This window comes from Ptychodera flava, chromosome 4, assembly GCF_041260155.1.
Source record: "Ptychodera flava strain L36383 chromosome 4, AS_Pfla_20210202, whole genome shotgun sequence".
In the NCBI taxonomy this organism is placed as follows: domain Eukaryota; kingdom Metazoa; phylum Hemichordata; class Enteropneusta; family Ptychoderidae; genus Ptychodera; species Ptychodera flava.
Genome location: NC_091931.1, coordinates 29,621,201 through 29,731,338, shown reverse-complemented (window position 1 = coordinate 29,731,338; position 110,138 = coordinate 29,621,201). Strand labels below are relative to the sequence as shown.

Sequence of the window (110,138 nt, the reverse complement as noted above, 5' to 3'; positions counted from 1 at the left end):
CAACACTCTGAATTGTGTTTATGTAGCAAATATACAGCATATCAAGAAGATAGCCTGCCCATGAAGCGACCAGCGATGTTATTGTTGACGAGTGAATTTCAGTCCGGACTTGGAATCAATTCATTTATCGACAGTCATGATTAATATCGTACGCATGAAGAAGTGTGTCTATATGAGACAGAGAGTATAGGCTGTGGAAAACGGTGTTGAATGGAGCTATACTAATTCACGCTAATGCACGCGCCCATGGCCACCGCGCGCTGTCTTCCTGTTCATTTTGACAGGAGTTGATGTTCAATAAACTATATGACGTCGACAATTTAATGATATTTACTTGACTCATTCAACGTAGTTTAAAAGAGCAAGATACTCTGTCAGGTTTTGTATTTATGCAGTAAATCAAAGAAAAGGGCGGGAATTTTTTTTGTGAATAATACTATCGTTAAACATTTGGCAGGATTTGCAATTATATCTCACTTGAGAATTACGTAACGGAAACGGCTTGTACCTACCCCCTAATATGACACACTGTAAACCATTTGTCTTCTTTAAATCGCCAAAGAGCATCTCGAATTTTTCCCATTAATCTTTCATGAATTCGCAGTGGACTGAAGAGACAGATACTCGCTTCTTAGTAAATTGCAAGGTTGCCAAAAACATTCAACTCCGTTGATCCAATTATTTTGCGGAATACATATTTTACACTCAACTTCGATGTATCCAATAATCATTCAGGCATTAATTGTGTTGCATGTCTGTTCGCAAAAAAAAATAATAAATAAATCGAGGGACAAGGTCGATGAAGCATCAGTCTAGTTAAAAAGTAATAATTTGCAAAGTACATTTGTGCCATATCATATCTACCATAAATTTTGACGAATGCTAATTTTATACAAGCCAAACCTGCCTTAATGGTGTTTTGTTTTGTTTTTTCAATGTTGTGTGCAACACAAGCGAAAATAGAGAATGCGATAGGTGTTGTTTCTAATGTTTAAAATTTATGTGGCGCGAAAATATTCAATTCAGTAGGAACAGGTATCTGTCATGTTGCCATGGTATTTAAGTACATTTTGATTAATAGCTACACAAATATGTGTGGAGTGAGAAATATTAAACAAATCAGTATTAATAAGCGTTGTACATAAAACTTTAAACCGAAACAGTATTAGCCCTCATTAAAGGTTTTGCGTTAATAAATCACCCGTTGTTCAGCATTTGTCCACGTGATAGCTAACAAGGTTATCGTTATTTCTACACGGTAAGATGCACGTGAATCAACACGAGGCAGGAGACAGAAAACAGCGACAAGAAGCTGGCTGCAGTCATTTCTGCATTCTATCCAAGGGTTTTCCTCTGTTGTGTTGCTGACTCCGAGAATGTATTTGACTGACTTTATGCAATTCGATCTCGCGGCCAGCACAGCGTTGAATACCCATAATAGCCAAGTTTGCTGCAACTACAGTTGTGATTATGACTGTGCTTTCCGTGCACTTCGACTAAAGTAAACTATTGCGTTGAATTTCGAGGGTCTCATGATGGATGGCTCCGCTGAAAAAGACCAAGATGGTATATACGTGAATACGACTCCAAGCAGCCAATCTGTGGAGTCAAGCTACCATTTGACCGCTGCGGCTCGGGCATTCCTCGTCGTTACTATGGTACTCTTCTCCGTGACGGCAATACTTGGAAATTTGACTGTGATTCTAGTGGTGGCCCTCACTAAGAAACTTCACACCATAGCTTCTCTGTTCCTCATCAATTTATCAATCAGTGATTTCCTGGTCGGTGCGATAACAATGCCATTTATCGCCGACAATGTCGTGAATGAAAAATTCGTTCACGGAGAGGTGAGTATTTTTGGCGTTTCTCTTCCAGGCGAGAAATAAGTGTACAATCGTAAGTCGAAGTACAGTCAATCAATCAGAGACCGTGTATAAGGCGCAGTGTCACGACAGAGTATATGGCGTGTAGTCATTTTTTGCGATTTTTCGTACGTTTGTGATCTGCCCCATCGCATGCAGTTGACAATCATGCACCTACAATGCCGTGTCTACTTTTGGTTTTACATCGTTTCATGTAATCGAGAATGAGCAATTTATTTTCCTAAAACGGTGCAAAAGTTTTCAGAAAGGGAGTGATAAGGTCTAAAATTGGTCTCAGCTGCCTACTTATAGCTTTCTTAATACATGTAGTTTTAGTCATCCTGTGCCCTGACGTCGTAAAATCATGGTTCTATAAACATCAGACATACGCCTGAAGGCCTCGTTAAGGAGTCGTTTTGTTTAACCTCCCGGCAGTCAATGCATCAAAGTTGACGGATGCCGAGACTCGATGCAGAGACCGGAACGTCTAGTTGTGCTCCGAATTTCTCATTTATATTCCAAGCATTTGTTCGAGACACGTGTACCTAGTGTCTGGCAGATCATAACGAATGTAAGTTGTGGCTCCATTCCCTGTAATTTTGATGCATTGTCCATTGCTTTCATTCTATTTGTAAAAAAAACCACCATTTCCAAAATCATGTCGAAACCCAGATTTTCAACTTGTTAGCAAAGCTAGCCTGTCCAACGTTTCTGTCGGAAACTGAAATTTTAGTCCGGACAAGAATTCATTTTTCAATGATTACATTACACATTTAACGCTAGCGGCTTTGAGTGCTCCAAATTTTCCCGCAAAAATTTGTAGTGCAATAGTTTACCAATTTTTAAGAATTTTTCTGTATTTCTTTATGATTTTGAAGCAAATAGACACCACATTTCTATGGCTACAATTTTTTTATCAAAATTTTAGCAAAAAATGTGAAACAATTTGACTGGAGTATATTTTGTGAAGGCGACAAAAATTAACTTTGGCGCTCAAAGGGTTAACGTGTTGCTTTGTCTATACAACGCTAATTGCTTCGTGTTTCTACGTCCTTGAGGAAGAAGCTGAATAAGATACCGAAAATAAATTTACTTGTTTAATAATAGAAAAAAAAACAATAGTTAAAAATGTAAAGTTGCAGCTATTGCCTCATAAAGTTATGACTTCAAAAAAATTGTGTGTATCTTTAAAGCTCCTTAAGCTGTATTTTTTGGCTATTTTTTCAGAACTTTTGTTTTTAGGTTTCCCTACACTTTGTGCATTGAATCCCTAAACAGTAATTTAATGCCAAGTATTTAGCATATCAACACAACCTATATGAGTATAATCTACATTGTTATTGTTGAAAATTGTATTCAAGTCCGGACTAGAATTCATTTGTAAACAATAAACAATGATCACTACACACATACAAGCTGTGTTGACAAAAAGAATACTCGAAATTTCAGCATGACAAACAGATTAGGGTCAGACACGGTAGTTGACATACAGAAGCAGAATACTGAAAAACTTGCCACAAGTTACAACTTATGTCCCTTTAATGCCCCTGGACTGACATAATGCACAAAATTAGATTCTGAAAGTCTACATGCCAAGTACAAAGTCCTCGGTATGTGTACATTCATTCTCAAATGTAAAATATTTTAATCAAGCTTCGACTAGTAGAAATTTTAATCTCCAGGAAATAAGTAGCCTTCGCCTATCGTTTTCGGGCACTGTCGCTTAATTCAATTGGTAAAATGGACTAAGTGAGATTAAGAAATAGAGAGTCTATGCTTGATTAAAATATTTCACATTTCATATCTGCTATTGGAAATTTTGTTTTTTTTTCAGCTTCAGCTCATCATTGCGTCTATACGGGGTCATCGACCTAATGTTTTTTAAGAAGGCCTCGGTCATTCCCAGAAGCTGGCGTCATTTCAAATGCTAACTGTGCATACATCAGCAGCTATAGCAAAATCCTCGTTCAGACATTTGATGTCTGTATTATGTACATGTCTTGCACTTTATCAACATTTGCGTCAGATATCCGATTCGCACAATTTCTTATGTTGCAAATTTAAAGTATCGATAGTTATCTTTCATTTCTGCTCCAGGACTGTAATAATATTGCTCGCACAAAGAGACAGTGAAGGTGCTCTCTCTCTCTCTCTCTCTCTCTCTCTCTCTCTCTCTCTCTCTCTCTCTCTCTCTCTCTCTCTCTCTCTCTCTCTCTCAAAACAGACAGACACAGACAGGAACACAGACACACAGACAAAAACGTTTTGATCAGTATAGTAATGAAGATTGATCTATTCCACTACATGATATTGGAATGTTGAAATACGGTCCAGTTTGTCAATGGTGGTTTTACAGCTGTATAACACCTCAGACGACTGCTTCTATAGATCTCGGAGAAATTATACATTTCTCTTTCCGTACGGACGACCTTAATTTCGCACATTAGCTGTTTTATAGAATGATCTTGCAATTAATTGTGTTTAGGGACGGCAAACAACATTATTTAAACAGACGGTCAATAGGCGCATATCAGGAACTCCAAGGCCCCCAAAAATATGCATGAACCATTACTTCTCCAGTCTGATCTGTAAAACTAATTACGGTAATAGTGTCATCTGAACACGAGTGGGGAATTAAACAACAACAGACACGACATCTATCGATGGAAATGAGGACGAAGCTTGTTATGTAGCACAAAATGTGTCTAAAGAGTCAAGGTTTGCCTCAAGATATCACAAGACGCACATTAGAGTAATTACGTGCGCTGTGTTTGGAGTCGTCTACACTTCAGTTGACTTGGAAGTAGTACGTAAGGATGAGAACGGCGATTCCTCGTGACGGCAACAATTTTTTCCATTCTTTACGGGTATTGCCCCTAGAGATTAAAAATTGAAGAACAGTTTGGTTTACCAGGTATTTCAGTTGGCATGACGTATGCTGTCGAAAAGGAATATGATTTATTTTGTTAAAATTGAAAAAAAGTGCACGAACCTGATTTGGCGCCTGGTTATTTTTTCTGATTGGGTTAGACTGATTTATGTCGTTTAGAATAGCAGAGAGTGGGCAGTACTTAAATCCGTTCATTAAGTCTATTTGTACAACAATTAATGTAGGTTTAATTACTCTTTGCGATGGCGACTGCGTGTATTTTTACTCTTACTTGTAGCTATGCATCTTTTAAAATTCCTTCGTTTAGCTGATGGAAACGTAAAAATGCGCCTGGAATCATAATTCCATGTTTAATCACTCTCATCTAAAGTCTGAAACGGAAGCAAGATTTTCAGAAAGAATGGGTGTAATTGAACTTTAGGGCGCGTTCATTTATTATAGCCGAGGGTGGGAGGGGCAAGCAAATTCTTCTCGCACCCACGTCGAAAAAAATATAGAACCCTCCTCGTCCATTCAAAAATTTTGGAACCCCAACCCCAGCGCATGCCGTTGCTTGAGGATATTTTGACATTTTGATATTGCAATTTTTTCTATTTGTGTATAAAGTCATCTGAACAGTAACTCTAACTGTTTACAATGCATCTTGTCAGTGTGTCATGTGCATTATTATTGCTGAAAACTATATTCGTTTCTTGATGGGAATTTGATTATCAGCACTAACGATGTAGGACACAAAAATACATCCAATGTCAACAAGTTGAGTACTAGGTATTTCAATACGCTGCGAGAGGTACACCTATGTTGCTGACACATGCAATAAAAACCTGAAAAAAATTGTCAAAAGTCGCAGTTACTGGGCCTTTAATTACACTTATGTAGCAATGAGTATTATTTGGTATGGAATCAGTCTTTGTGTACATACACATATTTATTGACGATCTTTTTTTTCAGTGGATTTAAATTCAATGGCTATCAATATAAATGCCGCGATCTATACATCATATGTTTTGCATGGCATGGGTCAATTTATCAGTAAGCCAATGCCACGTAGCTTATATGATGATCAACACTTATCATAAGATTGTTCACATTAAAATACAAATAACATGTGTATATGAAATAGGTCTTACTCTGAGACACGTCCCCCATTAAGTAAAAATGTTGCGAGTCAAGTATGTTCTATGCAATATTGGCCCTTGTACAGGATGTAGGCTAAGTTGTGTCCCACATGTAAGAATTCCTAATGTGTTTATTAGAAAGCGAACATAGTGCACTTCCTGTATTACCTGAGAAAGATCTGACTTTGATTAAGATCCACCTGGAGTGAAAAATAATTGTCTTATATCATATGTTTTCTGTTACATAAATATTGGCCCCAATGTGGCTAAACCGTGTCTCATGGATAAATACTTTCCAAAGTTTTATTAGAAAGCTGTTGATATTCAAACTTCAATTGAATATAGTGTACTAACTATTATTCTGAATAGATCTTGCTTTGATGCACATCCACCATTGGGTAAAATAATTTTTGTCAAGTATCAAATGTTTGTGCTAAACGGGCGCATAGTGCATCTTTTGGGCAAAGCAATGTCTTGTAGCTTGGAATATTAATTGCGGTCACACAGCGTGCTAAGAACCTGCTATTCCCACTCTGTTTGTAAAAGTACTTGTAAGACAAGTCTGTACATATTTAACAAGACAAGAAGTTAATAAGACAGAAATGTTTACATAATTATACAGACCATAGAGTACCGACTCCAGAGAATGAGAATATACCGAAAATCACCTTTATTTCCAAAAACATACTTGTAACATATTTATGACAGGGGACATTTTAGAAAAAAAGCATTGCCCCTCTTCTGACGCCAATCAGAAAAATGCGCCAAATATTTCGCTAACTTTTTTGTTGGTCTAACTTTGGCTAGGCTGACGTTAACAAGAACACAGCAGTCATAAACATGGCAGAAAAAATCTTTGAATGAAAATTTATGTTTTATCGTTCATTTTCTGGTCTATTCTGATACACGTTGTTGATAAAATAGTACTGTGGTTATATTCAGTCACTATAAATTTCTATCCTTGCTTTTCGAGGGTCCTTCGCTGCCGTCGCAGTATCAGTCAATCAGTATTACATAAGCTTTGTTGACTGTTTCAGAGTCTGACTGAAACTGTTCGATCACACGCTTTATGATCATTGATCAAGCTGTTTGCAATGAATTCGATTCTTATCCAAGCGAGGATAGTCAATCGAGAAATCACAGCGAACAAACGGAAATAGGGCACGCTTCCATTTCACATTATTTCTACACACGCCGTGCTATGATGGTTCGAGGGTACGTCGGTTGTTAGGTGGGTGTATCGCCGCGTAAACCCCACGTCAATGAAATGCTAACAGTTGTTTTATCGTTGCATGAGTTTAAGAGGGTTGGGATGTGTAAACGTACTGGAAATTGTTTTTTTTAATGTTTAATTTTATTAAGAACATTAACGTTAATCACTGAACGATTTTAAGTAGGTAAACATGCATCTAGACAATAATCCTGCCTAAATTTCGAACTGGTTCTATTAGCATGTCGCTATATCAGAAAATATATTTTCATATGATCATGTATATACCTGTAGGTATGTGCAAAGGCTGGATTGATGAATGGGAGGGCGTTTTAAAGATCAAGAGTTTTTGTTGTGTTTTTAAAATGAACATCCTTGTTCTACAACGAAAAAGCATTCCAAAATGACGTGTTCAGCAAGTCAACACAACCTGTATATGATTGTTATGTTGTGCTGTTGACAAGGAAATTCTATCATGTCTGGACTACATTTCATTTGTAAACTGAAGAATAAATACGTGTGCGTGTTTTTCTGAGACAAAGTAATGGAAATAGCATCAAAACGCACAGATATTGCCGTCGCTTCAAGCTCGTGTAAAAGAACTAGACTGAGGACACGTTGTATGCAACCCAAAGATGCAGTGTACTCATTTAGCAAGACGGTCACTCAAAATATAAAGATCCAACAGTTAATAATATTTCATTTATTCTATTGAGTCCGGCTTGCTCCTTTGCCCGTAATTACATGTATTACTGGATAGCCCTAAGTTGTGCTGCTCGTGGGCGTTATATTTTTTTTTTTGAAACGCATACTTTTCGTCTTTGGATACGGAATCATTCGGAACGCTAAAGTCAAGGCACCACGATGGCACTCGTTAATGCCGAGAATCACAACAAGGTTAAATTCAAAGCTGTAATCAAGAGAGAAAGGCATAAGAAGGCGCTACAGGACTAGAGTTCCACTGTCACTGTTGATATGGCAGCAAGGCTGGAATCTGAGCAGTTCCATGCAAACGTCACTGCTCTCCGTCGAATCGTCTCACCTCGAGATGGAAACCCCATTAGCCTACTTATCGCAAAAGACTAATCGGTTAATCGGTCGAACCCAATTTTCGCTCGACAGTATGGGCGACTTACGTGATTTTTAATACATCAACTGGCTGTAATTAAAACACAGATGTACACATAATCGAGGCTAGAAGCGCACCGAACGGTAATTACTGCGCAACCGATCAGACAAACCCGCACAATTTCGGTATCGTGACTGTCCCTGCCTTTTCCATCCATCAAAGCAATAAGATATAATTGTGTTCCTTCAGTTGTAAAATTTAAAGGAGGCAAAGCGGCATCATTAACCGATCCGCAGCCGTTTGTTAGAGACGATACATCCGCACTGCTGGAGATATCCCTAGCAATCAACCGCGTACAGAAGTCACGATGTGTATAGACGAAAATATAACTGGTATATTGCTGTTCTCCCATTATACTTACCGTGGCATAGACGTGTGGGTCCATGGCCGGTTTGATGATGATGATGATGATGATGATGATGATGATGATGATAATGATGATGATGATGATGATTATTATTATTATTATTGATGATGATGATGATGATAACAATATGAGATTGAGATTTGTACACGCATTTGAACTACAAGTTCTCATTTTCAATTTATTTGAAGATATTGACAACAAATAGTATATTTAATATGTATATTTTCTCACTCATTGTGTTCCAATACGAATACTAACCAACGTTAAAAAACGAAGTCCTGTAGTTTTATTGTACTCAGTCTTCTGTTCGTGTTACACAAGACAAGTTGGCGCATCTGTTCTTGAATATTTGTCAGATACCGACAGTACAGCTACCCAACTGCAAAAATGGAACTTCTGACAAACGTCTTGGTTGAAGTTATTTCTACTCCCACGTACACAATTTATGACAAGAAAATTTTTTATGGACTTGCTAAAGACATGATTTTATTAAGACGGACATGAAGACTACAGTGAAATAACTGCAGAGAACGAAAACATACGGATAAGCACCCAGAATATTTTTTTGACATTGTAAACAGGGCTTTTTGACTGGATTGACGATTTTGAAAAATTTGTGGCCCTACCGCTCTTTGCTGTGTGAAAAAACACGATCCCCACTCGCAGTTTTCTGTTTCAGCAATCTGATAAAAATCAGATGTAGAGTACGGCGACGTCTCTGTATTTGCGCGGTATTCTCTTGTTGTCGCCTCTCACAACATCTGACCAACTTTTACAGAAGGTCGCGTTCAAATCTCGCGCTCGGAAGCAGCCAATCAGATTGCACGTTACGCGATCGCGAGGTGGATGCATGGAGGTAGCAGAGGTATAGTATAGTATTGCAATTCTCCGCTACGACTGTCATTCCATGTCACCTTGACGGACGGTATAGCATTCAAAATACTTCGCTACAGACTGTGACGCTACAGACCTCTACGAGTATGGCCGTAGCACTCCCGGGGGGGTACCTGTTCAGAGAAGTGGTAGGGGTGTGCGGCCGCAGGTATAAAACCCAGGGCCCATTTTAGACCTAAAATCCCGTTATTTTAGGACCCCATTTTAGACCTTTATGACCTTTGACCTAGGTCAAAAGTCAAAGCGTCAAAATTTTTAAAACGGAAAAAGCAAGTATTTGCCCCGGCAAAGCCTACCACTGTACCGCGTTTAGGACTATGTTGTTGCTGGCCAAACCATGATTTCAAAAGGAAATACCAAAAAAATTTGATGAAAGAAAATTTTGTCTTTCACCCTCACCGAATTTTGGTCAAGCTTCTACAAATTATCAATTATCTGCAGTTACAGTCTGACTAGTGGGTTTTTTTGAAATTGCAATTCACAACAAACCTCGCTGTTCATCTGTAAAGCAACACTACTTCATGTGGCCATGGTTGACCTGTCTGTCATGATCAATACTAGGAACCACTTTGTTTGGGTATTTTCTATTGGGCAAAAATCTTCCATATATGGAGTTCTGACCAATCAGTGACAGTGTTTGACAACCAAGTCGATATTTACTTTGGCGTAAGCCAGGGGGTCTCTTTAATGGTTCCCCTGCCACAGAAAAAGATATCGATGCTTATAAAGTACAGCTCAGAGCCCTGCGAGCGAGACGGGAACAGACGGTTGAAATTTGTTCTTGTGTGGCACTCAAAAATCAACCCCATTTTAGACCTTGGTTTACAGTGGAATTGATACCCCCATTTTAGACCAAGTTGCTGAAATACCCACCCCATTGGGCGGCACGTATACATATAGGCAAGTAATGGAAGTGACCCCCCCCCCCCCCGGGGTAGCACTGCATAGTGCTTTATGGGAGACTAAGGGATAGACCATTTGATATCCAGCGCGGGTCTGGAAGATTTTCAAAACAAATGTCCCAGCAAAAGTCAATGAAAAAATTACCGGTAATCAGAGAGAGAAAAAAGTTTCGAACAGTGGATCAGGTATGAAAAATGCAACCTCCTAAATCTCCCAACCCCCAGGATATCAAATGTTTCCAAGTTGCAATTTGATATCATATATAAAAGACGTAGCCATGTAAATTCATTCTCTCTAGGGAAATCTTATGAGTTAGAGTTTCAAGGCCATTCCTCGCAATGATTAAGCCCAATAGCTGCGAGTATGTAATAAACCGATCTCAAAATATCCTGAGTTTCAAGAGTTTTCTTCGAATAAGACCTAATAAAGACTGAAAAATGTATAACACTGTCATAAGTGTCAAAAGTAAAATTACAGTAAAGCATGTTGTATGGTCCATCTCATAAGGCTGCAAAACGGTTACACTCACAGCAAACCTATTGCTGAATACCTCAAAGGTCAAAGTACAAGGCATGCCTTATTCACACAGTACATGCTGTCATTCTTCTGTCATTCGATTTGTTGTCATTCGGTCTGTCATGCAGTTTAGTGGTACCGAGGAGGTAGTCTTTTTTTCTATACCTCCATTGTCGATGCTTTTATCCATGTAAATATCCGATCGTTGTTCAAAATCTACAGCGACAAGTACACAACACGACGCACTTTCAAATTTCAGTCTAGAAATTTGTGGCCGCTCGGCTGTCTTGTACACATTGTACAGGAGTGTATAAGTAACAGTAGAGCTGAGCAGCCAAAGTCGTTCACTGGGCGCTGCTCACTGTATGCCCTCCGTACGATGCTGTGTGTTCCCGGCGTAGCTACGGCCTCCCACCACAGCCCTGCTGACAGGCGGAATACACAGCGACCACGGTGCCGATTTGGATCGCGCACGAAAAACTACCTTTTCTAACTACTTTCGGCCGAAATCAATTCGATTCCGATGTATGCCTACCCCAGTCACTCAATCGCTTACTCAGACTGCAAAAAAATGTGGTAACCAGAGAGCTCGGCCAGTACAGTGCCCGCGCCGACCAACTCGGCCAGTGGGAGAGGTCGGCCACTTTAACATATGATTGCGTACATGTTCTCTCCACAGTCAACAGATGCTTTTATACGCATGCCAATTTTAGTTTTTTGATGGTATTTTGTTGATGGTAATTTTTTTTTTGTAGTGAGAGGCGACAGCAAAAGAATACCGCGCAAGTACAGAGACGTCGCCGTACTCTACATCTGATTTTAATCAGATTGCTGTTTCAGATGAACTCCCCTCCCCCCCCCCCCCCCCGATGGATTTTGCCAGCCCATCCCGGCAATGATGACTGCGCGCTCCTTGAGAGAAACATACCATATGACTTTGTGTTCGAGATCTCCTTTTCACTCTTTCTTGTTTTTACATTTCAGATCTGCTGTCAAATACTTGCTTTCTTGACGGTGTTATGCTTTATCAATTCCGTCATCTCGCTGGTTGCCATAGCGATGGATCGCTACTCCGCCATCATCAACTGCCTGTATTACGCCTCGTCGGAGCATCGACGCCGAGCCATCGCCATACTGGTCTGGACCTGGCTACAAGCTTTGGTCTGCAGCTGTTGCCCGGTATTTGGCTGGGGTAGGTACGATTACATTCCAGCCAGATTTGCATGCTCCGTTGACTGGACCGTTAGCCCGAGTTTTACACTCTTCATCCTCGCCACCTGTTTTGTCTTTCCTATCATCGTCTTACTGGTTTGCTATGGGAGGATACTGCGGGTTGCTAGGCAACACGCCCGAAGAATAAGTGATGTGCACATCCAATTGGGAGGAAGTCGACACAGTCTCCCCCCGGCGCCCTCCGCCGGAGGAACCTCAGCGGCGTCCGCCAGGGATAACATCATCACCCCAACGTCTGATGACATCACAAATGCAACGGAGGGAAATGATAACATGTCCGTTACAAGTATGGGTACCGGTGCGATCGACCAAAACACCAGCTCTCTTTTTCGATCGAAGTCTAGAGCCACACGACGCTTGTGTCTCGTGATATCTGTTTTCCTTATCTGTTGGATGCCGTATGTTCTCGTTAACATTTACCATATGATAGCGAAGCTTATGCAGGACGCTGGCGGTACGGGGAATGCTTCGGCCGCTACGATAGCTACGTGGATGGCCGTGATGTCATCATCTCTGAACCCTCTCATTTACGGCTTTGCGAATCGGAAATTTCGCTCGGCCATTGGACGACTCTGTTGCAAGCTACTCCGCAAACACCTAAGAACCAACCGAGTGGAAGAAATCGAGACAATAAGCCGGCGAATGAGTGCTGCGAACATTCCGACGTGGAGGTCGCGGTCAAGTTCTACGGCGTCATCACTGACTAGCGATTGTCGGACCCGGTCCACTCGCGTACCGAGCATTGGCGGGGTGTCGTCTTTCAGTGCGGGTAGCACGAGTCAGAGCTTGGACAGGGCGACGACGTTACGAAGAGATCGCGGGTTACGCGATCAGGATCGCTGCCAGGATACAAAACAGAAGCTATGGCATGGAGAACACCCAGGTTCACAACGACGGGCCAATTTCTTGACGTTCCGAAGCCAGCGTACGGTGTAGGGGAATGCGAGGAGAGACGCCCAAGGACAGTTGAGAGGTCAGACTTGGGATCGTCATCAGTTTTTCAGGCAAACAACCTCCTTGCGGATGAGAGTCTGACGGCGAGCTGTTTGTGCATGCAATCAAACATGGTACCCAGCAATGTGTTCTATGAACAAAGCGAAGAGTCGGAAAAGTATAACTCCCCACGACCAAAACGGAAAAGATCGCGATCGGAGTCGAATGTCGATGTTCGGGTTTTAAGGACACAGCCGATGACTATTAACCTGAAACCGAGAACTAAATGCAGAGATCAAAAGCAAAGTTCCATTCAGTCATATGGACAGAAACAAGTTAATGATACCTCTGCACCGACAACGCCTGCAATAGCTGTAACGATTGTTACAGAACAGAATTCTGACGATACCACTTCTTGAATTCATAAGTATCTCTGTACGTATATATATATATATATATATATATATATATATATATATATATATATATATATATATATATATATATATATATATATATATATATACATACATACATACATACATACATACATACATACATACATACATACATACATACATACATACATACATACATACATACATACATACGCACGCACGCACGCACGCACGCACACATACATACATACATACACACATACATACATACAATCATACATACATACATACATACATGCATGCATGCATGCATGCATGCATGCATGCATGCATGCATGCATACATACATACATACATACATACATACATACATACATACATACATACATACATACATACATACATACATACATACATACACCTTCATGTGCACATATAAGATATTATTATCCCAAAACTTGAAACTTGATGAAAATTTCATTATTTCCTCGGTTAAAGGTGTACATTCAGAAATTTTGTTTTGTTAGCTCTCTGATAAAATGTCTACATGTATCTCATGTTTCCAATGTTGCAGATATCTGCCAAAAGCGTGTAAGTATGTCTCAGTCAATGAGATATGTTGGTTCCACGTCACGCTACGTGAACCAGAAATTTATACGCCATGACCTTCCCGCCACAATGACTTAATACAAAATATTGACTTGATCTCCATGTACAGGCGCAGGCTATGAAGAGATCTGGAGATAATAGGCTTGTTCGTCGCCATATTGGTCAACCACGTCTGTATAATTAAAAGCACATTCATATGAAGGACCCGTAACAACACGGTTAACCTAGCAAAACTTGAAAATGACTTAGGCTGTATATAAACAAATACCGAAAAGTACAATATTACTCGGTTGGCAAAAATGGTCGCAAGTGTTAGTCTTACGCCCTCTTGCGACTAGTACTGCTTCAAAAACCAGCGCACATTGTTGTTCACTCGGGACAGACAGAGTGGCGAACAAAAAAGTGGTTTCAGATAACTCAAAACTATAATTTTAATACGCACTTAAAATCCGTGAAAGTGATATAATTTTATGCGAAGTAAATCGCAGACCGTGAACCGATAAAGTAAGCTAATTATCAGGCGCTTGTTGTCGAAGTTTATATATTTATTTACACAACTTATATATTGATACACTTCCAGTATTACATAAATATATCATCAAATATATCATCAAATGTATCATCACACTGATATGTATGTATGTATGTATGTATGTATGTATGTATGTATGTATGTATGTATGTATGTATGTATGTATGTATGTATGTATGTATGTATGTATGTATGTATGTATGTGTACCTATCTATCTACCTATCTATCTATCTATCTATCTATCTATCTATCTATCTATCTACCTATCTATCTATCTGGAAAATCTTGGCAAAAGTGTTTTACATCGCGTAAATTTCCAGAATAAAACTTATCGTGCAGAGTAAAGTTTTTGATGCCATTGTACAGTTTTCTGCTAGTAGTTACACAACAACATATGCAATGGTTGACGGTCACTTCTCTGGGTTCTCAAAAGTGCATGGGCGACAAAGAAATAATAGTCAACGTGCAACTGGCAGAGTGAAAAATTTGAACATTTAACGAATTTCAGATAAACTTCACGCATTCTTTTACCTTGAATATTTGAAAAGACTTCTTTTGCATGTCATTAAGAACAGCAAAATCTATGTATAGGTACCTGCCACGATTACACACTGAATACCAGACTTTCTAAAAGGCCGAAGAAATAGAAAACGCGCTACAGTCAGAAGAATGGTACGAAATGTCTTCAAGAGTCGCAGCTGTTGTCTCATATCAGAATGCCGTAGATCATGAACTACTTTTGTGGGGCAATCTGCTTTACCTCTCTGGTATGTGATCAGTAGTTTCAACTGGATCATGTCGCACCATTACCAATTCTGCTATCTGTGCTGTATTCCTCTGTGATACGTTGACCGTGTTGGGTCGGGATTGAGCTATTTGACCTCTTCAGGGCCAGCTGCTTTCCAATAGCCATGGTCATAAAATAAAAACACCTTTGAGGGCGACATTCGTTGTGCCTTGTAGCATGTTGTTACCAAGTCTATTTCTTAAGATTGATTTCAGGTCTTCCAAACAAGTGGCAGCCTTCTCAGGCCGCGCATTTCTTGTGTACAATGCCAGTGAACCGTCTGCAAAGTACGCAGGTTGTGAAAATGATGGAGCAAAATGTGCTCTTTCTTCTCACAAACACACAAAAAAACACTAAGAGCTCGAAGTTACTGATACATTTCTTTTAACATCAATTGACATTGGTTGTTTCAACCCATCGTTAATATATTATTTTATTTGCTGCTGGTCGTTTACCAATGTTGTAGTATTTATTGCCTTATCATCGTTACTTTCAAGTTAGTGCGAGGGTTTTGAAAAATCTTTAATATTACTTTCTCCGCATCTAAATAGGATTACAGTTTTAATACAAGCAATATATCCAGCAGTGCTTTGGATCATGGCATTGACGAAAATGATTAATTCTCTGTCAACTGTAAGATTAAATCTTTGTTAACTAAAATGTTCGGTGTATCTACGAATATCTGTGTTCTATCTGTCAAACCGCCTTCTTGTACATCCCTCTAAACCATGCCGAAAAACCCAGTATCCAACGTGTCAACACGATCTACTTGTGCTAACAACTCACTTTTAATCCGAACTAGAATTCATTCGTCAACATCAAGATTGCAAAGGGTACACAGTGAATTGTGTTGGAAAAACTAACATAATATTGTGCTTTGTGATATAATATCAAAAAACGGATGTTGGATTACACATTTCAGTAAGGTGCCCGTCTAATTCAAATTATATACAGGTAGACAATTTCCACATGAACACCTTTCTATTCCTTCATTGGATTAAGACTCAGGTTTCAATTCAAGGTTCAGTGTTAGAAGTACGAGTCAGTCACAATCAAGTGGACGCCAGGCACAGTCACAATCAAGTGGACGCCAGGCAGTGTTCAGCAAAGGGTCATAGTACTCTCTATGGATGCAGAGGTTCCAGTGATTGTTAAGGCTGCCTCTTCCTCTCAGTGTTTCAACATGTCTATCCAGTACAAGCATACATCTCGACTCTCATTGACATGTGGCTGTACCACCCTTGAACTACAAACCGCGTATAACGTGCAACGTATGACTTCGTTCCCAAGGTTTGGTAAACTACAGTATTCCTGTCCCAGTTGGCGGAGAAGACCTGAAACATGGTATCATGTGAAATACATGATTTACGACAAACTTGACCTACAGACAGTAAAAAGTAGAGCGCATAAAACCAGACTAAAAGCTATATTTTGCCCCGACTGACCATCTTATCGTCGATTACATTTAGTCTTATTATTTTAATGCCCTATTTGTAGTATTTCATTATACGGTAACCTCTAGAATTATAGAAATGAAATTCACTATATTTGAACTCCACCTCTGGGATTGGATCATTAATCTTTGTAGATTATGCTTATGATTACAAACCTTGTCGTGGCCGTTGTCATCTTTTACGTATGTCCAGCCATTAGGGTAATAGTGGTATAACTTGTAAGACGTGACCCATTGGTTTGCATCACCTCTTCCCTACAGAAAGAAAGAAAGAGAGAGAGAGAGAGAGAGAGAGAGAGAGAGAGAGAGAGAGAGAGAGAACTAAAGTTTTATAAATCAATAAGAGTACGTGATTTATGTGGAATGACATTGTTCAAGTAAAGCGTTCGATCAAACTAAATAATCAAAAGGGTAACAGGTAACAATTTTGATGGCAGTGGTGAAAGGTTTTTAAATGTGGAGACAAACTTCCACATGCCGTGTCCACAGTCGCTTACCTGCGTTGCCACTTGTGTAACCATTCTGGCTGAGCCAATGTCGACCTGCAGCCACTGTCCAACCGAATTGTGCGCCGAGCACCAAGCCCAGGACCCTCCACCCTGATAGTATAGACGACCTTGGTACGACATGTGGTTTCCGTTGTAGTTGCTGCTGGCCGTGATCTGGGAATTGGGTATGTTATAGTTTTGGCAGCCCGCGGCAACACTGCTGCACACTGTAGTGGAGGTAAAATGAAGCAGAAAAGTGAAACTACTGAAGTTTGCTGTTGATAAGTGGCAGCAAGACGAGAAATTGATCAACACTGAGTTGATTTTGGAAGATCGACACGACACAATTTTATGGCTAATGATACTCTGCGAAATAGCGAATTGGCGAAATGTCGGAATGACGATTTTTTTCAAATTGCAAAATGAAGAAAAAAGATACTAAACTTACACATGGAGAAATTACCTGCCACCTAGAGTATGCTTTATAATCGATGTTAAGCCGAATACCCGGGTGCACACTGCAATCTGCACGGTGGATTCCAAAACCCATGTGTATGCCGTGCAGGTTGGAAATTTACAGAGTTTCATCTGAATAAAGTCAAATTCAGTGAATCTGCACATGTTTTGATTCTCAACATCGAAGTTTAGCACCGAAAGACCGATAAATTCGGCGAAATCGCGCGATCGCGAACCCGGAAGTTGACAGTGCACAAAACTATGTAAGCTTATACCTCGAGGCTTAGGGACAGACCATTAGATCTTGGGAGGGGGATAGTCACGATCGGATTGTGAAAAAAAATTTTGTACGACTGAACATTTCAAATTTTATTTTTTTTCAAATGAGAATAGATGTGCAAATTATTTTTCTGAGTCTTGCAGATTTATTTCACTCCATTGTGTTCTAAATATTTTGTTTATTTTGCAATGTAGTGTGAAGATTGTTCCCCCAAACTTTCTGTTCTGAATTTTTTTCCGTTTCTGACCACCCCCTCCCAATATCTAAAGATTCGTCCCTTAGATCTCTTGTACCATGATATAAATGTTTTGCGCCAGCGTGCACGCGTACACGTAGTTTGGCAGGAGTATGCGATAAAACGGCGGCCAAACAAATAAACTAAACCGACAATGGTATCATCGCTAATAAGTGCCATTTCTTTATGCTGCAAAACACATGCCAGTAATAAACTTGTTGTGGTCGAAATACTTTTCATGTGACAGAAAATGACTTTGGTCAGTTTGAAAAAACATATGCCAGCTGTTTGTTCAGTTACTAGAGACTGATTCTGATTCCGAGGCCAATTTCAGCGATGTTCAACATGGCGTTTTACAGGCAATGTTGTACAGCGTACTTGTAACAGTAGGAGACGATTATAAAGCATACTCTAGGTGGCAGGTAATTTCTCTGTGTATAGTGTCTTTATATTTTCATTTTGCTGTTCGGAAAAAATCGAAAATCGTGATTTCGCCATTTCGTCATTTCGCCATTTCGCAGATTATCATTGGCCCCTTTTTATCATGCCAATTTCGACCGGAAATGCTGCAGCGTTAGTGCAAGGAAATGTAATAACCGATTTTAAGAGTTTGTTCAATTTGACTGTCACGTGATCACGTTATTGAAAGACGCCCTGGCACCAAACGTTTTGGGCATAATATTTTGTTTCAAATGCGTGTAAAGAGTTAAAACGGCCGCAGCAATGCATTGTGGAATAAACAGGAAAAAGACCATTGGTCTACTTACTGGTGCAGGACGGCGTGGCGCTCCACGACCCGGTAGTACACGTGACCGTACTGGATCCAGCCAGGTTGTACCAATCATTGCAGAGTATCTGTATCTGAGTACCGCTGGCCACCGGCCATGAGTAAGATCCACTGATATGTGCATTGGATGGCACACTTGGCGAGTAACATTTGGCTGTGAAAATAATGTTTTTCATAAAATTTGCATAAGATGTTAAACGAGCTTTGACACGAAACATCACGTGACTCAGTAACTGAAACCGCCAGGGAGAGCACTGCCCTTTGTCGATATTGAAAAGAATCGACAGGAGAATTATGTAGAATGACCTTTCATGTGCAAACAGTGATCATATATGTTTAGTCACTGGTGCATCAAGTTATAAACCGAGAAAAAAACTCATTTAAAAAGGAGACAATATTCCGAATTTAGGCCAGAATTAAATGCAAACAGTATAATACATCGCTCTGCAATTGAGAGAACATCAAGTTATTTTAAATTCTTATATTTTTGTTGAGCTAAATGTTAACCATATATGAATTGAAAATGCTCCCTAGTTTCGGTATATACTGCAGTTGTCTATGAATTTAAAGTTTTGCCACATGTGTGCAACTTCATTGAAAGTGTTATAATCAACATCATGAACAATTTTCACCACAGATTAGTTTAAAAGGTCATTAAGTATATAAATATGCAATAAGCTGAAGTGAAAATGCTAAATTTATTTGACTGCTGTCATTGTATCACCACTTAATACAGCAAGTGTGTCTTTGTTCAAGTCCTTCAAGCTATGAAAAAGTATCTCAACTTGGCCCACAACTGCTCCATTTTATTTTGTGATTGATTATGAATTACGTTTGAGCTGTAAAGTTACGTATATATATGCCAAACTGAAAGCTCATTAGATATACAAATTATGAATTAGCTGACATGAAAATGCAAAGTATCTTTCACTTATACAACATAATTGTCTCATCAATACACATAGCAAGTTTCATAAGCTATTTTAGAGTCCTTCCAGTCTAATATCCCTAATTTGGAAAGTTGGTTAAATATTCAAATTAGTAACTTGTTGACGTAAAATGCTAACAACTGACATTGATATTTTATCATATTTCTTCAATATAAATATAAGGTTTCATCGATTTTGATGAAGTCAATCAAGATATGTCCCTAATTAGAAAAGTTCATTAAATGTGCACATTAGTAATGATATATCTTACAAAACCAAAACGGACTTTGGTAATATTATGTCATAGTATCTACAATATACATAGCAAGTTACGTCAACTTTGGTAGAGTCAGTTCAGATAAGCATCCCTAATAGGAAAGTTCATTAAATATGCAAATTATAATTAGCTGAAATAAAAATGCTAATATATATATATATATATATATATATATATATATATATATATATATATATATATATATATATATATATATTTATTTATTTATTTATTTATTTATTTATTTATTTATTTATTTATTTATTTTTGCAAACAGGAAGTGATTCGAGCACTTAAAACTGTATCTGCAGTCACTGTGGCGGTAGCGCATGTTTACAATGATCTTACCTGTCTCACAGTCATATCCTTCATAGCTCACGCTACATGTGCATTCGTAGTACCGTGAACTGCCGTCACAGATTTCGTGGCAAGTTGCTCCGTTCTTGCAAGGGTTATCTTTGCAACCTCCCAGGGAATCCTGATCAAAACAGGAAAAATAGTTTACGAAATTCACAGAAAGGAATTTGTTAAAACAATTTTTCACATCAAAGTTCAAGAAGTTGATGGTCAGTGCCAACACATGACGGTATTAATATCCATGAAAATGTGACATTCAAAAATTGCATTTTGGTTAGCATCCTTAATTACTAAACATTTTTTGGTGATATTCCAATAAAAATATTGGGTAGCCAGTTAGAGTCTCTCAAAACCATCGAATGCATTCACAAACATATGGAAACGTGGCAGTATCGGCAACCTATTTTTTACTGTTTCATAGATGCACTGAAATGTTCGTAAAATAGTGTTAGAGAGAGGTGTTAGTCCAGCAGCCGCAAAGATTCGTCGATCAAGGCGCTCTCTACCCACCCCCCCCCCCCAACCCCCCGCCCTTTTTAGGGGAGCGTAGAGAGCATCCTCGAGCTACAGAGCTTTTCAGTCTATCAGTCCAGTTGTCCAAAAAGAAAACTCTTGAGGTCATGTTCACAAAGCAGTTCACTGATTTCGCGCCTCCGTTGCACGGAACACGATTGGAACTATTTTGGGATAATTGGATTTTTATATTTTTCAAATTTCTCAAAAGTGTTAGGTGCCGTATAGCTGAATGTTGCGATATCACAAATTACTCATAAAAACAATTGTGTAATGCAAAAAAAAGCGGATGAGATTACATTTGTAGATTAAATCGACATTACTTCATCATCCAATTATCCAAAATTAGTTCCAATCGTGTTACAGGGATCATTTTTTGTGTTCATCGTTATCCGAGTAGAAATAATTAATCAATTCTTAACATCTCAAGTGATATTCCCATACAGCTGTTGGCTCGACTGGTCTACTGAGAGGCGAATATGTTCTTTGTTGGCAAAGGAGCACTAGTTTCTATGCCATGTTTTAAAGTTTCTCAAGCTTTAACATCAGTACTGCACATTACAGGATGACCAAGAGATAGTGCTGCGCAGGCGCAATCGTCCAAAATGCTCGACAGCCGACGTACTTGATTACGAAGCAGCTGACGGAGTAAAGGTCTATGACATCGCGATTAATCAATTATTAAAAACCATGCCCATCGAGAACCTGTAATATTTGAATACTTATACCATACCCATCTCCAAAAATACAAAGTGATTATCAAAGGATAACATATTTTCTCTTTATCACACAAGTTAAGGCATATGATATGAGAGAGGCGCCAGAAAGAACTGATAGATTTCAGAGTTCTGTCTGTGTTATCGGTGTATGCAATTCTTTGACGTACTCGATAAAATTGATCTCGAGATGTTCACTCGAAAGCTGCTGTGATTAATAGAATTTCACACCCCCAAGGACCTTGGATCAGATTTCTCACACTCGTTGGGGATATTTTGTCTCACACGAGCCTGCGGCTCGTGTGAGACAAAATATCCTCAACGAGTGTGAGAAATCTGATCCCAGATCCTTGTTGTGTGAGATTCTTTTTCTAACATGACCACAAAATGCGTTAAATTCACATTGGACACGTTCAACATTATCCAAAATCGTGACAACTCTGTCGTCTGCCACTGTACTCTGACCCGCTTACTTTGTAGTTCCGGTCCGTGTGTTACTCGTCGTGCCATTGGATAACATGTTGCGCGTGGAAGGAAACAGACTGTCTATCATCCAATCAGAGCTCGTGTAATATTTACTTCAGAGTGTGGGACAATTTCTGAGAGTGTGGGATCGATTTTTCCACATCGTCGATCCCACACTCCCAGCGTCCAGGAATGTGAGAATTTTCTTTCTTCCATAAGGCTTCTATTTAATCATGCGTACTTCTAAACACTGGTTGTGATCCTCTGCAGTGTAATACATTGACACATATCTCCAGCAGACTGGGCCGGAACTACTCCGAAGTACTCACAAAACAAGGTTGAAAGATTTTGTCCTGGCTTTCATGTTGAAGAGCAGTTAATTAGTTTAAATTTCGAATTTAAAGTTTAATATGTAAACAGGTAAAAAGGTAAAACTGAAAAATACACTATGCATCTATGAAATATGACGCAATCATTGACATTGACAAAGTAATAACTATCAACTGGTCAATTAGGAATGTCGAACTGTTCTTCAAAACTCGCTTCTTGAAGTGAATGTCTTATCTACTGGTATTAAGCACGTCAAGTGGACCTGTCTTCACGTCTTTATGTTTACTCCAAATATATTTTCTTTGAGTAACGCAATCTAAGGGATGCCAATTATTCCATCGATTAAACTCATGGTTTTATCTCGGTACATCGATGTTGATGACGCTGATATTTATTGAGCCTCAGTGTATTGAGTTTTCCTAGTCGCAAAAAAGATTTGGAAATATTTTCCAGTTGAGAATGAGACGGTCGCCAAAGCAAAACGTAGTCTTGACGTTTGTTTGGGTAACTCTAGCTCCAAACGTCAGGGTATGAAATTAAAGTAGGTAAAATCCAAATATGAACGCCTTCAGAAAGATAAAAGTAATATGTGAATGCTCTGTTTCACGAGATGTCCTGCGATCGGATTTGAACTAAGTGAGAAGTGTACAATTTTCTCTGTTTGTCCTATTTTAGCTCTAATATTTCCAATTTCAAGGCCTCAATTTTCCATTCTTCGTCTCTACTGAAAACAACCCATGTTGCTCAGCTCACGCCGTATCCGTTTTCACTGGAGAAGACGCACTTCGTGCATATGCTTTACACAAATTTACATGTGCTCCCTCTGAAGTTAAGTATTGTCAGGTTGATTGTTGATTGCGCCTTCTCATTTGTCTGTCTAAAAATATCTGCATATGCAAATATACCACTTAAGAGGTCAGTTAGCTCGCTCTTCATCAATTATTAATTAAAAAGGCAATCAAAGTGTCATTTAAGAACGCATATAAACATTCATACCCACTCATCAAAAAGTGTTGCATGATTTTTGAAAGACTACTGAATGTCAACTGTGGAAAAGTCTTCTAATGAAGTGAATAATGTCAAGAAAAACATTTTCCTGAGTGTGGCATTATTCAGAAGGCTCGCAAACAGATCAATAAAATCGGTTTTGTGTGCGTAAAGATACGATTTACACTAGTAGTTCCTCCATTAGATTTCTTAATTGTCACGTTTTTGAAAGTTTGAACACCGAGATTGTGTCGTAGTGGATAATCAGCCACAGAGTATACACGCATGTAAATTACTAAAGAACATGCTAGAACATTTGGTGTGTCATGTTATGTTAGATTTAGAAAATATAGAGGAAAGAACAGAAAAAGACAGCGTTACGGTACAAGTAGGTTATATCATTGATAAAGAAAGTCTCTCTCTCTCTCTCTCTCTCTCTCTCTCTCTCTCTCTCTCTCTCTCTCTCTCTCTGTGCCTTAACACGCTTGGTTTTCCTTCTGCTGTCTAATCTTGTCCTTTATCCGTCCGTCACTACCCTTGTCTCGAAGTTAATGATATGCAGCGTTGCCGGAAGGTAAAGTGTGCCTCTACAGATATAGACTTTGTGAGACTACGTCATTAGAACCAAATTTGACTTGACATTCATCACCATTACATGCAATACCTCTGGATGGTACAATCTTGCTTTAAGTAATGCTAATCTCGAAAAAAGTGTTAATTCGAGAAGTTTTGGTTATTACCGATGCAAAGTTGAGAATAAGAATGAAGGTGATATTGTGCAAGTTTTGAGAACATGGAGACAAACTACCGAACATTTACTGATCAAATATCGTAAATTCAAAATGGCCGACGTACCTTGTATTTTCGATTTATTTTCTCGGCAGGCCTCAAAACGAGTCAAGACAAGTACGAAAAAGTGTGCACGAGGCAATTTTTCCTTAAAATTGTCTTTGAAATAACAAGACTAAAGAAGACACAAAAAACGAAACAACGCAAAACAGTCACTTTTCCTCGCATACTAATTGTGAAAGGAGTCAAGAATAATAGTAAAGATACAGATACACGTCGTATTACATAAGCTAAATCATTGCTAATATTTCTGCATCCTCTATTCCACGTTTTTGATATGATTGAACGACTAGCGAGGCGAACAGAATCGCCTAAACCTCACAAGAGGGCGACAAAACTTCTGAGTACACCATTTTACAATGTATAAGGTCAGGAAAAGGCGAACTACTTTTTCTATATATGCGAAGTTCTACGGATGTGGCTGTATGATATGAACTGCATATGTAATGAAGTTTATTAAGCATCCATCAACTAATTATTACATGTTCGTTCAGGATATTTAGATAATTGGTAATTTAGATAGACTTTTTTCTCGTCCCTTAACATTCGCATATGAACGTTATTCCGTAGTACGGGAGCGACTTTTTAACGCTTACCGTCTGCGTTGACGCCAACTCTCTGTACACACCTCCGTCCAACAGAGTGAATTCAGACATTTCCGAAACTGTTCCTTCGTTCATCTGGCACATTAGCTCGTGCTTCCAGAAGTTCACCGATTCGCACGCGTCGAGCTTCGTGCACTTCGTGACGCACTCTCCAAGGCTCCTTGCCGTCGCGTTCTCGTAGTTTGCCCCGAGGTAGATGTACCCGATCTCGTGTTTCTCGATGGGTACCATGTAAGATGCCCGGTGACAAGACAGCCTGACGTTGGTGAAGTCGTCCTCTTGATTACCGATGGCCGACCAGATGAGGCAAGCTGCAATGGTTACACAGGTGACAAGTGACATACTTGCATAGCCAGTAACCTGCTGTGGATGTTTGGTCGGAGCAAATTACACCGATTGCAAGCTTTCTGAGCAATCTTCAAGTGATAACCAAACTAGCTTTATCCAACAAGAAGACAACACAGTAGAATCCTTGTATGACGTAGGTCACACAGTGTGATCAATAAAAAGATATTACAAAGGAGTCCACCTTTTCATACATGTCATAGACTTTGAATAATTAATGATATTTATAAAGAAATCGACCCCGTTCGTCTCCACTGTGCCTCGGTGGAGCGATACAGTACTTAAAGTTTACAAATTTTAAATAACTTTTACAAATGGGTCAAATATGAAGTTGTACACCAAAAGATCTGCTGAAAACTATAGCTCCTACTGAACCAGCTAGACATGATACACTTTTGTGTAAAGTTTAGGAACAAACAACTAGCAGTTGACAGGGGTGAATACAGGGGCGTTCGGCATTTGAATGTAACTTTATTTTTCTTGCCACAGCTAGGGAAGCCATATTCCTGCGAGCATTCATCTCACGGAACCGGTACTCTTAACTGTAACTTAAGATCTATATACGAATATCTTTGTTCTATCTGTCAAAATCGCCTTATTGTTCTGCTCTCAAAATCATGTCGAAAGTCCTAGTATTAAACGGGTGAGCACAATCTTCATGTGTTGACAACTCGCTTTTAGACCGAACAAAAATTCATTTGTAAACAACAAGATTGCAAAGTGTGAACAGTGAATTGTGTCGATGAAAATAACACATGTACTTTGTGATATAATACAAAAAGATATAGAAATACACAATGCGGTACGATGTCTGTCTCATTCAAATTAAAAACAACATTGACTGAATTTATGTATGTATATATATATATGTATATATATATATATATATATATATATATATATATATATATATATATATATATATATATATATATATATATATATATATAACAGATGCCCTTCTTTGGAAATTACATTTCTCGATGCAAAAAGCAGAGAGTGCTAAAACAGAGCAAATAATTAATTCAAGTACAAAGTAATATCATCTATTTCTTAAATTTCATGCTTCTTGTAATCTACGGACAGGTAGACGATTTCTGTGTAAATACCTTTATACCTTTCTATTCCTTCATTGGATGAGACAAAATAAAATCCAATCCAAAGTTCAGTGTACAAAGTGAAAGTCAGTCACTGTCAAGTGGACGCCTGACAGTGTTCTCCAAATGGTCGTATTACTTTACTCTCAACGGATGCATTCAGTCAATGGTTCCAGTGATTGTTAAGGCTGCCTCTTCCTCCCCAGAGCTTCAACATGTCTATCCAGTACAAGCATACATCTCGACTCTCATCGACATGTGGCCGTACCACCCTTGAACTACAAACCGTGTATAACGAGCAACGTATGACTTCGTTCCCAAGGTTTGGTAAACTACAGTATTCCTGTCCCAGTTGGCGGAGAAGACCTGAAATATGACATTACGTGACAAAATTAGTAACGTTATTTTGCGGCAAAGATCCCTTGTCACTGGCTTTGGGCTTTGGAGCGCTAGCTGGTATATATGGTCGATAACATGTATGCAATCCTGATCAAGATGGTTTAAAGGCAGTAAGTACTAGAGCACAAAAGACAAGACCATCTTCTAGCTTTTGCCCGGAACGACCATCTTATCATCAAATATTCAATCTCGATATTTTCATGCCCAATTTGTAATATTTTATGATCTTCATAAACAGTTAACCTCTACAATTATAGGAATGAAATTCACTCCATTTTAACTCCAACTATTGGATTGGATTATTGATTCGAGTAGATTATCCTTAATCATGATGACAGACCTTGTCATGGCCGTTGTCTTCTTTTACGTAAGTCCAACCATTAGGGTAATAGTGGTATAACTTGTAAGACGTGACCCATTGGTTTGCATCGCCTCTTCCCTAGAGATAGACAGACAGACAGACAGACAGACAGACAGACAGACAGAGAGGGAGGGAGACTGTTAGTCTACCAATGCCATAAAATCAAACTATAGAGAGGTAAATTGCTTATTACACGTGCTGTGCGGTCAAAAAAGTTCAAAATCTAGTTTTAGATCAAACTAAATGCCAAAAGGTCAAACCACACTGAAATCGAGATGGTAACAAGTATTTACAGTGTTTTAATTACAATAGTGGAAAGTTTTCATATGTTGCAACAAACAACCAGATGCCGTTATTACAGTCGCTCTTACCTGCGTTGCCACCTGTGTAACCATTCTGGCTGAGCCAATGTCGACCTGTAGCCACTGTCCGACAGAATTATGCCTCGAGCACCAAGACCAGGACCTACCACCCTGATAGTATAGACGACCTTGGTACGACATGTAGTTCCCGTTGTAGTTGCTGCTGGCCGTGATCTGGGAATTGGGTATGTTATAGTTTTGGCAGCCCGCGGCAACACTGCTGCACACTGTGGCGGAGGAAAACGTGTTAGAAGAAATGAAACTACAGAGAGCAAGACGAGCAATGGATAGACTACCTAACAGTTGGATGCTTCGAACCCCATTAACTGTATCACTTTTGATGTATTTTTTCATTCCTTTCGTCCTGATGTCGTGTATGACAACGAAATACTAAGTGTTTACCATGGCAACACAAGCCGTTATACGTGTGATGTCCAACGTTAAGCTTATTCTTGACAGTTGCAATCTCGTCCAGATATACATCTGTCGTAAACGATTCCATTAGTGTATATGATGCCTTGTGTTTGTAAGGCTAATACTTTTGTATCTTGAATATCTAAGGTAGCAGAGTAAACAAACGTATAATTGTTTTACAGAACAAAAACCAAAAATGTTACAAAAAGTCACATTTATTGTTCCGTTTAATATTTTGCTGCAAAAAGTGACCATGCATAACTTAAGAACAATTTGGGATTGATATTTCACCTGGAAATCACAATAATAAGCGACCACTGCTTTGTTTTGCCATAACATGCAAAATATTACGACGAAATGTTTATAACATTGGATGTGCTAGTTGCAAGGCCTACTCAAGAAGTCTGCTATAGTCCTCGTACCAGTTCCATGATTATTGCCTATTTCACTAGAATGACTAATTTATGGCATTTATGGCTGATGTTGCACCGGCCAATATATTCGTCGCCTTATCAAAACACAAGGTAACTTACTTTTGTTTCCTTGCAATAAACTATATTACTGGACAATTTGAGACAACATGTATGCAACACCACATACACACTAACAAACAAGCAAGCAAACAAACAAACTTTGTTTCAAGCGAGCGTGTTGAGATTCAAAGTACGGCAGCAATGCATCGTGGGGTAGCCGCCGGGAAAGGGTCTATTGGTCCACTTACTGGTACAAGACGGCGTGGCGCTCCATGATCCGGCAGTACACGTGACCGTACTGGATCCAGCCAGGTTGTACCAATCGTTGCAGAGTATCTGTATCTGAGTACCACTGGCCACCGGCCATGAGTAAGATCCACTGATATGTGCATTGGATGGCACACTAGGCGAGTAACATTTTGCTGCAAAATGTATTTATAAAATTTACATAAAAACAGGATCCTAAACGAACTATGACTTTCTTGGAACATCCTCAGTACTGAAAACAGCTTAAGAGAACATTGTCCTGTGCTGGCATCTACTTGACCTCGTCCAAAGTGAGCCTATTGCTCTTCATCCATCGCTGTAACGCTTTTCAGTTTCACTTGTTTTGACTTGTCGTATTTTCCACCAGTCCACGCGGCTTCCTTCACCCTGAGCATAAAATACTCTTGGGAAAGTGGCATTGACGCGGGCATTGACGTCAGCTCTGAAGATGACGCGGCTATATAGGTCATGCTCAGATCAATTTAATTTTCTCGATTTCCTTCTCGGATCGCACCGTTAGGCCAGATTGTGCACTCCTTGCCATTTGTATTACACAATTCGAACAATTTTGTGAGCGCATTTAGACGTCTCACACTACCACGAAGTCGCATGCAAGGCGAGTCAATTTAAAATGGACAATGGGAGACTGTGTTAACAGGAATATGAACGAGAAGGTTCCAGAAACTTCAGAAGGATGTCAACACTTGATAGTTTTAACTAGTATGACTTATGAAACAAAGTATGCGGACATCCCTATAATCGTGATTCTTCACTCTTGCAAACAGGGCATTGTAAGTCACCTACAGTCACGGTGACGGTTTACCATCTTACCTGTCTCACAGTCGTATCCTTCGTAGCTCACGCTACATGTACACTCGTAGTACCGGGAACTGCCGTCACAGATTTCGTGGCAAGTTGCTCCGTTCTTGCACGGGTTATCTCTGCAGCCTCCCAGGGAATCCTGATCAAAACAGGAAAATGTTGTACACGTTTAACAAGATTGAAATTTGTACAACAGTATTGAACATCGACGTTAAGTGTCCGTGTCGACACATAAGGATACTGCTTGTGCAATATTTATGGAAAAGTGACATCCACATATTGTATTACTGTACCATCTATATATCATTAAACGTTCATACTGACATTTCAATCAAAAACACAGGGCAACCAGTTGGAAGCTGACGAATCCGTTAAATGCAAAGGTGTACAAATATTATTGTGTTTTAAAGCTTATCAGGCTCAATGTAATCATGCCCAAAGAATAATGAACTTTTCCCTCGAAATCGTCGCTCCTCATTCAGCCAATTTGGATTTGTTCTGGATATTGTGGCAACTAATATATACTATATACGAGTCCAATGCGTAAAGAGTTTCAGAACAGTGTCGTGATAAAACATGGGGTGAAAATACGATGAAAAGGCGTAAATGTTATACCCCATCTCGATGACAAAGAAAATACTGCAATTGTTTTATTGTAAGGGAATTTTTACTGACATATTTTAGTGGTTTTTGTTTTCTTCTTTGACCATGTCGAAATGCTTCGTTACGCTATATGTATTATGTAATGCCTCTATTATTGTGGACAGTTTGTAAAATCCACTCCTAAGTGATCCACTCCAAAGTGATCAACTAATGCAACTATAGTCAGACTCTGCTTATTCGTGATAATAATACAAAAATGGATCACCACCTTTGTAGCTTTGCCAAAAATTTCAAGTAACAATAATCTTTAACCGACCCTAGAACCCAATCAGTATGAACTGGGAGGACTTGTGCGATTCAAAAACTGGGTGCATAGAAAATGGTGACCCTTCCTCAAACTTTTGCATAAGAATATTAACCTTCCCCCAATGTGAGGCAAGAAAAGTCATGACCCTCCTCAGTCTCCATTTAATGCCATAGTACACATATAAAATTGATAATCATTATTTTCTAACAATTATTAATAATTAGATATGATTATTTAAAAAATATTATTATAATGTATTGTAAAACAGCAATAAGCTTAAACCAGAATATGAAATTACAATTTCAACTTTTCCGCAAAGCAGAAAAAAAGGGATAGCTTGTGACGCGAAAGGGGTCAAGAGGGGTGTGTTTCATTCCTGTTGTAGATAGCTAGACATCTAGCTATTGAACCACTCTTTTTTGGGAGTGGAGATTTAGCCGAGTGGTTCTGTCTGTGGCCTCTCAGCTAGGCGACTGATGCCGTATGTTGTGGGTTCGAATCCGATTGAAATCTATCCGTATCTAGCTATTGAAATGGTGTCGTTCTGTGACATTTTTGGTGAAGTTAAGGACATGTGCCACCCACAAATATAAAAGTACGATATGGGATATTTTGTGACACATAGTTGTGAAATGCAAATTAATAAATTGTACATCTTGATGACATCTTGTCAACAGATGGACTGGAAATTTCTTGCAGAGGAAAAGGCATATGTTGGACATTTTGATTATATTTCATCATAAAATCGTTGTACGAAAAGTAGTAGCGCCCCCCCCCCGCAAATTCTTGCACAAACTGTAAAAGCCCTCCCTAAAACACGTGATCCTACCCAAAATTGCAAAGGCCCCCCCCCCATTATGTCAAGGCCCTTACTGCACTTACTGGAGGAACAAATCAAAAGCTGTACACCGTCCAGTGCAATCGTCCATAAGTTCGCTGACGTGCTTGATCGTCAATTGGGTGAGAGAACAACGGCTGACAACGCAACCAACATTTAAATATAATTAAATATTTATTTACCAGTCTCAAAGTATATGGTGTGAATATCAGACCTAATTTGTCTACACACGTTATCTTCCTTTTTACTGAATGCTGATTGGGTGGTAGCAGAGTCTATGGTGAAAACAAGCCAAGGCGTCATGTCACGCTTAGCATACGTCACATCAGATTAGGTACATATGTGTCCTTTCAAACTACGTAATATCATTATATATGATGGTGTCATACATATAGCTCATCATTAGGATTTCTGTAGTTTATTTTACATTGCTCAGTTGCGAATGTTTTGGGAAATGGATTGATATAACGGTGTAAGATCAGAAAGTTCAAGAGACGGCCAAAATGGCGCATGCTCATTTGTTCACCCAAAATATATTTGCAATATAAAGGTCGATCACCCTTCAGCTCATCAATTATTGAAGACGGTGCAAGGACATTTTTGAAGTACGCAAAAATCAAACATCCGCTCACCCGAAAAAAGTATGACATGTCTTTGAAGACTTTTGAATTAAAGGTAACGGTCAACTCTGGAAATGTATTGGTATTTGGCTGATAAAACTAAGAGAACACATTTTTCTGATGTTGGATGCTTAAGAAGAATCTCTAACAGATCAATAAAATTGATCTCGAATGCATCAGTGTGAAAGACATCATGCACCTTTTCTTCCATTAGGTTTCTTCGTAACAGGTTCGTAGCTTCATAAAGTTTGGACACTGAGTTTGCGCAATAGAGACATTTGACCATTGCTTACACACCGAGATATCGATTAAGAAACCGTTAGAACTTTTGGTATTTCGTGTAAAGATAAATTTATAGAATATTAAAGAAAAAACGGAAATGGACAAAGCTACGGCATATTTAGAGCGAATCGTGGACGAGGAAACGATTACGTATGTCGAATGGTAGCTGACGAACTTCCCATTGTGCGTCCTGATTAGCCGAATATGACATGCTTTCATCGTTACAGTCTGGTAACTAGTACTTTCTAAGAGACTTGATGTATCATTGTTTTAAGGTAACACACTCCTTGAGACAAAAAACTTTAAAGTTTGTGAACTTTCCTGTGTGAAATCTTATTGAATTATAAAGTCCCGCGATCAAGTATAACAAATCAAGAGACCCTTCATAGTTTGGCATTAGAAAAATAAACTCCTTATTTCTTTACAAATATTTCAAATTCAAAATGAAAGCGACAATACTGTAGCGAACAAACTAAATTTTCGATTTGTGAAAATAAGACTTTAAACAAACTTTATCGACTCTGCAGGCTAAAACCTGAGTCTTGAAAAAGTAGCATACCAGAAACGTGTTGAATAGAGTCCGGAAAACAACTGCCCTTAAGACGCATTATACCCTAACATACCACCTTCCTTTGAAAAAAACCAAGATAAAGAAGACACAACAAACGAAACTTGGCAAAACTGTCGACGTCACCGACTCTTGCATACTTGTTGTGAAAGGAGTCAAAGAAAATAGATATAATACGTTCCTATAATTTAAACTACTCGAAATCTCTGCCCATGGACTACCAACATGCTTGTTTTGGGTTGTAGAAATTCATTGTCTGATGTGAGTGAACGGCTGCTAGAGCTATAGCGAGACGCTGAGGATTGCCTAATGTCATCCATGGATGACAAATTTCTATGCTCTGGGCGACAATAAAAAATATAGAAGTCACCGGACTTTGCGATTCAGTTTCAAGAAAAAGAGAATTACCTTCTCAAAATCTGAAAGAAAATCTATATATTACATTGTAAATTGCTTGACTGTCAGCTAGGATTTGTTGGTTGTTGATTTGCATCTCACTTCGTTTCGAACTTGCCTTTTCATACACATTTTTGTCCATTTTAGAAAAGCAGTTGATGTTTTAAGACAAAGAAGAATTTTTAATCTCGTCCTACTATGACGAGAATTATATATGGAAATAATGAGAATCTCTGATTAAAATTGAATCTGAATGCCATTATCCTGTCATACAGGGCTTTTTGGCGCTTACCGTCTGCGTTGACGCCAATTCTCTGTACACACCTCCGTCCCACAGAGTGAATTCAGACATTTCTGCAACTGTTCCTTCGTTCATCTGGCAGATTCGCTCGTGCTTCCAGAAGTTCACCGATTCGCACGCGTCGAGCTTCGTGCACTTCGTGACGCACTCTCCAAGGCTCCTCGCGGTCACATTCTCGTAGTTTGCCCCAAGGTAGATGTACCCGATCTCGTGTTTCTCGACGGGTACCATGTAAGAGGCCCGGTGACAAGACAGCCTAACGTTGGTGAAGTCGTCCTCTTGATTACCGATGGCCGACCAGATGAGGCAAGCCGCAATGGTTACACAGGTAACAAGTGACATACTTGCATGGCCAGTAACCTGCTGTGGATGTTTGGTCGGAGCAAATTACAACGACTGCTAGCTTTCTTAGCAATCTTCAAGTGATAACAAGACTAGCTTTGTCCAACTAGAAGGCAATACAGTAGAACGCCTGCATGACGTAGATTACAGTGTGATCAATAAAAAGGTAGTACAAAGGAGTCCATCTTTGCATAGACTTTTGAATAATTAATGATATTTACAAATAAGTTGATCCAGTTCGTCTCCTCTGTGCCTCGGTGGAGCGACAAGATCTGCTGCAAACTCAGGCGGTCCTACTGAACCAGCCTAACATGACACACTTTGGTATAAAGTTTAGGAACAAATAACAAGCAGTTGACAGGGTTGAAAACAGAGGTGTTAGACATCAGTTATAGCTTTACTTTTGTTGCAGCAACTGGGTTATTCATATTCTGCGAGCATCCATCTCGCGGAACTGGTACACCATAATTAGAACTCTCTTAACCGTAACTTAAGATATAGGTACGGAATATCTTTGTTCTATCTGTCAAAATCGCCTTATTGATCTGTTCTCAAAACAACGTCGAAAATCCTAGTATTAAATGTGTCAACACAATCTGCACATGTTGACAACTCACTTTTAGTCAGAACAAAAATTCATTTGTTAACATCAAGATTGTAAAGTGCACACAGTGCATTGTGTTGATAAAAGTAACACACTCTACTATATGATATTATTACATGAACTGACCCGATTCGCCACCTGTGTGACGTAGAACACGAAGCTTTCAAGGATAAGAAATCCGAGTTACCCTTGTTCTACGTCATCAACCGGAACTTTTTCCTGCACTTCGCCGTGACGCTTTCGTGCACAGATCGATCTGTCGCGATCGATGCCGTGCTCTCATGACATTTTCATGAAAAGGTGATGCGATTAATTCAGACACGGAAACACGGAAGGCATCGAAATTTGGAGTCGCAAAAGCTTGTGTAGGTATTCCAAAGAATGGAATGTGTGTGGGGGGCGCAGGGTGCTGTCGCGGCTAGCGTTCCAGTCCGGTCGTACGGACGGCTCAATGTGGAAGTTGTACCAGGCGATAAACCCTCAACGTAAGTTCAACTGAATAAGTAAGTACCATATGATCTTCGGAAAACGACAGATAAGGCAAAAAACATAAACAATTATTTAATGGGATTATATATAATAATATATAAAGATATATTAGGTATACAGTAATGTTGCAAGAAGATGTTCGTCTACATCAAAATTAAAACTTTATTAGCAGACACATATATAAACAGACACACACAGACACACACATATACACAGACACACACATATATCTATCAATGCATACATATTATAGTATATATATATATATATATATATATGTATGTATGTATGTATGTATGTATGTATGTATGTATGTATGTATGTATGTAAAACAAATTACTTCAATAACAAAGTAATAATATCTGTTACTTGAGTTGATAGTATTACTAGTACTTTGCACTTGAAGTAGTTTCTGTTATTATATATAACGCTCTGCTTTCCGCATCGAGCACTGTAATTTCACACGAGAACATCTATATTTATATATATATATATATATAATATATATATATATATATATATATATATATATATATATATATATATATATATATATATATATATGAATTAATTAATGAACGTATAAAGATATCTTATTTGGAAATTGCAGCGCTCGATGCCAAAAGCAGAGCGTTACAAAAAAGTTATACGAGTACAAATTAATAGTATCTGTTACTTAAGTTTCATTCCTCTTGTAATCTACGGACAGACAATTTCTATGCGAAAACCTTTCCATTACTTCATGGAATGGAGACAAAATAAAATCCAATCCAAAGTTCAGTGTAAAAAATGAAAGTCAGTCACTATCAAATGGACGCCTGACAGTGTTCTCAAAATGGTCGCATTACTCTCAACTGATGCATTCAGTCAATGGTTCCAGTGATTGTTAAGGCTGCCTCTTCCTCCCAGAGCTTCAACATGTCTATCCAGTACAAGCATACATCTCGACTCTCATTGAAATGTGGCCGTACCACCCTTGAACTACAAACCGTGTATAACGAGCAACATATGACTTCGTTCCCAAGGTTTGGTAAACTACAGTATTCCTGTCCCAGTTGGCGGAGAAGACCTGAAACATGACATTACGTGACAAAATTTGTAACTTTATTAGCTTGCCACTAGCTGTAGGCTGTGGAGTTGGTATCCATGGTCGACAACATGTACGGCAATCCTGATCAAGAAGCAGTAAAGGCAGTAAGGTGTAGAGCAAAAAAGACCAGACCTGGACCATCTTCTAGTTTTTGTCCCGAACGACCATCTTATCGTCAAATATTTAATCTCAACATTTTCATGCCCTTTTTGTAGTATTATATGATCTTCATGAAGTGTTAACCTAACCTCTACAGTTATAGAAATAAAATTCACTCCTTTTGAAGTCAAACTTTTGGAATGGATTATTGATCCAAGTAAATTATCCTTGATTATGATTATAAACCTTAGGCCTATCGTTGCCGTAGTCTTCTTTTTACGTACGTCCAGCCATTAGTGTAATAGTGGTATATATAACTTGTAAGACGTGACCCATTGGTTTGCATCACCTCGTCCCTACAGAGAGAGAGAGAGAGAGAGAGAGAGAGAGAGAGAGAGAGAGAGAGAGAGAGAGAGAGAGAGAAAGAGAGAGAGAGAGAGAGAGAGAGAGAGAGAGAGAGAGAGAGAGAGAGAATGTTATATAGTGGTAAATCACTTATCACGTGTGCTTTATTATGTGGTAACATTGTTCAAAACCTATCGTTCGATCGAATTAAATAACGAAAAGTCAAAGTACACTGAAATCAAGGTAGTAACAAGTATTTAGTATCTCACAGTTTCAACTGGTGAAATACTAAAACTGGTGAAGTGTTTTCATTGTTGCGACAAACTACCAGACGCCGTATCCACAGTCGCTTACCTGCGTTGCCACCTGTGTAACCATTCTGGCTGAGCCAATGTCGACCTGCAGCCACTGTCCGACAGAATTATGCCTCGAGCACCAAGCCCAGGACCCTCCACCCTGATAGCATAGACGACCTTGGTACGACATGTGGTTCCCGTCGGCGTTGCTGCTGGCCGTGATCTGGGAATTGGGTATGTTATAGTTTTGGCAGCCCGCGGCAACACTGCTGCACACATAGCGGAGGAAAACATGTGTTAGAAGAAAAGAAACTTCAGAGAGCAGGACGAGAAATGGATTGACTACTTAACAGACGGATGCTTCAAACCCCATTTTCTTTATAACTTTTGATGTGCTTTTCCGTTCTTTTGGCCCTATTTCAAAATACACTTCCTTTTCCTTCTCCAAACATGATGTCGAAACGCTAAGTGTTCACTATGGTAACACTAGCTGTTATACGTGTCATGTCTGATGTTACTCTTGACAGTTGAAGTCTAATCTTTACTACAAATCGATCTCTCGTAAACAATTACATTAGTGTATATGATGTCTTGTTTTTTGTAAGGCTAATACTTTGTATCTTGAATATCGAAGGTAGAAGAATAAACAAAAAAAAGGTACATTGATTGTTCCGTTTAATATTTTGCTGCAAATACTTTAGTAAACTTGATAAAAGTGCATGTGACCGTGTACAACTTAAGAACAATTTGGGATTGATATTTCACCTGGAAAATCTCAATAATAAGCAACAAGAGCTTGTTTTGAAATAACATGCAAAATATTACGACGAAATGTTTATGACATCGGATGTGCTAGTTGCAAGGCCTACTCAAGAATTTTGCCACAGTCCCCGTACCACACAGTACGGTAAATTTCCCATAATTCATTGCGATTTGTATCCTCAGAGATTCCCCAGAGAAGTCTACCTGGTCTCCCATGTGTAGACAAATTCATAGACTAGTTGTAAAAATTCTGAAAACGTACTTTTAAGAACACCATTCTTCTCAATTCTCATTTTAAATGATTTGGAAAATTATGCAAGATTGAGAGAGGAGATAGCATTTTTGTAAAATTTTCCACTGATTGTGTCTTCAGCCATACAGAATAATGTGATGGAAAGTAGGGAGACCAGTTGCACCTGTTTTTTGAAACAAAAGGATATTGATTTTTTCCAATGGAAATGACAAAAGAAATTTGCATTCTAAGTTTTCTCAGAGAATGACCCCTTCAGTTCTTCATAACTTGCTGCCTAAAAAGTATGGCATTTGTAGTACCTACAAAACGTGACTTCCATGGTTGTTTAATGGTTATTTGGAAACTTTTGCTGAAATTTCTAAACATACTTTTACTTGATATTATTTATCAATTATTCTGATGCTGCACATTATTGCTTGCATACAGAACTGAAAAAGTTATAAGAAAAGTAACCTTCAAGGATACAAATAAAAGAGAATTGTGGGTAATTTATTGTACTGTGTACCAGTTCCATGATTAGTGCTTATCTCACTAGGATGACTAAGTTATGGCATTTATGGCTGATGTTGTACAGGCTAATATATTCCCCGCCTTATCAAAACACAAGGTAACTTACTTTTGTTTCCTTGCAATAAACTATATTACTGGACAATTTGAGACAACATGTATGCAACACAACATACACACAAACAAACAAACAAACAAAAAACAAACAAACAAACTTTGTTTCAAGCGAGTGTGTTGAGATTCAAAGTGCGGCAGCAATGCATTGTAGGGTAGCCGGAAAGGGTCTTAGACTATTGGTCCACTTACTGGTACAAGACGGCGTGGCGCTCCATGACCCAGCAGTACACGTGACCGTACTGGATCCAGCCAGGTTGTACCAATCATTGCAGAGTATCTGTATCTGGAGTACCACTGGCCTACGGCCATAAGTAAGATCCACTGATATGTGCATTGGATGGCACCCTTGGCGAGTAACATTTTGCTGCAAAATGTATTTATAAAATGTGCATAAAAACAGGATCCTAAACGAACTTTGACTCGGAACATCCTCAGTACTGAAAACAGCTAAAGAGAACATTGTCCTGCACTGACATCTACATGACCTCGTCCAAAGTGTGACTATTCATCCATCGATGTAACGCTTTTCAGTTTCACTTTGTTTTGACTTGTCGTATTTTCCAACAGTCCACACAGCTTCCTTCACCCTGAGCATAAAATACCATTGGGAAAGAGGCATTGACGTCTGCTCTGAAGATGACGCAACAATGTAGGTAACGCAGGGACCAATTAAACTTTTCTGAGTTCCTTCTTTAATCGCACACGAAGGCCAGATTGTGCACTCCTTGCCATTTGTATTACAGAGTTGGAACAATTTTGTGAGCGCATTAAGATGTCACATTCCACCACTGGAATGCAAGTCGTATCCAAGGCGGATCATTTTAATATAGACAATGAAAATCTGTGTTCACAGGAATACCAACGAGAAGGTTCCATCAATAACTTCAGAACGACGACAACACGTGAAGGTTTTAACTATTAAGACTCATGAAGCAGATAATGTGGTCATCCCTAAATATGATTCATAATCCTTGCAAATAGGGCCTTGTTAGTCACCTACAGTCACGGTGACGGTTTACCATCTTACCTGTCTCACAGTTTTATCCTTCGTAGCTCACACTACATGTACACTCGTAGTGCCTTGAACTGCAGTCACAGATTTCGTGGCAAGTTGCTCCGTTCTTGTACGGGTTATCTTTGAACCTCCCAGGGAATCCTGATCAATACAGGCAAAATTTGTAAACGTTTAACAAAATTGAATTTGTACAACAGTATTTAACAACGACGTTTATCGTCCGTGTCGACAAACATAGCGGTATTGTTTGTCCAAAATCCATGAAAGAGTGAAATCAAAACATTGCATTAGTGTATCATATATATATATATATATATATATATATATATATATATATATATATATATATATATATATATATATATATATATATATGTCATTAAACGTCATGCTGACATTTCCATCAAAAACACGGGGTAATAATCAATTAAAGGTATACAGTCACCTGTAATCTAAATATGCCTATATATGGTCATTCACCTGTAATCTAAATATGCCTATATATGGTCAAAGTGGCGTTCCTTTGTATTCAAAATGCCCATGTGAGGGCGCTGTTTTTTAAAAGCGGCCAGTCGCTTAAAATCTATGATTGGTTAGATTTTCTCTTTCCACGGTAACAGTGGCAAAATTGGAAGGTGACAGTAAATATTTAAGCTCTCACGACTCCGTTGAATGCAAAGAAGTACAAGGTTCGATTGTGTTTTAAAGCTTGTCAGGTTCAGTGTCATTAGCCAAAGAAATAATTAACTTTTTCCTCTAAATCGCCGTGGGGGGAAATTGTAGCTATTAATGTATACCACATATGATACCAATGTGTAAAGTTTGTCAGGTCAGTGTCGTGATAAATCATGGGGTCAAAATACAACGGAAAAGTGTAACTGTTAGATACCACCTGGAGGGCAAGACAATACTGCAATTGTTTTATTTCAAGGGAATTTTTACTGGCATGTTTTCAGTACCATGCGGAAATGCAAAAAATTTGTTCTGTTTACGCTGCCTGTATTATGTAATGCCTCTATTATCGTGGACAGTTTGTAAAATCCACTTCAAAGTGATCAGTAACTAATGTCACTGTCGAGATACTCTGCTTATTTGTGAAAATAATGAAAAATGGCTCCCCACCTCTGTAGCTTTGCCAAAAAAGTTCAAGTAATAAAATTCTTTTACCGCCGTTAGAACCCGATCAGAATAACCTTGGGGGACTTGTGCGATTCAAAAACTTGGTGAATAGAAAATGGTGACTCTCCCTCAAACTTTTGCATAAGAAATAATAACCTTTCCTAAAAGCAAGGCAAGCAAAATCATGACCTCCCAGTCTCCCTTTAATGCCAGTACAAATAAAAAGTGATAATCATTTAACGGTAAGGTATATAAATAATTAATAATTAAATATTATTATTTAAAAATAACATTGTAATGTACTGTAAAACAGCAAAAAGCTTAAATCAGAATATGAAATTACAATCGTCCATATGTTACGTGCTTGATCTTTGAGTAAGTGGGGGGACGACTGCAGACAATGCAACTACTATAATTTTAAATATTTATACCTTACAAATATCAAAATATATGTGATTATAAGACCTAAATTGTCCATTCATGTTATCCTCCTTTTCACTGAATGCAGATTGGGTGAAAGCATCGGACCCTTGTTCCCTAGTGTCTATGGTGAAAGCAAGCCTCAGCATACGTTGCGCCTCTAGTACAGGTACATATGCGTCCTCTCAAACTACCGTACGTACTATTATTACAATGCTGTCATACATCTAGCTCATCACAAGTTGCGTAATCCAATGTTTTTTTGCAAATGGCTAGATATAAGGTTGTTAGCTCAGAAATTCCAAGAGACATCCAACACGGCGCATGCTCATTTGTTCGCTCAAAGTACATTTGCAATAACGACATGGCGCATGCTCATTTGTTCGCCCAAAGTACATTTGCAATAAAATGGTCGCTTACCCTTTAGCTCATCAATTATTGAAGATCGTCCAGGGACATTTTGGAAATTCATGAACACCAAACATACGCTCATCCGAAAAAGCGTGACATGATTTTTGAATGACAGGGAACGGTAAACTCTGGAAATGTGTTCGTGTGTGGTGATAAAACTAAGAAAACACATTTTTCTGGTGCTGGAAGCTTAAGACGAATCGCGAACAGATCAATAAAATTGATCTCCTATGCGTCAGTGCGAAGGATATAATGTGCCCTTTCTTCAATTAGATTTCTTCGTAACAGGTTTGCTTTGGATTGTCACGCTTTATAAAGTGTGGGCGATTAGATTGTGCCATAGCGACATTCGACTATGGCGTACACACACCGACATATAGATTGAGAAATCGTAAGATCTTTTTTATATTTCTTCTGTATTTATAGAATATTAAAGGAAAAAACGGAAATGGACAAAGTTACAACAATTTAGAGTGAATCGTGGACGAGTAACTGATAACCTCTGTTGAATAGTAGCTGACAAACTTCCCATTGTAAGTTTTGATTAGTCAAATATGACTTGGCTTTCATCATTACAGCCTGGTTAACTATCTTCCGAAAGACTTGATGTACCTTTTAAGGTAACAAACTTCTTGAGACAGAAAGCTTTAAAGGTTGCAAACTTTCCTGTATGAAATCTTATTGAATTATAAAGTAAAAAAATCAAGAGACCGTTCATAGTTTGCCATTAGATAAATATACTCCCTAATTCTGCACAAATATTTCAAATTCAAAATTGCAGCCTAGAGCGAAAAAAAAAACATTTTCGATTTTTGAAAACAAGACAATCATCAATTTTGTCGACTCTGTATGCTAAAAACTGCGTCTTGAAAAGCGGTATACCAGGAAAGTGTTGAAAGACATTTAGAGTCCCCCCCCCAAAAAAAAGTCCTTGATAGTCGCGCCAGCGGCTTACTGACTACGCATGCGCTTATTCATAATATACTATGCGAGTAACCGGAAGTGTACCCTTCTTTCATGGTCGCCGCCATGTTTTTTTTTGAGTACTCGTAAACAAACAAATACGAAACAAATTATCATTATATACATGCCATTTATAAAATATACCTCTTTTATTAGCCAGTAAATGTTATTATGCACCTTGTCGCTGATACAAAATATCGTTCATATAGATAAAGGGAGAAAACTGTCGTGCACATGAACGGTGGCATACGCAAAGAATGCTGGGATTGAATTTTAGAAAAGCGCCCCCTGTGTCAATAATTAAATTCAAAAATTGCCAGTTTTTAGACGGAACGCTATAGTTTTCAGCTTGCACAAGTGGAAGTTGGGCAGTGCGGTTACCATTGCAATGATAATGATTGCATGATACGTCCCTTGTTTAACACAATAGGCTGTTATCATTGTAAAAATTGCCAATTTTTGTCCAAAATTTTTACACCTTACAGAAAATCTATAGGCGTACCTGCACTGCTGCAGGGTTTGACATCGTGTACGTACGTGAAATGCTTTCATCAGAGGGAAACTGGGCATAGTTGTCATATAAACGTTTATGAAGTAACAATTAATTACATTTATCATGAATCAATACAAATAACATTGCCAATCTTAACCCCTGGCGCGACACCAAGGGCTGAGCCCTATATAATATTACGATATTATACCCTAACGCACCACCTTCCTTTGAAACAAACAAGATAAAGAAAACACAACAAGCGAAACTTGACAAAACTGTCGACGTCACCTACTCTTGCATACTTGCAGTGAAAGGAGTCAACGAAAACAGTATACAATAAGTTCCAACGAAATGCCTTACCATGAACTACAAACATGCTTGTTTAGTTGGTAGATTTCAATTTCTGATGTGAGTGAACAACAACTGAACTATAGCGAGACGCCGAGAGTTGCCTAATTTTATACATGAATGACAAATTTCTACGCTCCGGACAAGGAGGATAAAATCGCCGGACTTTGCGACTGATTTTCAAGAAAAAACGAACTATCTTCTCAAAATCAGAGATAAAAATCAACATATTTCGCCGTATGTATCATGTAAATTGCCACTGTAATCTAGCTTTACTGTCATCCATAATATTTGTTGTTTTTTGAAGCAATAATCAGCTGATTGATGTACTACTATGTTAGTAGATGGGCAGAAATTATGTAAAATCGTTTCCTCGCCCTTGTTTGGCCATATACCTCATCCACTATTCGGTCAGAAGATGATGAACTGTAGAATTATCTTTCTTTCAAAGGAATACAAACTCAACAAAACTATTGACAAGTCTTCAGTCGTCCTCTGAAGGCGAAACATAAAGTCCTGAACATTCATGTAGTTTTTTAAAACACGGAAATCCGAGGGGAAGGTGGTGTGATGTGTTTTTGTTACTACCGTTAGGCCTATGTCTTAAGAAATGGAAAACGAATTCAATTTCATAGGCAAGAAAGTTGTTGAAAATGTTTATACTACCTCCTTGTAGTACGACAAGTCACTAAGTACATGTATACACACATAACTGCGCTCTCGTTGACTTTTGGACAGGGCGGAGTAGTTTTCAGGTATCGATATGAATTTGCACATCACTTCATTTCGAACTTGTGTTTTCATACACATGTTCCTCCATGTTGGACAAATGGTTGATGTTTTAAGATAGAGAAGACCTTTTATTCCCGTCTAATTATGACGAAAATGATGCATATGGAAATCAATAAGAATCTCTGATGAAAATTGAATCTGAATGTCATTATCCTACCGTACGGGACCTTTTTAACGCTTACCGTCTGCGTTGACGCCAATTCTCTGTACACACCTCCGTCCCACAGAGTGAAGTCAGACATTTCCGAAACTGTACCTTCGTTCATCTGGCAGATTCGCTCGTGCTTCCAGAAGTTCACCGATTCGCACGCGTCGAGCTTCGTGCACTTCGTGACGCACTCTCCGAGGCTCCTTGCCGTCGCGTTCTCGTAGTTTGCCCCAAGGTAGATGTACCCGATCTCGTGTTTCTCGATGGGTACCATGAAAGAGGCCCGGTGACAAGACAGCCTGACGTTGGTAAAGTCGTCCTCTTGATTACCGATGGCCGACCAGATGAGGCAAGCCGCAATGGTTACACAGGTGACAAGTGACATACTTTCATAGATGTTCCTTCCCACTGGAATTGGTCGAATAGTACAAAGACTGCTCGCTTTCTCCACAATCTTAAGAGCCAAGCTGTGTCAAACTAGTGAAAGACCTTTATTCCCAGATCACATAATATCATCAATTACAAGACATGGCAACGGAAGCAATCTTTTCATGCACGTTTGCATAATTAATGATACTGACAAAGAGATTGACGTCATTCGTCTCCACGTCTCCTCAGTGGAGAAACAATTCTCAAATTCGAAAAGACATTTACAAGTGGATATAGGCAGCGGCATTGGAAAATAGTGTGTATAATTAGGTTTTTGTTTCAGCATATTATCAATGGAATCCATACGCTGCGAGCATCCACCTCTTGGGATTGTTGGACTACGATTAAAGCTCCGGTAGCTGTAACTTTTGGTGTATTTTCAAGTATTTTCGTTCTGTCCGTTAGAGACACTTTATACTTTATCGTAACTTTAAAAAACAGTGCGACAAATTCTAGTATTTAACTTGTTAATGCAATCTGTATGTGTTGACTACTCACTCTTAGTACAGACAAGAAAATTCAGTAGTCTTCATAAGATTGTTCATTGTGCACAGTGTACCGTGTCGGTTATGTTAAGGTAGAACGCACCTTAGGGACAGACATTCAGACTCTCAAACTTTTACAATTCTCTTCTGATATACCACATGTGGGGGTTCATTTTAAAGCTCTTGGTGAAAGAAAACTTTTCACCGCCTTAGTTTTTCGAAATTCGAAAATTTTTATTTTTCTCCATAGAGTTAACACAGGGATAGTGGCCTTTTTGAATTTTAAATATCGGTAAATCTTGGGTAATTTGTTTCTCTAGTACCAAAATTTGCACGGTGACCCCCTATTTTTATTCTTGATTTTGAAAGAGAATGATTGAAAGATTCCTGGAGGAAAGTTAGAGCAAAAGTTTAAGTCTTTCACTTTCGAGGTGCATACTACCTTAAGGTAGATTGCGCCTCGGGGACAGATATTCAAACTCTCAAACTTTTACAATTCTTTTCTGATCTACCACTTGTGGGGGTTCATTTTAAAGCACTTGGTGTAAGAAAACTTTTCACATGCTTAGTTTATCGAAATTCGAAAATTTTACTTTTCCCCATAGAGTTAACACGGGGATGGCGGCCTTTTTGAATTTTAAATATCTGTAAATCTTTGATTATTCGTTTCTCTAGTACCAAAATATGCAAGGTGATCCCCGATTTTCATTCTAGATTTAGTAAGAGATTGGCTGGAAGTTTCATTAAGGAAAGTTTGAGCAAAAGTTTAAGTCTTTCACTTTTGAGACGCGTACTACCTTAATAATATTTTATGATACCTCATGGAGAAAACAAGAAATCGCATTGATTTTGTGGAAGTGACATTATGAGCATTATGTAAAAAGTTACAGCTATCGTCTCTTTAAAAGGAGTGCACGTTGTATATGATATCCATCTGCCAGAAAATTACAACAAGATTACAAGCTTTCAGGTATAGATAACGTATTATATTTTCTTCAAACAAATTGTTCGTTGGAAATCCACGCAAGACTGTCGTTCGCATAAATATGAACACGTGTATGTATGCTTAAAAGTGAATATTAGAACGCACAATGTACAAACCTTCTGTTCAGAGAAACATATCCAGTCTCAGCTGATAAAGGGCACTTACTATCAGGGCACGAAAGACCAACTTGTCTTGTGGTTTTTTTTTAACTTTAGCATGGTTCAGTGTATCGAACCCCCGCTGCTTTGAAATCTAATATTCTAAAAGACGATACACATTTCGTCAGTTCATTCTCTTGCATCAGGGCAACTACTGTTTAATTTAATATATCCATGTCTCCTTATTCTACCTTTACATATATATATATATATATATATATATATATATATATATCTTACAAATTTCTGGTATAAATCATTTTTTTTAAAGAAATGGAACACCGATCTCCTTCAGTTGTCGAAAACCTATAGAGCAACGTATCGTATCTTAGCAGAGAGATAACTATCAGCGCAGGTCTCCGAAATCACGTGTTCTCTATTTTTTGTTTTTTATGTCTCTATGTAATTTTCGTCGGTATGGTCTGCAGCTGTCATCCGTTTCCATCTACCCAGTGCATGCGTAGACTTCAACTCGCATGGATATGTGACCGTACCATCCCTGGACGACGAACCTAACGTATCGTGCCACGAATGACTTGCTTCCCAGGGCGTGGTAAACAATGGTGTATCGGTCCCAGTTGCCGGAAAATACCTGAAGGATATTGCATGGAAAATAAACACAAAAACTTTCACATAATAAATACGCTTGCAATCACTGCATCTTGTGGTCATAATGTCGCTATCAGATACTGTGACAATGCAAGATGTTGTATCCGAATGACACCGGATGTTCTGAGATTAATACTGTTGGAAGAAAAAAGTTGTCTTACAAATATTACACTTGGATTAAGATATCATATTATTATCCGTATTAATAGTCGCGCCAGCGGCTTACTGACTACGCATGCTCTTATTCATAATATACTATGCGACTAACCGGAAGTGTACCCTACCTTCATGGGCGCTGCCATCATGTTTTTTTGAGTACTCGTGAATAAACAAATACAAAACGTGCAAATTATTATTTTATAACATGCCATTTATAAAATATATCTTTTGTTAGCCAGTTAGTGTTATTATCCACCTTGTCGCTGATACAAAATATCATTAATATAACGCATAAAAGTAGAAAATGGGAAAAAACTGTCTTGCATATGAACGGGGGCATACGCAAAGAATGCTGGGATTGAATTTTAGAAAAGCGCCCCCTGTGTCAATAACTAGATTCAAAAATTGCCAGTTTTTAGACGGAACGCTCTAGTTTTCAGCTTGCAAGTGGAAGGTGGGCAGTGCGGTTACCATTGCAATGGTAATGATGGCATAATACGTCCCTGTGTTAACACAATAGGCTGTTATCATGGAAAAAATTACCAATTTTGTCCAACACTTTACACATTACAGAAAATCTATTCCTGAACTGCTGCAGGGTTTGACGTCGTGTACGTCAGTGTACGTACGTGAACTGTTTACATCAGAGGGAAAGTGGGCATAGTTGTCATATAAACGTACATGAAGTAACAATCGATTATATTTTATCATGAATCAATACAAATAACATTGCCAATGTTAACCCCTGGCGCGACACCAAGGGCTGAGCCCTACATAATATTAGAGTATTGGTGTAAATAGTAGCCTAAACCAAGCCTTTCCCTTCAAGACAATTGAAGGGCTCGGTCTCTATAAGTCGTGTATAGCAGTTTGTTAGAACAATATGACGTGTTTAGTCCATAATTGTTCATAACGGTAATAGATGTGCATGAATTGTTTAAGTAAAAGATAGGAATGTCATAAAAATACACAGACTCAGTAAAAGATCAAGTAATGTACGATTTGAACAGTGCTTTTCTTCATGTCAACATAACATTACGTGTATATGATGATATTTTGGTTATGTTAGGTACCTTCCGTTTCTCATTTTGTAAGTCCACTGTCACTGTTTACTACACCAAGTTCAGAGGGGTGACGAAGAAATTAATTGCATCCTCGAAATCAATACTGCTGGTGGACTGAAGCTTTATAAGCATCCAGCAGACAGCTCTGTGATGGTTTTGTAATGTTTGTTATTTAAATGAGCGATCAATATTCTCGCCCAAGGACTGTTCAAATAACGGGCTAATGGCCAACGGGCCCGAGGGCGCACTAGCACATTGTTATCCAAAGCCAATGGCCCTCTCACCGGTCCCATGGTACTTTTCGCGCCAGACAAGGGTGAGGTGTGTGACACCATAACCGATACATTCGTCGCCGATTGGAACACAAGGCCCCAAACCCTTTTTGTCGTGAACTGAGTTACTCGCTGTGTGGTATAACATATATAGAACAAAAAAAAACAAGTTTTGTCCTATATAGTGCGTATTTATGCATTGTGGGATAGCCGGGAAGAGGTCAACGACCAGACCGACCTCGTCATGTCAGTAGTTGCGTGTCCAAATATCATATGTTTTATGCAGGATATTTCAGAAGTTTTGTGAACTTACTTTGTCTGATCCATTGTCATCCTTTACGTAGGTCCAGCCATTAGGGTAATAGTGATATATCTTGTAGGATGTGACCCATTGGTTTGAATCACCTCGCCCCTACAGAGAGAGAGAGAGAGAGAGAGAGAGAGAGGAGAGAGAGAGAGAGAGAGAGAGAGAGAGAGAGAGAGAGAGAGAGAGAGAGAGAGAGAGAGAGGACAGACAGACAGACACATACAGCAACAGAGAGACAGACAGTGATAGAGACAGACAGACAGACAGACAGATAGACATACAGACGGGGTTAAAGGGAGAGAGGCAGAACGACAAGCAGCAGGGCAGGGAAGGGAAACAAAGACAGTGTAGGTTACTCGACATGAAATCAGCGTATGTCACGGAAACCGGAATGGTGAGAGTGTCTGGTCAGAGCTACATGTGTTTGTACACTGCAAAACAACTTTATTAATTTTGATGAGGAAATGAATAACAGCCTTCAAATTGAGAAACAAGGGTGAGTCTCCACATGTAGATTTCGGCCAGTAAAACGTTCACTTTGATATTCTCAGGATCCTTCGATAATGAAAAAGAGGATAAAAACGCAACTTCTCGCATTTTTAGTGGAAGGGGTTGTCTTCTTTCCATAAGCAAGAACGAATCAAAGCTAGCTATACGCCTTGCTATTTAGAGCATGTATCTGCGTTATACAAAATCACCTGGGGTTTTTTTCAAACGTTTATTCGTTATTAACAAACGTAGACCTATATACCCGACAACAGATTACACTTCAAACAAGATAGTTTACCAATTTGCCTATGTTTAGCAGAGGTTTAAAGGCAGAGCCTCCCTTTAAAAGGACGCCAAGGTATGGCGGCATTCACTGTGTAAGTGGACACCAAACAGGCAACACGCGGGCACACGCTCAAGAAAATGCCACTTTTTAGTTTTCCCCGGCCACAAAAGCACAGACAGACTGCCAAGCGGTCAGCGTGAAGTTGCTGCCGATCGAACTCTGTGGTTATATTCAATGTCTAACGCAACTGGAAGACAATTTTTTTAGGAAATTCGAGCGTTTGTGGCGGGGAATCAATGACCGTTGGCAATTTGAACTGACCGTCAATCAAAAGCTTGCATAAACTCTGTTTGCAGGATTAGCAAAATGTGACAAAAGGTTGAGGTCAGTTTGTGTAATTAATGTTATAGAAATCAAACATCATACTGGCCATGTGTTTGAATGGGAGGAGAACTCCACTAATGCGAGAACCTGGGATTGAAAAGTGCGGCTTTAAGTTCAATGCATAATTTCGAAGTTGCCACTTCCAAACTTGTTCCGCGGACATGGGGTGCAGGCATCTTATGTCAGCCGCAACGAGTGTTGTTTGCCTTGTGCGTGTTTTAGCCTTTCAAATACCCCCGGGAAATACCCTTACGTGTATCGCAGTCCAGTGTGTGTGTGTGTGTGTGTGTGTGTGTGTGTGTGTGTACCAAACTGATGCACGCTCACCTGCGATGCTACCTGTGTAACCATCCGCGACGATCCGATATCGACCTGCAGCCACTGTCCGACCGAATTTGACCCGGAGCACCACGAGTGGGAGTAGCCGCCTACAGCCCAATTCAAACGGCCCTGGTAAGAAATGTGGTTCCAAGCCCAGTTGGTGCTAGCCGTAATCTGTGAATCCGGTATGGCCCCACTTTCACAGCCAACCGCGGTGCCGCTACAAACTATGACCGAAACAATATTTCATTTCACGTGTACGTATGTGTAGTGTATGCTGTGCATATGATTGAATGAGTGATTTTTCGATCGGTTATTGTTTGACTGAACTTAAACCGTCCGAACGGTCGTTAACGAACACAAAAAAATAAATTTAATCTAGTATGTTGGAAAGTATTCAAACAACACCCTTTGAAACTTCAGATAGAATCATCAGGTTAGCGTAACGGCAAACTCAGTCATGTGTAAGACTATCTTTAATTTTTTTTGTCTACTGATTTCCATATTGTAAACATTTGGTTTTTGAAAAGCGAAGATGCATTGGTTAAAAAAATTATCAATTGTCTCCACTACATAGAAACGAGGAGGCAGAAAATTAGGTTACAGCTCTGAAAGGATATACTTACTGGAACAACTCGGAGTAGCACTCCACGACCCGGTAGTACACGTGACCGTACTGGATCCAGCCAGGTTGTACCAATCGTTGCAGAGTATCTGTATCTGAGTACCGCTGGCCACCGGCCATGAGTAAGATCCACTGATATGTGCATTGGATGGCACACTTGGCGAGTAACATTTTGCTGTGATGTTATGGTGAACGAATAAAATGATTTAAAATGATATGGTTTCCTTCTACAGAGCAGTGAAGAGCAGTGTATGTATGTATGTATGTATGTATGTATGTATGTATGTATGTATGTATGTAGGTAGGTAGGTAGGTAGGTAGGTAGGTAGGTAGGTAGGTAGGTAGGTAGGTAGGTAGGTAGGTACAAGGTATGTATGTATGTATGTATGTATGTATGTATGTATGTATGTATGTATGTATGTATGTACGTATGTACGTATGTATGTATGTATGTATGTATGTATGTATGTATGTATGTATGTATGTATGTATGTGTTTGTATTTTCTGTGTGCATATAATTCAAATTAGACGTGGAGATGCCGTTTCCAGATTGCTCCTGTGCTGTTCTCGTTCACTTATCCCCCCCCCTCTCTCTCTCTCTCTCTCTCTCTCTCTCTCTCTCTCTCTCTCTCTCTCTCTCTCTCTCTCTCTCTCTCTCTCTCTCTCTCTCTGTATCTATGTATAGATTGTTCAGTAATTATGGATGTATAAAAAAGTGACGTACCCGTCTCGCAGTCGTATCCCTCATAGCTATCAGTGCACGTACATTCATAGTATCGAGAACTCCAGTCGCAAATTTCGTGGCAGGTGGCGCCATTCAGACAAGGGTTACCACGACAACCTCCGAGGGAATCCTACGGTGGGAAGATTGTAAAGGTACCATTGATTGGTAAAACATTTAAGGGCATGCTACCAAACACACCTATTGACACGCTCGCGCTCTCGCGCTCTCTCTCTCTCTCTCTCTCTCTCTCTCTCTCTCTCTCTCTCTCTCTCTCCAGTTGAATCGATTGACATCAATGAGTAGACAATCGAACAGTTACAAAGGTTTTCAAAAGATCTATTGATTACTACGAACACCCAATACTGTAATTGACAGCTAATGATTAAATGCATCTCCTCTCCGACTCTAGTCACGTCTTTCCGGTTACACTTGGTAACGTTTTTAAAGCACATTTTTTTAATGCAAACGGTCGATATTTGACGAGGCGACTGCGAGCGGATCGCGAGATATCGATAAAAACATGTCTTCAAAAAAGTAAAAGTTTGAATTCCGGTGGCCCACCTAAATTCAGCTTCCGAACATCGAACGTTCGGCACTGGGGTCATTGTCAACTAAGCTATGGAGTACGAGTCTACGCTGACGCTGCTGTACGCCACAGTACCACGGGCGTCGGTGATCGGTCATGGCCTGTGGGAGAAAGCTGAGTCTTACTGACTTGGCGTATAAACGAAAAACAATTTTTGCTGATTCCACCAGAATTGGCAAAGGTGACTAGCACAGTTACGTGCGGGTATTACATAGCAGCCGCCGCGTGATATGCATAGACGCATGCCACGCGCGCATTCCACGCGCGCGGCGTACTGTGTGGCAGACGACAAAATGTAGTCATCGGAGGCGGCTAATATTTGACATGTAAAAACTGATGTTTATGTGGTATTGGTAAAAAAATAAGACAACCGATTTAGAATAATGGAAACGACAAAAACTAAGGAGAAGTTTTTAAAAGCTTACCTGAGGTAAAGGCATAATGCTGTATGTAAAGTATTTGCAGTGGGAAGTAAATTAATTGAAATAAATTAAATTAAATTAAATTAAACTGAATTGAATGAAGTTCGTTCGAACTTATTGTCGACTCCCTAGAATATCGTCAATCAGCACAACAACAAATCTTCGGGGGATTTCGAGTCAAAATTAGAACGATCGTAAAACTTCGGGATGTGAAAAATACGCTCGGGAAATGACATGTTTTTATCGATATCTCGCGATCCGCGCGCAGTCGCCAAGTCAAATATCGACCGTTGGCATTAAAAAAATGTGTTTTAATAATGTTACAAAATGGGAGTCCCTCTTTAAGACAATCCAATACCATGATTGATTTTTATACACTGGAGGTTGTACCGAACTGTTGCTATTCGCACTGAAAATTTGAAACCTTGAAATTCATTCATTTAGACATAACTTCTTTTGAAAACTAAACAGCGTCGTGACGTTGAAATAGATGTGTGATCTACTTGTTGTTCGATACATTTGCTATTTGGTCACAGACTTCCACTTTTCAGTGCGCCAATGAGGGGGGACGAGTATCTAATATATGCGTATTAAGAGCGAGTGCGTGTTACGTCATACTCCATTTGTTCCCTACATATGGTGAGAATTATGCACAGTTACACACCGACAACAACAACACCAACATCAGCAGCAGCAACAACAACAACAACAAAAGCACACGTTTACCTTAAAGTCTGTCAAACTATAAATAGTTTCAAATATCGGACAGTTCAGAAAATCGATGGTACTCCATTCAAGATTAATGTGACTAATGTTCAGGCATTGATAGCGGACAATGGGATAATTAATAGTTAATACACTGTTACCGCCTGCCGCGAGGGGGGGGGGGGGATACGGAACATTGCAAATAACTGTGCATTCCTACCTGCAAAAATAGCATTTATCTAACACAGTCAATTTTCAATAGACACTTATAATTTGACATGAAGTTCAGCTACAGGTCTCATGGTCTAGAACACATTGTGTATACCTTTACGCTCGTACACACACTAGCGTATATACGTTTACCGAACTCTCTGTTCGGAAGCACTGTGTTCGCAGGATTTCTTCGAAAAGAAAGCCAAATAATGAATGCTCTGCCATCATGACTCTTCTGAATTTTCAGTTCGCATATCAAAATATTGATTCGACAAAATTTTGTGCGAACGTGAAAGTTTTCTTCTGTTTTGCAAAGTAGAAACCGATTTTGCCATATTCGTTCGGAGAAAAAATATTCTTGTTCCGATTAAAAATTCGTTGATTTGAATATATATATATATATATATATATATATATATATATATATATACACCAACACATGATTGTATCTTCTCATAGGGGTAGTTGACCGAATTTTCATCAAAACTGTTATCCAGTGGTTATCTCACAGGGAGATTATGTATATTTATTTTTTGACAATTATTACTCTACTTACATGGTGACTGTTTGAAAGTTCCCTGTAATATCCCTCGTACGAGTAAGAAAGTTGGGAGACATCGCTAATGACGTCATCATTGAGCAGACACTGAGATTCAGGTTTCAAGAAACTCAGCGACTCACACGAGTCGTCCCCGATGCAGTATGTGACACACTCCCCGAGACTCCGGGCAGTCCTGTTTTCGAAGAGTCCCCCAGCATAGATGAAGTCCCTCTGGTGTTTCTCGACGGGCAGCATGTACGACGAGCGGTGACAGGAGAGTCGCACGCTGGAGAAGTCGTCCTCCTGGTTACAACTGACCAACTGCACGACGACGACGAGAACCGAGAAAATTATATCAAACATCTTTAAAGCGTGTCTCCCGTCATCGCATCTGAAGAAGCGACTTCTGTGTGTCAGTGTTTCATGTGTCAGGAGAAGTCGACCCCCAGGTGGGTAATGATGCGCACCATCGAAAGTAAAAATAGACAAAGTGAGTGAAAAAAATTCCTGCTCTTGACGACCACTTTAGTTACATGTAAATGCAACTTTTTTGTTTGGGTAATTTTCTTCCTGACTGATTCTGCTTCCAAAAGTATTTTGAAGTACAAAGCGCTATCAATGCCAACACAGGGTGTTGTCCACAATTCGCGATATTGTTCCTGACAAATTAATTCCAGTTCGGACTAAAATTCGGCCGTCGACAGTGACATTAAGTATTATCAGTGTTAAAAACTTAAACGTCGGGCATTTAGCGATTAATGGTAGTGGTACAAAAATTTGTAGTTTCAAACGAAACAAAAACATCGAAAAATGCATCAAAACTTACTGTCGCTAAATTATAAGTTCTCTCAGATACTGGAGCGATAATGTTATGAAATGGTTCTTAGCGTCGATTTTTCCTTCGCCGATACGTTCCAGGCATCGAGGACGAGAGAAAAGTATATTAAACACCAGCGCTGCGTCATTACAGCTGGCGCGTGGTGTTGATAATTTTTCAGAGTTGCGAAAACAGAAGCACTATGTAAAGTATTGTAAAGACCAACTTCGTAGTCACTGAACAAACTAATCGAAACAGACTTTCAGAACTTACCTAGGGGGCTTAACGATATTTGCATGAACGTGACACCCTGTGGTCGGTACGTATTTGGGCGGGTGTCTTCGTGAAAAGATTAAAAAATGGAGTCGAAATACCGAAACAGTTGTTCAAGCTGTCAAAGTTAAACTAGATTAAGAGCTCGATTTGCTGGTAAAAGTAAAGCAAGCAAAGAATGAGTTCTTATTTCATACGCCTGGGTTTAGTTTTGATCGGTTTCAGGAAAGAAATTTCCAATAAAGAGGATGTACATTCGATATCCGTTTAATCTCTGTTGATCCTTACCTGCCTTTCACTACAATCATTTGGCCAAACCCATTGTCACCTGTACAACACTAAGAGAACAAAGTATACCACGCCCTCATAGATGGCCGTTCAAGGCAGTCACCGCATGTCCAATCCACAGGGTTAAAAATGTCGAGTCAAAACACATTCCGATGATCTCTAAAATCTAACTCCCATGAATTTTGCGATTGATCTTTGGTGGACGGAGAGGGTGGGCAGATAAACCATACTTCTTACAATTGACTGCACCAGCGCTAGAGGACTATGGAAAATTACTGAAAGAACATCGTGAGAAAATTATAAGATTCTGGCTGCGATATTTCTTTATATACCAGTATTCAAATATCTTCGCTATCATAGCTCCATAGAAACTTTACCTAATAAAGATATCCAAGAACTTGTTCGATAAAATTTAAAGAAATGATTTCCTAACTTTCCCTCTCAAAAGAGTCCAAATCAAATCGAGGAGGGTCGTCTAAGAATACAGTTAAGCTTTTATTGCACTCTCAATAGTCGAGAGGGACAGGCACTGCGTGCGCGCCGAACTGTCATTTCATTCGGAAAGGTTTGAAAACCATGCATCTTTAGACTTTTAGGCACAGTTTACCTGTTGAGACCGCGGCTTTAGTCCTCGGAAAAATACTGTAAAGAATTGCCATTTTGTGACCAGTTCATCTTCAGGTTTAGTCCGGAGGTTTCTGTGCGAATAGTGTTTTTTGTGCGTACGTTCTAACTTGGATAGTTTTATTTCTGTCTGGGTAGATTTCAACCCCTATGTCATGAAAGGCCAGGATTTTGGCATTGGAACCTTAGAAGAACGAGATGACTTGATCATAAATCAAAGTACATGAAGTTGCAGATGACATAACTCTTCGAACTGTCCCATCGTATTTGATGTCCATTCGATATGCAATCAGTCTATTACAGCCCTTACGTGTCCGCGACATTAGGTTTTTGAACATACCTTTCGCCGCTATAGTTTGGTCCAAACCCATTGTCGTCAACTGTAATGTTGGACCTGTTTACAGAGTAATGGGGTGATCAAGTAAGAAATCCAAATTCTTCATAAAGTCCGCCCCTTTCACCTTTGAAAGGGGAGAATCGTACCCCTCCCTCCAGCCAGTTAATTGTCAGAGTTAAACATTTTTCCCAGTCGTTTGTCCCAGTCAGAGTTAAACAATTTCTGCAGTGTATTTTTGGCAATTTATCTCGCATGAAAAATATTTAATTTTCGCTGTGTCAAACGTTAGGGTGACAAAATTTTCTTAGATATGAACACCGTGGCAACTGTAGGGCATTCGAAGCTTTTGTTATACTTGTATATCAGATTATTTTAAAGTCGGAGAGTGCTAACAAGAATGTTGAAAGGAACAAAATTTGGCGAAGTTAAGCTCTGCAGACAGAATTACTGACACCAGCAATATATTGCGCGTTGGCCCCGCGTTTATCAACACTCCACGATGTCGCACCAATATGAGAAAAAAACCCTGATTTTTCCGTTGGTGAAGATGTTGCAAGTGCAAGGGAAAGTTACGTTGACTAGGCTTCGTCATTTAGAATATTAGAGAGAAAAAAACGAATACTGAACTAAATGAGTAACATTATAAATTTATATACTTTTTTTTATAATTACACCAAACTCTTAAATAAGGCGCTATACATAATCTGAAAATATACAATTGTGAAATATGAATTTCAAATTGACAAGTATGCTGACAGAGCTAAAAACAGAATTACATTGAAATAAAGGGTGTAATATGGATGTAGCTTGTCTCCGGAGGACGGATTGATGGATGGCGTGTCGCCGATATTTTTCGAGCTCACGCAAGTGAAAGACTTTTCGCTGTAGTACTCGTCTTCCACGGTGCACATGCAGCTGTACGTCGACTCGTCGAACAGCGAGCCCTCCGGACACCCGGCATACATGAAGGCCACGTGATGATCTGTCGGAGAAAAAAATAGCGGCGACATTTCAAATTATTCTATACCCTTAAACAAGCGATGCGTCGACTGAAATTTTCACCAGGAAATCCTTCTATAGTACCGCATCTTGCAAAGTTGATTTGCATACTTGAAGCAAAACTAAGAATTTAGTCTCATTTTTGACGATCCCGCGAATCAGCCATTTTGTCTCAGCTTCAGTTAAGCTACGTATACCTATGTAGGGACGCCACCGTAACTTATAAAATGTAGATTATACAGCGTGTTCAAACCATCGATCATTTGTGCCTGGAGATCTAATGCAAACGTTCATACCAGTCAATCGATCGCGCCTGTGTTCGAACTGACAAGTTTCCATGTTAACCGAAAATCCTAACCTAGTGGAGGGCAAGTTATCCAAAGAAGTTTCCTTCAAAATATCGCTTTTTATTGTTTAAAGATGGCTTCGAACAATTAGTAAACATTGACATGACAGGCTTAACTATTACTACATCAGCGTTGTGCCGACACTGTTTTTTTAAAATTCGTCGCCGCGTGTAGGAGATTTTTGTGCAATTTGCAAAAGAATGAAAAACCAAAACTAGGGCCATCTTCAAGTTGACAAGGTTTCCGAAATAAAATAAAGTAATAATCGTTGAATAAAACTCCCACAAGGAATATTGGAACCATTCTTTTTCATAATAAACATATAAATCAGAGGTTGCTGTGCAAAGTTTCGGAATGTAGAGAAACTATATACCCTTTGAGCGCAAAAGTCAATTTTTGTCACTTTGATAAAATATACCACAGTCAATTTTTTTCTGATTTTTGCCAAAATTTTGATAAAAAACTGTAGCTAATGAAATCCATTTGGTCCAAAATTGGGAAAAAACTTGCATAAAAGCTCACAAAATTTGGTAAAATATTGCATTAAAATTTTGGTGGGAAAATTACAGCAGTCAGAGGCTTAACCGACTGATATTTTAAGGTCAAAATAGCCGTAATACTGGCGTTAAAGCTGTTGGAGGGGATTAGATTTTCAAATTGCAAGCAAACAAGGCTCAGCTGCAAATATTTACGAAAGAGGCTTCAAAACTGAGTCAACAAAACTACCACAATATTGTAAAAAAATATCTCAGTCCAAAACCGTCCGCGCCCAGCCACTACAGGACAAATTAGTTATGTGGACAACTTAGCGAAATAACTCGTATCCACGAGTTTTGCTTCGTATGCCATGATGGAAATGCCGAAATGTCATATACAGCGCTCACCTGTCGGGTCTCTTGCTCTGGTCATGATATCTCTCCTCTGTCGGCTACCTCTTACCGCATCTCGTCGCACGATGGCGCTGTCCGGTGCAGATCTGGTGTACACTGTCCTGTGGACCATGAGCACACGATTGTCCCGCCCGTCTCTGCCATACCTCTCGGCGAAACTTCGTTTTCTCCTCGCGGGTGTCAGCACGCCCTCTGTCTTCTCATTCAGACGGAAGACCGTGGTGATGGTGTACTCGAGTCTCTCCTGGGACAGCGCGGAGTTGGTGAAGTCGATGTCGTAGATGTTTGTACCCTGGTCGTAACCGTGGTAGTCCAGGTACTGCTGTGTCGTATTATCTCCGTCTGGCTGCCAAGCGTCAAGGGATAAGTCCGAGAAACTGTACGACTGATCGTCTCCGTTATCGTCCACGGCCGTAAACCGGAAATCATCGTGTTTGTAAGCGATGTATCGATTCCCGACGTCAACATCCAAGCAACCCTATCGGATGAAGGGGAAATTGACGATTTTTGTAACTTTACTATGTATCAATGAAATTGGCATGAAATCGATACAAAATATGATAAATGCAAGACCTACAGAGTGTTAAAATTGTCCTAATTTCAAAAAATATCGCAAATTGTCCCGAGATTCAGATTTCAGCTTACATCCACATCTCGAGGTTTAAAGAACTGGTTATTTGGAGAGCCAACTCGCATTTCATATTTAAAGCACATTGTTATACTTTTTTCAGGAAAACGTTTTTGTTGCTAGTTTCATCAATGGCCTGTATGACTTCTCCAAATTGAGAAAATCTTAGAAACACACAATGCGTCAAATCAATCCATCTACATTTACACCGATATTTAAGATTTAAAATACTAGTTTAAAATGAACCCCCACAAGAGGTATATCAGAAAAGAAATGTAAAAGTTTGAGAGTCCGAATATCTGTCCCCAAGGCGCGATCTATCTTAAATGGAAACTGTTTAAGCTCCTTATGGAAACTACTGAGAATTTGAAGACTTCGAGAAGCTATCGCAATAAGGGATTTACATGGAGGTACGAAATGGCATTTACTTGATCCCCAGCCCCTGTTTAGGAGGATGCATTATGCAACTACCTGCAGGTCACATGGTGCGACCGGTATGGCGGTGACAAGCTTACAATAAGGAACCAATTATCATGGAGTTACACAGTAAAAATCCTGGGGCTTTTCTTACCCCTAGATTCGCCGTCTGGTCTTCCTTGCACACCATGAATAGCGTCAGTTCCAAATTGAAAAGGTCTCTGAGAAATTCTGGCAGCATCCTTCAAAGGAAAAGAACATAGGTGGGACTGTATACATCCAAAAATTCAGAAAAACCTGTATGTTGTAAAGTTTAGGTTGATGAATAATTACCGTTAGTTCAAAGTAATTAAATTATGTTTTGCGTCCGCTCAAGACTGAGAAAGGTAAACTGTTCAAAATCACACACAGAAAATTTTACACAGGCAAATTTTCGATTGTGTCTACGTATTAAATATGACTGCCCATTCACAAATCACTTTCCAAATCGCCTCTCTTCATTTCGGGCGTCGAAAGCGTATCGAAACTACACAGATATCACTTATGGCGCTTCACAGTGGGCGAGTTTCACCATGATGCAAGTGCTGTATTTAGTGTTGCTTCACTGTCAAAAAACCTTCATAGAGGGCGTCGTCTATCGTCTATCGAGAGTGCGAGGAAAGTACTCACTGTATCTTCATATTGACGGGTTCCAGATGGTTTACGCCTCTGTTGCCCGCCCTCACACCGCCTCTCAAATCATTACCATTGGTCCCGGTGATACTGAGCAGATACAGGCTTGGATAATCCCTTTCAGCGTCTCTCACTATAACCACAGTCTAAATTAATGTTATCAAAGAGAATTACACAAAATCTTTTGTTAGATTTTCAAATAAAGCTGAATACTCGTTATTATAGGTTCTTTATTGGGAATAGGTTGAAATCGGGTTTTGGTCAACTTATTTTTTTCTGCAATCTTCGAAGAACGGGTGTAAAGGGACACCAGTATTTTGGAAATCGTTTTGGCCTCTGCTACGAGGCAGATTTTCTTATTGTTGTCCCAAAAGTACATTAAAATACAAAATCTTGGCCTACATCCTGGCAAACATAAATCTTGGTCTACAATATGCGATGTTACTCTTGGCAAGTGAATTCTGGTCCGGACAACATTGAGATCGAGTCGACAATATCACGGGGACTGAACATTGCACCTACACAGGCCTATCTCAACAAGTTGGACACACTGGTCATTTGGCACGGGTTTGGGAGTAGAACTTACTAGAAATCTGTTTTTTGAACCGAGAAATATTACTAGAGAATTTAACACAACTATGGAGCTTTTATAGTGCGGGCGATTTGCAACAACGACAGCATTTCAGTCGAAGTCTTACATGCACCGAGGATGGAACCGAATGTGTCGACAAAATGTGTGATTGAGGTGAAAACTCCTAAAAGACATGACATCCTTGCAAAAGCAAGTACATATACGCAATTATGATTTTTTTTTACAAACCTGAAGGGTGATATCCATTGAGATGGTGAAAGTTGACGCGATAGTCTCTGCACAGCCGGTTGGGGGCTCTGTTGTGGTGTCTGAACATTGGTACTGCTTGTATTGAAATGTAAAAACCCCTTAGAAACAAGAACGATAAAAAAATATGTCAGCAACAATTACACAGAGTTGTACATGAGCAAATAGGGAATAACAATAATTTTGCGGCCCGAACTATAATCTAGCGCAAAAAAGTAGTTCTCACTATATTTGCAAACGTGGGCTTCTGTTATAAGGCGCCCACAAAGCCGCTCGCTTCGAGAGAGAGAACCTGAGAACTTTGCGTCAATTTTGTCGTGAAACATCGCGTCAAATCGACACAATGATGTGATGTAATGGGAAGTCAGACTTTGAATCTTTCTGCATGTTTACCTGTTGCATCGATCGGCATGTCATCTTCCACAACGCTATCATCAACGTTCAGAATCAGTTCAAAGTTCCAGGTTTGAATGCACTGACTAGAAAGACAAATATTTAGGAGAATGAGTTGCCCGAAATATCAAAAGTCGGAAATTTGCGCTTGAGCTGTGAATAGTTTATGGATATCACAGAAGTTTGCGTCGAAAATTCGAAATGTGCACAGATTGTATATAAGTCCATGCCATTGAATGACGATCGAGAAAACGCTTTCTCGGGGATCCGTGTGCAACATTTTACAAGTGGTATAGCCACGAGAACTGATGACGTCAAATCGCCGAACACAAAACACAGACGCCTTGTAATTATGGCACTCTGTCTTGTGTACGGAGATTTGACATCAGTTTGTGGTTATACCACTTGTAAAATGATGTTGGATCGGTGCCCTTGCCAACTTCCAATTCGGTATGACAACTTGTCCACTGTCAACGCCATGCACTAATGAAGAGCAACATGGTCGACCTATCTGCAGCCTCCCGAAAACTCCATCCCTGACGTAAATAGTACTTTCAAGTTCAAAATCACGATGCCCGTAAAGGAGATTACTATCACCGTCCAACCCATTATGACGCGAGGCTTCAGATGTGGCATGGCGGTAGAAAGAAACAGACACTTGTCCTCACTAAAGGGTTCATTCGCTTTCAGGTTTGAGGACTGGCTACTTACTCTGATGTTACGAAAATACAGGGTTCAAGCACAATTGGCAGAGTGAAGTTCAGGTGTCTGGCCAGAGAATTCTGGTTGTTCTCGGGTTGGTAGTTCTCGGTGCCGTTGAGGTAGTACAGCAAGGCGCCGTCGGCCTGCGAGGACGGTATATAGGTTTTGAACTGATTTCAATCCTGGCCAAGCTGGTGACGGGGTTTCCGGAATCGTCAAAGTACGGTCTCACGATGACGAAGTCGATGATCGGCTTTATAAGCGGTGAGCTGCTGAGGACGAAATTAGCGATGGCAATTCGAGACAGGCGGTAGATGAGGCTGATGCTTGACGAGACGAATCCGAAGCCCTGGGTTCCGTCAGTCGGGTCTATTGGGCGCACGTTAGTCACGTACACGGTGGTCTGGTATTCGATGGTGTCTGTGGTGTTCTGGTAGGTCCAGATGTTGTCGCCGTTGCTGTTTGTGCAGTTGAAGAAAAAACCAAGGTTTCCTGCAAAAGAAGCGATGCGTACGTTAAGATAGTATGCGCCTCGAAAGTGACAGACTTGCTCAAACTTTCATTAATGAAAATCTTTCAACCATTCTCTTTCCAAATCAAGAGTAAAATGTCGGGGGTGACCGGGCAAATGTTGGTACAACTACAGAAACAAATAACCCAGGATTTACCGATATTTAAATTTCAAGATGGCCGCCATCCATGTGTTAACTCTATGAAGAAAAATAAAATTTTCAAATTCGAAAAACTAAGCCGGTGAAAAGTTTCTTACACCGAGAGATTTAAAATGAACCCCAACAAGTGGTAGATCAGAAAAGAATTGTAAATGTCTGATGGTCCGAATATCTGTCCCCGAGGTGTGTTCTACTTTTTAAAGCTCTATCAGCCAACTTTTGACGTTTTTTTACAGTAATTTTCTGTTTGTAAAACAGTTTCACAATCTCCATGTGAGTTGACGCCGCCCGAAGGAGAAAACGCCCTTAAATAAACGTTAATGGTCAGTGCGTAGTCTGTTATTTCAATTATATTATCAACGAACCCCGTAAAGCCGTCAAAATTTACGAAAATTTCCCCGCGCGAACGACAACGGAGCCCCAAAACCTGTCAATGAGTAGGCCTAGTGCGCGCGCTGCAAAAATTTTGTAAAATCCGATTTTTCTGAAAAAAGCGTCTAAACTTGGCCAACAAATGCTCCATTTATTTTGTGATTGATTATGATCTTTGTACAAATAACAATTTCGTTTTAGCCGTAAAGTTACTGTGTTTACGATATTATTCATATTCACGGGCATGAAAACAAGCCATTACTGTGTATTTGTGGGCAGTCACGTGGTTCAACTCGACCAATTAAAACGCAATATAATGAGTGTTCAATACCTCTGTATTTCATATGGTAATCACGTTTGGTGACATTTTGACCATACTGATCTGGCTCTGAGTATGTGGGGCCTCTGACGTAACTTGAAAAGAGTCTCTTGAAATTTCCTTCTTTGGCGTCGACTATGGACACGTTCCTGGTGACGAAGTTTCCATCGTCCGTGAAGTAAAACCCGGCTCCGTTGGCGCTGAAGGTACCGACGGGCATGACGTTGGAGCACTGGCCGGTGTTGTCCGCTATGATGTCACCGTTGTCTGGGTCGACCGGCAGGGCATCCTCATTGTACTTGTACGGCTGAAAGTCTACGACCCAGAACTCCGCTTCTCCGATTGTGTCCTGAAAATAAAACGTTGAAGAACGAGATGTTCAAGGGTAGTACACGCATCGACATTGACAGACTTAAAAGCTTTGCTCAAACTTTTTTTCTGGGGAACTTTATATCACGTCCTTTCGAAATTAAGAATAAAGTTTACTGGTCACTGTGCACATTTTGGTACCAGCGAAATTATTTATCGCTCGACGCTTCAAATTCAAAAGACGGTCATCCCTGTGTTGTATCTACGAGGAAAATTAAATTATGATTTTCACAAAAACTTGTCTAATCCACGAGCTTCAAAACAGAACAAAGCGTGGTAGGCCAAAAAGTTCTAAAGTTTGGGTGTCCGAAAAGCTGTCCCCGAGAAGAATCCATCCTTTACGTTTTAATGTCGACATGCTTCAAAAAGCTCGATACTTTTGTATCATGTACTGTGCGAGTTTGAACCAGTCGCAGAGTCTGCAACCAAGCCAGTCCGTTTAGAGACAAAATGCAACATCCGAAAGACGAACATTCTAAGTATAAGCCAATAAACAAATAAGACCGCAGCTTTTTGAAATATGAAGTCCTCTCACTCCAAACGAGGGGGGAAATTGCCATGAAAATCGACGATGGACAAAGGCAGCTTTAGCTCAGGAAAATGATGCAGTAGACTGGGTAGCGAATTACTAAGACGCAGTTATTTTCTCAGCTGTGTAACAAAGTGCCAATAACCAGCTGGACAATAATTAAATTCAAAGATCAACATTGCTTATTTCATATTCAGCCAAAAGTCCCCGGAACACTGAAAACATAACTTACGCGACTAAATACCTTTTGAATACTTGTATCGTCGATAAATTTGAAATAGGCAAACTTGGAAGAGTAAATTTTATGGCGGGAAACGGACTCGCGCGCACAAACTTTGGTATGTTAGCTGTTCTTTGTACAAGACAATACGGGTCGTTGACCCCATGGGAACTTGGCAGAAGTCACTCTGACATAATTCCCGACCACGAGTGTTTCATTTGGGCGCTAACTGTAACAGAAAAAATATTGCAACAGTTATCTTTTAAAAAAATAGTAAAGTAATATATTACTTCTGCAACGACGTCGAATACAAGGTTCTCCTCTTCAATCTGGAATTCGTCCACATAGGCTTGACCCATCTTTCTGAAGAGGTCATCCAGCACCTTGTCATCGATAACCCGTCCGAGCTGTTGACCAAATATCAACGACGAGCGCCATAGGAGAATCCATAGACAAAACTCAAACGACGCCGACAGAGGCATTCTGTACGAGAGACGAAAAGTGCTCCTTGACGCGCGGGAAAACTGCAACGAAAATAAAAGATACAAGGGCGACAGGGACGCCAACAAACACGAGACAATCCTTCCACCCTACCAATCAAAGCAATCTCTCTGTCAAACCTGTTCCAGAGAGTTCTCAATTTATATGAGCTCGCTCGACAGGTGTAAATTCTGTTACATGCTAATACAGCGTGTGAATTCAGTCCCTAATAAGATCATTACACTGATGGTGCGTAGACATAAATATAACGGTTTAATGTTTTCTAGGAATATCGAAATTTCTGGCAGGTAGCGTGCATTTCTGGTTGGTTTGAATGCTATCGCATTTTTCCAAAAAATGACACATTCATGATAATTCCGAGTCGGAACTAAGGAAACCGTGTTCTTTCCAATGTAGTTTTGAAATATTTCTGCCTTCATAAGGCCAAAGTAAGTAAATTCTTTGTTTTGCGTCCACTCAAAATCCTAAAAGGTACGCGGGTAAGCGGCTAAAAAAACACACACAGAAAATTTAACACAAAATTTGTTTGCCTTTATTGGACAATTTTCTCAAACCACATGAATACTCCTGTCATAGTGTGACACACTGTGTGATCACTGTATGCATTTTCATAACAAATGGATCAAAATAAACAGCCATTCTTTGACGTTTGCTTTTCTCTTATTAGTTTTAGATTTCTTTCTTGTGCACTCAAAGTGTCCACATGTCAATACCATTGCACAGCAACTTGACAGCCTCATCAAATTACTTAAATCTGGACAGTTGAGGAATGGGTGCACTATAACAGTATACAGTAGCGATCTTTGTCCTCAAGTTCTTGTACGTTTTTTTTCAAGTTTCCTGTAATGTCTGTGCTCTGATGTAATGTCATAGTTTTGCTGAAAGGTGTCTGTTTTGAAAGAAAACACCAAACAAAAATGGTAACTTGTAGCCTCTGCATTCAATTTTAGAAAGATGGGGCATCAGAGAGAAGAAGAAATTGATGATATAATTGACAAAAGTATTCCCTGTAGCTTCCTCGGGACCATCCGTAAAACCTGCACCTTTCCTTTCCATCAAATAAAAGAAAACATTTCGCAATTGTCAGTCTCCACAAACAGACTTACCCAAATTTAGGTGGAAGCTTCACATCTATATTCCTTGCACTTTAAAAGTACCACACCCCAGATTTATTGAAAAAATGAAGTATCATGGCATAAATGGAAATATTCTACAGTGGGTCAAAGCATGATTGACAAATACAAAACAGCGAGTAGTCATAAATGGAGCATCATCTGAATGGAGAATACGTCACAAGTGGTGTCCACAAGGGTTCAGTCTTGGACCAGTACTCTTTCTAATCTACATCAATCATACTGGCGGTGAAATTAGTTCTGAACTCAAAAATTTACTGACAATACCAAGACATATCATCCCTTGCGAAATTGTAGTGATCCTGAAATTCTACAAGCTGATTTGGACAAGCTACAAAAAATGAGTGAATACTGGCGGACGCATATTGGCTACAACAAACCCCTTCAATAAATACTCAATGAACAATATTTCACTGGGACGTACAACTGAAGAAAATGACTTGGGCGATCTACTTCATTCTACCTTAAAACCTTCAAGCAAATGTGATAAGTTTGCAAAAAAGCAAACAGAATGTTGATCTCATCAAACGATCATTGTCGATCAAATCAAAAAAATGTCATTCTTCGTCTTTACAAGCAACTTGAGAGCCACAGCTTGAACATGCAGTACAAGCTTGGTCACCATGGCTACAAAAGGACATAAAAATCTTAGCACGGCAACTAATACCTAAACTCCAACACTACAATTATCAAAATAGACTTAAACAGCTTATTTAATAACACTTGAACAAAAAAGAATTCCGGCGACATGATTCAACTCTAGAATTAGTTTCAAAGGCCATGACCACTGTAACCTTTCACTTGAGTTAGCAGCCGACTCGAGAACTTGAGGACACTGTCCCAAACTTCGTAAACTAACCGTTCGACTTAACACAACACTGACGCAAGAAAGTACTTTTTTCAGCAAGAGTTGTGGACATCTGGAATAAATAACCAGCCGATGTCATTAATGCAGAAAGTGTGACCTCCTTCAAGAGCAGCTACGACCGCCTACTACAAGTTTGAACTTTCACAGAGGGATTCTAATATAATTTCCATACCCAAACTGAACAAAAAAGTACGTAAAGGCCTTTCGTTTACACGACTGATCACTGGTTTATTTTTGTTTCAAGTTAAAATGGACAAATTAACCAAATTTTGGCAAACCTAAAAGACCAATTACCAGGGATAGGCTCAACACTTTCCGATTTTTCGGTCTGCCATACTCTGCATACTCTCTAAGTCGTGGTACCAAGTCCATCGCGTTAATCGGCCGACTGAATCTCTCTCTGTTCAAGTCCCGATTGCTCGCAGTGACCATGCCTTCAAGTTGCCGTGCAAAGGTTTCCTGTTTTTAACTTCGATTATTTCCCTGCTTTCATCCATTTTTTATCGCGATGACAAAGCCACAACAGGCAAAGCAACAACAAACAGGGAGAACGTGAGGCCCCGCGCGCGTGAGGCTCAGAGTATCGACATGGGTAAATGTGTAGAGAGTACTGTTTTACGTCACCGCATGGTCCATTAGTGAAATCTGACTGCCGTAAAGGAGTTTTCATCGCAAAGTTAAAAGCCACAACTTGTTTTTGCGACAAAATAGCGCCACCAACGGCGAAATTTAGAAAGGAAAGTTTGTGTTTTTTTTCCGAAAAATCTCCAAAAACCTAGGCGCGCGCGGACGCAAAACAAAGAAATTTACTTACTTTGGCCTAATTAGCATGGACACAGGGCACATCCCGCCGATCAAAAACGGGTAATGGTCTCACTGAAAATGTCAGGAATATTCGTTTTGATTGTACATATTGTGTGCATGTCAGGTGTAACTCGAGAGTGTTTGCGTCGAAAGGTGAACTTGCTTAAACCTTTGTCATACGAGTCACACATGGAAAAGTCGGGAAAAGTTATGAGATTCCCATAAGGCAATGCGCGCCTCAAAACAGAAAGTTTAAAACTTTTGCCAAAAACACTCTCTAAGGACACCTTCAGAGTCTCTTCAAATCCTCTTTGGAGATCAAGAGTTTGAAATGTGCAGTTTTAAATAGCGAACTTGCTAAATGCATGGACGAAACGAAACGAAAGGAACGATACACGCCCTGTGATTGGCTAGACGCTGCAACGTTCGTTCTTTTCGTATGCAATCCTTTGTTCTGATTGGATGAACGAAAACGACGAAAGAGTTTTCGCTCCTTTCGTTCACATTCTTTTTCTTGATTGGCTGAACGAAAGTGACGAAAGATTTGCATATTCATTTTGTCTGCATGGAAGGGCAAGCTGTTGTTAATCAAAATGCTGGCGCCTCGCTCTCATTATATATTCACCATGATGTAATTCCGCCGTCTTTGAAATACAAGGAATAAAACTGACCACGGGTTCATGAGACCACTGAGAATAACCGAAAAACGTTGACACTTCGTTTGACGCGCTACACGAATTACACAATGCTTGAAAGGGGGGTCGCGACACATATTATGATGCATTTTCGCAGGCCAGCGCAATAATTTCCGCTCCGTTGACCTACGCAGAAATCACCTTTTCGGCGTTGGGTGATAAGACTCGCCGAAGAGGGCGTGGTGTACGACGATGATTATGATGTAGATAGTGACAATTTGTATGATTGACGTGCGGATTTGTGAGACCACTTTCATGCTTTTACACACCGCAACACGTTGAAGTTCGTAAATTATGCAAAGAAAACAATGGGAGCCATAACGTAAACCGCGACTTAGCCGAAACTGCGACTTATTGAGGCGCAACTTAGCGAAGGTCCACTGTACTTTCATGACACGAGTTGAATGGAGGTCACGGTGAATGAACTCTGTTCAATCTGCGTTCACTGTTATTCCTTGTATTTCAAAGACGGGAGTTATTACATGGTGAATATATAATAAGAGCGAGGCGCCAACATTTTGAGGAACGACAATAGCTCGTTCTTTCCAGACAATCAGTAAAATGGTTATGCAAATATTTCGTCACTTTCGTTAACCCAATCAAGAAAAAGAATGTGAACGAAAGGAACGAAAAGTCTTTCGTCGTTTTCGTTCAGCCAATCAGAACAAAGGATTGCATACGAAAAGAACGAACATTGCAGCGTCTAGCCAATCATAGGGCGTGTATCGTTCCTTTGTTTCGTCCATGCATTTAGCAAGTTCGCTAATTAAACAAATTACCTGAAACTTTTCAGACAATTTGTAATACAGATGGTTATAGTTTGCATGAGTATGAAAGAACATTTTTGCCTCTGTCTTGTTTTTTAAATTAAACTTGATTCATGAAATGAAATCTTTATAACAGATAACGCCCTCCATCAGCAAGAAAAGTCATGTCAATACAGCAGTAGATGACAAAACAAACCAACAAACTTATACAAGTTGAATGAACTTGTAAGAATGATGAAAATTAACGGATGTATAATGTACATGTTTTGATAACTGAAAGTAAGAGTATAGAAATTAGAAGAAAATAGAATGTACTATCAATGAACTATAAGAGGGAGCTCAGTACCTCCTTGACCTTCAATTCCCTGTAGACTTGAACTTGAAAATTATGCAGCAAGTCATTAATAATGTAAGACTTATTTATCCATGAAGACAAAGTGAATTTCAATTGCATTATGAAATGATTGCATGCCATGGGGCGGCCGGTAGGTTCTGAAGCTGTTATCCGATTGGTTGGCAGAATCTTACCGTTATAATTGAATAATACAAATAAACCCCTAAGTTGCTGTGAATAATGACAATCGACCAATCAGATATAACCTTGAAAACACACTGCAAGTCGGCCGTCTGACGGACCTGACACATACAGATTTGGAATGACCTATTGACACCTTGATCAGGCTGTTGTCCAGTCTCGCTCCAGACCTCGTCTTGCAGTGCAAAGTGGCGCCGCTGGCCGGTAGGACAGGCGAGTCGCGGAGCGACGAGCGCCGAGTCGCGAAGCGACGAGGGTCTGGTGACTACCACTGCATTCCACTGTGATGACGCATCAGGACAGGCGGAGCACCAAATTTAAATATGACCCCTGACCTACTTAAATATTCATTCCGAAAAACCAAGACAAATGCATGTGTTTCAACCGGGTTTCAATATGCGATAGTCACCATCGTACTCTGTATTCATGTACTCAGTAGACATTGACCATGCTGAAAACTCCCGTGAAAACATACGGAGAGCATGTGAAGCGTGGCATTAAATCTCCACTTCGCGAACAAAATAGTTTCAGAGGGCCAAAACGTTTAGCATACGTAGCGAATCACGATTGTGTGAGAAGTGACTGTGGTGCATCCACTTGCGTATTAGAAGCTTCTGAGGTTGGGAATGCGGTGAGTATTTTTTCTGTTTTGTTTTTGACCCGACGATTTCTTCTTCATCCAGATTTGTTTTAGCACAAGCATTTCTTTCCCGTGCATTATGCATGATAATCTTGCTGGAACTACACGGTGCCTTTTCTCTGTCATGTCTCTTTGTGGGTAAAGAATTGTGTTGTGTCCGTCTTATGTATTTTTCACACCATTGCCTCACAGATAAACATCGCACAATAGGACGATAACAGGAAGTGCCGCACACATGTTGCAAACTCGAAATGTATTGTTGCCACTGGCGTCAATTTGTATTGCATATATTAGTATGCGAATCTTTCGTGATAGAAAGTACGTGTTTAATTTTACTTCAATAAAACACTGCCGATAAAAATAAAACGGCAAAAATATAAGCGAGGCTGGTTTCAGAGTATTTTACCGATAAAAACTGAACGTGACCCTTAATGACCCTTGCGCCATTCCATTGGCAGTGACTGATAATGTATCAGGTGACACTTCGGGTATACACGCGGTTCAACTGTACCCAAATGTGTAATTAGCCTGTTCGTTTTATTCATGTGATGTCTTGTTCGGCTGTCAGCCCCATTTTCACCAGTTGCATTTACGCACGTTCGAGTACTGTAAATGCCCAGTGCGCTCTTTATCAGCGGTGCGGACGCGTCGTTTGGGGAATCCGAGGGAATCCCTTATACGTACGTCATATCGTTGCGTAGTCACTTGTTGTGACGAGCTTATTGACGTTGTCAGTCACAGAAGTTCCTCATAGTTGTTGGTAGATATTTTTACAAGCCCCTCCTTCTATTGAATATGCATGAAAGTTTGCCTCTTGTCGCGATCGTCGATTGAGCCATGTGATTGGTGGGTATAAATATCTTGGAATGCGGAAGTCAGTAGTCTCCAGACCCCGTCGCCCAGCCAGTGGAAAAATCACTTCATGTTCCTACCGCCAGCGGCGCACTTTGCACTGGCGAAGCGACGAGGTCTGGAAGCGAGACTAGCTGTTCTCAAACCAGCTGCCTTACCTCCCGAGATGATCCCCACACAACAAATGCCTGAAAATGTGATGTGAATGATTTTTACTTCAACAAAGACGGGTCAAAATCTTTCGGAATATCTCCTTATTGAAATCATTGTCACCACAATGCTGCTCAATATTCTTTTTTGGGTTGAACGAAATAAAGAAGTTTCCGACTGAGAACAAGGTTTGACGCCACATTTGCCAATTTGACGTGTGACGTCATTCCAATTCGTCAGCCGATTTCTGGTACTGTGATTTTGTTTTTTGACCTCGTCCTTCTTCAGTCCATAGTTTTTTTTCTGAGTCGGGGATGATGTAAGTTTCTTCGTTTTGTTTCCTGCATAGGACTGTATCCGATGGGCGAGACTGGAATAGAATTTCCGAGTATATATGTAAATATATTCCTCATGTACCTATCTGTTTGTGTCTCCTATAATGTTTGCATGTTTTCGCGCAATTTAAGTTACTCAATACAAGATGTCGTCCATCCTTGTTATTTGACTTTTTGACTTCTTTCAGAGAAAAGGATATTCCTTTTCTGCCTATGTTATTATCGTTGAGTAACTACGAGTAACATAACCTAATCCAGAATATTATGTTTTGATATCGATTAATTCGGTCTCGGCGACTTCAAGTTGGATTATCTGGCTGTAGTTGACTTTTAAAATGAGATAGAAATATTGATGGACACTTGATATGAAATTTATTTTCAAATTTTGATAGAATACTTTCTTGGTATGACCGATTCCTTCAATAAGTCGATGACGCAGTTTTTCAACCTCCCAGACTTTACACATCTTGATTTATTGTTGCATCTGTAGCTCTTCTATATCCGCCAACGCCGTCAATTTCGAAGAGACGTTTCTTATACTTTGCAGGTCGTATCTGTATAGTTTTTCGCCTCCGTCCCTGTACAATTGTGTTGGCATGGCGCCCTCTTCTGTTCACTGTTGTAGTTCCGCATGTACACGGGTGGCGCACTTCCGAGACGATCAGTTTAGGCCTGTTTGAGCTGTGGCTGGGTTGTTCACCGCATAGGCAACTATGAATTTCTATCATTTCTCGTCAGCCATTCTGTTCTTGTTTTTGATCGCATACATCATATATTTTGCCCTTTCAACACTTAGTGTCTTCTGAGCAAAGCCCTCGACGCGGCCGTCCCGCAGGTCATGGACTTTTTCCCCGATGTTGCTGCAGCTCAGATGCCCGGGCTCAGATGTTGATGGGGGTGTTGATAAACAGTCCCAGCTTCTCAGCGCAGCTGCTGCCTCTACAGTTTCCGCGACGTGGACATGACTTCCAGTCTGTAAGTCTTAACTATTCATCGGCGGTCATCTAAGATGTCTACCATAATTCTATAGTTGTCTTGAAGGCGCTGCTATCTCCACGATTATCTGATTATGCCTAGCATCGATCTCGTTTGCACTAGCTCTCCATAATTTGACAGCCTTTGACCGTGAACACACTTCCGAACTTCCGGTATGAAAAGATATATCGTTTAATAAAATGTGGGATGTATCATACCCTTTGGTGTATGTTGGAAAATATGTCTCACTCACAACAGATTGTGGTCAGGTACAGGGCGGGCAGCTAGATTACGGTCCACAGGGGCAGTACTGTACATGAATTCTACATTTCATGAATACTAGAAAAGATACACCGCCATGATTTATTGATTTGAGCCCACACCAGACCCAAGTCAGTTGGACCCCATGATTTGACGCAGTATAGGATGACATTCTAGTATTCATTAAATGTAGAATTCATGTACATAAGTCATATACGTTCTCTATACTTCAGATATTCCCAACAAAATTATGTTTTATTGGCACATAATTGAATTCATGTTGCCAGTACAGCACTGAAATCACAGACACCAGCAGTGATGAGAAGCTGCTGGGCCCACAGGCACTTTGATCGTTGCTTCGCAAAGCCACAATTAAGAGATACGCAAGCGCCTTCATCGTGTGATGCCAAATACAACAATATATGTTGGGATTCCATTGTTAAGTTCCCTTGTAGTGAGGTTACATGTGTATGACAGTGTAACCATAGATTCGATATCCTTGGCACTGTTGTTTGATGAAAGTATAAAAAAAGTTGTGACTTTCTTCAAAGTGACCCCACCCCATTTGTGAAGATAACTTTTAGCTTTCGAGTCTCGTTCCTCATAGTACAATAGTATACCAACAGCATTATATTTGTAAGCATTTTTGTATTTCTGATGTAATTGTCATTGAATTCATACTCTAGATTTGCTTCATTTAATGCTGTCCTGTCTGTGTTCTTTCAGAGAAATTTTCACAAGCAAAACAAAATGGTTGAAGATTATGTACTACTAGAATGTTTTTTTTTTCAGAGGAACATGGACAGGAACATGGACGTCACTTCTGACATCACCTCTTGAGAGTACAGCAGTTTCTCAGCGCTGGCGTTGAGAAAGCATTGACTTGAGCCCACATGAAACAAGGAAAGTGACCATCTCATTCCTTGACCGTCTGGAAAAAATGGGCAGGAAGAGGTGATACCCTGCCCCTCCCCATGTAACAGAGAATATGAAGAGCAGTAAAGATTTTAAAGACATTTCAGTGAATTCCTATAATTAGCACATCTGTTTAGCGTATGTTGCAGAACGTGTAGATTAAGAAGAGGATAAATTGTGTGATATGTACCTGCCATAGCATATGACTGGACTGAGTGTACAAAATGCTAGCCTTCTGAGAGAAACAGTCAATGTGTGAATTTGCTGATCTGTAACCTGTTCACCCAACGATGTCCTTTCAATAGGGCCATAATCACCATTGGTAACAATAGGTTAGGGCCAAACCATTGTGGGAAAAGGGTTATCATATCTCTAGACTTCTAGATTCAATGTACAGCACAGTAGAGGACTATAGAAATCTCATCACATTCTACAGTTTGAGCCAGGATATATTAGATTTTTTATTTTGAATCAGAAATGCAGAGTGACATGTGTACATTTGCTGTTACATGGGCTGCATTAATAAAAAATACCGCAATTACCGGTATACGGTGTCGCTCAAATTTGATCAGAATTGGTACATACCAAAGATCAACAATAAGTGTTATTTCTATCTGTTCAGTGCAGGAAAATTATACGTTGATGTTATGACAATTTCTGCACAGTACAACCAGAAAAACAACAAGAAATATTTAAACCAGAAAATTAAGAATGACAAAAGTAAATAAAGTCTGAAACTTTAGGTACTGAAGGTCAACTTTAGCAACATGCATAGCAGAGAATCTTTCAACCATGGATGTACAAAAATAGACATCCATGTTTCAGCAGATCTGTTAATATGTCACAGTTCATAAACAATGACAGGAAATGACCAAGTAGCTGTTTCAGTTCCTGCTACCACTCCAAAAACATAATAGGTACCCTGCATACAAATAGGTTAAAGGTCAAAAATCCTCTTATTCAGATGTGTGGGCTGATTCAGTTACTGCAACCATTCCTGAACATTTGCAGGATTTCCCTTTTTCTTACCTCATTTGCACATTTTTGACACTGACGTGTTCATTTGAACAAATTCACATCTCATCCCCTGCATCTACCTGTACACCAAATACTGAGACGGTAGCTTTGGCGGTATGGGAGCCTTTGTGTGTGACGGACATACATCCGCCACATACATACCCACAAATATACAGACATACAGATGCCACTCAGACTCATCATATAAGCTGTCTTTGGTATTTATATATAAAACCAAATATGAGCTAAAAATTATGATGTGCTAAAGTTAATGGCAGCTGAAGTGAGAATGAGTACAAGATGGCAATTTTTATTGATGTAGAAATGAATTCCAAATTTTAAACCCTTTTGAGTGCTGTAATTTTTCCCACCAAAATTTTAGTGCAACATTTTAACAATGTTTAAGAATTTTTCTGTAATTTTTTTTATTATTTTGGACCAAACGGACATCACATTTCATTGGCTACAGGTTTTCATCAAAATTTTGGCAAAAAATCTGAAAAAAATTTGACTGGGGTACATTTTATAAATATGTCAAAAGTTGACTTTGGTGCTCAAAGGGTTAAAGGAAATACACATGTAACTTATGATGCAAATGTGAAATATACTTGATGACTGTGATTGTAGCTTTTCATGGGCATATCCATAAAGGTATCCCTGTGTAAGAGTTGTGATTAAGCTGCTGGTTTGAATAAATTTCTGTGTGACATTTCCAATACCGCCATCTGGGGAAACCATGACATCTGACAACTTTTACGGTTGTAGCAGAATTTTAAATAATTTTTGCTGCACTGCATTTGGTTGTTGTTGTGGTGGGCTTCGGCTGTTGAAATGGCTGAGTCGGTTGACAATAATTGAGTTAATATAACTTAAATAACAGTCTATAAATTCATGAAGATGTGAAATCATTTTCTTCATCTACAATCTAGAATCATGTGTTCCAATTCCATGGCCTTATATGTCACATAAAAATCACGCAAAATCAGCGACATTTGGCAAATATTTGCTTTGGTATGCAGTGGGAATAGGACTCCCCACCTCATTAGGTTTTACATGTGATCACAGTAGTTTTCTGCTGTATGGTCAATGCATGGAAAATTGTTGGCCTCAGACCACGAGACTTAATTGTATTAATTTTGCACGCCTAGTATTACTGAAAGCGGACAAAGAGAAAGCAGTTCCAATAAAGTAACTATTCAGATTTTGTCTACACATAGAGAGAAGTGACCATTGGAATCCTGGGGTAACAGTGATGAGTTTTTCATTCAGAACTATTTGAAGGGCTATGTTCATGATAGGCCCTCAGAGCCAAGCTGCTGTCAGCTCAACTGTAGAGGGCGCGTGTATGGTCTGATTTGGCACAGCCATCCATCGAGGGTGTGTGCGAGAGTCTCTGTTCAGGAATCCCAAACTTCTACCACAAATATCAAAGGATGAAACAAAGTAGCTACGTTTGAAATACATTGAGAAGGACACAAAATGTGACTATAATCAAAAAGAAATGTCCGCTGTGTACTGTACTAGCGCCACCATGGATTCATAAGGGACCTGGTGCTACTTGGGCTGATCAAAAATGAACACAATCAACAACAATGCCCGCATAGTTTGTTACAAAATATCTTCTCTTTAATGTCTCTTGACTAAGATTACGAATTTTTATTTCATATGTTAAGTTTGCAAAGAAAACAACGACAACAAAACTGCAATTCAGAAAATAAAAACAAGTTGAAGAGCCTCACAACAACGAAATAAAGTAAATGGGCTGTGCATACTGTACAGCAGTCTCATGTCTAAGTTAAGACCACATTCCATAGGAATTACTTTATTTCTTCTAAAACTGCTATCAGTTCCTGCATATTCATTGTCCTAATAGTCAAAGACAAGAAAAAAAATCAGTTTGAAATATGGATGTGTGTGATAATGAGTTACATGTAAATACGACCAATTCCCAATCATGAATGTACACGAATAAAGATTTGTATGAAACATTTTACGAGACTGTTGGAGATTACCCTGATGGAAAGTGTGGCAATGATGCTTTGTTACCCATATTGTTTTGATTAGAACCACACAAATCATGTCAAGGTAACAGACACAAGTTGCAGCGATAAACTTCAGGCATAAAATGACAAAATATGTCCACATTTCTGTGGGCAGAAGCATCGTCAATATGCATGATGCTGTATTTAGTGATGAATCTACATTTGCAATCTGTGCAATTGGTTGCTGAAACATGTCTACCACCAAAAACTGCATGGCAATGTTGAGAAGTGAATTTCAGTCCAGACTAGAATTCAAATGTAAGCAATATGTAAGTGCATTTTACACATAGAGATGCTGAGTTTACCGGTTGATGGTTCAACATGCTTCGGGGAGTAGCACGATAATGTGTGATTGATATACAAAACAAAAATAGTGAAATAAAATCTTCAAAAGTTGCAGTGACTGGCCCTTTGAAGGTATACTGTCACCTGTTCCAATTTTGCCACAGTTACCATGGAAAGAGAAAATCTAACCAATCACAGATTTTAAGTGGGTGGCCGCTTTCTAAAAACAGCGCCCTCACAAGGGCGTTTTGAATACCAAGGAACGCCCCTTTGACCATATAAGGGCATATTTGGATTACAGGTGACTGTATATCTTTAACTCTCATTCAGAATGAGAGAAGGTTGCTTTTGTTTTGATTTTTTGTGTATATATAAGAATATTTACATAAATTATGCATGTCAGACAAACTTTAATTTGTGTATGGCCTTGCAATTTGCCTGAGTTAGTGGGAAATGCACGCTTCCCTTATATCTATGAGGTCAACCTAAACAAGCTATTCCTGTATGTAAAATTTACTTGTTGTATGAGAGAAATATGGCAAAAGTACATAGGTAATGGTAAGAAATCAACCGGCTTTTATCTCGGTAACTGCTCTACGTGAGGATGTTTGCTTACTTGAAACTGTTTCAAACAGTGTAATGTTGCTATACAAGTACATTTTGCATCATGATTTATGAGAAAGAGCACCACAATTTGGCAGCCAGGCTATATGGCAGGTCTCTGAGTCTCAGTTTGGTACGTGTGTTTTGCAAACATGGTGTACAGTCAGTTTCTGAGTCATCACTGCTGGTCTGAATGAGGTACGTATAGGCTCTGTGAGATTATGATATTGTCATTAATAACAAATATCAGACGATAAAACGGTAGACCTTCAAATTTACCTGCAATTGTGTTCACAAAAGCCTGTGAACAATGATTGGTTTCATCGGAACAGATGAACAGTATCCTGATATCACAAATATCACAAATCTTGTTTTGTGAGGTTTGAGAGTATTTTGTAATACAAACTACAAGAAAACAATTTACACTGCTACAAACTGGATAAACAACTGACCAATTTGCAAACTTCTTCAGCTCATCACTTGTATGATGATTTAAGAGGGATTACAGCAGATGTTGCTTGAAAGGAAATGCCAGTATCAACGATCCCGCTCTCTCCAGTGTATGGACCAACAAAAACTGGAAATTTTGTACTTGGCTTTTTCAGCAATCACACAGTGAAGAGACCAAGGAAGTACAGATGAGTAAGACACACAACCTGTACCTGTTACTTTCATGTACTTTGCAACATTTTGACCCCCTATCTCTTTGATGAATGTGCCTGTTACTTACTTGGCAACATTTTGACCCCCTATCTCTTTGATGTATTGCCTACAGGCTTGGTCGTGCTTGGCACACTCCGTCAGAATTCCACTGCTCAGTTGTAAAATCAGTGAATCCTCATCAGTAGGGGCTACGAATGACGAAAGAAAATGATTGAAGAAACGTTATCAAGGGACAGTGGCTCTCCCATTTTTGGGTGCATAAAGTATTATCTTTTTATAAGAAGATGAAAGATGTGTAGTGTAAACAGACAGCAAATGGATTCAGTCAGAATGAAAAATTCATGACAAAACCCTGAGAATTAAGAAATGATGCTGAAGTCTGTGACAACTATGCCACTTTTAACACAGTTGGACTAATGCTAAACATAAATTGCTTGAATATGGAAGACTATTTTGCCTCAACTGGCTTTCACATCATCTTTTTCAAATGTCATTATCTCAGTCTGCTTTATATTTTGATGTTGTGCCATGCTGACAATTACAAGACAGTGCTCTGCACCACCGCGTGCACCGGGCATAAAATTTAATTCAGCTGACAAGGTCTATCGCTTCAGTTATAAGATGATAGGACCGATTCCCAGTAATATCAAAGTTTCATTGTAAATATGAAAAAATAAATATCCATCCAAAAGTTTTGAGAAAACTTCAAGAAATTCCACATTTAGAAGTGGCAAAATTGCTGTTTTGTTATCATTGATGATATAACTGAAACTCAAAAAGCAGCAAGTCACAGGATGCGCACACAGGCCGCTGTAATAAACCAGGGCACAGAACACACTTTGTTTGAATTTCTGTTTGCGGTGACCAATGTCAGACACAATCACGAGTAATACTACTAGCTGCTCATCATACCCTGTGCTTGTAATCTGAGCAGTTTGAAAGCAGAACTTGTTTAAAAAGGACGCATTTTTGACACCTTACACATTCTACCTGGGTACTTCCCATTGACAGTCTTTGTGTTCTCTTGAATTTGAAATCCGTCTTTGCTTTCTGTTTGGTTTCAGCAGGAATATCCAGCTATGAATATTCACAGTGGTCGACACTTACCCTTCACCTCACTCAGCATCTGTGATATATCTCTGAGCCAGTTGTACTCAAGGAAGACTTTCGGTAACCATGGGAACTGAGGAATGGACCATGTCATATCTTGTTTAAAAAACAAAACAAAAAACACATGCTAAAATATTCAGTATCGTATAAATATATCACACAAAATTTTAGCATATGTTATCTGAAATTCATAACATGTTCATAGTGTTTTACTGTACATTATTTTTAATATTATAGGTTTCCAAGAATGGAATCCTGTCACCCATTATGTCTGCATATACAGGTCCAACTTCAACATATATATATATATATATATATATATATATAAATATATATAAATATATATATACACATACACACACACACACACACACAAACACTGGTTTTTTATATATGTGTGTGTATTGTGGGTGTATATGTGTGAAAAGGCTCGAGTATATTTGTATTTATGTATGTATGTATGTACATGTATACATGTATGTAAGTATGTACATTTGTAGGTAGGTACGTTGGTAGGTACATGTAGGAAAGTAGGTAGGTAAAACATGTACAATTACACTAGGGCTGGACATGCTATAGCAAATTTTCAGCTCTGCCTAAGACTTGTGTGTGGCTTGTGTGACTAGGATGTTTGTGGAGCAATGTCTTGTTACACAGGCACACTGTATTATTGTCATTTTCAAAAATGACAAAATTGCCACTCTCTTACTGTCTGAGTACAACGTTAATGGCATTGATACTGGTTATAAACTATTTAGTGTATATAATATGTAAAGTCTCACGAGATCTCACGACAGCAGAACATTTTCTGCTGCACAAGATCTTGCAAGATTCAGACAGTATCCTGGTAATGGGGTTGGGTACTTCTGTGAGCCTGAAGCGAAGCTGTGCTAGTCACACAACTCACCCAGGTACTTAAAACGTGAAAACACACAGGCAACCAAAATATCATGGAAATTGGTAAAGATGTTATGGGTCAATGACTTTGGACTATCTGGTACAAGAAAGTAACAATTATCACATCGCATATGACTATAACAGAGGTTAATAACAAGTAAATTTGAGCCTAACATGATTATAGTATCTATTTGGTGTTCAGTTAACCCTTTGAGTGCTGTATTAATTTTTCCCCATCAAGATTTCTGTTCAAAAATACCGTCAAGGACAGTGTGCTCATATTTGGTTTGAATCGGTCCATTCAAGAAATATTTAAACCAGAAAAACAAGAATGACAAATGTAAATAAGGCCTGAAACTGTAGGAACTGGAGATCAACTTTAGCAACATGCATGGCAGGGGAATGTTTCAACACAGTCCCTCTTAGTTTGAGCAGGTCTGCTAATATGTAACAGTTCATGAACAATGACAGGAAATGACTCATAAGCTGTTTCAGTTACTGCCACCACTCCTACACATAATACTATAGCTATACTGCATACAAATAGGTTAGAGATCATACAAGCTCTGACTCAGATTGGGCTGTTTCAGTTAATGCCACCACTCCTGCACACTTGCAGGATTTCCCCTTTTTCTTACCTCATTTGCATATTTTTGACACTGACATGTTCATTTGAACAACGTCACATCTCAACCTCTGGGTCTACCTGTACACCAAATACTGAGATGGTAGGTGCGGCAGTTCGGGAGCTTTTGCATGTGACAGACATACATCTGCACATACATACATACAGACATACACACAGACATACAGACAACACCGACTCACCATATAAGCTCTTTTTGGTATTTATATACATACTAAATACGAGCTAAAAATTGTTTGCATTATAGTCTGAAAGGCAACAAAACTTGAAATTGGCTCTCAGACGCTTAATGTGCTTACACACAAAGAAGACTAAAAGATTTGTGTTTTACTGGTTCACTCACCTTGGATGCCAAGATACCAGAGTTCCGATATGTGAGGCCAGTACGGTTGATACATCTCCGTCACCTTACAATGGCCATCTGACAACACATGGCAACTTTTAAATAATTGAATGACAGCCCTAATGAAATTTTGAGTTGACGATGACTGGCTGATTTCTGCAATACAAACAAAAATTGAGAAATTTTTGTGTTACAGTTCAATGATGAATAAGTTTTGGCACTACCAACCATCTTCTCTACGTAACTAATCAGCTTGTTATCTCTTCTGCTGATGTGCAGCATGCTCGCAAGGTTATTTCTGATTGGTCGATTTTCACTATTCACAGCAGCATAAGGAATCTATTTGTATTATTCAAGTATAACAGTAAGATTCAGCCAACCAATTGGATAACAGCTTCCAAGACGCTGCACATCAGCCCTTTCTCTTTGATATGAATCAATGTCTCTGAAGGTGAATTCTTCTCATGATTTTAAGCAAGTCTGCTTAACAGTACTTTTTAACATTAAAGTTTTGGAAAATTGCTTTTCATATAAAAGAGATTAACTATTGGTAGTACTATAGGTAAGTTCCTGGCCAATGTTTTCAATCTCCTGCCCCAAAATGGGAAGCTTTTTTTGTGTACGCAAAAGTGCTGAAATGAAAGAAATCAAAGTGAGACTTGAGTGGACACCGTGGGTCATCAGTATGTATTAGGAGATGGTGCAGTGGCAAAGAATGTGAAATTTTCAGAAGAGTTACTTTCAGAATGTGCTTAGGAATACAATTCAGAATACTGTAACATTCAGACACTCACTATGTGAGATAATAAATATTCTGTATATTCCAGAAGAGTCCTTTGTGCTTTGGAATACAATTCAGAATAATATTCAGACACTCACTATGTGAGATAATATTCTGTATATTCTAGAAGTAACAAGTCATTGACAATGACATAGTCCCCACTTGTAATAGGAGTATTAGTCTTGATGGGGCAGGGAAATGAGGTCATTAAGAAGTATCACTGGAGTGTATATGTTCAGATCTATGGACACATAGGTCTATGTCATTGTTCCCATTTTGAAACAAGAGGCATGTCTAAGTTATGGTTCTAAATCGGGAAAAAGATCAGACCTCTAGCTGTATTGGCCTGCCAAGAAATACATATGTGCATAATAAATGAGGTACAAGATGTGACATCTTAAGGTCTACTATCCTATCAAAATTGAAGCGTAAAGAACTTGTGGTTACTGAGTTATGCATGTATATGCACATTCAAGGTCAAAGGTCATCAAGGTCACGTGACATTTTGAAAAAAAAAACCCATGTATTGCTAATTAATCCATATATGCCAAAATTCAGACCTCTAGCTCTATTGGCTTGCCCACAATTATATATGGGCATAATTAACGAGGTAAAGCATGTGTTGTCATAAGGTCTCCCATCCTACTAAATATAAAGGACATAGCACTTGTGGTTACTTATTTATTGACATAATCGTGTATTTTAGGTAAAAGGTTATCGAGGTCACATGACATTTTGTCAAAAAATTTCTATCCTATAGTCTGTCCCTATATACTAAAAATCATACATTTACCTCTATTGGCTTGCTCAAAATTAGATATGCACATAATTAATGAGGTACAATATGTGGCGTCATAAGGTGTCCCATCATACCAAATATGAAGGGTGTAGCACTTGTGGTTACTGAGTTATGGACAAATATGTATATTTGAGGTCAAAGGTCATTGAGGTCATGTGACATTTTTCCAAAAAAATTGTATTGGTAAGTTATCCCTACATACCAAAAATCAGACCTCTAGCTCTATTGGCTCGCTCAAAATTAGATATGTGCATAATTAATGAGGTACAATATGTGGCGTCATAAGGTGTCCCATCATACCAAATATGAAGGGTGTAGCACTTGTGGTTACTGAGTTTTGGACAAATATGTATATTTGAGGTCAAAGGTCACCGAGGTCACGTGACATTTTGTCAAAAAAATAGCATTGCTAAGTTATCCGTACATACCAAAAATCAGACCTCTGGCTCTATTGGCTCGCTCAAAATTAGATATGCACATAATTAATGAGGAACAATATGTGGCGTCATAAGGTGTCCCATCATACCAAATATGAAGGGTGTAGCACTTGTGGTTACTGAGTTATGGACAAATATGTATATTTGAGGTCAAAGGTCATTGAGGTCATGTGACATTTTTTCAAAAAAATTGTATTGGTAAGTTATCCCTACATACCAAAAATCAGACCTCTAGCTCTATTGGCTCGCTCAAAATTAGATATGCAATAATTAATGAGGAACAATATGTGGCGTCATAAGGTGTCCCATCATACCAAATATGAAGGGTGTAGCATTGTGGTTACTGAGTTTTGGACAAATATGTATATTTGAGGTCAAAGGTCACGAGGTCACGTGACATTTTGTCAAAAAAATAGCATTGCTAAGTTATCCGTACATACCAAAAATCAGACCTCTGGCTCTATTGGCTCGCTCAAAATTAGATATGCACATAATTAATGAGGAACAATATGTGGCGTCATAAGGTGTCCCATCATACCAAATATGAAAGGTTTAGCACTTGTGGTTACCGAGTTATGGACAAATATGTATATTTGAGGTCAAAGGTCACGTGACATTTTGTCAAAGCGTCTGAGATATCTGTGTGAACGGATGGACTCACATGGATGGACTAACGGACTGACATGACCCAATCTATGAGCCCCCTTGACTTTATCTGTGGGGACTAAAAACTGTGTCACTGCATCCGTTTTGCAATATGAATACGATGAGAAACTAAATTTTTATTTTTCTTGGCCTTATACATGGGAGTCTATGGACTGCCTTATACATGGGAGTCTATGGACTGCCTTATACATGGGAGTCTATGGACTGCCTTATACATGGGAGTCTATGGACTTCCTTATACATGGGAGTCTATGGACTGCCTTATACATGGGAGTCTATGGACTGCCTTATACATGGGAGTCTATGGAGGTGAAAACTAAAAAGTCCTCTAACACGGCCAAATTTGATCGCATTGTGAACACAAATCTACGTGCATCTGTATGAGGTAGAGTACTATCCTTTTACCAAGTTTGAACGAAATCGCTCCAGGCGTCTCTGAGATATCTGCGTGAACGAAAAAGTCATAAAATATGCAAATGAGCAATTAATTAATAAGCCACACCCACCAAAATCTAATCAGATCTAAGTCTCATCATGATAATACCAAATACCAAATTGCATGACATTGGACCTAAGGGTTCTTAAGTTATGAGTGGAACAAAATCTGTCTACGGACGGACGGACAGACGGACGGACGGACAGACGGACGGACGGACGGACAGACGGACACATACACAGACATTGTGGCGACATAGGACACCTTTGGTGCTTCGCACCACGGTGTCCAAAATAGCGTCAATGACACTGTAGCTCCCATCCTGGACTATTTAGTGTTTGTTCTCTGGTCAGATATTTGAACATGTGTGAAAGGGATAAAGTGCATGAAGTGAAAATACTTAAATGTAATGTACTGGAGACAGTGAAATATGTTTAATGTATTTATTCAGAATATAAAATGGAAAAATACAGAATTAGAAATATCGTATACTGTGATACAACCATTAACTAAACAAGTCATTGACAATGACAGTCCCCACTTGTAATAGGAGTATTAGTCTTGATGGGGCAGGGAAATGTGGTCATTAAGAAGTATCACTGGAGTGTATATGTTGAGATCTATGGGCACATAGGTCTATGTCGTTGTTCCCAATTTGAAACACATGAGGCATGTCTAAGTTATGGTTCTAAATCGGGAAAAAAGATCAGACCTCTAGCAGTATTGGCAAGCCAAGAAATACATATGCGCATAATAAATGAGGTACAAGATGTGACATCTTAAGGTCTAATATCCTATCAAAATTGGAGGGTATAGAACTTGTGGTTACTGAGATATGCATATATATGTATAATCAAGGTCAAAGGTCATTGAGGTTACATGACATTTTGAAAAAAAAATTATATTGCTAATTAATCCTATATGCCAAAAAATCAGACCTCTAGCTCTATTCACTTGCCCAGAATTAGATGTGTGCAAAATTAATGAGGTAAAGCATGTGTTGTCATAAGGTCTCCCATCCTACTAAATACAAAGGACATAGCACTTGTATTACTTATTTATTGACATAAACATATATTTGAGGTCAAAGGTCATCGAGGTCACATGACATTTGGTCAAAAAATTTCTCTTCTATAGTTATCCCTATATACCAAAAATCAGACATCCAGCTCTATTGGCTTGCTCAGAATGAGATATGTGCATAATTAATGAGCTACAATATGTGGCATCATAAGGTGTCCAATCATACCAGATATGAAGGGTGTAGCACTTGTGGTTACTGAGTTATGGACAAATATGTATATTTGAGGTCAAAGGTCACCGAGGTCACATTACATTTGTCAAAAAAAATTCTCTCCTATAGTTATCCCTATATATCAAAAATCAGACCTCAGGCTCTATTGGCTTGCTCAAAATTAGATATGCACATAATTAATGAGGTACAATATGTGGCATCATAAGGTGTCCCATCATACTATACATGAAGGGTGTAGCACTTGTGGTTACTGAGTTATGGACAAATATGTATATTTGAGGTCAAAGGTCACCGAAGTCATGTCACATTTTGTCAAAAAAATTGTATTGCTAGGTTATCCCTATATACCAAATATAAACCAAAACAAACCACCAATTGTATGAAACATGGGCCTAAATACAGACAGACTGACATTCACAGACTGGCACAGAGTGATGACATTGACCCCAAGTGTGCCTTGGCCCATGGAGAGTGATAAAGATATAACAAAAAGCTGAATGTAATGATAAAATAGTTAAGTATAGGCCTACAGACACTGAGGGTGAATATGTTACAGCAATTTGATTAGTTTCTTTTCATTTTCTACTTCTGTGATAATTTTTAAGACAATCAAACTGCAAGGCAGTTTTAATATTTAATTGACATAATTTAATTTAATATTTAATTATTTTATATAATTTAATTGACATACATGTTATCTTTTACAAGCACACAGCAAACTGTTCTTGATTTTTCATTTACAATATTTGACATAGACTGAAATACATAACATGCAACAAATATTTACATTTTGCCCATGCACCAGATACATGGAGAGATTTCAACATGCAATCATTAACTCAGAAACCCTATAGGGAAAAGTAAACATTGTTTTCTTCCAGAACAGCTGGTATATCCACATCTGGAGCAACTTACAAACTTAACCAATTACACAAGGATGATGACACAAGAGATAAAGTTAAACTGTGGTGAACTTGACTATTCCTTTCAAATCCTTACAAAACTTGATTGACATCTTAAACTAAAATACACTGCATGTTTAATGGCACACAAAAATACATCAGGGGTGTACCTTTTGATAAAAGGGGTTGTCTGGAAGATTGATGAGGAACATCTTTTTTATCCGATACACTGTACATTCTTTTTTTCCCACTATCCCACCTTTTCTTTTTGACAAACCTTCTGTGGCTGATTTTTTTATTGACATTTGTTTGGATTTTTTTCAAAATCTGCCAGGACCCCCTCCCCCTCCATCACTCTTTAACATTGAAAAAAACTTTGAATATATTGTTGGAAACCAAACCTGCTAAAATCACCTCAGCTATGTTTTCTCATTATTTTTTACCGCATTTCAACACCAAATACAGTTTACCATTTCAAATGCTTACTGAATCACAACATTATCTTAAACATAGGGCCAATGTCACTGAAGCTACTATAGACATGGATACAAAATTAAGTATTTCCTGACTGTATGAAATCATCTCACTAAGGTCATCCTAGGGACCTGTTAACCAAATATTAAAGCTGTCTGACCAGCGGTTTTGAAAAAAACAAGCGACCCAATAGTCGACAGAGCTCTGCTGTGTTATGTAGAGAGCAACTTTTTGTGACATATGTATTGATGAAGATGGTTGAGATCTTTGATAGCTCATTTCAGGATGGCCTGACCTAAAATGGCAACATTAGCTGCAAAAATACAAATTGATGATTTCATCATAATTATGTATAAAAATGTATACAAAATATCAAAGCTATCACATGAGTAACTTTTGAGAAACAAATATTTTGACCAAAAATGGCAAAAATTGACCCAAAAATACAAAAATTGAAGATTTCATCAAATTTCACTACATCACGCTAGGAGAACCCCCAGGAACCTGTATACCAAATATCAAAGGCATCAGACAAGTAGTTTTTGAGAAACACATTTTTTGACCAAAAATGTCAAAAATTGCACCAAAAATACAAAATTGCAGATTTCATCATATATTCTATAAATCATATTTAGTTTATCTGTAGGAACCTGTATACCAATTATCAAAACTGTCAGACGAGCGGTTTTGATGAAATAAATTTTTGACCAAAAATGACAAAAAAATTCCTTAAAAATACAGATTTGCATATTTCATCACAATTTGAACAAATCCAAATTGGGTTATCCCTAGGGACCTGTATACCAAATATCAAAGCTGTCAGACGAGCGGTTTTGATGAAATAAATTTTTGACCAAAAATGACAAAAAATTCCTTAAAAATACAGATTTGCATATTTCATCACAATTTGAACAAATCCAATTTGGGTTATCCCTAGGGACCTGTATACTAAATATCAAAGCTGTCTGACCAGCGGTTCATGAAGAAGAAGTTTTTACCAAAAACGCCTTTTTGGCACTAATTTGTATATTTTCAACAATATCAAAAAATCAAAAAAAGCACAATTATTTCAGGTCAGCCCAAAGTACTTACATGCTAATTTTTATGTAATCTGCTCAGTGGTTATTGAGATTTTCAATTTTGACTGTTTTACATTTTTTCACTTAATTTGCATATTTTTGGCAATGACAACTTCATTTGAACAAAATCTCATCTACAGCCCATCATCCATGTACACACCAAATATCAAGATGAAATGTGCAGCGGTTTTGGAGTTTTTGATGTTGACGGACAGACATACAGACATACAGACATACAGACATACAGACATACATACATACAGACATTTCCCTAGCCTATAAGAATAGCTTCCATTGCCATATATACATATGGCTATGGGAGCTAAAAACACATTGGTGACCTCTGACCTCAGGTCATGACCTCACCTTCATCATCTGGGTGTTGTCTTAGCATCATAAGTCCCAGCACAGCCATGTTGTAATTTAAAATTGTGTGTTCTGTTTTGTTGACTGAAAAAATAAGACAAACACAAAGTGAACAATCACGTTCTGAACAAAAACCTCAGTATACAATACTCAAACTTCACAACGCATGAATCTACACATTCACATGCACAAACATGCCCAATACCATTACTGCTTTTTCCTACATTATAAACGAATTTTTTCTGGATTTGAAACGACCGGTTTCTATGTACTTTGTATGTATTTAGGGCTCCTTTAGCTGTAACTTTCATGTATTTTCAAGTATTTTGGTTCTGTTTATAAAATTTATTTCTCTATCTACTTCCACAATTGTGTTGATATACCTACATGTAATATTTAATTTGTCAACACAGCCCTATGTGTAAGTTGTCCTACATTGTGATAGAAATCTGAATTTTAGTCCAGACAAGAATTATTGGTAAACCATGTATTGTACACCATCTGTTATGTTGACAAGACTTAATGCTTTGCATTGCAGGGTAATTTGGCAGGAGAAGAAAACAAACTTGTTTTCTAAAACAAAAAATAGCTAATATATAATAAAAAAATACATCAATATGTCAAATACATGATTGTTGCAACTCAACAAGTCCTAGACGTCTACTTGTGCAGGACAGCTGTTCAACATTTTTCTACGGATTCTCCCCTCACCTTGTTTTGGCAGTGACGTCATCAGAAGATTTAACAATTCTCTAAACACTGACTGACTCTTGACAAATTCAGAATCTTGGACAGTGAAATTCATAAATATACCGCAAAGTGTCGTCAAGGCAATCTGTATGAGAGACAAGGAAAAGAAATTAAAATACAGATATATTAAATGGCATTTTGGCAAATTCTCCACACCATAGAAAACACAGGGGTGGCAAATTTCCATAACGATATATAATTTGCATATTCTTTTGTAGGAAAATGCATTCTTTTGTATTATTATTATTATTATTATTAACTATGAATAGAATGCTCCAAAGCAGAGGGCTGCCCCACCCCTCAAAACCCCTTTGCGGAGAACCCTGCTTGAGTTGAATAGTTCATAGAGCAAGATTGATACAGCACTGCACTGAAGTGATAGTTGCCTTACTGTCTGAGAAAGTAAAGCCATTTTTCAAATAACCTGTATCATGATGACTTGTCTAGTCTGTAACCATATGTTTAATTTCGCAAATTAGACAAAAATCCTTGTTTGTCATGAAATCCCTTTGTTGTGACCGTACAACAATGTTCACAAAACATAACAATTTGTTCACAATTTTGAAGGGAAATGTCTGTACTAAGCTCGGTACTAAGGTTATTAAAAATACCTTTGGACTCCAATCTGATTTACTAGTATTTTACAAGGATACCTCACCAAAGCTGTCACACACAGATTCTGTCAATGTGTCATTTTGTTTTATTTTCATTGCATTGAATTGACAAGGTGCAGATAAATATTAACTCTTTGAGATGAGTTTTATTCCTTGTGTTTTTGCTTTGGTTTTGATGATTAGATCTAGCAAAGCAAGATGTGGGGGTATTGTACGAGTTTAATTTGGTAACTTTGTACTATGTAGTCCCTGGTTCAAACCCAAACAGAGCCCTTTTATTGATCATTATAAATTTGGCATTGCAGACTTTACCTCAGAGTTGTACTCAACGTTGTTAGCTGTAAAAAGTAGCCAGTGATAATTAAAATATTCTCCTAGAAGTTCATGTACAGCATTGTCCACCATTATTTTCCGGGATTTCTCCTCCGCAGTGAAATGGCATAGTCCCGGAAGCAGGAACCTCAAGAGGTCAACCGGAATGGGTTCAGAATCGGACTGCGTTCCCAGTTCTGCCGCTTTTTCCTTAGATAATCTCATCTTCAGTTTATAGAAATATTCTTTCCTGCATACAGACACCAGAAAAAATGCATTCAGCTTTCTGAGTGAAAAGACATCCTCAAGTTTTCTTTTAAGGTAGAATGTTCTATGGGGATATTCAGATTCTCATCAGACTTATTTACAATTCTTTTCTGATGTACCACCAGTTGGAGCTCATTTTAAAGCTATCTGAGTGAAAAGAATTTTCACCGCCTTAGTTTTTCAAAAATCAAAAATTTTGTTTTTTTCCCATAGAGTTAACACAGAGACTGTAGCCATTTTGAATTTCAAATATCGATAAATGTTGGGCAATATGTTTCCCACATACAAAACTTTGCACAGTGACCCCTATTTTTATTTTGGATTCACTAAGAGAACAGTTGAAAGTAACATTCTGGACAGTTTGAGCAAAAGTTTCACTCTTTCCGTTTCGAGATGCCTGCTGCCTTTACATGGTTGGACAGCCATAATTCAACAACCATAGCCTGAACTTTGGTAATTTTATCTTATCTTCTCACATTTACTCTTCTGTTATTACAGAAAATTTACAGTCCCTTTTTAAAGAATTGAAAAATTCTAAAACAAACAAAAGTAACAATTATTTGCATTTGCACATGTTTCAAAATTCAAAAATGAAAACAACTGAGTTGACTTTCTGGGAAATTAGAATTCCTGGCGAAGGAGTAATTTTCTTTCTCATTAGAATCATGAGAGACTTTCCTTATAATTCATGGCATGAACAGACGTGTTACTCTTCCATACTGATCAAAGATCTGTCTTTGATGAAAGCCTGTTGATTTTACAGACAAAACATGACATCTGAATTTCTTAGAAACAAGTATGTTGATTTCGTAAATGATTTAGTAGACCCAGTTTTCTAAAGTTTCATTTCATTTGTTTCTTCTGCCTGTTTGATGTCAATATCATTATTGAGTTTTATCTTATCTAATAGCACACATTGGGAAATGGACTGAGAAATACTTTGAGGGTCAAAGGGTGAAGTTCAAAGGTGACGTGTGCTCACCCTATGTCTGTAAGAAAAGGCAAAAGGTTGTAGATTTCTTCTCTTAAAGCTGAAGTCTCCTCTGCCAGCCATGCTCCTAGCACACGTACTGACGCCTGCACCAATGGTTTAGAGTACTGTGTGGAATGATTGTTCAAAGATTAGTTGGAAAAAGACAGAAAAAGACTGGAAATAGAAGAAAATACTTTTTTTTTGTATTTTCTTTAAATTCACTTTGGCAAAAAGATTTGTGTTAACATCATCAAATTATACCTTTGATCATTTGTGCTATCTGCTTTTTTGTCTATTTACATTATATTATGACATCTTTCACACTTTTCAACATAACGTATTGGTGGTACACAAGCTTTTCACGCAAACAAAGGAAAGTTGTTAACTGTTGTGATTCTACCATAGATAATGCATGAGTTGCGGCCAATGAATATTCTCACTGAAAACGACTCGTACCAGTTGATTTGCATATCAAAACAACAGTCATTAATACATGTTGCATGAATAAATGTATAAAGTTTGGGAAAACGACTACTTGATGTAATTATTATTACACTTTAGTTCTGACAAAGCTGGTTTTTTTCAGCTGCTCAGGTTGCACCAACAATGTGGTCGATGGTGGCTACAGAAGGGGAAAAATGTCAAAAATTTCCTTAAAATGCAAATGTTTCCTCCTAAACTTACAAAATGTACTGTATGCAGTATTACCCTATCTGACGATAAAAAATTATCACATATGACAATGCAGTAATGATTCAGTCAATTTTTGAAGTATACAACAGCAACACGATAACCATACCTGAGTCTTGTCATTGGCAATGGAGGTCAGATAATGAGTCACTGCACCAAATGCACCTATCAACGCTGAATGGAGTTGTGTCACTTGCTTGGAGTTCAACTCTAATGACGGCCCACTGGTCATGAAGCTTATTATCAACTCTACCATGTTGTAACAGGAAGATACAACGGCTGATCTTGAGTCTCTCTGTGTGAGGAAGAAAACATGTTGTGCAATCACTTTCCATCTTCAGTATTGCTAGGATTATACTTATACTATGTATCTTTCACCACACTTTAATAGATACCAACCTTCATCGCATCCTCAATTTAAGTCCTCCCCCCCCCCAAAAAAAAAAAAAAAAAAAAAAAATTGAGTGTTGCAAAGTTTCGGGACAGAGAACTAAACACTAATGGCAGCTATCTGGATGGAAGAATGACACAAAATCTTGATCTTTGTCAGGATTAATCATGGTCAAAATGATCAAACTTTTTGGAAAGGTTCAGCTGAATTGGTTGAGCAAAACCAAGAAACGTAAAAAATTTGAAAACACTATTGAGGTGGCTCTAGCTGAAAGTAAACCATCTATATGACTTTTAGACTTGTCTTAATCTTTCCTTTTCCACACTTGTGCTAGTCACTAGTCAGTCATGTCATTGCACCCTCTGGGTGAGTCTGAATCATTAAGGCATTAAGCTAGTATGCACTTCGAAAGTGAAAGACAAAAACTTTTGCTCTAACTTTTCTTAAGGAATCTTTCAAACGTTCTCCTTTAAAATCGAGAATGAAAATCAGAGGTCACTGCAAATTTTCATTCTAGAGAAACAAATTACCCAAGATTTTGCTAATATTTGAAATTCAAAATGGCTGTCATCCCTGTATTAACTCTATGGAGGAATACTATAATTTTAGATTTTCGTAAAACTAAGCCAGTGAGAGTTTTTCTTTCTCCAAGAGCTTCAAAATGAGCCCCCACAAGTGGTAGATCAGAAAAGAATTGTAAAAGCTTGAGAGTCCGAATAGCTGTCCCTGAGGCGCGTTCTACCTTTAGTATATGGGTAAAAACAAATGGCAAGAGTGCTACATCAGAAAACTGTTACAGCAAATCATGTCTTCAATTTCAAAAACATTGAGAAAATGAAGAGGAGGACAGAGGGGGATGAGCTTCCATGGAATTCGAAAGGAGAAGGTTAAAGTGTGATAGGGTTGGTGCAGAGGCAAGTGAGGAATTGAAAGAAAATGCCGTACCTGGTACATGTATAGTCAAAAGTAAATGGGTAGAAAGTTTGGTGCATACAACTAAAAGAAAAATTAGAATCTTCAGTACATGCTTATTATATAATCTGCAAACCTAATATTCAAATAATAGAAATGGGACAAAGCATGTTAAAAAGCACAATAACTTTTGCATACACCTACCTCTTCCTCTTTGGTATGTTCCAAGCCCATCCTGATTTCAACACAGGACAGATGGACTAAGAGAAGTAAGAATTTGGTGTTGGTGTCCGGTGGTGGACCAAATGCCCATCCGATGCCAAAATACTCTATCATCAATGAGGACAACCTGAGAGCAGGGTCCCTCTGTTTGGTACCTGTGGAATAAGAGAGTAGAAACGCCTGCTGATTACAGAGGTTAGCTGTGCTCTGTGAGGACTAGTTAAAGCCATTACTCTGATGTGGTCTGTAGCTGCTGTATCGTCACTCAAACATTCATAATTTCTGAACTTATCCAGATAAATTGGGAATTATAAGACATTTCAGAAGGTGATGTAGAAATGTTTCCAGTATCACATCTCTTGTGTATCAGTGATGCTGCCCCATACAATACCTTACTGCTATATATCTATCAAATCGCCAATAACATCACTTCTACGCATAGCTTCCTCTATGTCTTCCATATCAGACACCACAAAAGTTATCCCCTTTTTAAGTAATTTGCCTTTCAAATCCCATCACAGCGCACTCTTATCAAACAAACTAATATTAATAATGCCACTGCTTCTCATAGGGGCCTGTATTGTCATGGGACTCTATCACAATAAATAAATTTCACTATAAAAAGCAACGTGTAATGAAATGATAATTGTGAAAAAGGATGGTAACTTGTCCCTTGAAAACCCACTGCCCTTACTACTGATGATTTAGTGTGCTCACCGATTTTGCTCCTAAGAATATCAAACAAGCCTTGGTGAATGTAAGCGTCCCATGTTGCATGTGGTAGTGTCTCTATGACTTGCTGGAATAAATCAAATAAAACAAGCGATTAAATTGTGCAAAGTGTAACTGAGTGCACGAAATGTTGTAATTTTAATGTTTGCACAAACACAGATGCCCATCACCACAGTCTCCCGAAAGTTTCTAGTAACTGACTTCATTCAAAACTGCATACAGTCCAATACAAGAAAATAATTTTATACTATGATTTGAGATAAATACAGGCCTCAAAACAGATGTTTTAAACTTTTGACCAAAATATCCCAGAGTACCGGTAAAACCTGAAATCAATCTATTTCATGATCAAGAATAATAAATTAGAGGGTTCGGAATCACCATTTTCAGTACCTTGATATTTGAACTTCAAAATGGCTGCTCCTATACCCTGCATGTATTTCAAACTCCATGAGGAGAAAATAAATTTTGTATCGTCACAAAACAAGATGAACTTGAGTGTCCAAAACACTGTCTTCTGGGTGAATTATGCCTTACTCAAGAACATATTTACTGAGGTGTACTTACCCTTGTGGCTGTTGATAATATTGCAAAAATTGAGTCACACAAAGAAAATTTCTTTTCATCCTGAGGAGAAAATGAAAATATAAAATCCATCTAGTTAAAATGCAACACCACATATTTTCTGAACTATTTTTATTAAAATTCAATTAGCACATGGATTTTATCTGTGGCAGGTAATTAACCCAATATTTTCTTCAAAACATTATTGCTTCTGCATCAGGTACTCCTGGTTACAGTTGTATGTCTTTATTGGTATTAAATTCTTTGAGTGCCTGTTCACCCCCAATTCCCTGTAAACAGGTCCACTACCACCATTGATAACAATGGGATCGGGCCAAACCATGGTGGTGAAAGGGTTGAGTGCCAAAGTCAATTTTTGTCTCCTTTAAAAAATGTAGCGCCAACAAATTATTTGCAGATTTTTCCAAACTTTTGATCAAAAATTGTAGCCCATCAAGAATGATGTCAATTTGGTCCAAAATTGACAAATACATATTTTAAAAATTCATAAAAATTGGTATAATTGTACATGAGAACTTTGGTTGGAAAATTTACAGCACTCAAGGGTTAGTAGACTAAGTTCTCTGAGTTTCTTTACAAGATGATTACAAATTTTACATTTAAATATTATTGATTGTGTTGATAGGGCAAACACTGAGAAAATTAGGGGCTGGACGGAGATTTGATACTCTCGTCGGTGTTCACTACAAGGTCACTGACAGCAACCATGTCTGGCATCGATGCGTCCTTAAAAGTCTAGTAGGGAGTTGTCTACAGGCATTGCACTGTGAAGGTTTGCAAGGGCAGTGCAGTGAGCTGGAGGGTTGAACTTGGCTTGAACATGTGAAGGCGGGAAAGCAACCGTAATGGCTTGTGGAAAGGCAGACTAAGTTGCCTGGTATCAATTGACATTAAAAGTAGTAGCACATGACCCACACTGTTGGCTGAAGGTTACGGTCTTACATAATTATGTTGTGTGCCAGAATTCCATTGATTTACATTTCAAACCAGTCAAGGAAAATGTAAAGCAAATCTGACCTCTCTCATGTATGTTTGCACACACCACAAGTACCCCACTACAATGGACAAAGACCAGGCACCTGGTAAACCTATTTATATCCAACTGTTTGGTTCCATAAAATTGCAAAATTAAGATATCTCGCAAAATTTCAATGCTTACAATCTCTGTCTTTTTACGTGATGATGCAGGACACATCATAAAAGACAGATAGCATATTTGTGGCATAAAATATGGCTGCCTTTGTTTTACAGCCAAATAAACACACAAAAATCTCCACAGCATCATACAACTAAATTTAAAATACATATGATCTGAATGGTCAAGACGCAGGATGTGTCAAATATTTACTTGCTTCCTTTATAAGAAGACTGTCAGGACTACATGCGGCGGATAACTTTTAAGCTTGACATAATTCATGATTTTGTATGTTCTTCAGCCCTAATCCCTGTGTCCATCCCCTGTCATTTCCTTAAAATATCAGGATCCTGATTTGCTTCTATATAGCAACATGCGTGCTACATTTGCTGCTGCAGGTAGAAATTTGGACAAACGTTATCTTATTACAACGGTTAGAGGTGGCATTTGGCATAAAATGTTGATAATCTGATTCACAATGTCTGTGGTATAAAAGTACCATTTTTACAATTCCTGTAAGATTCATTTCCAAACACCTTGTCAATAGTTTTGGACAAATATTTGTTTTTGTATATCAATGATTTATGAACTCTGATGTTCTTGCAAATCAGCCCTACTGTCCATATTTGCCCTTACAAGCACTGCTGTGTAAACCATTGGAAACCAGTATGTCCTCTATATGGCAGACTAACTTGCCACTGATCTCTCTTTGACTCAACAAAATTTGATATTTAGTGCATGAGATGGTATGTGGCTGATCCACCAAAATTTCAAGAAATTCCTAATTGATGCTAGTTCAGAATCTGAAATATCACTAAGTTAAAGGGGCAGGTTTTTTATAAACTCTACCTCAACCCTTTCACCACCATGGTTTGGCCCAAACCCATTGGTATCGATGATGAGTGTGGATCTGTTTACAGGGAATTGGGGGTGAAAAGGTTAAACTAGACACAGCTTTCAAATTAGATTAAAGGACTAACATCATGTAAATATTCAATGTCAAAAAAAACTGATGGGAATACCAGGGATTGAGAGTTGCCGCTTTCAATTTGAAACCATAACACTATGGTTTGATTTCGAAGGTGATTGCATGAGTGATTCGTCCTGAATACAATACAAACTTGTAAAATTGGCACAACATCATGTTTCCACTCCTGTGTCTAGCCATCCATTTTTTGGCTTAGCATGATTTGATTTAAAACGACCACAAAACTTACACTGAAGTCTTTCAGCTTCCTGGAAAGCGATTCAACCAACTGGTTCAGAACTTTGTCATAGTACGTCCATATCTGATGTCCATTTCCGTCTAAAAGCTGGATTAACAATGGAAGGGCCTTTTCATGACCTGGAAAAAAAAAAGAGAGTAATTACATAAAAATGTAAATAATTGCTTTAAAATGTAAAATAGTATTCATATTGATAATCAGACTCTTTTTATATTAGACTGTTGATTCCAATTCTTCAGAGTGTTGAAAATCATAATAATTTACAATATATGGAACTACACATTGACTTGTACAGGCAAAGTAATCAAATGTTGAGAAATTTACACAGTTAGTAAGAATTCAAATCAGAATGTCACAGCGATATCACACACTGATAAAAATTCAGTTGCAGAAATGATGCCATATTCTGACGAGCAAAAATACTTTGAAACATCAGCAAGACTGAAAAAAGATAAAAGATATGCAAGCAGCAGCATGATCTCCTTCCAAAAAAATTTTGAAAATTATGAAAATTTCTGTCCTCGCATTTTCGGTATCTGAATACAGACGTGACATACATTCAGCTGATATGATCTCTCACCGTGGTAACAGTTTTCAGTGCAAGCTTTACACAGTGCCTGCACAGTTGCATGACGTATGAGCTGCTGCTGCCCATCGGGGCTGGCAGCTATTGCATAGAAACACTGGTAGCAGTCGTCCACGGTGCCGTACACACTGCTGTCCAAGTCTTCGCCTCTCAAACTGCAAATAACACAGACACCATAATGATGATATATTTGAAATAAATGGGAAAAAAAGAATGAATAAACATTAAGGCAGGTGAGCTTATACAGAGGTCACACATCACACCATAAATGTTATCTTCTACCAACCCCACCCTAACTACCCCCCCCTCCTCTCAGCAAAAGTTGGCTTCAGCCTATAGTTTATGGGGTCTGATTGCCTCTCCATGCAGTAAACAAGGATGGGAAGTATTGGTCTTTTTCACGTCAGTGATTTTTATAAACACTTCTGTTTTATAGTACATTCACTGTGACCCCCAGCTACTGAATTACATCTCTAGCAAACACATACTTCATTGATGTCATATTTGTCATGGAATATACAGCTTTTAGCTACTACGTAGGTTCGTCCAATACTTTGAGTTTAAGTGCATCATGGTAATCCCTCTCTGGCTAAAGCAATGCTTTATTCCATAATCCATGACTTCCTCTCACATGCTGAGGACTTCTAAATAATTATAGGTGTGATTCCATACAGTATTTGTATAGTGCTGGATATGATTTACAATACAGACGTGCCAGGCTTAATCACAGGCAACAGCCCTACCAGATTTTCAGTTATGAAACTTAACCCTTTGAGCACCAAAGTCTATTTTTTGGTCCCCTTTATAAAATAAACTCTAGTCAATTTTTCTCAGATTTTTGCCAAAATTTTGAGAAACAAGTCATCGTTGATGACACAGTCCCCACTTGTTAATGGGTACTTTGATTACAAGTCCTCAGAGAGGATAGAGTCCTCTTCATTAATTAGGTCTGTGATAAAAATACTTTGATACAGATGGCGCTCAATCGCCAAGAATGAGTTCCATGGTGATGAAAACATTAAACCAATGTAGGCTACCATACTAAAGGTCATTAAATGTGTCAACTAGGAATTAATCAACAGAATGTTGCAAAACATTTTTGCATCCTATCATAACACTGATAGATTATCACTGGTACCATATGAAGTTTGATGCAGTGCTTCTGGACATTCACCCTAAAAACAAAAGTTCATGTAAATGCAAATTGGCAATTATTTCAATTTATTGGATCGTATCACAAAACAAATCAACGTGCATATGTATGACATAGATCAATGTCTTTGTACCAACTTTGAATAAAATCAGTTGAGATATGCCTGAGTTATGGCTCTGTACATGAAAAAATCGTGACAAAATGGCCGCACAGCAGCCATATTGGATCGTATCACAAAACAAATTGACGTGCATATCTATGACATTGGTCAATGTCCTTGTACCAACTTTGAATAAAATCGGTTGAAACATGTCTGAGTTATGGCTCTGTACATGAAAAAAATCGTAATAAAATGGCCGCCTGGCGGCCATATTGGATCGTATCACAAAAAAAATTGAGGTGCATATGTATGACATAGGTCAATGTCCTTGAACCAACTTTGAATAAAATCGGTAGAGATATGCCCGAGTTATGGCTTTGTACATGAAAAAATCGTAACAAAATGGCCGCATGGCAGCCATATTGGATCATATCACAAAACAAATTGACGTACATATCTATGACATTGGTCAATGTCCTTGTACCAACTTTGAATAAAATAGGTAGAAACATGTCTGAGTTGTGGCTCTGTACATGAAAAAATCGTAATAAAATGGCCGCCTGGCGGCCATATTGGATTGTATCACAAAACAAATTGACGTGCATATGTATGACATATGAAGTAATCCTTGTACCAAGTTTGAATGAAATCGCTCCAGGCATCTCTGAGATATCTGCGTGAACGGACGGACGCACGGACGCACGCACGCACGCACGCACGGATGCACACACGGACATGACCAAACCTATACATGTAAGTCCCCCGGACGGTGTCCGTGGGGACTAATAACTGTAGCCAATGAAATGTGATATCCATTCGGTCCAAAATTATCCAAAAATTTCAGAAAAATTCATAAAATTTGGTAAAATTTTGCACTAAAATTTAGGCAGGAGAAAATTAATGAATTTCAGCAACACTTAAATAATATTCAAATTCCATTCAGACAAACACTATGAACATCAAGAGAACTAATTCTTTGTATTACACTAACAGTTTGCAAATTAAATTATACGACTGAAAAAATGTACAAACACTGTACTTTTGCAAAAAGTTCAAAGTATGGGTTGATAATTTTACTGCTACAAACCGCATATTTGTAAATTCAATATGAGTTAATGATTTATCAGTACCTCTGTGGGTTAATGCAGAATTGATCCTTTGATTCAACTGCTTTGTGTAACAAATGCTATTTTCACTTCCAAAAATAAAATGTGCCTTCTAACAATGTGAAGATCTCTGACACTTTGTGTCAATATCACTCTTTTTGGCATGTTTTTCCAAAGCCCTCTACCCACATACGGACATGATTTGAAAAATTTTTCCTGGAGCAAAACATTTATTATTCATCAATATGGGGATCAAACTAGCCTGGAGAAAAACAGTCTCCCACCTCTTGCACGTAGAAATGACCTCGTTGAACATAGGCACTTTGGCGACGGTCTGTGGATGTGTTGCGAGTTCTGGATCCGTGCAGAAGCAGGCCAGGAGTGTCAAACCAATGGAACGGAACATGTTGATGTCACAGCCTTCAGCCACTTCCGCTGAAAAATATAAATGCAAGTCACCAGGCTTTATTCTCACTTTCAATTTTCAGATTTCAAACAAAGTTGTTAATGACATCTTTCTTACTTTCTTTCATTCTTTCTCTGCTGTGGTTGGCTAATACCATCTACATTTGGTTTTGGAAAGTTAAAGTTACCATCTTTTTGACATTCATCAGTTGTTTCTGTTTCCATGGAAAAAAATTGCTGACTCATAATTGCTGAGTCATTGGCCGTTAGCACTCTGTGGGTGGAGGTTATACACATATATATCACGTAAATTGCTGTGATTTTTTTTTTGTACACCACCACACTTACGTGCCAGATTGCACAGTCGGTAACTATATCATAGCTTTGTCAATACTTATGAAGTTTGTGATGTCATACCCTCAGATTATTACTGATAATGTATCTGATTATCCAGCATTGTGGCCAAGGTGTTTTATGCATCTACACATTCACTGGCATTGCTAAAAATACAAAATAATAGCGCTAAAGTACATGTACCCCCTCCTGGCCCATGATGGACTAAAGTAAACTTTGCATTCCATAATGTGCTCCGCTTTACCTCGTACATAATGTCAAGCAAAGTTTCCTTTTTGTCCACTATGGGCTGGGGGCGGTATATTTGTATAAGAAGGATGTGACCTGACATAAGGTAAACATGTTTTTGTACATCAAGATAATGAACAAAAACTCAAATCAGTAGAAGGCTTTGTAAACTGAATGTTGCAATAACAATTAAAACTTTTTGAATTTCATGTTGCCTTACCATTATTGCTAGCATGCATGACAGTTGGGATATTCTAATTTTCTTATATTTAAATGTGGGCACGTCAAGTGCATTTTCAATATTAAAATTTCTGTGATTTTACATTTTGCTAAATTCACAGAGGTTTAAACTCAACGTTTCTTTTCTGAAGAGTTACTGGGCTAGGAACCGGCGACAAGGAAACGAAACAGTCTCTCTTTCACCAATGAACAATCAATCTTCACAAACAACCTACATAACAAACAAATGTCTAAAACACTTGGCATCTACGGTAGTTTTTCACTACATTGATTTCTGTCAGTTGTGTATTCTCAATGGACTGTGCTATTATGGATGTAAAAGAAGTTCATAAGAAAGAAATATTTTCTCCCTCCATAAAAGCGTTCTTACTTGTATTCAGAAGTCTATTCAAGAAAGTGAATCCCACGGCGTCGAATATCTTCCTTCGTGTCTCAGCGTCTGTCGTCTCAGCCTTCACAAGTTTGGTCACCTTCAAGATGGGAATGAGACAATGCTATGAGACACATCTAGGTATGACAGATGCCTGGCGTTCATGTCCCTGGCCACACAGTTTTCTTTTTATTTTTGCTGATGTTAGAGAAGTTACAACGTCATTGCGAAAAAGGTACACATTAAAGGGACAAAGTCGGCCATTTTTTCATGAATTTTGTTTGATATGAGATACTACTCACATTGTTTGACAAGTTGAAAGATACTGAATGAATGAGTGACTGTGCATATATTCGACCCTAGTTTTAAACAATTTAGATAAAACCATGGCGAAAATGAATTAATGGTCATGACCATTAATTCATTTTCGCGATGGTTTCATGTATCGTGTCTAAAACCGGGGTCGAATATATGCATGGTCACCCCTCATTCCGTATCTTTCAATATGTCACACAATATAAGTAGTATCTCGTATCAATCAAAATTAACGAAAAATGGTCGACTTTGTCCCTTTAAGATTCAAAGTGGTCATATTATATTAAAGTTGCAATATGGATCAGAATTGACCTTCATATTTCAAAGATTTAACTTTATAGAAAAATCCACAACAATTTCATTTGCAGATTCGACCATTAACAGGAACACGGGGATGACTGTAATTTGAGTAAATTGATTTAATTACCGAGTAAATTGCTGTTTTGGTACGTACTGTTTGCGAGATTAAAGCACAGAATTTGAAACGTCATTTTTACTATTTGAATATGTACGCATGCGTTTTTGATTCATGGTAACGGTTTATGAAATTGCAACATTGTGTCAACATACCTAGCTAGCCTTCCCATGGGCAAGCGGTCAGGTCTCTGACCGCGCCCTGGGTCTCTGCTGACTGATTCGGCCTTGCAAAAATGGAAGAAATTGGCCAAAAATGTCGGCAAAATAAACACTGTTTGGTCAGATTGAAAGATGGAACCAGAAAATGAGTAGCACGCGACTACTGCACCACGACGAGGAGGCAGACTCTGTCTACAGTTTCTCTCGAAAACACCAACGTCGCCACTGTGTGATGATCAACTTCGCTAGCCAGCGGTGTTTCCTCGGGCAACACCGACCTACCAACACCGTGGCCGTGCGGACCCCACGATTTGTAATGTGAACCGGGCCATAGTCCCCCCGCAAGGAAATAACTTAGATCTGTTAGCATTCATTGATAATCTATATCCTTCAGGTCGAATATGCATTTTTCGGAAACAAAGAAAAACGGCAGTCTCCATCATTACATGTCATGGCATGGTCTCATTTACGACGCGTCGATCGACGCGCTGATATGGCCATGCAAGACCAGACAGAGGGGCTTGACAGTTGCCGACCTTCTGCAGTGGTGGATGATACTGAAGTGGGCAAAGCTTTCAAATAAATATAGCGTGCAGATACCTCGCCTTTTAACATGAAAAATATAACAACATGCAACGGGGAGAGGATTGCGGAAACGCTGTCAGGCACGCGGTGAACACAACCAGATCGGTGTACGTGGTCTGGACGATTGATCGAACGTACACAGTAGGTGCACACGGTGCAGCACTGACATACATGTATATGGGTGAGAAAAATCAATCACACGATCTTTTGTAGAGCTGTACATGTACTTTATCATATCGATATACTTATATTTCTGAAACATTGTGATGCTGTCAAAGTTAGGCAAACGCAAAGTTTACAATGAATTATCATCATGTATGTCAAGTTCTGTCAGCGTAACAACATCGCCCCTCCAACGTGCACTCCAGTGCAACGTCATCACTCTTGGTTGTACTTGTCACGTGCACAGCAGAAAATGCCAATGTTTTTGTTTTGACAGTTTGTTTACAAAACAGCTTTTCTAGGCGGCCGCAACGTATCAAAATGAACGTATTTGTGTGTCGGGATTGGTAAGAGGCTTAGCTAAGAAGAGTACTTCAACATAGTATGGTCTATTTGCTTTAATTTTCGAAAAAAAAATCGACAATTTTGATCCATATTGCAACTTTAAGTGTCAAGACTGGTACTTTTTGCTGAAGTACTAATTCTGGGCTTGAAACACTTATTTTTTGAAAACATGCGTATGATGCACATCAAGTTTTGCATCAACTTGTACTTGCTTCCAAGTGTAGGCATGGCGACCAGCTGATAATTTTTAATTAATTAATATTCCAAGCCACCCTCTTTATCATCCAACAAAGTTCTGCCATTTTGCATTCTTCAGACACTATGACCATATTTGGATCCTCTGAGTGTTTTGCCATTTTTGTAGCAAAGTTTAATTACAAGGCTCTACAGGTACATGTAGCCTCAGGCATGTCAAGCTGCTTTGTTTGGCCTAGGGACTTCACAACGTCAGTAAATTTTTTGTCATTTTCCACAAAATATCAAAAATCTAAAAATTATTCTGCTCTGCTCTATTCTGCTCTGACCAAACAGAGGCTGATATAGAATTTTCTGGTAAAGATCAGAATATATATATTGTATTTATAATTTTTCAACTTACTGTACATTGGTGGTCTGGTTTGTTTACCTGCACCAAGTAAACACAGACATGCATACAGTGTACATTATGTATTGAACCAAAAATGAATTTTCTGCTTTTGATTGATTGCATTGATATGTACATGTATGTACATTGTATCAGACAGAGAAAATGAACGTGGAACCAGCTTTTGCAAAACTGAAACCATTCTGCTCATGTCATTATCGCATCACCATTTTAGATTACATGGGGAATTTGACGAAATTTGAAGAAACTTTAACCTTTCTTAAATAAATTATTAGATAAATATCTATGGATAATCTTATAAGGTGAGCGTTTCTATGGCCAGGGTAAAACAATGAGTGGTTTCGGTTACCCAACATACCATCAGTTTTACTCTCTGGCCCTAAACTTTTTAAATCCATATGTAAACAGAAGTTAAAAACAAACCCAAAAACTCAAATAGTATGTTAATTTTGGCGAAAAATACATATTCATGAGAACTTTAGTGAGCTTTACATATAGATCCATTGTTGTAAACTACAAACATTCAAGCAACATGGCAGCCAACGATGTCTTAACGTGTAATTATTTCATTCCACAAATGCGACCATGGAGACGAAAGAATCTTTGGCTGCTTTCTGGCTGCTGTAACAACAGGAGCAGATGTTTGAACTCATTTTAGAAAAACGTCACCTGGGTTTTCCTTACTGTTCAACTAAATCTGTTTCTGTTTGTTTTGAATGTGCTGGTGAGGTAGTTGAGCCGTGGCCAGAAGTGCTGCACATTGGCCAGGCCATGGAGAACTTCAAAGTAGCATATATTCACTTTAGTTGTGAGCAATTGCGAGAAGATTAAAAGTGACAAAATCTTCAAGAAGTTGTGAGGGAAGCTACCAAGAAAACCATAAATGCATTTAATCATCTTAGGCAATCTGATGTGTTTTACAATAGTTTGATGCCATTTTGGCTTACAGGACATAATATTGATTAACACCACTCATCAGACTAAATTAGGATTTTTGAACTTTTTCACTACATACTATAAAGATATGAAAAGTTGTTGATTTTTTGTGTTTCAGCCCAAATGATCACAAACTTAAGAAAGACAAGGCAAGTCAGTAAAACAGTGAATTTCCAACGACACTACTCCAGTATAGCATACAGGCTCATGGCCATACAGTACCTCTAGAGAATGAAGTTTGAAAAGGATAAATACAATGTAAAAACTTCATCTTATGTTGCAAAATTTTAACACCTTTTGCCAGCTTCTTCGGTCTGAAAAGTGATTTTACTGACTATAAAGATTTATAGCAGTTTCCTAACCCTTGGTCATCCCTCGTTAGAAATATTTTCTCCTCTATGACTTTTTATCCTATCACTCATGCTAGTGGCAGTAGTACAGTTTTCTACTTCTACAGCTGTATTGACGCCATGTGTTCATTTACATGGATGTGATCATATTTACATGAGTGAACAATAATTTCATCTACTAAAACCTTGACTGTGGTCAGTGATGAACAGTTTAATTTTCTGAAGAACTAATTGTGATGACTCAGTTGAGTTTTGATGGCATTCAAATACACATGTACACTTGCCTTGTGCTGTTATATAACAACACTACCCATTTAGAAAATATGATATAAAAGAACTATTCACCGCTTCATTGTTTTGATATAATTGCAAGACTTAAGAATTAGTAGTAAGTAAAAAAAATGGGAAAATAAAAAAATCAAGACCTGTTCTGTAAACCATGTAACCAAAACCACGCAATTAATTTTATTTGGCATGATAATAAATGAATTTTGATAAGAAATCATCCATTGCCAGTAAATTCGATAGGTCAATACGATTAGTTTCGGTTTACATTCCATTGCAAAAATTGATAAGACCCATAAAAGTTCAACTGTTGTGTATGCATGCATAAGCTGACTGGCAAAATAAATATTTCATAATAATATACGTGCAGGGACAAGTCAAAGGAACTTTAATAATATACAACACAATACAATTCATTTCTAAGAACCGATACTGATGCAATACTGTAGTTAATGATTAATTTGTTCCTTGAGAACATAAAAATAACTGATATTAGGGTGACCGGACGAGAGGCCCTCCTATTTCTTAACAATGAGGCTGACACGAAAACTCTGACAGTGAATGCTCAAAATTGAAGGCTTAAAGTGGGGCTCAGTTAGTGATAAGTTGTACAAATTCACCTTAATTATGCAACAGTTGTGCACATTTATGTCTGTGAACGAGGTAATGGCGACAAAATCTTGAAGTTTACGAACACACTTTGTAAACAAACATCAGAGGAAACGCCATCTTTGAAGTTGTCTACTCGCACGCGAATGGCTAAGAAGTTAAGATGAGTGCAAAAATTTCCCAAAAACGTCTTTTTTCTTCCAAGAAACTGCTGACGAAATTTTTGCTTTGAAACGTCTATGACTTTTGACATCGTTTTCCAAGAAGGGAAGGAATGGCCATGCAGGCAAATTGTACCTTAGATATTTTTCTACTTGTTCTGTGCTCTAAAAAGGCTCAGCTATGGAGCGCAAATTAGCGCCCACGGTTTTCCCAAAGCAGGAAGTAAGGTTCGCAATAGTGCCGTACTTGAACAACGTGCTTTGTCACCCGTGTGCACCTGTCTCTGACCAGAAACAATGGCTTGTATCCATGATACAGGAATCACAAAGGTCAGCGTGAGGACAATCTTCCATTTTCTTTCCCTGGACTTATCAACCTATATTCTCACAGAAATAATTTGGAAACTATAAATGCACCTTTCACCGGACTCATTAATGTACAGTTAGTCATCTTTGAGCCATTTTAACCATATTGGGTCCGATTTTTGGTCACACTGTCTCATTATTCCTCATTACAATATTCTCAGGGAAAGAATTTGGAAACTGAGATTTTCCAGAGGCTGCAACATTGTGATTATGCTAATTAGCCAAATTATTTTTTCAGATTTGGACTTTATACCAACACTTCCAACAGGTGCCATCAAGATTTTGGCAAAAGATTTCAGTTTTAAAAATCGGCCGGTCACCCTACTGATATGTAGATCGTCATCAAGATATTGACGAAATAACTTCAATGTATTATTACCTTTTGAATTGTTAACATCGTGTTAAATATATTTGTAGAGTAATATCTACAACACAGTTTTTGAATTTGCTCACTGACCCAGGAGGATGCGATCTCAATGAACGATGTTACTAACAGAATTTCAAGTACGCAGATAAAATAATGACTGCCTGCATTACTCATTCAGACTGTGTAAAAATTACAAGTGACGGACAGTGCACTGTGCAGCTGCAGGGCTGAAACGTGTTTGAGTCTACCGGGACAAAATGAACAACAAAGAAGTGGTAAATGGAAGCAACGTGATCAGTAGATTTTCATGGCAGGAGAAAGCATTTATCGTAGTATCTTTACCCTGTGAGAGTACAATTGTGGTCCTTGTTGCAGAGAACTTACACCTCAACATTCAATCTGAACATCATGCAGCCATTTTCCACCCCCAGTCACTTTACTTACCAGGAGCAAAGCTGCAAAAACTTCTGTGTCACTGTTCGCCGATCGAAGAGCAGCGAGACATATGTCAACATTCGGGACATCGTCTGCGGACGTATCTGCTACACCTGCCATTTTTGCGGCTTCGGATGTTATCAAAATTGCCCAGAACGCGAGAGACAGTGAGCAACGTCACCATGAGCATGAAACTTTCACAACATGTGTGTACGATCTGTAACCTCTGACCTTAGACATTCGCAGGCCATCTGTTCGAATTTCGTTACTCCACAAAACGCCTACTGTAGTCTGCCAAGGAGATTACTTTGTTTTTTTAAATGCCAAATGCCCGCGTAGCGCATAGCACATATTGAGGGGTGATTTACAATCTAGAGTAAAATCCCTTTTATCATGACAAACACAATTACAGAGCAAGAAACGTATTATTAGAGTAATGCTGTGGAAACTTCAGGAATTCCAGATGATTGTATCCCCTCTAAAGCTGGATATTGAGACCCGGTATTGAGAGCACCACATGGAAGAATAGTTCACATTTCTAAGATATTTAGAATTGCTATGACACATCATATGTCAGATCTCAGGGCCAAGTTCTATGTCACAAGTCAGAAAACTTTTATGACTGAAGTGATATATGAAATATAATCACTTTAGTCATGTTATTGCCTTTGAAATCTAAACATCTTTGCATCAATATTAATTTTTACACATAATCAACTTCACTTGTGACATAAATTACACGTCTTAATTAACTATTTACTCAAGATAATGTCTGTACGTTTCGAGATAATTGTAGTTGTATCATGACTCAGTAATATATATATATATATATATATATATATATATATATATTATTGTTTTTATGATATTGAGTTATCGAGTCCAAAAAATTCAATTGCAAGCCATTTATAATTTTTTTATTTGCAAATCACATTTTGATTCAGAAGAAATGGAATAGTCTTTACCAAATTCTGAAAACAGAAGATGAAGAATTTTCATTTTCATCTTTGTTATTGCAATAGTGATGTTCCATCATCCATTTTTAATTGCAAGATTAGTCACATTATGGTAATACTTTTCACATTTTTTGAAATCTAAAATAGCCAGCAATAGCATCATCAGTGCGCAAACATGACTCTGATCTGTCCCAGTTGTGATGCTGAAGTTGGACCAGGATAAATAATCTATGATGCATTCAATCAAGTTCTTTGTTTGCCATCCTCGAATTTTTCTCAAACCTACTTTGCCACCAGGTAAAAAAAAAACAAACAGGGAAAACAAATATGATGTAAAACACCAATTTTCGGAGGTATTTCTTGAGTGAGGTATTAACAGCCAATTTGATTTGTAATATCTTTAACGTTGTGTTTGTTTTTGTTTTTGTTTTGGCATGGGAACCTACCCATGCACCTGTGGACGGCAAAAATAACCCTGTTTTATTATAGGTGCTGAAACTTGTCGAGTGGTCAGGATGATACATGCAAAGTCAAAACCCTACCCTTGAAAAAGAAACCGAGCAAAAGTTGTTGCAATATTTCTGACCATGACCCCTCAAGATGCTGTAAAGTTCATGAAACACTTTCACATACATTCTATCATGACCAGTGAGTTCATCTTGAGCAGAGTTTGATTAATGTGTAGTTTTGGTGTTTTCTCATACAGACTTGTACAGTATTCCACGTCCCAAGGAGTGTATGCATTAAAAGGCCAATTCATCATTGGCATAGTTCCAATTTTCACATCATAGGGTACTCGGTCTCCAATGATGATGATGAGCAGCGCATATGTATAGTTAAGCTGTATTGAATTTTG

At 38.6% G+C, this 110,138-nt stretch overlaps 6 protein-coding genes and 1 long non-coding RNA gene across 8 annotated transcripts; 1 reads left to right on the top strand and 6 right to left on the bottom strand.

Annotated features, from left to right (window-relative positions):
* The first annotated feature begins 1,535 nt into the window (after positions 1 to 1,535).
* Positions 1,536 to 13,058, top strand: LOC139132223 (5-hydroxytryptamine receptor 1D-like). The gene is made up of 2 exons (XM_070698613.1): positions 1,536 to 1,847; positions 11,874 to 13,058. The coding sequence occupies exons 1-2, from the start codon at positions 1,536 to 1,538 to the stop codon at positions 13,056 to 13,058; spliced, it is 1,497 nt and encodes a 498-aa protein (XP_070554714.1).
* Positions 13,059 to 14,585: 1,527 nt separating this feature from the next.
* LOC139131424 (lactadherin-like) lies at positions 14,586 to 25,505 on the bottom strand. The gene is made up of 6 exons (XM_070697458.1): positions 25,101 to 25,505; positions 20,636 to 20,765; positions 19,062 to 19,235; positions 17,333 to 17,550; positions 16,992 to 17,090; positions 14,586 to 16,716 (listed from the first exon to the last, which is right to left on the bottom strand). The coding sequence occupies exons 1-6, from the start codon at positions 25,449 to 25,451 to the stop codon at positions 16,570 to 16,572; spliced, it is 1,119 nt and encodes a 372-aa protein (XP_070553559.1). The 5' UTR covers positions 25,452 to 25,505; the 3' UTR covers positions 14,586 to 16,569.
* An 888-nt stretch (positions 25,506 to 26,393) lies between these two features.
* On the bottom strand, positions 26,394 to 34,627 carry LOC139131423 (lactadherin-like). 2 transcript variants are annotated; one of them, XM_070697456.1, is made up of 6 exons: positions 33,556 to 34,623; positions 29,659 to 29,788; positions 28,809 to 28,982; positions 27,683 to 27,900; positions 27,291 to 27,389; positions 26,394 to 26,917 (listed from the first exon to the last, which is right to left on the bottom strand). In XM_070697456.1, exons 1-6 carry the CDS (start codon positions 33,904 to 33,906, stop codon positions 26,771 to 26,773), a joined length of 1,119 nt encoding a protein of 372 aa, XP_070553557.1. In that variant the 5' UTR covers positions 33,907 to 34,623; the 3' UTR covers positions 26,394 to 26,770. The 2 variants fall into 2 exon arrangements, with proteins under 2 accessions (XP_070553557.1, XP_070553558.1); XM_070697457.1 differs by having other exon boundaries at positions 26,778 to 26,917; positions 27,683 to 27,893; positions 33,556 to 34,627.
* Positions 34,628 to 35,588: 961 nt separating this feature from the next.
* LOC139130488 (uncharacterized) lies at positions 35,589 to 37,092 on the bottom strand. Its single transcript, XR_011551877.1, has 3 exons — positions 36,888 to 37,092; positions 36,435 to 36,544; positions 35,589 to 36,068 (listed from the first exon to the last, which is right to left on the bottom strand). It is a non-coding gene; the product is annotated as an uncharacterized lncRNA (long non-coding RNA).
* A 9,225-nt stretch (positions 37,093 to 46,317) lies between these two features.
* Positions 46,318 to 54,349, bottom strand: LOC139130487 (uncharacterized). Its single transcript, XM_070696264.1, has 6 exons — positions 53,958 to 54,349; positions 51,476 to 51,605; positions 50,752 to 50,925; positions 50,132 to 50,352; positions 48,652 to 48,750; positions 46,318 to 46,826 (listed from the first exon to the last, which is right to left on the bottom strand). The coding sequence occupies exons 1-6, from the start codon at positions 54,303 to 54,305 to the stop codon at positions 46,680 to 46,682; spliced, it is 1,119 nt and encodes a 372-aa protein (XP_070552365.1). The 5' UTR covers positions 54,306 to 54,349; the 3' UTR covers positions 46,318 to 46,679.
* Positions 54,350 to 56,916: 2,567 nt separating this feature from the next.
* Positions 56,917 to 65,129, bottom strand: LOC139132222 (uncharacterized). Its single transcript, XM_070698612.1, has 10 exons — positions 64,938 to 65,129; positions 63,542 to 63,878; positions 62,400 to 62,659; positions 62,177 to 62,310; positions 61,466 to 61,551; positions 61,055 to 61,173; positions 60,232 to 60,380; positions 59,717 to 59,804; positions 58,512 to 58,995; positions 56,917 to 57,263 (listed from the first exon to the last, which is right to left on the bottom strand). Exons 1-10 carry the CDS (start codon positions 65,127 to 65,129, stop codon positions 57,016 to 57,018), a joined length of 2,097 nt encoding a protein of 698 aa, XP_070554713.1. The 3' UTR covers positions 56,917 to 57,015.
* An 11,567-nt stretch (positions 65,130 to 76,696) lies between these two features.
* Positions 76,697 to 108,563, bottom strand: LOC139131421 (neurochondrin-like). Its single transcript, XM_070697455.1, has 17 exons — positions 108,336 to 108,563; positions 102,231 to 102,330; positions 100,918 to 101,068; positions 98,269 to 98,429; positions 97,680 to 97,807; positions 95,310 to 95,369; positions 94,728 to 94,809; positions 93,993 to 94,165; positions 92,595 to 92,780; positions 91,805 to 91,920; positions 90,556 to 90,805; positions 89,591 to 89,714; positions 88,880 to 88,963; positions 81,685 to 81,840; positions 79,796 to 79,894; positions 78,756 to 78,876; positions 76,697 to 76,961 (listed from the first exon to the last, which is right to left on the bottom strand). The coding sequence occupies exons 1-17, from the start codon at positions 108,444 to 108,446 to the stop codon at positions 76,913 to 76,915; spliced, it is 2,151 nt and encodes a 716-aa protein (XP_070553556.1). The 5' UTR covers positions 108,447 to 108,563; the 3' UTR covers positions 76,697 to 76,912.
* Between the last annotated feature and the right edge of the window lie 1,575 nt (positions 108,564 to 110,138).

What these genes read in the sequence shown, in the direction of transcription:
- LOC139132223 (XM_070698613.1), top strand. Translation starts at nt 1,536, where the DNA reads ATGGATGGCTCCGCTGAAAAAGACCAAGATGGTATATACGTGAATACG. An exon ending in AAAAATTCGTTCACGGAGAG is followed by an intron (nt 1,848 to 11,873) that starts GTGAGTATTTTT and finishes TTTACATTTCAG; the next exon opens with ATCTGCTGTCAAATACTTGC.
- LOC139131424 (XM_070697458.1), bottom strand. Translation starts at nt 25,451, where the DNA reads ATGTCACTTGTCACCTGTGTAACCATTGCAGCTTGCCTCATCTGGTCG. An exon ending in AGTTGGCGTCAACGCAGACG is followed by an intron (nt 20,766 to 25,100) that starts GTAAGCGTTAAA and finishes TGTTTTGATCAG; the next exon opens with GATTCCCTGGGAGGTTGCAA. An exon ending in AGGATATGACTGTGAGACAG is followed by an intron (nt 19,236 to 20,635) that starts GTAAGATCATTG and finishes TTATTTTCACAG; the next exon opens with CCAAATGTTACTCGCCAAGT.
- LOC139131423 (XM_070697456.1), bottom strand. Translation starts at nt 33,906, where the DNA reads ATGTCACTTGTTACCTGTGTAACCATTGCGGCTTGCCTCATCTGGTCG. An exon ending in AGGATACGACTGTGAGACAG is followed by an intron (nt 28,983 to 29,658) that starts GTAAGATGGTAA and finishes TACATTTTGCAG; the next exon opens with CAAAATGTTACTCGCCTAGT. An exon ending in AAGACAACGGCCATGACAAG is followed by an intron (nt 26,918 to 27,290) that starts GTCTGTCATCAT and finishes GTCATATTTCAG; the next exon opens with GTCTTCTCCGCCAACTGGGA.
- LOC139130487 (XM_070696264.1), bottom strand. Translation starts at nt 54,305, where the DNA reads ATGTTTGATATAATTTTCTCGGTTCTCGTCGTCGTCGTGCAGTTGGTC. An exon ending in GGGATACGACTGCGAGACGG is followed by an intron (nt 50,926 to 51,475) that starts GTACGTCACTTT and finishes ATAACATCACAG; the next exon opens with CAAAATGTTACTCGCCAAGT. An exon ending in TGCTACTCCGAGTTGTTCCA is followed by an intron (nt 50,353 to 50,751) that starts GTAAGTATATCC and finishes TTTCGGTCATAG; the next exon opens with TTTGTAGCGGCACCGCGGTT.
- LOC139132222 (XM_070698612.1), bottom strand. Translation starts at nt 65,129, where the DNA reads ATGCCTCTGTCGGCGTCGTTTGAGTTTTGTCTATGGATTCTCCTATGG. An exon ending in CGATCATCGACTTCGTCATC is followed by an intron (nt 62,311 to 62,399) that starts GTGAGACCGTAC and finishes CCGTCCTCGCAG; the next exon opens with GCCGACGGCGCCTTGCTGTA. An exon ending in CAGAGCAAGAGACCCGACAG is followed by an intron (nt 57,264 to 58,511) that starts GTGAGCGCTGTA and finishes TTTCTCCGACAG; the next exon opens with ATCATCACGTGGCCTTCATG.
- LOC139131421 (XM_070697455.1), bottom strand. Translation starts at nt 108,446, where the DNA reads ATGGCAGGTGTAGCAGATACGTCCGCAGACGATGTCCCGAATGTTGAC. An exon ending in GTCATTTCTACGTGCAAGAG is followed by an intron (nt 98,430 to 100,917) that starts GTGGGAGACTGT and finishes TGTTATTTGCAG; the next exon opens with TTTGAGAGGCGAAGACTTGG. An exon ending in CTGGTATCTTGGCATCCAAG is followed by an intron (nt 79,895 to 81,684) that starts GTGAGTGAACCA and finishes TTTTTAAACAAG; the next exon opens with ATATGACATGGTCCATTCCT.